At 50.3% G+C, this 141,968-nt stretch overlaps 4 long non-coding RNA genes across 4 annotated transcripts; all 4 read left to right on the top strand.

Moving 5' to 3' along the window:
* The first annotated feature begins 49,905 nt into the window (after positions 1–49,905).
* On the top strand, positions 49,906–53,357 carry LOC147645985 (uncharacterized). Its single transcript, XR_015282031.1, has 3 exons — positions 49,906–50,281; positions 50,376–50,609; positions 50,901–53,357. It is a non-coding gene; the product is annotated as an uncharacterized LOC147645985 (long non-coding RNA).
* A 3,924-nt stretch (positions 53,358–57,281) lies between these two features.
* Positions 57,282–63,769, top strand: LOC147645984 (uncharacterized). Its single transcript, XR_015282029.1, has 5 exons — positions 57,282–59,740; positions 59,835–60,068; positions 60,360–62,885; positions 62,980–63,213; positions 63,505–63,769. It is a non-coding gene; the product is annotated as an uncharacterized LOC147645984 (long non-coding RNA).
* A 24,161-nt stretch (positions 63,770–87,930) lies between these two features.
* On the top strand, positions 87,931–93,611 carry LOC147645983 (uncharacterized). Its single transcript, XR_015282030.1, has 4 exons — positions 87,931–88,105; positions 88,200–88,433; positions 88,727–91,238; positions 91,333–93,611. It is a non-coding gene; the product is annotated as an uncharacterized LOC147645983 (long non-coding RNA).
* A 20,267-nt stretch (positions 93,612–113,878) lies between these two features.
* Positions 113,879–131,378, top strand: LOC147645982 (uncharacterized). The gene is made up of 10 exons (XR_015282028.1): positions 113,879–116,398; positions 116,493–116,726; positions 117,018–119,546; positions 119,641–119,874; positions 120,166–122,700; positions 122,795–123,028; positions 123,320–125,854; positions 125,949–126,182; positions 126,474–129,330; positions 129,622–131,378. It is a non-coding gene; the product is annotated as an uncharacterized LOC147645982 (long non-coding RNA).
* The last annotated feature ends 10,590 nt before the right edge of the window (positions 131,379–141,968 follow it).

Raw genomic sequence — 141,968 nt, 5'->3', positions numbered from 1 at the left:
ACGGAGAGGATAGTGGAGAGCAAGAGATGGATGTGGATATGTACGAGACAGAGGAAGAGATGGAGGTGGAAACGAAAGATTATATTGAAGAGATGGATATTGATCTAAAAGACAAGGAGGAAGACATGGTCTTGGGATGAAGACCGATGCCAGCAGCAGAACAGGCAGGTGCTCCCCACAGGCAGAGTGGAGCCCCTGCTGCCAGCCTGGGGCCGGGCTGGGCACTTCCTGCTCAGGGACACGCTAGCCCATGCACTGGATTCTGCTGGCCATCCCTGGCCTGGCCTGGGCTTGCTGTGGGCCACACAAGCCCTGTTCCAGTGCCTGGGCCACAGCCCCCAGCCAGGCTCCCTTCTGGCAGCAGAGTCCCACTGGGCCAGTGTCCCAGCCCGGCAGCACATGGAACACCCTTCCGTGCCTGACTGCACTGACCGTGCTACTTGTTTTTCTTCCAGGACTTAGGGACATCACAGACACAGATGCCACCCTGCTGTACATGCGTTTTACAGTTGTTGTGTTCAGGATAGAGGTTTTAGAGTTTGTTTAAGTTGTCTGTAAATACGTTTCATAGAGTTTTGTTAGAGCTGTTCTCAGGTAAATAGGTTCTATAGTTTGTTGTTGTTGTTGTTGTTGTTGTTACCAATATTCTTACAGTGTAAATATGTGGTGTAGTTCATTCTTGTTCCTTTTCTTCTACAGATAAACAGTCTTTGATTTTCACACCCCAGTTCTCTTTGCATTTTCCTCGGGCACATTTGCAAAGCTGTGGGTTGTTTCGGGAACAATGTTTGCAGGACTCTAAAAAGAGTATCACAACCGCTCTGCCACACTCTCCGCTGCTGCTGCTGCCCCAAAAAGCACTGGCTGGCTTTGCTCACACAATCACAGTTGTGGTGGCATTTCTACCACACCACAGGACAGCGATGTTTTCCCTCTTCTCCTGGAAATACCTACAGCACTTGTGGGTAGCAAGGCAAACATGAGCCTCTTTTAGTGGCCCTTGAAATTGGACATGTGAAATGAGGCACACAAAGCCACAGGCCAGCTGAACCTGGCATCTCTGAATGGGTCTTTACATTCTTCCCAGGAAGATGAATGGCAATCACTATTTTGGCAGGGAGGAAAGTGCATCAGCTAGCAATTTGCTGTAGAAAATGTGCTTTCTGCTCCTCTCACAGCCAAAACTCCTACCCATTTCTTGGAAGTCCTTCTTAGATAAGGACCGTGTTCAACTGAGTGACAGTGAAGCCAAATGGCAATGCCGCAATCAATTGTCCTGTACACAATCTCCTTCATCCACGTGGAAGGTTACTCACGGGCACACAAGAGGACGGAAGAAACCCAAATGCATCGTTGGACATCATAAAGTCAGACGTGTTGAGGGATGAAGAAATCTTGCAGAGATATGGAAAGCTGCCCTGAAAACCCAGTTCGGGGAGAGCCTGAGCTCTTTTGTGCTTCTAGGCCTGAAGATGCTCAGCGCCTTTCCCAGATGCTCAGCAGGCAGTAGGATTGTGCCTGAATCTGGCTCTGGAAATGCCAGTGCCTCAACTGAGAGCTGTGGCAATGATTTCCATTGCATGGAGAGGGGCCACAGTCCTGCAAGAGTCTTTCAGCAGAGCAAACAGCAGCCTGGAGGGTGGGCAGTGCTGCATCTGGACCACTGCATGCTCATCCTTCACCACAATGCAGAGCTGCCATGGATCACTTTTTCCATTTCTGCTGTTGGATATGTTTTGGAGAAGTTGTTCTAGGTGGCTTTGGATGGTGATCCAAGTAGGAAGCAGCCATTCGCCTGCTGTGATATCCTTACAACTAGTCCTAACTTCTCATTGCCTTTGGTTTGATTGGGGGTGTTTTATCTGTTTGTTTGATTGGTTTCTTTGGGTTGGTTTCTTTGTGTTTTTCTCTCTTTTGCTTGGAGTTTCTTTTCCTTTTTTAGAAATGACTGGTGAAGTTGGCACAACTAAACTCCAGAAAACGTAAAGCAGGCTTGACTTTCCAGAAATTGCTTTTGGCTGGCTTTAGCTGCATTCCCCAGGATCACGATCAGCAGTAGATATTTGCAGGTTTTGCTCTGCATCCTCAGCCTGCCCAGATGTTGTTCAGTGTTTCAGCAGTGGAGAAGACGATGGATATTTTGCTAAACCTCCTTTCAAACAACAAAACTTGGGTTAGCACGACAGAAAAGAAGAGAAGAAAATCTTCGCCAGTTAGAACAGAGCCAGAGTCCCACCATTTCCCCCTCCACTTTTCTTTCTTTTCTACATTTAGAGGTAAAGCTTCCATCTCCAAAAGCTTCCATCTCTCACTTCCTGATGTAGCCATTTGCTACCCTTTAGCCTTGACTGCCACGCATCGGACTGCTGTCCGTGTGGGGCTGGGGATGCTCAGCCTGGAAAGAGAAGGGGGCTGGCGAGGCCTCCCTGCAGCTCTAGGAAAGATGGGCACAGAGAGGAGAAGCCTTTCAACTGCAGGAGTGAGCTTGAAGTTGGATCTAATGAAGCTGCTCTTTTCCACTCCGGCTGCTGGGCCACTGGCCCAGGCTGTGCACAGAGGCTGGGGATGCTCCATCCTTGGCAACATCCAAGGCCAGCTGGGAGCGGGGCTCTGAGCAACCTATTCTGGGCGAAGATTGCTCCGCTTGGAACAAGATGGTCTTTAGGGTCCCTTCCAAGCCCAAGCACCCAGGGATTCCATCATTCATTCTACGGTCTCCGTTGTCCACTTCAGCCTGGGCCTCAACTCCTGGCGGTGATGTCACAGTGCACGCTCCAGCTAGAACTTCCAGCATCCAGCAACGGCCACAACACAACCCTTGGCTTCTTGTGCCAGCACGCTCTTCATTCACCCTGCTCCAAGCCTACCCCTGTCACCTTGTTGCCACCTGCTCCCTGATTCCCCCAGCAGTCCCCAAAGCTCCCCATCGCTTGGATTTTGCTCTCCATCCCTGCAGGATGTCTGCATTTGTTCCAAAAGAGGTATGGTGCTATTCCACGGAGGCGGACACCTCGCAGCTGCCCGGCTGGGCTGGAGCTCTGTGGGACAGGCTGGGAAATTTTGCTACCTCTGCAGGCTGGCACAGACGGAGAGGAGGAGACGGACGTCGATACACAGACTGATAGAGAAGAAGCCATGGAAGTGGACGGAGAGGATAGTGGAGAGGAAGAGATGGATGTGGATATGTACGAGACAGAGGAAGAGATGGAGGTGGAAACGAAAGATTCTATTGAAGAGATGGATATTGATCTAAAAGACAAGGAGGAAGACATGGTCTTGGGATGAAGACCGATGCCAGCAGCAGAACAGGCAGGTGCTCCCCACAGGCAGAGTGGGGCCCCTGCTGCCAGCCTGGGGCCGGGCTGGGCACTTCCTGCTCAGGGACACGCTAGCCCATGCACTGGATTCTGCTGGCCATCCCTGGCCTGGCCTGGGCTTGCTGTGGGCCACACAAGCCCTGTTCCAGTGCCTGGGCCACAGCCCCCAGCCAGGCTCCCTTCTGGCAGCAGAGTCCCACTGGGCCAGTGTCCCAGCCCGGCAGCACATGGAACACCCTTCCGTGCCTGACTGCACTGACCGTGCTACTTGTTTTTCTTGCAGGACTTAGGGACATCACAGACACAGATGCCACCCTGCTGTACATGCGTTTTACAGTTGTTGTGTTCAGGATAGAGGTTTTAGAGTTTGTTTAAGTTGTCTGTAAATACGTTTCATAGAGTCTTGTTAGAGCTGTTCTCAGGTAAATAGGTTCTATAGTTTGTTGTTGTTGTTGTTGTTGTTGTTACCAATATTCTTACAGTGTAAATATGTGGTGTAGTTCATTCTTGTTCCTTTTCTTCTACAGATAAACAGTCCTTGATTTTCACACCCCAGTTCTCTTTGCATTTTCCTCGGGCACATTTGCAAAGCTGTGGGTTGTTTCGGGAACAATGTTTGCAGGACTCTAAAAAGAGTATCACAACCGCTCTGCCACACTCTCCGCTGCTGCTGCTGCCCCAAAAAGCACTGGCTGGCTTTGCTCACACAATCACAGTTGTGGTGGCATTTCTACCACACCACAGGACAGCGATGTTTTCCCTCTTCTCCTGGAAATACCTACAGCACTTGTGGGTAGCAAGGCAAACATGAGCCTCTTTTAGTGGCCCTTGAAATTGGACATGTGAAATGAGGCACACAAAGCCACAGGCCAGCTGAACCTGGCATCTCTGAATGGGTCTTTACATTCTTCCCAGGAAGATGAATGGCAATCACTATTTTGGCAGGGAGGAAAGTGCATCAGCTAGCAATTTGCTGTAGAAAATGTGCTTTCTGCTCCTCTCACAGCCAAAACTCCTACCCATTTCTTGGAAGTCCTTCTTAGATAAGGACCGTGTTCAACTGAGTGACAGTGAAGCCAAATGGCAATGCCGCAATCAATTGTCCTGTACACAATCTCCTTCATCCACGTGGAAGGTTACTCACGGGCACACAAGAGGACGGAAGAAACCCAAATGCATCGTTGGACATCATAAAGTCAGACGTGTTGAGGGATGAAGAAATCTTGCAGAGATATGGAAAGCTGCCCTGAAAACCCAGTTCGGGGAGAGCCTGAGCTCTTTTGTGCTTCTAGGCCTGAAGATGCTCAGCGCCTTTCCCAGATGCTCAGCAGGCAGTAGGATTGTGCCTGAATCTGGCTCTGGAAATGCCAGTGCCTCAACTGAGAGCTGTGGCAATGATTTCCATTGCATGGAGAGGGGCCACAGTCCTGCAAGAGTCTTTCAGCAGAGCAAACAGCAGCCTGGAGGGTGGGCAGTGCTGCATCTGGACCACTGCATGCTCATCCTTCACCACAATGCAGAGCTGCCATGGATCACTTTTTCCATTTCTGCTGTTGGATATGTTTTGGAGAAGTTGTTCTAGGTGGCTTTGGATGGTGATCCAAGTAGGAAGCAGCCATTCGCCTGCTGTGATATCCTTACAACTAGTCCTAACTTCTCATTGCCTTTGGTTTGATTGGGGGTGTTTTATCTGTTTGTTTGATTGGTTTCTTTGGGTTGGTTTCTTTGTGTTTTTCTCTCTTTTGCTTGGAGTTTCTTTTCCTTTTTTAGAAATGACTGGTGAAGTTGGCACAACCAAACTCCAGAAAACGTAAAGCAGGCTTGACTTTCCAGAAATTGCTTTTGGCTGGCTTTAGCTGCATTCCCCAGGATCACGATCAGCAGTAGATATTTGCAGGTTTTGCTCTGCATCCTCAGCCTGCCCAGATGTTGTTCAGTGTTTCAGCAGTGGAGAAGACGATGGATATTTTGCTAAACCTCCTTTCAAACAACAAAACTTGGGTTAGCACGACAGAAAAGAAGAGAAGAAAATCCTCGCCAGTTAGAACAGAGCCAGAGTCCCACCATTTCCCCCTCCACTTTTCTTTCTTTTCTACATTTAGAGGTAAAGCTTCCATCTCCAAAAGCTTCCATCTCTCACTTCCTGATGTAGCCATTTGCTACCCTTTAGCCTTGACTGCCACGCATCGGACTGCTGTCCGTGTGGGGCTGGGGATGCTCAGCCTGGAAAGAGAAGGGGGCTGGCGAGGCCTCCCTGCAGCTCTAGGAAAGATGGGCACAGACAGGAGAAGCCTTTCAATTCCAGGAGTGAGCTTGAAGTTGGATCTAATGAAGCTGCTCTTTTCCACTCCGGCTGCTGGGCCACTGACCCAGGCTGTGCACAGAGGCTGGGGATGCTCCATCCTTGGCAACATCCAAGGCCAGCTGGGAGCGGGGCTCTGAGCAACCTATTCTGGGCGAAGATTGCTCCGCTTGGAACAAGATGGTCTTTAGGGTCCCTTCCAAGCCCAAGCACCCAGGGATTCCATCATTCATTCTACGGTCTCCGTTGTCCACTTCAGCCTGGGCCTCAACTCCTGGCGGTGATGTCACAGTGCACGCTCCAGCTAGAACTTCCAGCATCCAGCAACGGCCACAACACAACCCTTGGCTCCTTGTGCCAGCACGCTCTTCATTCACCCTGCTCCAAGCCTACCCCTGTCACCTTGTTGCCACCTGCTCCCTGATTCCCCCAGCAGTCCCCAAAGCTCCCCATCGCTTGGATTTTGCTCTCCATCCCTGCAGGATGTCTGCATTTGTTCCAAAAGAGGTATGGTGCTATTCCACGGAGGCGGACACCTCGCAGCTGCCTGGCTGGGCTGGAGCTCTGTGGGACAGGCTGGGAAATTTTGCTACCTCTGCAGGCTGGCACAGACGGAGAGGAGGAGACGGACGTCGATACACAGACTGATAGAGAAGAAGCCATGGAAGTGGACGGAGAGGATAGTGGAGAGGAAGAGATGGATGTGGATATGTACGAGACAGAGGAAGAGATGGAGGTGGAAACGAAAGATTATATTGAAGAGATGGATATTGATCTTAAAGACAAGGAGGAAGACATGGTCTTGGGATGAAGACCGATGCCAGCAGCAGAACAGGCAGGTGCTCCCCACAGGCAGAGTGGGGCCCCTGCTGCCAGCCTGGGGCCGGGCTGGGCACTTCCTGCTCAGGGACACGCTAGCCCATGCACTGGATTCTGCTGGCCATCCCTGGCCTGGCCTGGGCTTGCTGTGGGCCACACAAGCCCTGTTCCAGTGCCTGGGCCACAGCCCCCAGCCAGGCTCCCTTCTGGCAGCAGAGTCCCACTGGGCCAGTGTCCCAGCCCGGCAGCACATGGAACACCCTTCCGTGCCTGACTGCACTGACCGTGCTACTTGTTTTTCTTCCAGGACTTAGGGACATCACAGACACAGATGCCACCCTGCTGTACATGCGTTTTACAGTTGTTGTGTTCAGGATAGAGGTTTTAGAGTTTGTTTAAGTTGTCTGTAAATACGTTTCATAGAGTTTTGTTAGAGCTGTTCTCAGGTAAATAGGTTCTATAGTTTGTTGTTGTTGTTGTTGTTGTTGTTGTTGTTACCAATATTCTTACAGTGTAAATATGTGGTGTAGTTCATTCTTGTTCCTTTTCTTCTACAGATAAACAGTCTTTGATTTTCACACCCCAGTTCTCTTTGCATTTTCCTCGGGCACATTTGCAAAGCTGTGGGTTGTTTCGGGAACAATGTTTGCAGGACTCTAAAAAGAGTATCAAAACCGCTCTGCCACACTCTCCGCTGCTGCTGCTGCCCCAAAAAGCACTGGCTGGCTTTGCTCACACAATCACAGTTGTGGTGGCATTTCTACCACACCACAGGACAGCGATGTTTTCCCTCTTCTCCTGGAAATACCTACAGCACTTGTGGGTAGCAAGGCAAACATGAGCCTCTTCTAGTGGCCCTTGAAATTGGACATGTGAAATGAGGCACACAAAGCCACAGGCCAGCTGAACCTGGCATCTCTGAATGGGTCTTTACATTCTTCCCAGGAAGATGAATGGCAATCACTATTTTGGCAGGGAGGAAAGTGCATCAGCTAGCAATTTGCTGTAGAAAATGTGCTTTCTGCTCCTCTCACAGCCAAAACTCCTACCCATTTCTTGGAAGTCCTTCTTAGATAAGGACCGTGTTCAACTGAGTGACAGTGAAGCCAAATGGCAATGCCGCAATCAATTGTCCTGTACACAATCTCCTTCATCCACGTGGAAGGTTACTCACGGGCACACAAGAGGACGGAAGAAACCCAAATGCATCGTTGGACATCATAAAGTCAGACGTGTTGAGGGATGAAGAAATCTTGCAGAGATATGGAAAGCTGCCCTGAAAACCCAGTTCGGGGAGAGCCTGAGCTCTTTTGTGCTTCTAGGCCTGAAGATGCTCAGCGCCTTTCCCAGATGCTCAGCAGGCAGTAGGATTGTGCCTGAATCTGGCTCTGGAAATGCCAGTGCCTCAACTGAGAGCTGTGGCAAGGATTTCCATTGCATGGAGAGGGGCCACAGTCCTGCAAGAGTCTTTCAGCAGAGCAAACAGCAGCCTGGAGGGTGGGCAGTGCTGCATCTGGACCACTGCATGCTCATCCTTCACCACAATGCAGAGCTGCCATGGATCACTTTTTCCATTTCTGCTGTTGGATATGTTTTGGAGAAGTTGTTCTAGGTGGCTTTGGATGGTGATCCAAGTAGGAAGCAGCCATTCGCCTGCTGTGATATCCTTACAACTAGTCCTAACTTCTCATTGCCTTTGGTTTGATTGGGGGTGTTTTATCTGTTTGTTTGATTGGTTTCTTTGGGTTGGTTTCTTTGTGTTTTTCTCTCTTTTGCTTGGAGTTTCTTTTCCTTTTTTAGAAATGACTGGTGAAGTTGGCACAACCAAACTCCAGAAAACGTAAAGCAGGCTTGACTTTCCAGAAATTGCTTTTGGCTGGCTTTAGCTGCATTCCCCAGGATCACGATCAGCAGTAGATATTTGCAGGTTTTGCTCTGCATCCTCAGCCTGCCCAGATGTTGTTCAGTGTTTCAGCAGTGGAGAAGACGATGGATATTTTGCTAAACCTCCTTTCAAACAACAAAACTTGGGTTAGCACGACAGAAAAGAAGAGAAGAAAATCTTCGCCAGTTAGAACAGAGCCAGAGTCCCACCATTTCCCCCTCCACTTTGCTTTCTTTTCTACATTTAGAGGTAAAGCTTCCATCTCCAAAAGCTTCCATCTCTCACTTCCTGATGTAGCCATTTGCTACCCTTTAGCCTTGACTGCCACGCATCGGACTGCTGTCCGTGTGGGGCTGGGGATGCTCAGCCTGGAAAGAGAAGGGGGCTGGCGAGGCCTCCCTGCAGCTCTAGGAAAGATGGGCACAGAGAGGAGAAGCCTTTCAACTGCAGGAGTGAGCTTGAAGTTGGATCTAATGAAGCTGCTCTTTTCCACTCCGGCTGCTGGGCCACTGGCCCAGGCTGTGCACAGAGGCTGGGGATGCTCCATCCTTGGCAACATCCAAGGCCAGCTGGGAGCGGGGCTCTGAGCAACCTATTCTGGGCGAAGATTGCTCCGCTTGGAACAAGATGGTCTTTAGGGTCCCTTCCAAGCCCAAGCACCCAGGGATTCCGTCATTCATTCTACGGTCTCCGTTGTCCTCTTCAGCCTGGGCCTGAACTCCTGGCGGTGATGTCACAGTGCACGCTCCAGCTAGAACTTCCAGCATCCAGCAACGGCCACAACACAACCCTTGGCTCTTTGTGCCAGCACGCTCTTCATTCACCCTGCTCCAAGCCTACCCCTGTCACCTTGTTGCCACCTGCTTCCTGATTCCCCCAGCAGTCCCCAAAGCTCCCCATCGCTTGGATTTTGCTCTCCATCCCTGCAGGATGTCTGCATTTGTTCCAAAAGAGGTATGGTACTATTCCACGGAGGCGGACACCCCGCAGCTGCCTGGCTGGGCTGGAGCTCTGTGGGACAGGGTGGGAAAGGGACCCCACGCTGAAATTTTGCTACCTCTGCAGGCTGGCACAGACGGAGAGGAGGAGACGGACGTCGATACACAGACTGATAGAGAAGAAGCCATGGAAGTGGACGGAGAGGATACTGGAGAGGAAGAGATGGATGTGGATATGTAGGAGACAGAGGAAGAGATGGAGGTGGAAACGAAAGATTCTATTGAAGAGATGGATATTGATCTAAAAGACAAGGAGGAAGACATGGTCTTGGGATGAAGACCGATGCCAGCAGCAGAACAGGCAGGTGCTCCCCACAGGCAGAGTGGGTCCCCTGCTGCCAGCCTGGGGCCGGGCTGGGCACTTCCTGCTCAGGGACACGCTAGCCCATGCACTGGATTCTGCTGGCCATCCCTGGCCTGGCCTGGGCTTGCTGTGGGCCACACAAGCCCTGTTCCAGTGCCTGGGCCACAGCCCCCAGCCAGGCTCCCTTCTGGCAGCAGAGTCCCACTGGGCCAGTGTCCCAGCCCGGCAGCACATGGAACACCCTTCCGTGCCTGACTGCACTGACCGTGCTACTTGTTTTTCCTTCCAGGACTTAGGGACATCACAGACACAGATGCCACCCTGCTGTACATACGTTTTACAGTTGTTGTGTTCAGGATAGAGGTTTTAGAGTTTGTTTAAGTTGTCTGTAAATACGTTTCATAGAGTTTTGTTAGATCTGTTCTCAGGTAAATAGGTTCTATAGTTTGTTGTTGTTGTTGTTGTTGTTGTTACCAATATTCTTACAGTGTAAATATGTGGTGTAGTTCATTCTTGTTCCTTTTCTTCTACAGATAAACAGTCTTTGATTTTCACACCCCAGTTCTCTTTGCATTTTCTTCGGGCACATTTGCAAAGCTGTGGGTTGTTTGGGGAACAATGCTTGCAGGACTCTAAAAAGAGTATCAAAACCGCTCTGCCACACTCTCAGCTGCTGCTGCTGCCCCAAAAAGCGCTGGCTGGCTTTGCTCACAGAATCACAGTTGTGGTGGCATTTCTACCACACCACAGGACAGCGATGTTTTCCCTCTTCTCCTGGAAATACCTACAGCACTTGTGGGTAGCAAGGCAAACATGAGCCTCTTTTAGTGGCCCTTGAAACTGGACATGTGAAATGAGGCACACAAAGCCACAGGCCAGCTGAACCTGGCATCTCTGAATGGGTCTTTACATTCTTCCCAGGAAGATGAATGGCAATCACTATTTTGGCAGGGAGGAAAGTGCATCAGCTAGCAATTTGCTGTAGAAAATGTGCTTTCTGCTCCTCTCACAGCCAAAACTCCTACCCATTTCTTGGAAGTCCTTCTTAGATAAGGACCGTGTTCAACTGAGTGACAGTGAAGCCAAATGGCAATGCCGCAATCAATTGTCCTGTACACAATCTCCTTCATCCACGTGGAAGGTTACTCACGGGCACACAAGAGGACGGAAGAAACCCAAATGCATCGTTGGACATCATAAAATCAGACGTGTTGAGGGATGAAGAAATCTTGCAGAGATATGGAAAGCTGCCCTGAAAACCCAGTTCGGAGAGAGCCTGAGCTCTTTTGTGCTTCTAGGCCTGAAGATGCTCAGCACCTTTCCCAGATGCTCAGCAGGCAGTAGGATTGTGCCTGAATCTGGCTCTGGAAATGCCAGTGCCTCAACTGAGAGCTGTGGCAAGGATTTCCATTGCATGGAGAGGGGCCACAGTCCTGCAAGAGTCTTTCAGCAGAGCAAACAGCAGCCTGGAGGGTGGGCAGTGCTGCATCTTGACCACTGCATGCTCATCCTTCACCACAATGCAGAGCTGCCATGGATCACTTTTTCCATTTCTGCTGTTGGATATGTTTTGGAGAAGTTGTTCTAGGTGGCTTTGGATGGTGATCCAAGTAGGAAGCAGCCATTCGCCTGCTGTGATATCCTTACAACTAGTCCTAACTTCTCATTGCCTTTGGTTTGATTGGGGGTGTTTTATCTGTTTGTTTGATTGGTTTCTTTGGGTTGGTTTCTTTGTGTTTTTCTCTGTTTTGCTTGGAGTTTCTTTTCCTTTTTTAGAAATGACTGGTGAAGTTGGCACAACCAAACTCCAGAAAACGTAAAGCAGGCTTGACTTTCCAGAAATTGCTTTTGGCTGGCTTTAGCTGCATTCCCCAGGATCACGATCAGCAGTAGATATTTGCAGGTTTTGCTCTGCATCCTCAGCCTGCCCAGATGTTGTTCAGTGTTTCAGCAGTGGAGAAGACGATGGATATTTTGCTAAACCTCCTTTCAAACAACAAAACTTGGGTTAGCACGACAGAAAAGAAGAGAAGAAAATCTTCGCCAGTTAGAACAGAGCCAGAGTCCCACCATTTCCCCCTCCACTTTTCTTTCTTTTCTACATTTAGAGGTAAAGCTTCCATCTCCAAAAGCTTCCATCTCTCACTTCCTGATGTAGCCATTTGCTACCCTTTAGCCTTGACTGCCACGCATCGGACTGCTGTCCGTGTGGGGCTGGGGATGCTCAGCCTGGAAAGAGAAGGGGGCTGGCGAGGCCTCCCTGCAGCTCTAGGAAAGATGGGCACAGAGAGGAGAAGCCTTTCAACTGCAGGAGTGAGCTTGAAGTTGGATCTAATGAAGCTGCTCTTTTCCACTCCGGCTGCTGGGCCACTGGCCCAGGCTGTGCACAGAGGCTGGGGATGCTCCATCCTTGGCAACATCCAAGGCCAGCTGGGAGCGGGGCTCTGAGTAATCTATTCTGGGCGAAGATTGCTCCGCTTGGAACAAGATGATCTTTAGGGTCCCTTCCAAGCCCAAGCACCCAGGGATTCCGTCATTCATTCTACGGTCTCCGTTGTCCTCTTCAGCCTGGGCCTGAACTCCTGGCGGTGATGTCACAGTGCACGCTCCAGCTAGAACTTCCAGCATCCAGCAACGGCCACAACACAACCCTTGGCTCCTTGTGCCAGCACGCTCTTCACCCTGCTCCAAGCCTACCCCTGTCACCTTGTTGCCACCTGCTCCCTGATTCCCCCAGCAGTCCCCAAAGCTCCCCATCGCTTGGATTTTGCTCTCCATCCCTGCAGGATGTCTGCATTTGTTCCAAAAGAGGTATGGTACTATTCCACGGAGGCGGACACCCCGCAGCTGCCTGGCTGGGCTGGAGCTCTGTGGGACAGGCTGGGAAATTTTGCTACCTCTGCAGGCTGGCACAGACGGAGAGGAGGAGACGGACGTCGATACACAGACTGATAGAGAAGAAGCCATGGAAGTGGACGGAGAGGATACTGGAGAGGAAGAGATGGATGTGGGTATGTACGAGACAGAGGAAGAGATGGAGGTGGAAACGAAAGATTCTATTGAAGAGATGGATATTGATCTAAAAGACAAGGAGGAAGACATGGTCTTGGGATGAAGACCGATGCCAGCAGCAGAACAGGCAGGTGCTCCCCACAGGCAGAGTGGGTCCCCTGCTGCCAGCCTGGGGCCGGGCTGGGCACTTCCTGCTCAGGGACACGCTAGCCCATGCACTGGATTCTGCTGGCCATCCCTGGCCTGGCCTGGGCTTGCTGTGGGCCACACAAGCCCTGTTCCAGTGCCTGGGCCACAGCCCCCAGCCAGGCTCCCTTCTGGCAGCAGAGTCCCACTGGACCAGTGTCCCAACCCGGCAGCACATGGAACACCCTTTCCGTGCCTAACTGCACTGACCGTGCTACTTGTTTTTCCTTCCAGGACTTAGGGACATCACAGACACAGATGCCACCCTGCTGTACATGCGTTTTACAGTTGTTGTGTTCAGGATAGAAGTGTTAGAGTTTGTTTAAGTTGCCTGTAAATATGTTTCATAGAGTTTTGTTAGATCTGTTCTCAGGTAAATAGGTTCTATAGTTTGTTGTTGTTGTTGTTGTTGTTGTTGTTGTTGTTACCAATATTCTTACAGTGTAAATATGTGGTGTAGTTCATTCTTGTTCCTTTTCTTCTACAGATAAACAGTCTTTGATTTTCACACCCCAGTTCTCTTTGCATTTTCTTCGGGCACGTTTGCAAAGCTGTGGGTTGTTTCGGGAACAATGTTTGCAGGACTCTAAAAAGAGTATCAAAACCGCTCTGCCACACTCTCAGCTGCTGCTGCTGCCCCAAAAAGCACTGGCTGGCTTTGCTCACACAATCACAGTTGTGGTGGCATTTCTACCACACCACAGGACAGCGATGTTTTCCCTCTTCTCCTGGAAATACCTACAGCACTTGTGGGTAGCAAGGCAAACATGAGCCTCTTTTAGTGGCCCTTGAAATTGGACATGTGAAATGAGGCACACAAAGCCACAGGCCAGCTGAACCTGGCATCTCTGAATGGGTCTTTACATTCTTCCCAGGAAGATGAATGGCAATCACTATTTTGGCAGGGAGGAAAGTGCATCAGCTAGCAATTTGCTGTAGAAAATGTGCTTTCTGCTCCTCTCACAGCCAAAACTCCTACCCATTTCTTGGAAGTCCTTCTTAGATAAGGACCGTGTTCAACTGAGTGACAGTGAAGCCAAATGGCAATGCCGCAATCAATTGTCCTGTACACAATCTCCTTCATCCACGTGGAAGGTTACTCACGGGCACACAAGAGGACGGAAGAAACCCAAATGCATCGTTGGACATCATAAAGTCAGACGTGTTGAGGGATGAAGAAATCTTGCAGAGATATGGAAAGCTGCCCTGAAAACCCAGTTCGGGGAGAGCCTGAGCTCTTTTGTGCTTCTAGGCCTGAAGATGCTCAGCAGCTTTCCCAGATGCTCAGCAGGCAGTAGGATTGTGCCTGAATCTGGCTCTGGAAATGCCAGTGCCTCAACTGAGAGCTGTGGCAATGATTTCCATTGCATGGAGAGGGGCCACAGTCCTGCAAGAGTCTTTCAGCAGAGCAAACAGCAGCCTGGAGGGTGGGCAGTGCTGCATCTGGACCACTGCATGCTCATCCTTCACCACAATGCAGAGCTGCTATGGATCACTTTTTCCATTTCTGCTGTTGGATATGTTTTGGAGAAGTTGTTCTAGGTGGCTTTGGATGGTGATCCAAGTAGGAAGCAGCCATTCGCCTGCTGTGATATCCTTACAACTAGTCCTAACTTCTCATTGCCTTTGGTTTGATTGGGGGTGTTTTATCTGTTTGTTTGATTGGTTTCTTTGGGTTGGTTTCTTTGTGTTTTTCTCTCTTTTGCTTGGAGTTTCTTTTCCTTTTTTAGAAATGACTGGTGAAGTTGGCACAACCAAACTCCAGAAAACGTAAAGCAGGCTTGACTTTCCAGAAATTGCTTTTGGCTGGCTTTAGCTGCATTCCCCAGGATCACGATCAGCAGTAGATATTTGCAGGTTTTGCTCTGCATCCTCAGCCTGCCCAGATGTTGTTCAGTGTTTCAGCAGTGGAGAAGACGATGGATATTTTGCTAAACCTCCTTTCAAACAACAAAACTTGGGTTAGCACGACAGAAAAGAAGAGAAGAAAATCTTCGCCAGTTAGAACAGAGCCAGAGTCCCACCATTTCCCCCTCCACTTTTCTTTCTTTTCTACATTTAGAGGTAAAGCTTCCATCTCCAAAAGCTTCCATCTCTCACTTCCTGATGTAGCCATTTGCTACCCTTTAGCCTTGACTGCCACGCATCAGACTGCTGTCCGTGTGGGGCTGGGGATGCTCAGCCTGGAAAGAGAAGGGGGCTGGCGAGGCCTCCCTGCAGCTCTAGGAAAGATGGGCACAGAGAGGAGAAGCCTTTCAACTGCAGGAGTGAGCTTGAAGTTGGATCTAATGAAGCTGCTCTTTTCCACTCCGGCTGCTGGGCCACTGGCCCAGGCTGTGCACAGAGGCTGGGGATGCTCCATCCTTGGCAACATCCAAGGCCAGCTGGGAGCGGGGCTCTGAGCAACCTATTCTGGGCGAAGATTGCTCCGCTTGGAACAAGATGGTCTTTAGGGTCCCTTCCAAGCCCAAGCACCCAGGGATTCCGTCATTCATTCTACGGTCTCCGTTGTCCTCTTCAGCCTGGGCCTGAACTCCTGGCGGTGATGTCACAGTGCACGCTCCAGCTAGAACTTCCAGCATCCAGCAACGGCCACAACACAACCCTTGGCTCTTTGTGCCAGCACGCTCTTCATTCACCCTGCTCCAAGCCTACCCCTGTCACCTTGTTGCCACCTGCTTCCTGATTCCCCCAGCAGTCCCCAAAGCTCCCCATCGCTTGGATTTTGCTCTCCATCCCTGCAGGATGTCTGCATTTGTTCCAAAAGAGGTATGGTACTATTCCACGGAGGCGGACACCCCGCAGCTGCCTGGCTGGGCTGGAGCTCTGTGGGACAGGCTGGGAAATTTTGCTACCTCTGCAGGCTGGCACAGACCGAGAGGAGGAGACGGACGTCGATACACAGACTGATAGAGAAGAAGCCATGGAAGTGGACGGAGAGGATACTGGAGAGGAAGAGATGGATGTGGATATGTACGAGACAGAGGAAGAGATGGAGGTGGAAACGAAAGATTCTATTGAAGAGATGGATATTGATCTAAAAGACAAGGAGGAAGACATGGTCTTGGGATGAAGACCGATGCCAGCAGCAGAACAGGCAGGTGCTCCCCACAGGCAGAGTGGGTCCCCTGCTGCCAGCCTGGGGCCGGGCTGGGCACTTCCTGCTCAGGGACACGCTAGCCCATGCACTGCATTCTGCTGGCCATCCCTGGCCTGGCCTGGGCTTGCTGTGGGACACACAAGTCCTGTTCCAGTGCCTGGGCCACAGCCCCCAGCCAGGCTCCCTTCTGGCAGCAGAGTCCCACTGGGCCAGTGTCCCAGCCCGGCAGCACATGGAACACCCTTCCGTGCCTGACTGCACTGACCGTGCTACTTGTTTTTCTTCCAGGACTTAGGGACATCACAGACACAGATGCCACCCTGCTGTACATACGTTTTACAGTTGTTGTGTTCAGGATAGAGGTTTTAGAGTTTGTTTAAGTTGTCTGTAAATACGTTTCATAGAGTTTTGTTAGAGCTGTTCTCAGGTAAATAGGTTCTATAGTTTGTTGTTGTTGTTGTTGTTGTTGTTGTTGTTGTTACCAATATTCTTACAGTGTAAATATGTGGTGTAGTTCATTCTTGTTCCTTTTCTTCTACAGATTTTTCAAACAGTCTTTGATTTTCACACCCCAGTTCTCTTTGCATTTTCTTCGGGCACATTTGCAAAGCTGTGGGTTGTTTCGGGAACAATGTTTGCAGGACTCTAAAAAGAGTATCAAAACCGCTCTGCCACACTCTCAGCTGCTGCTGCTGCCCCAAAAAGCACTGGCTGGCTTTGCTCACACAATCACAGTTGTGGTGGCATTTCTACCACACCACAGGACAGCGATGTTTTCCCTCTTCTCCTGGAAATACCTACAGCACTTGTGGGTAGCAAGGCAAACATGAGCCTCTTTTAGTGGCCCTTGAAATTGGACATGTGAAATGAGGCACACAAAGCCACAGGCCAGCTGAACCTGGCATCTCTGAGTGGGTCTTTACATTCTTCCCAGGAAGATGAATGGCAATCACTATTTTGGCAGGGAGGAAAGTGCATCAGCTAGCAATTTGCTGTAGAAAATGTGCTTTCTGCTCCTCTCACAGCCAAAACTCCTACCCATTTCTTGGAAGTCCTTCTTAGATAAGGACCGTGTTCAACTGAGTGACAGTGAAGCCAAATGGCAATGCCGCAATCAATTGTCCTGTACACAATCTCCTTCATCCACGTGGAAGGTTACCCACGGGCACACAAGAGGACGGAAGAAACCCAAATGCATCGTTGGACATAATAAAGTCAGACGTGTTGAGGGATGAAGAAATCTTGCAGAGATATGGAAAGCTGCCCTGAAAACCCAGTTCGGGGAGAGCCTGAGCTCTTTTGTGCTTCTAGGCCTGAAGATGCTCAGCAGCTTTCCCAGATGCTCAGCAGGCAGTAGGATTGTGCCTGAATCTGGCTCTGGAAATGCCAGTGCCTCAACTGAGAGCTGTGGCAATGATTTCCATTGCATGGAGAGGGGCCACAGTCCTGCAAGAGTCTTTCAGCAGAGCAAACAGCAGCCTGGAGGGTGGGCAATCTGTACCACTGCATGCTCATCCTTCACCACAATGCAGAGCTGCCATGGATCACTTTTTCCATTTCTGCTGTTGGATATGTTTTGGAGAAGTTGTTCTAGGTGGCTTTGGATGGTGATCCAAGTAGGAAGCAGCCATTCGCCTGCTGTGATATCCTTACAACTAGTCCTAACTTCTCATTGCCTTTGGTTTGATTGGGGGTGTTTTATCTGTTTGTTTGATTGGTTTCTTTGGGTTGGTTTCTTTGTGTTTTTCTCTCTTTTGCTTGGAGTTTCTTTTCCTTTTTTAGAAATGACTGGTGAAGTTGGCACAACTAAACTCCAGAAAACGTAAAGCAGGCTTGACTTTCCAGAAATTGCTTTTGGCTGGCTTTAGCTGCATTCCCCAGGATCACGATCAGCAGTAGATATTTGCAGGTTTTGCTCTGCATCCTCAGCCTGCCCAGATGTTGTTCAGTGTTTCAGCAGTGGAGAAGACGATGGATATTTTGCTAAACCTCCTTTCAAACAACAAAACTTGGGTTAGCACGACAGAAAAGAAGAGAAGAAAATCTTCGCCAGTTAGAACAGAGCCAGAGTCCCACCATTTCCCCCTCCACTTCTCTTTCTTTTCTACATTTAGAGGTAAAGCTTCCATCTCCAAAAGCTTCCATCTCTCACTTCCTGATGTAGCCATTTGCTACCCTTTAGCCTTGACTGCCACGCATCGGACTGCTGTCCGTGTGGGGCTGGGGATGCTCAGCCTGGAAAGAGAAGGGGGCTGGCGAGGCCTCCCTGCAGCTCTAGGAAAGATGGGCACAGACAGGAGAAGCCTTTCAATTGCAGGAGTGAGCTTGAAGTTGGATCTAATGAAGCTGCTCTTTTCCACTCCGGCTGCTGGGCCACTGGCCCAGGCTGTGCACAGAGGCTGGGGATGCTCCATCCTTGGCAACATCCAAGGCCAGCTGGGAGCGGGGCTCTGAGCAACCTATTCTGGGCGAAGATTGCTCCGCTTGGAACAAGATGGTCTTTAGGGTCCCTTCCAAGCCCAAGCACCCAGGGATTCCATCATTCATTCTACGGTCTCCGTTGTCCACTTCAGCCTGGGCCTGAACTCCTGGCGGTGATGTCACAGTGCACGCTCCAGCTAGAACTTCCAGCATCCAGCAACGGCCACAACACAACCCTTGGCTCCTTGTGCCAGCACGCTCTTCATTCACCCTGCTCCAAGCCTACCCCTGTCACCTTGTTGCCACCTGCTCCCTGATTCCCCCAGCAGTCCCCAAAGCTCCCCATCGCTTGGATTTTGCTCTCCATCCCTGCAGGATATCTGCATTTGTTCCAAAAGAGGTATGGTACTATTCCACGGAGGCGGACACCTCGCAGCTGCCCGGCTGGGCTGGAGCTCTGTGGGACAGGCTGGGAAATTTTGCTACCTCTGCAGGCTGGCACAGACGGAGAGGAAAAGACGGACGTCGATACACAGACTGATAGAGAAGAAGCCATGGAAGTGGACGGAGAGGATAGTGGAGAGGAAGAGATGGATGTGGATATGTACGAGACAGAGGAAGAGATGGAGGTGGAAACGAAAGATTCTATTGAAGAGATGGATATTGATCTAAAAGACAAGGAGGAAGACATGGTCTTGGGATGAAGACCGATGCCAGCAGCAGAACAGGCAGGTGCTCCCCACAGGCAGAGTGGGGCCCCTGCTGCCAGCCTGGGGCCGGGCTGGGCACTTCCTGCTCAGGGACACGCTAGCCCATGCACTGGATTCTGCTGGCCATCCCTGGCCTGGCCTGGGCTTGCTGTGGGCCACACAAGCCCTGTTCCAGTGCCTGGGCCACAGCCCCCAGCCAGGCTCCCTTCTGGCAGCAGAGTCCCACTGGGCCAGTGTCCCAGCCCGGCAGCACATGGAACACCCTTCCGTGCCTGACTGCACTGACCGTGCTACTTGTTTTTCTTCCAGGACTTAGGGACATCACAGACACAGATGCCACCCTGCTGTACATGCGTTTTACAGTTGTTGTGTTCAGGATAGAGGTTTTAGAGTTTGTTTAAGTTGTCTGTAAATACGTTTCATAGAGTTTTGTTAGAGCTGTTCTCAGGTAAATAGGTTCTATAGTTTGTTGTTGTTGTTGTTGTTGTTGTTGTTACCAATATTCTTACAGTGTAAATATGTGGTGTAGTTCATTCTTGTTCCTTTTCTTCTACAGATAAACAGTCTTTGATTTTCACACCCCAGTTCTCTTTGCATTTTCTTCGGGCACATTTGCAAAGCTGTGGGTTGTTTCGGGAACAATGTTTGCAGGACTCTAAAAAGAGTATCAAAACCGCTCTGCCACACTCTCAGCTGCTGTTGCTGCCCCAAAAAGCACTGGCTGGCTTTGCTCACACAATCACAGTTGTGGTGGCATTTCTACCACACCACAGGACAGCGATGTTTTCCCTCTTCTCCTGGAAATACCTACAGCACTTGTGGGTAGCAAGGCAAACATGAGCCTCTTTTAGTGGCCCTTGAAATTGGACATGTGAAATGAGGCACACAAAGCCACAGGCCAGCTGAACCTGGCATCTCTGAATGGGTCTTTACATTCTTCCCAGGAAGATGAATGGCAATCACTATTTTGGCAGGGAGGAAAGTGCATCAGCTAGCAATTTGCTGTAGAAAATGTGCTTTCTGCTCCTCTCACAGCCAAAACTCCTACCCATTTCTTGGAAGTCCTTCTTAGATAAGGACCGTGTTCAACTGAGTGACAGTGAAGCCAAATGGCAATGCCGCAATCAATTGTCCTGTACACAATCTCCTTCATCCACGTGGAAGGTTACTCACGGGCACACAAGAGGACGGAAGAAACCCAAATGCATCGTTGGACATAATAAAGTCAGACGTGTTGAGGGATGAAGAAATCTTGCAGAGATATGGAAAGCTGCCCTGAAAACCCAGTTCGGGGAGAGCCTGAGCTCTTTTGTGCTTCTAGGCCTGAAGATGCTCAGCACCTTTCCCAGAGGCTCAGCAGGCAGTAGGATTGTGCCTGAATCTGGCTCTGGAAATGCCAGTGCCTCAACTGAGAGCTGTGGCAATGATTTCCATTGCATGGAGAGGGGCCACAGTCCTGCAAGAGTCTTTCAGCAGAGCAAACAGCAGCCTGGAGGGTGGGCAGTGCTGCATCTGGACCACTGCATGCTCATCCTTCACCACAATGCAGAGCTGCCATGGATCACTTTTTCCATTTCTGCTGTTGGATATGTTTTGGAGAAGTTGTTCTAGGTGGCTTTGGATGGTGATCCAAGTAGGAAGCAGCCATTCGCCTGCTGTGATATCCTTACAACTAGTCCTAACTTCTCATTGCCTTTGGTTTGATTGGGGGTGTTTTATCTGTTTGTTTGATTGGTTTCTTTGGGTTGGTTTCTTTGTGTTTTTCTCTCTTTTGCTTGGAGTTTCTTTTCCTTTTTTAGAAATGACTGGTGAAGTTGGCACAACCAAACTCCAGAAAACGTAAAGCAGGCTTGACTTTCCAGAAATTGCTTTTGGCTGGCTTTAGCTGCATTCCCCAGGATCACGATCAGCAGTAGATATTTGCAGGTTTTGCTCTGCATCCTCAGCCTGCCCAGATGTTGTTCAGTGTTTCAGCAGTGGAGAAGACGATGGATATTTTGCTAAACCTCCTTTCAAACAACAAAACTTGGGTTAGCACGACAGAAAAGAAGAAAAGAAAATCTTCGCCAGTTAGAACAGAGCCAGAGTCCCACCATTTCCCCCTCCACTTTTCTTTCTTTTCTACATTTAGAGGTAAAGCTTCCATCTCCAAAAGCTTGCATCTCTCACTTCCTGATGTAGCCATTTGCTACCCTTTAGCCTTGACTGCCACGCATCAGACTGCTGTCCGTGTGGGGCTGGGGATGCTCAGCCTGGAAAGAGAAGGGGGCTGGCGAGGCCTCCCTGCAGCTCTAGGAAAGATGGGCACAGAGAGGAGAAGCCTTTCAACTGCAGGAGTGAGCTTGAAGTTGGATCTAATGAAGCTGCTCTTTTCCACTCCGGCTGCTGGGCCACTGGCCCAGGCTGTGCACAGAGGCTGGGGATGCTCCATCCTTGGCAACATCCAAGGCCAGCTGGGAGCGGGGCTCTGAGCAACCTATTCTAGGGGAAGATCGCTCCGCTTGGAACAAGATGGTCTTTAGGGTCCCTTCCAAGCCCAAGCACCCAGGGATTCCATCATTCATTCTACGGTCTCCGTTGTCCACTTCAGCCTGGGCCTGAACTCCTGGCGGTGATGTCACAGTGCACGCTCCAGCTAGAACTTCCAGCATCCAGCAACGGCCACAACACAACCCTTGGCTCCTTGTGCCAGCACGCTCTTCATTCACCCTGCTCCAAGACTACCCCTGTCACCTTGTTGCCACCTGCTCCCTGATTCCCCCAGCAGTCCCCAAAGCTCCCCATCACTTGGATTTTGCTCTCCATCCCTGCAGGATATCTGCATTTGTTCCAAAAGAGGTATGGTACTATTCCACGGAGGCGGACACCCCGCAGCTGCCTGGCTGGGCTGGAGCTCTGTGGGACAGGCTGGGAAATTTTGCTACCTCTGCAGGCTGGCACAGACCGAGAGGAGGAGACGGACGTCGATACACAGACTGATAGAGAAGAAGCCATGGAAGTGGACGGAGAGGATACTGGAGAGGAAGAGATGGATGTGGATATGTACGAGACAGAGGAAGAGATGGAGGTGGAAACGAAAGATTCTATTGAAGAGATGGATATTGATCTAAAAGACAAGGAGGAAGACATGGTCTTGGGATGAAGACCGATGCCAGCAGCAGAACAGGCAGGTGCTCCCCACAGGCAGAGTGGGGCCCCTGCTGCCAGCCTGGGGCCGGGCTGGGCACTTCCTGCTCAGGGACACGCTAGCCCATGCACTGGATTCTGCTGGCCATCCCTGGCCTGGCCTGGCCTTGCTGTGGGCCACACAAGCCCTGTTCCAGTGCCTGGGCCACAGCCCCCAGCCAGGCTCCCTTCTGGCAGCAGAGTCCCACTGGGCCAGTGTCCCAGCCCGGCAGCACATGGAACACCCTTCCGTGCCTGACTGCACTGACCGTGCTACTTGTTTTTCTTCCAGGACTTAGGGACATCACAGACACAGATGCCACCCTGCTGTACATGCGTTTTACAGTTGTTGTGTTCAGGATAGAGGTTTTAGAGTTTGTTTAAGTTGTCTGTAAATACGTTTCATAGAGTTTTGTTAGAGCTGTTCTCAGGTAAATAGGTTCTATAGTTTGTTGTTGTTGTTGTTGTTGTTGTTGTTGTTGTTGTTACCAATATTCTTACAGTGTAAATATGTGGTGTAGTTCATTCTTGTTCCTTTTCTTCTACAGATAAACAGTCTTTGATTTTCACACCCCAGTTCTCTTTGCATTTTCCTCGGGCACATTTGCAAAGCTGTGGGTTCTTTCGGGAACAATGTTTGCAGGACTCTAAAAAGAGTATCAAAACCGCTCTGCCACACTCTCCGCTGCTGCTGCTGCCCCAAAAAGCACTGGCTGGCTTTGCTCACACAATCACAGTTGTGGTGGCATTTCTACCACACCACAGGACAGCGATGTTTTCCCTCTTCTCCTGGAAATACCTACAGCACTTGTGGGTAGCAAGGCAAACATGAGCCTCTTTTAGTGGCCCTTGAAATTGGACATGTGAAATGAGGCACACAAAGCCACAGGCCAGCTGAACCTGGCATCTCTGAATGGGTCTTTACATTCTTCCCAGGAAGATGAATGGCAATCACTATTTTGGCAGGGAGGAAAGTGCATCAGCTAGCAATTTGCTGTAGAAAATGTGCTTTCTGCTCCTCTCACAGCCAAAACTCCTACCCATTTCTTGGAAGTCCTTCTTAGATAAGGACCGTGTTCAACTGAGTGACAGTGAAGCCAAATGGCAATGCCGCAATCAATTGTCCTGTACACAATCTCCTTCATCCACGTGGAAGGTTACTCACGGGCACACAAGAGGACGGAAGAAACCCAAATGCATCGTTGGACATAATAAAGTCAGACGTGTTGAGGGATGAAGAAATCTTGCAGAGATATGGAAAGCTGCCCTGAAAACCCAGTTCGGGGAGAGCCTGAGCTCTTTTGTGCTTCTAGGCCTGAAGATGCTCAGCGCCTTTCCCAGATGCTCAGCAGGCAGTAGGATTGTGCCTGAATCTGGCTCTGGAAATGCCAGTGCCTCAACTGAGAGCTGTGGCAATGATTTCCATTGCATGGAGAGGGGCCACAGTCCTGCAAGAGTCTTTCAGCAGAGCAAACAGCAGCCTGGAGGGTGGGCAGTGCTGCATCTGGACCACTGCATGCTCATCCTTCACCACAATGCAGAGCTGCCATGGATCACTTTTTCCATTTCTGCTGTTGGATATGTTTTGGAGAAGTTGTTCTAGGTGGCTTTGGATGGTGATCCAAGTAGGAAGCAGCCATTCGCCTGCTGTGATATCCTTACAACTAGTCCTAACTTCTCATTGCCTTTGGTTTGATTGGGGGTGTTTTATCTGTTTGTTTGATTGGTTTCTTTGGGTTGGTTTCTTTGTGTTTTTCTCTCTTTTGCTTGGAGTTTCTTTTCCTTTTTTAGAAATGACTGGTGAAGTTGGCACAACTAAACTCCAGAAAACGTAAAGCAGGCTTGACTTTCCAGAAATTGCTTTTGGCTGGCTTTAGCTGCATTCCCCAGGATCACGATCAGCAGTAGATATTTGCAGGTTTTGCTCTGCATCCTCAGCCTGCCCAGATGTTGTTCAGTGTTTCAGCAGTGGAGAAGACGATGGATATTTTGCTAAACCTCCTTTCAAACAACAAAACTTGGGTTAGCACGACAGAAAAGAAGAGAAGAAAATCTTCGCCAGTTAGAACAGAGCCAGAGTCCCACCATTTCCCCCTCCACTTCTCTTTCTTTTCTACATTTAGAGGTAAAGCTTCCATCTCCAAAAGCTTCCATCTCTCACTTCCTGATGTAGCCATTTGCTACCCTTTAGCCTTGACTGCCACGCATCGGACTGCTGTCCGTGTGGGGCTGGGGATGCTCAGCCTGGAAAGAGAAGGGGGCTGGCGAGGCCTCCCTGCAGCTCTAGGAAAGATGGGCACAGACAGGAGAAGCCTTTCAATTGCAGGAGTGAGCTTGAAGTTGGATCTAATGAAGCTGCTCTTTTCCACTCCGGCTGCTGGGCCACTGGCCCAGGCTGTGCACAGAGGCTGGGGATGCTCCATCCTTGGCAACATCCAAGGCCAGCTGGGAGCGGGGCTCTGAGCAACCTATTCTGGGCGAAGATTGCTCCGCTTGGAACAAGATGGTCTTTAGGGTCCCTTCCAAGCCCAAGCACCCAGGGATTCCATCATTCATTCTACGGTCTCCGTTGTCCACTTCAGCCTGGGCCTGAACTCCTGGCGGTGATGTCACAGTGCACGCTCCAGCTAGAACTTCCAGCATCCAGCAACGGCCACAACACAACCCTTGGCTCCTTGTGCCAGCACGCTCTTCATTCACCCTGCTCCAAGCCTACCCCTGTCACCTTGTTGCCACCTGCTCCCTGATTCCCCCAGCAGTCCCCAAAGCTCCCCATCGCTTGGATTTTGCTCTCCATCCCTGCAGGATATCTGCATTTGTTCCAAAAGAGGTATGGTACTATTCCACGGAGGCGGACACCTCGCAGCTGCCCGGCTGGGCTGGAGCTCTGTGGGACAGGCTGGGAAATTTTGCTACCTCTGCAGGCTGGCACAGACCGAGAGGAGGAGACGGACGTCGATACACAGACTGATAGAGAAGAAGCCATGGAAGTGGACGGAGAGGATACTGGAGAGCAAGAGATGGATGTGGATATGTACGAGACAGAGGAAGAGATGGAGGTGGAAACGAAAGATTCTATTGAAGAGATGGATATTGATCTAAAAGACAAGGAGGAAGACATGGTCTTGGGATGAAGACCGATGCCAGCAGCAGAACAGGCAGGTGCTCCCCACAGGCAGAGTGGGTCCCCTGCTGCCAGCCTGGGGCCGGGCTGGGCACTTCCTGCTCAGGGACACGCTAGCCCATGCACTGCATTCTGCTGGCCATCCCTGGCCTGGCCTGGGCTTGCTGTGGGACACACAAGTCCTGTTCCAGTGCCTGGGCCACAGCCCCCAGCCAGGCTCCCTTCTGGCAGCAGAGTCCCACTGGGCCAGTGTCCCAGCCCGGCAGCACATGGAACACCCTTCCGTGCCTGACTGCACTGACCGTGCTACTTGTTTTTCTTCCAGGACTTAGGGACATCACAGACACAGATGCCACCCTGCTGTACATACGTTTTACAGTTGTTGTGTTCAGGATAGAGGTTTTAGAGTTTGTTTAAGTTGTCTGTAAATACGTTTCATAGAGTTTTGTTAGATCTGTTCTCAGGTAAATAGGTTCTATAGTTTGTTGTTGTTGTTGTTGTTGTTGTTGTTGTTGTTACCAATATTCTTACAGTGTAAATATGTGGTGTAGTTCATTCTTGTTCCTTTTCTTCTACAGATAAACAGTCTTTGATTTTCACACCCCAGTTCTCTTTGCATTTTCCTCGGGCACATTTGCAAAGCTGTGGGTTCTTTCGGGAACAATGTTTGCAGGACTCTAAAAAGAGTATCAAAACCGCTCTGCCACACTCTCCGCTGCTGCTGCTGCCCCAAAAAGCACTGGCTGGCTTTGCTCACACAATCACAGTTGTGGTGGCATTTCTACCACACCACAGGACAGCGATGTTTTCCCTCTTCTCCTGGAAATACCTACAGCACTTGTGGGTAGCAAGGCAAACATGAGCCTCTTTTAGTGGCCCTTGAAATTGGACATGTGAAATGAGGCACACAAAGCCACAGGCCAGCTGAACCTGTCATCTCTGAATGGGTCTTTACATTCTTCCCAGGAAGATGAATGGCAATCACTATTTTGGCAGGGAGGAAAGTGCATCAGCTAGCAATTTGCTGTAGAAAATGTGCTTTCTGCTCCTCTCACAGCCAAAACTCCTACCCATTTCTTGGAAGTCCTTCTTAGATAAGGACCGTGTTCAACTGAGTGACAGTGAAGCCAAATGGCAATGCCGCAATCAATTGTCCTGTACACAATCTCCTTCATCCACGTGGAAGGTTACTCACGGGCACACAAGAGGACGGAAGAAACCCAAATGCATCGTTGGACATCATAAAGTCAGACGTGTTGAGGGATGAAGAAATCTTGCAGAGATATGGAAAGCTGCCCTGAAAACCCAGTTCGGGGAGAGCCTGAGCTCTTTTGTGCTTCTAGGCCTGAAGATGCTCAGCGCCTTTCCCAGATGCTCAGCAGGCAGTAGGATTGTGCCTGAATCTGGCTCTGGAAATGCCAGTGCCTCAACTGAGAGCTGTGGCAATGATTTCCATTGCATGGAGAGGGGCCACAGTCCTGCAAGAGTCTTTCAGCAGAGCAAACAGCAGCCTGGAGGGTGGGCAGTGCTGCATCTGGACCACTGCATGCTCATCCTTCACCACAATGCAGAGCTGCCATGGATCACTTTTTCCATTTCTGCTGTTGGATATGTTTTGGAGAAGTTGTTCTAGGTGGCTTTGGATGGTGATCCAAGTAGGAAGCAGCCATTCGCCTGCTGTGATATCCTTACAACTAGTCCTAACTTCTCATTGCCTTTGGTTTGATTGGGGGTGTTTTATCTGTTTGTTTGATTGGTTTCTTTGGGTTGGTTTCTTTGTGTTTTTCTCTCTTTTGCTTGGAGTTTCTTTTCCTTTTTTAGAAATGACTGGTGAAGTTGGCACAACTAAACTCCAGAAAACGTAAAGCAGGCTTGACTTTCCAGAAATTGCTTTTGGCTGGCTTTAGCTGCATTCCCCAGGATCACGATCAGCAGTAGATATTTGCAGGTTTTGCTCTGCATCCTCAGCCTGCCCAGATGTTGTTCAGTGTTTCAGCAGTGGAGAAGACGATGGATATTTTGCTAAACCTCCTTTCAAACAACAAAACTTGGGTTAGCACGACAGAAAAGAAGAGAAGAAAATCTTCGCCAGTTAGAACAGAGCCAGAGTCCCACCATTTCCCCCTCCACTTCTCTTTCTTTTCTACATTTAGAGGTAAAGCTTCCATCTCCAAAAGCTTCCATCTCTCACTTCCTGATGTAGCCATTTGCTACCCTTTAGCCTTGACTGCCACGCATCGGACTGCTGTCCGTGTGGGGCTGGGGATGCTCAGCCTGGAAAGAGAAGGGGGCTGGCGAGGCCTCCCTGCAGCTCTAGGAAAGATGGGCACAGACAGGAGAAGCCTTTCAATTGCAGGAGTGAGCTTGAAGTTGGATCTAATGAAGCTGCTCTTTTCCACTCCGGCTGCTGGGCCACTGGCCCAGGCTGTGCACAGAGGCTGGGGATGCTCCATCCTTGGCAACATCCAAGGCCAGCTGGGAGCGGGGCTCTGAGCAACCTATTCTGGGCGAAGATTGCTCCGCTTGGAACAAGATGGTCTTTAGGGTCCCTTCCAAGCCCAAGCACCCAGGGATTCCATCATTCATTCTACGGTCTCCGTTGTCCACTTCAGCCTGGGCCTCAACTCCTGGCGGTGATGTCACAGTGCACGCTCCAGCTAGAACTTCCACCATCCAGCAACGGCCACAACACAACCCTTGGCTCCTTGTGCCAGCACGCTCTTCATTCACCCTGCTCCAAGCCTACCCCTGTCACCTTGTTGCCACCTGCTCCCTGATTCCCCCAGCAGTCCCCAAAGCTCCCCATCGCTTGGATTTTGCTCTCCATCCCTGCAGGATATCTGCATTTGTTCCAAAAGAGGTATGGTACTATTCCACGGAGGCGGACACCTCGCAGCTGCCCGGCTGGGCTGGAGCTCTGTGGGACAGGCTGGGAAATTTTGCTACCTCTGCAGGCTGGCACAGACGGAGAGGAGGAGACGGACGTCGATACACAGACTGATAGAGAAGAAGCCATGGAAGTGGACGGAGAGGATACTGGAGAGGAAGAGATGGATGTGGATATGTACGAGACAGAGGAAGAGATGGAGGTGGAAACGAAAGATTCTATTGAAGAGATGGATATTGATCTAAAAGACAAGGAGGAAGACATGGTCTTGGGATGAAGACCGATGCCAGCAGCAGAACAGGCAGGTGCTCCCCACAGGCAGAGTGGGGCCCCTGCTGCCAGCCTGGGGCCGGGCTGGGCACTTCCTGCTCAGGGACACGCTAGCCCATGCACTGGATTCTGCTGGCCATCCCTGGCCTGGCCTGGGCTTGCTGTGGGCCACACAAGCCCTGTTCCAGTGCCTGGGCCACAGCCCCCAGCCAGGCTCCCTTCTGGCAGCAGAGTCCCACTGGGCCAGTGTCCCAGCCCGGCAGCACATGGAACACCCTTCCGTGCCTGACTGCACTGACCGTGCTACTTGTTTTTCTTGCAGGACTTAGGGACATCACAGACACAGATGCCACCCTGCTGTACATGCGTTTTACAGTTGTTGTGTTCAGGATAGAGGTTTTAGAGTTTGTTTAAGTTGTCTGTAAATACGTTTCATAGAGTTTTGTTAGAGCTGTTCTCAGGTAAATAGGTTCTATAGTTTGTTGTTGTTGTTGTTGTTGTTGTTGTTGTTGTTGTTACCAATATTCTTACAGTGTAAATATGTGGTGTAGTTCATTCTTGTTCCTTTTCTTCTACAGATAAACAGTCTTTGATTTTCACACCCCAGTTCTCTTTGCATTTTCCTCGGGCACATTTGCAAAGCTGTGGGTTCTTTCGGGAACAATGTTTGCAGGACTCTAAAAAGAGTATCAAAACCGCTCTGCCACACTCTCCGCTGCTGCTGCTGCCCCAAAAAGCACTGGCTGGCTTTGCTCACACAATCACAGTTGTGGTGGCATTTCTACCACACCACAGGACAGCGATGTTTTCCCTCTTCTCCTGGAAATACCTACAGCACTTGTGGGTAGCAAGGCAAACATGAGCCTCTTTTAGTGGCCCTTGAAATTGGACATGTGAAATGAGGCACACAAAGCCACAGGCCAGCTGAACCTGGCATCTCTGAATGGGTCTTTACATTCTTCCCAGGAAGATGAATGGCAATCACTATTTTGGCAGGGAGGAAAGTGCATCAGCTAGCAATTTGCTGTAGAAAATGTGCTTTCTGCTCCTCTCACAGCCAAAACTCCTACCCATTTCTTGGAAGTCCTTCTTAGATAAGGACCGTGTTCAACTGAGTGACAGTGAAGCCAAATGGCAATGCCGCAATCAATTGTCCTGTACACAATCTCCTTCATCCACGTGGAAGGTTACTCACGGGCACACAAGAGGACGGAAGAAACCCAAATGCATCGTTGGACATCATAAAGTCAGACGTGTTGAGGGATGAAGAAATCTTGCAGAGATATGGAAAGCTGCCCTGAAAACCCAGTTCGGGGAGAGCCTGAGCTCTTTTGTGCTTCTAGGCCTGAAGATGCTCAGCGCCTTTCCCAGATGCTCAGCAGGCAGTAGGATTGTGCCTGAATCTGGCTCTGGAAATGCCAGTGCCTCAACTGAGAGCTGTGGCAATGATTTCCATTGCATGGAGAGGGGCCACAGTCCTGCAAGAGTCTTTCAGCAGAGCAAACAGCAGCCTGGAGGGTGGGCAGTGCTGCATCTGGACCACTGCATGCTCATCCTTCACCACAATGCAGAGCTGCCATGGATCACTTTTTCCATTTCTGCTGTTGGATATGTTTTGGAGAAGTTGTTCTAGGTGGCTTTGGATGGTGATCCAAGTAGGAAGCAGCCATTCGCCTGCTGTGATATCCTTACAACTAGTCCTAACTTCTCATTGCCTTTGGTTTGATTGGGGGTGTTTTATCTGTTTGTTTGATTGGTTTCTTTGGGTTGGTTTCTTTGTGTTTTTCTCTCTTTTGCTTGGAGTTTCTTTTCCTTTTTTAGAAATGACTGGTGAAGTTGGCACAACTAAACTCCAGAAAACGTAAAGCAGGCTTGACTTTCCAGAAATTGCTTTTGGCTGGCTTTAGCTGCATTCCCCAGGATCACGATCAGCAGTAGATATTTGCAGGTTTTGCTCTGCATCCTCAGCCTGCCCAGATGTTGTTCAGTGTTTCAGCAGTGGAGAAGACGATGGATATTTTGCTAAACCTCCTTTCAAACAACAAAACTTGGGTTAGCACGACAGAAAAGAAGAGAAGAAAATCTTCGCCAGTTAGAACAGAGCCAGAGTCCCACCATTTCCCCCTCCACTTCTCTTTCTTTTCTACATTTAGAGGTAAAGCTTCCATCTCCAAAAGCTTCCATCTCTCACTTCCTGATGTAGCCATTTGCTACCCTTTAGCCTTGACTGCCACGCATCGGACTGCTGTCCGTGTGGGGCTGGGGATGCTCAGCCTGGAAAGAGAAGGGGGCTGGCGAGGCCTCCCTGCAGCTCTAGGAAAGATGGGCACAGACAGGAGAAGCCTTTCAATTGCAGGAGTGAGCTTGAAGTTGGATCTAATGAAGCTGCTCTTTTCCACTCCGGCTGCTGGGCCACTGGCCCAGGCTGTGCACAGAGGCTGGGGATGCTCCATCCTTGGCAACATCCAAGGCCAGCTGGGAGCGGGGCTCTGAGCAACCTATTCTGGGCGAAGATTGCTCCGCTTGGAACAAGATGGTCTTTAGGGTCCCTTCCAAGCCCAAGCACCCAGGGATTCCATCATTCATTCTACGGTCTCCGTTGTCCACTTCAGCCTGGGCCTCAACTCCTGGCGGTGATGTCACAGTGCACGCTCCAGCTAGAACTTCCAGCATCCAGCAACGGCCACAACACAACCCTTGGCTCCTTGTGCCAGCACGCTCTTCATTCACCCTGCTCCAAGCCTACCCCTGTCACCTTGTTGCCACCTGCTCCCTGATTCCCCCAGCAGTCCCCAAAGCTCCCCATCGCTTGGATTTTGCTCTCCATCCCTGCAGGATATCTGCATTTGTTCCAAAAGAGGTATGGTACTATTCCACGGAGGCGGACACCTCGCAGCTGCCCGGCTGGGCTGGAGCTCTGTGGGACAGGCTGGGAAATTTTGCTACCTCTGCAGGCTGGCACAGACGGAGAGGAGGAGACGGACGTCGATACACAGACTGATAGAGAAGAAGCCATGGAAGTGGACGGAGAGGATAGTGGAGAGGAAGAGATGGATGTGGATATGTACGAGACAGAGGAAGAGATGGAGGTGGAAACGAAAGATTCTATTGAAGAGATGGATATTGATCTAAAAGACAAGGAGGAAGACATGGTCTTGGGATGAAGACCGATGCCAGCAGCAGAACAGGCAGGTGCTCCCCACAGGCAGAGTGGGGCCCCTGCTGCCAGCCTGGGGCCGGGCTGGGCACTTCCTGCTCAGGGACACGCTAGCCCATGCACTGGATTCTGCTGGCCATCCCTGGCCTGGCCTGGCCTTGCTGTGGGCCACACAAGCCCTGTTCCAGTGCCTGGGCCACAGCCCCCAGCCAGGCTCCCTTCTGGCAGCAGAGTCCCACTGGGCCAGTGTCCCAGCCCGGCAGCACATGGAACACCCTTCCGTGCCTGACTGCACTGACCGTGCTACTTGTTTTTCTTGCAGGACTTAGGGACATCACAGACACAGATGCCACCCTGCTGTACATGCGTTTTACAGTTGTTGTGTTCAGGATAGAGGTTTTAGAGTTTGTTTAAGTTGTCTGTAAATACGTTTCATAGAGTTTTGTTAGAGCTGTTCTCAGGTAAATAGGTTCTATAGTTTGTTGTTGTTGTTGTTGTTGTTGTTGTTGTTGTTGTTACCAATATTCTTACAGTGTAAATATGTGGTGTAGTTCATTCTTGTTCCTTTTCTTCTACAGATAAACAGTCTTTGATTTTCACACCCCAGTTCTCTTTGCATTTTCCTCGGGCACATTTGCAAAGCTGTGGGTTCTTTCGGGAACAATGTTTGCAGGACTCTAAAAAGAGTATCAAAACCGCTCTGCCACACTCTCCGCTGCTGCTGCTGCCCCAAAAAGCACTGGCTGGCTTTGCTCACACAATCACAGTTGTGGTGGCATTTCTACCACACCACAGGACAGCGATGTTTTCCCTCTTCTCCTGGAAATACCTACAGCACTTGTGGGTAGCAAGGCAAACATGAGCCTCTTTTAGTGGCCCTTGAAATTGGACATGTGAAATGAGGCACACAAAGCCACAGGCCAGCTGAACCTGGCATCTCTGAATGGGTCTTTACATTCTTCCCAGGAAGATGAATGGCAATCACTATTTTGGCAGGGAGGAAAGTGCATCAGCTAGCAATTTGCTGTAGAAAATGTGCTTTCTGCTCCTCTCACAGCCAAAACTCCTACCCATTTCTTGGAAGTCCTTCTTAGATAAGGACCGTGTTCAACTGAGTGACAGTGAAGCCAAATGGCAATGCCGCAATCAATTGTCCTGTACACAATCTCCTTCATCCACGTGGAAGGTTACTCACGGGCACACAAGAGGACGGAAGAAACCCAAATGCATCGTTGGACATCATAAAGTCAGACGTGTTGAGGGATGAAGAAATCTTGCAGAGATATGGAAAGCTGCCCTGAAAACCCAGTTCGGGGAGAGCCTGAGCTCTTTTGTGCTTCTAGGCCTGAAGATGCTCAGCGCCTTTCCCAGATGCTCAGCAGGCAGTAGGATTGTGCCTGAATCTGGCTCTGGAAATGCCAGTGCCTCAACTGAGAGCTGTGGCAATGATTTCCATTGCATGGAGAGGGGCCACAGTCCTGCAAGAGTCTTTCAGCAGAGCAAACAGCAGCCTGGAGGGTGGGCAGTGCTGCATCTGGACCACTGCATGCTCATCCTTCACCACAATGCAGAGCTGCCATGGATCACTTTTTCCATTTCTGCTGTTGGATATGTTTTGGAGAAGTTGTTCTAGGTGGCTTTGGATGGTGATCCAAGTAGGAAGCAGCCATTCGCCTGCTGTGATATCCTTACAACTAGTCCTAACTTCTCATTGCCTTTGGTTTGATTGGGGGTGTTTTATCTGTTTGTTTGATTGGTTTCTTTGGGTTGGTTTCTTTGTGTTTTTCTCTCTTTTGCTTGGAGTTTCTTTTCCTTTTTTAGAAATGACTGGTGAAGTTGGCACAACTAAACTCCAGAAAACGTAAAGCAGGCTTGACTTTCCAGAAATTGCTTTTGGCTGGCTTTAGCTGCATTCCCCAGGATCACGATCAGCAGTAGATATTTGCAGGTTTTGCTCTGCATCCTCAGCCTGCCCAGATGTTGTTCAGTGTTTCAGCAGTGGAGAAGACGATGGATATTTTGCTAAACCTCCTTTCAAACAACAAAACTTGGGTTAGCACGACAGAAAAGAAGAGAAGAAAATCTTCGCCAGTTAGAACAGAGCCAGAGTCCCACCATTTCCCCCTCCACTTCTCTTTCTTTTCTACATTTAGAGGTAAAGCTTCCATCTCCAAAAGCTTCCATCTCTCACTTCCTGATGTAGCCATTTGCTACCCTTTAGCCTTGACTGCCACGCATCGGACTGCTGTCCGTGTGGGGCTGGGGATGCTCAGCCTGGAAAGAGAAGGGGGCTGGCGAGGCCTCCCTGCAGCTCTAGGAAAGATGGGCACAGACAGGAGAAGCCTTTCAATTGCAGGAGTGAGCTTGAAGTTGGATCTAATGAAGCTGCTCTTTTCCACTCCGGCTGCTGGGCCACTGGCCCAGGCTGTGCACAGAGGCTGGGGATGCTCCATCCTTGGCAACATCCAAGGCCAGCTGGGAGCGGGGCTCTGAGCAACCTATTCTGGGCGAAGATTGCTCCGCTTGGAACAAGATGGTCTTTAGGGTCCCTTCCAAGCCCAAGCACCCAGGGATTCCATCATTCATTCTACGGTCTCCGTTGTCCACTTCAGCCTGGGCCTCAACTCCTGGCGGTGATGTCACAGTGCACGCTCCAGCTAGAACTTCCAGCATCCAGCAACGGCCACAACACAACCCTTGGCTCCTTGTGCCAGCACGCTCTTCATTCACCCTGCTCCAAGCCTACCCCTGTCACCTTGTTGCCACCTGCTCCCTGATTCCCCCAGCAGTCCCCAAAGCTCCCCATCGCTTGGATTTTGCTCTCCATCCCTGCAGGATATCTGCATTTGTTCCAAAAGAGGTATGGTACTATTCCACGGAGGCGGACACCTCGCAGCTGCCCGGCTGGGCTGGAGCTCTGTGGGACAGGCTGGGAAATTTTGCTACCTCTGCAGGCTGGCACAGACCGAGAGGAGGAGACGGACGTCGATACACAGACTGATAGAGAAGAAGCCATGGAAGTGGACGGAGAGGATACTGGAGAGCAAGAGATGGATGTGGATATGTACGAGACAGAGGAAGAGATGGAGGTGGAAACGAAAGATTCTATTGAAGAGATGGATATTGATCTAAAAGACAAGGAGGAAGACATGGTCTTGGGATGAAGACCGATGCCAGCAGCAGAACAGGCAGGTGCTCCCCACAGGCAGAGTGGGTCCCCTGCTGCCAGCCTGGGGCCGGGCTGGGCACTTCCTGCTCAGGGACACGCTAGCCCATGCACTGCATTCTGCTGGCCATCCCTGGCCTGGCCTGGGCTTGCTGTGGGACACACAAGTCCTGTTCCAGTGCCTGGGCCACAGCCCCCAGCCAGGCTCCCTTCTGGCAGCAGAGTCCCACTGGGCCAGTGTCCCAGCCCGGCAGCACATGGAACACCCTTCCGTGCCTGACTGCACTGACCGTGCTACTTGTTTTTCTTCCAGGACTTAGGGACATCACAGACACAGATGCCACCCTGCTGTACATACGTTTTACAGTTGTTGTGTTCAGGATAGAGGTTTTAGAGTTTGTTTAAGTTGTCTGTAAATACGTTTCATAGAGTTTTGTTAGATCTGTTCTCAGGTAAATAGGTTCTATAGTTTGTTGTTGTTGTTGTTGTTGTTGTTGTTACCAATATTCTTACAGTGTAAATATGTGGTGTAGTTCATTCTTGTTCCTTTTCTTCTACAGATAAACAGTCTTTGATTTTCACACCCCAGTTCTCTTTGCATTTTCCTCGGGCACATTTGCAAAGCTGTGGGTTCTTTCGGGAACAATGTTTGCAGGACTCTAAAAAGAGTATCAAAACCGCTCTGCCACACTCTCCTCCGCTGCTGCTGCCCCAAAAAGCACTGGCTGGCTTTGCTCACACAATCACAGTTGTGGTGGCATTTCTACCACACCACAGGACAGCGATGTTTTCCCTCTTCTCCTGGAAATACCTACAGCACTTGTGGGTAGCAAGGCAAACATGAGCCTCTTTTAGTGGCCCTTGAAATTGGACATGTGAAATGAGGCACACAAAGCCACAGGCCAGCTGAACCTGTCATCTCTGAATGGGTCTTTACATTCTTCCCAGGAAGATGAATGGCAATCACTATTTTGGCAGGGAGGAAAGTGCATCAGCTAGCAATTTGCTGTAGAAAATGTGCTTTCTGCTCCTCTCACAGCCAAAACTCCTACCCATTTCTTGGAAGTCCTTCTTAGATAAGGACCGTGTTCAACTGAGTGACAGTGAAGCCAAATGGCAATGCCGCAATCAATTGTCCTGTACACAATCTCCTTCATCCACGTGGAAGGTTACTCACGGGCACACAAGAGGACGGAAGAAACCCAAATGCATCGTTGGACATCATAAAGTCAGACGTGTTGAGGGATGAAGAAATCTTGCAGAGATATGGAAAGCTGCCCTGAAAACCCAGTTCGGGGAGAGCCTGAGCTCTTTTGTGCTTCTAGGCCTGAAGATGCTCAGCGCCTTTCCCAGATGCTCAGCAGGCAGTAGGATTGTGCCTGAATCTGGCTCTGGAAATGCCAGTGCCTCAACTGAGAGCTGTGGCAATGATTTCCATTGCATGGAGAGGGGCCACAGTCCTGCAAGAGTCTTTCAGCAGAGCAAACAGCAGCCTGGAGGGTGGGCAGTGCTGCATCTGGACCACTGCATGCTCATCCTTCACCACAATGCAGAGCTGCCATGGATCACTTTTTCCATTTCTGCTGTTGGATATGTTTTGGAGAAGTTGTTCTAGGTGGCTTTGGATGGTGATCCAAGTAGGAAGCAGCCATTCGCCTGCTGTGATATCCTTACAACTAGTCCTAACTTCTCATTGCCTTTGGTTTGATTGGGGGTGTTTTATCTGTTTGTTTGATTGGTTTCTTTGGGTTGGTTTCTTTGTGTTTTTCTCTCTTTTGCTTGGAGTTTCTTTTCCTTTTTTAGAAATGACTGGTGAAGTTGGCACAACTAAACTCCAGAAAACGTAAAGCAGGCTTGACTTTCCAGAAATTGCTTTTGGCTGGCTTTAGCTGCATTCCCCAGGATCACGATCAGCAGTAGATATTTGCAGGTTTTGCTCTGCATCCTCAGCCTGCCCAGATGTTGTTCAGTGTTTCAGCAGTGGAGAAGACGATGGATATTTTGCTAAACCTCCTTTCAAACAACAAAACTTGGGTTAGCACGACAGAAAAGAAGAGAAGAAAATCTTCGCCAGTTAGAACAGAGCCAGAGTCCCACCATTTCCCCCTCCACTTCTCTTTCTTTTCTACATTTAGAGGTAAAGCTTCCATCTCCAAAAGCTTCCATCTCTCACTTCCTGATGTAGCCATTTGCTACCCTTTAGCCTTGACTGCCACGCATCGGACTGCTGTCCGTGTGGGGCTGGGGATGCTCAGCCTGGAAAGAGAAGGGGGCTGGCGAGGCCTCCCTGCAGCTCTAGGAAAGATGGGCACAGACAGGAGAAGCCTTTCAATTGCAGGAGTGAGCTTGAAGTTGGATCTAATGAAGCTGCTCTTTTCCACTCCGGCTGCTGGGCCACTGGCCCAGGCTGTGCACAGAGGCTGGGGATGCTCCATCCTTGGCAACATCCAAGGCCAGCTGGGAGCGGGGCTCTGAGCAACCTATTCTGGGCGAAGATTGCTCCGCTTGGAACAAGATGGTCTTTAGGGTCCCTTCCAAGCCCAAGCACCCAGGGATTCCATCATTCATTCTACGGTCTCCGTTGTCCACTTCAGCCTGGGCCTGAACTCCTGGCGGTGATGTCACAGTGCACGCTCCAGCTAGAACTTCCAGCATCCAGCAACGGCCACAACACAACCCTTGGCTCCTTGTGCCAGCACGCTCTTCATTCACCCTGCTCCAAGCCTACCCCTGTCACCTTGTTGCCACCTGCTCCCTGATTCCCCCAGCAGTCCCCAAAGCTCCCCATCGCTTGGATTTTGCTCTCCATCCCTGCAGGATATCTGCATTTGTTCCAAAAGAGGTATGGTACTATTCCACGGAGGCGGACACCTCGCAGCTGCCCGGCTGGGCTGGAGCTCTGTGGGACAGGCTGGGAAATTTTGCTACCTCTGCAGGCTGGCACAGACGGAGAGGAAAAGACGGACGTCGATACACAGACTGATAGAGAAGAAGCCATGGAAGTGGACGGAGAGGATAGTGGAGAGGAAGAGATGGATGTGGATATGTACGAGACAGAGGAAGAGATGGAGGTGGAAACGAAAGATTCTATTGAAGAGATGGATATTGATCTAAAAGACAAGGAGGAAGACATGGTCTTGGGATGAAGACCGATGCCAGCAGCAGAACAGGCAGGTGCTCCCCACAGGCAGAGTGGGGCCCCTGCTGCCAGCCTGGGGCCGGGCTGGGCACTTCCTGCTCAGGGACACGCTAGCCCATGCACTGGATTCTGCTGGCCATCCCTGGCCTGGCCTGGGCTTGCTGTGGGCCACACAAGCCCTGTTCCAGTGCCTGGGCCACAGCCCCCAGCCAGGCTCCCTTCTGGCAGCAGAGTCCCACTGGGCCAGTGTCCCAGCCCGGCAGCACATGGAACACCCTTCCGTGCCTGACTGCACTGACCGTGCTACTTGTTTTTCTTGCAGGACTTAGGGACATCACAGACACAGATGCCACCCTGCTGTACATGCGTTTTACAGTTGTTGTGTTCAGGATAGAGGTTTTAGAGTTTGTTTAAGTTGTCTGTAAATACGTTTCATAGAGTTTTGTTAGAGCTGTTCTCAGGTAAATAGGTTCTATAGTTTGTTGTTGTTGTTGTTGTTGTTGTTGTTGTTGTTGTTACCAATATTCTTACAGTGTAAATATGTGGTGTAGTTCATTCTTGTTCCTTTTCTTCTACAGATAAACAGTCTTTGATTTTCACACCCCAGTTCTCTTTGCATTTTCCTCGGGCACATTTGCAAAGCTGTGGGTTCTTTCGGGAACAATGTTTGCAGGACTCTAAAAAGAGTATCAAAACCACTCTGCCACACTCTCCGCTGCTGCTGCTGCCCCAAAAAGCACTGGCTGGCTTTGCTCACACAATCACAGTTGTGGTGGCATTTCTACCACACCACAGGACAGCGATGTTTTCCCTCTTCTCCTGGAAATACCTACAGCACTTGTGGGTAGCAAGGCAAACATGAGCCTCTTTTAGTGGCCCTTGAAATTGGACATGTGAAATGAGGCACACAAAGCCACAGGCCAGCTGAACCTGGCATCTCTGAATGGGTCTTTACATTCTTCCCAGGAAGATGAATGGCAATCACTATTTTGGCAGGGAGGAAAGTGCATCAGCTAGCAATTTGCTGTAGAAAATGTGCTTTCTGCTCCTCTCACAGCCAAAACTCCTACCCATTTCTTGGAAGTCCTTCTTAGATAAGGACCGTGTTCAACTGAGTGACAGTGAAGCCAAATGGCAATGCCGCAATCAATTGTCCTGTACACAATCTCCTTCATCCACGTGGAAGGTTACTCACGGGCACACAAGAGGACGGAAGAAACCCAAATGCATCGTTGGACATCATAAAGTCAGACGTGTTGAGGGATGAAGAAATCTTGCAGAGATATGGAAAGCTGCCCTGAAAACCCAGTTCGGGGAGAGCCTGAGCTCTTTTGTGCTTCTAGGCCTGAAGATGCTCAGCGCCTTTCCCAGATGCTCAGCAGGCAGTAGGATTGTGCCTGAATCTGGCTCTGGAAATGCCAGTGCCTCAACTGAGAGCTGTGGCAATGATTTCCATTGCATGGAGAGGGGCCACAGTCCTGCAAGAGTCTTTCAGCAGAGCAAACAGCAGCCTGGAGGGTGGGCAGTGCTGCATCTGGACCACTGCATGCTCATCCTTCACCACAATGCAGAGCTGCCATGGATCACTTTTTCCATTTCTGCTGTTGGATATGTTTTGGAGAAGTTGTTCTAGGTGGCTTTGGATGGTGATCCAAGTAGGAAGCAGCCATTCGCCTGCTGTGATATCCTTACAACTAGTCCTAACTTCTCATTGCCTTTGGTTTGATTGGGGGTGTTTTATCTGTTTGTTTGATTGGTTTCTTTGGGTTGGTTTCTTTGTGTTTTTCTCTCTTTTGCTTGGAGTTTCTTTTCCTTTTTTAGAAATGACTGGTGAAGTTGGCACAACTAAACTCCAGAAAACGTAAAGCAGGCTTGACTTTCCAGAAATTGCTTTTGGCTGGCTTTAGCTGCATTCCCCAGGATCACGATCAGCAGTAGATATTTGCAGGTTTTGCTCTGCATCCTCAGCCTGCCCAGATGTTGTTCAGTGTTTCAGCAGTGGAGAAGACGATGGATATTTTGCTAAACCTCCTTTCAAACAACAAAACTTGGGTTAGCACGACAGAAAAGAAGAGAAGAAAATCTTCGCCAGTTAGAACAGAGCCAGAGTCCCACCATTTCCCCCTCCACTTCTCTTTCTTTTCTACATTTAGAGGTAAAGCTTCCATCTCCAAAAGCTTCCATCTCTCACTTCCTGATGTAGCCATTTGCTACCCTTTAGCCTTGACTGCCACGCATCGGACTGCTGTCCGTGTGGGGCTGGGGATGCTCAGCCTGGAAAGAGAAGGGGGCTGGCGAGGCCTCCCTGCAGCTCTAGGAAAGATGGGCACAGACAGGAGAAGCCTTTCAATTGCAGGAGTGAGCTTGAAGTTGGATCTAATGAAGCTGCTCTTTTCCACTCCGGCTGCTGGGCCACTGGCCCAGGCTGTGCACAGAGGCTGGGGATGCTCCATCCTTGGCAACATCCAAGGCCAGCTGGGAGCGGGGCTCTGAGCAACCTATTCTGGGCGAAGATTGCTCCGCTTGGAACAAGATGGTCTTTAGGGTCCCTTCCAAGCCCAAGCACCCAGGGATTCCATCATTCATTCTACGGTCTCCGTTGTCCACTTCAGCCTGGGCCTCAACTCCTGGCGGTGATGTCACAGTGCACGCTCCAGCTAGAACTTCCAGCATCCAGCAACGGCCACAACACAACCCTTGGCTCCTTGTGCCAGCACGCTCTTCATTCACCCTGCTCCAAGCCTACCCCTGTCACCTTGTTGCCACCTGCTCCCTGATTCCCCCAGCAGTCCCCAAAGCTCCCCATCGCTTGGATTTTGCTCTCCATCCCTGCAGGATATCTGCATTTGTTCCAAAAGAGGTATGGTACTATTCCACGGAGGCGGACACCTCGCAGCTGCCCGGCTGGGCTGGAGCTCTGTGGGACAGGCTGGGAAATTTTGCTACCTCTGCAGGCTGGCACAGACGGAGAGGAAAAGACGGACGTCGATACACAGACTGATAGAGAAGAAGCCATGGAAGTGGACGGAGAGGATAGTGGAGAGGAAGAGATGGATGTGGATATGTACGAGACAGAGGAAGAGATGGAGGTGGAAACGAAAGATTCTATTGAAGAGATGGATATTGATCTAAAAGACAAGGAGGAAGACATGGTCTTGGGATGAAGACCGATGCCAGCAGCAGAACAGGCAGGTGCTCCCCACAGGCAGAGTGGGGCCCCTGCTGCCAGCCTGGGGCCGGGCTGGGCACTTCCTGCTCAGGGACACGCTAGCCCATGCACTGGATTCTGCTGGCCATCCCTGGCCTGGCCTGGCCTTGCTGTGGGCCACACAAGCCCTGTTCCAGTGCCTGGGCCACAGCCCCCAGCCAGGCTCCCTTCTGGCAGCAGAGTCCCACTGGGCCAGTGTCCCAGCCCGGCAGCACATGGAACACCCTTCCGTGCCTGACTGCACTGACCGTGCTACTTGTTTTTCTTCCAGGACTTAGGGACATCACAGACACAGATGCCACCCTGCTGTACATGCGTTTTACAGTTGTTGTGTTCAGGATAGAGGTTTTAGAGTTTGTTTAAGTTGTCTGTAAATACGTTTCATAGAGTTTTGTTAGAGCTGTTCTCAGGTAAATAGGTTCTATAGTTTGTTGTTGTTGTTGTTGTTGTTGTTGTTGTTGTTGTTACCAATATTCTTACAGTGTAAATATGTGGTGTAGTTCATTCTTGTTCCTTTTCTTCTACAGATAAACAGTCTTTGATTTTCACACCCCAGTTCTCTTTGCATTTTCCTCGGGCACATTTGCAAAGCTGTGGGTTCTTTCGGGAACAATGTTTGCAGGACTCTAAAAAGAGTATCAAAACCGCTCTGCCACACTCTCCGCTGCTGCTGCTGCCCCAAAAAGCACTGGCTGGCTTTGCTCACACAATCACAGTTGTGGTGGCATTTCTACCACACCACAGGACAGCGATGTTTTCCCTCTTCTCCTGGAAATACCTACAGCACTTGTGGGTAGCAAGGCAAACATGAGCCTCTTTTAGTGGCCCTTGAAATTGGACATGTGAAATGAGGCACACAAAGCCACAGGCCAGCTGAACCTGGCATCTCTGAATGGGTCTTTACATTCTTCCCAGGAAGATGAATGGCAATCACTATTTTGGCAGGGAGGAAAGTGCATCAGCTAGCAATTTGCTGTAGAAAATGTGCTTTCTGCTCCTCTCACAGCCAAAACTCCTACCCATTTCTTGGAAGTCCTTCTTAGATAAGGACCGTGTTCAACTGAGTGACAGTGAAGCCAAATGGCAATGCCGCAATCAATTGTCCTGTACACAATCTCCTTCATCCACGTGGAAGGTTACTCACGGGCACACAAGAGGACGGAAGAAACCCAAATGCATCGTTGGACATCATAAAGTCAGACGTGTTGAGGGATGAAGAAATCTTGCAGAGATATGGAAAGCTGCCCTGAAAACCCAGTTCGGGGAGAGCCTGAGCTCTTTTGTGCTTCTAGGCCTGAAGATGCTCAGCGCCTTTCCCAGATGCTCAGCAGGCAGTAGGATTGTGCCTGAATCTGGCTCTGGAAATGCCAGTGCCTCAACTGAGAGCTGTGGCAATGATTTCCATTGCATGGAGAGGGGCCACAGTCCTGCAAGAGTCTTTCAGCAGAGCAAACAGCAGCCTGGAGGGTGGGCAGTGCTCCATCTGGACCACTGCATGCTCATCCTTCACCACAATGCAGAGCTGCCATGGATCACTTTTTCCATTTCTGCTGTTGGATATGTTTTGGAGAAGTTGTTCTAGGTGGCTTTGGATGGTGATCCAAGTAGGAAGCAGCCATTCGCCTGCTGTGATATCCTTACAACTAGTCCTAAATTCTCATTGCCTTTGGTTTGATTGGGGGTGTTTTATCTGTTTGTTTGATTGGTTTCTTTGGGTTGGTTTCTTTGTGTTTTTCTCTCTTTTGCTTGGAGTTTCTTTTCCTTTTTTAGAAATGACTGGTGAAGTTGGCACAACTAAACTCCAGAAAACGTAAAGCAGGCTTGACTTTCCAGAAATTGCTTTTGGCTGGCTTTAGCTGCATTCCCCAGGATCACGATCAGCAGTAGATATTTGCAGGTTTTGCTCTGCATCCTCAGCCTGCCCAGATGTTGTTCAGTGTTTCAGCAGTGGAGAAGACGATGGATATTTTGCTAAACCTCCTTTCAAACAACAAAACTTGGGTTAGCACGACAGAAAAGAAGAGAAGAAAATCTTCGCCAGTTAGAACAGAGCCAGAGTCCCACCATTTCCCCCTCCACTTCTCTTTCTTTTCTACATTTAGAGGTAAAGCTTCCATCTCCAAAAGCTTCCATCTCTCACTTCCTGATGTAGCCATTTGCTACCCTTTAGCCTTGACTGCCACGCATCGGACTGCTGTCCGTGTGGGGCTGGGGATGCTCAGCCTGGAAAGAGAAGGGGGCTGGCGAGGCCTCCCTGCAGCTCTAGGAAAGATGGGCACAGACAGGAGAAGCCTTTCAATTGCAGGAGTGAGCTTGAAGTTGGATCTAATGAAGCTGCTCTTTTCCACTCCGGCTGCTGGGCCACTGGCCCAGGCTGTGCACAGAGGCTGGGGATGCTCCATCCTTGGCAACATCCAAGGCCAGCTGGGAGCGGGGCTCTGAGCAACCTATTCTGGGCGAAGATTGCTCCGCTTGGAACAAGATGGTCTTTAGGGTCCCTTCCAAGCCCAAGCACCCAGGGATTCCATCATTCATTCTACGGTCTCCGTTGTCCACTTCAGCCTGGGCCTCAACTCCTGGCGGTGATGTCACAGTGCACGCTCCAGCTAGAACTTCCAGCATCCAGCAACGGCCACAACACAACCCTTGGCTCCTTGTGCCAGCACGCTCTTCATTCACCCTGCTCCAAGCCTACCCCTGTCACCTTGTTGCCACCTGCTCCCTGATTCCCCCAGCAGTCCCCAAAGCTCCCCATCGCTTGGATTTTGCTCTCCATCCCTGCAGGATATCTGCATTTGTTCCAAAAGAGGTATGGTACTATTCCACGGAGGCGGACACCTCGCAGCTGCCCGGCTGGGCTGGAGCTCTGTGGGACAGGCTGGGAAATTTTGCTACCTCTGCAGGCTGGCACAGACGGAGAGGAAAAGACGGACGTCGATACACAGACTGATAGAGAAGAAGCCATGGAAGTGGACGGAGAGGATAGTGGAGAGGAAGAGATGGATGTGGATATGTACGAGACAGAGGAAGAGATGGAGGTGGAAACGAAAGATTCTATTGAAGAGATGGATATTGATCTAAAAGACAAGGAGGAAGACATGGTCTTGGGATGAAGACCGATGCCAGCAGCAGAACAGGCAGGTGCTCCCCACAGGCAGAGTGGGGCCCCTGCTGCCAGCCTGGGGCCGGGCTGGGCACTTCCTGCTCAGGGACACGCTAGCCCATGCACTGGATTCTGCTGGCCATCCCTGGCCTGGCCTGGCCTTGCTGTGGGCCACACAAGCCCTGTTCCAGTGCCTGGGCCACAGCCCCCAGCCAGGCTCCCTTCTGGCAGCAGAGTCCCACTGGGCCAGTGTCCCAGCCCGGCAGCACATGGAACACCCTTCCGTGCCTGACTGCACTGACCGTGCTACTTGTTTTTCTTCCAGGACTTAGGGACATCACAGACACAGATGCCACCCTGCTGTACATGCGTTTTACAGTTGTTGTGTTCAGGATAGAGGTTTTAGAGTTTGTTTAAGTTGTCTGTAAATACGTTTCATAGAGTTTTGTTAGAGCTGTTCTCAGGTAAATAGGTTCTATAGTTTGTTGTTGTTGTTGTTGTTGTTGTTGTTGTTGTTGTTACCAATATTCTTACAGTGTAAATATGTGGTGTAGTTCATTCTTGTTCCTTTTCTTCTACAGATAAACAGTCTTTGATTTTCACACCCCAGTTCTCTTTGCATTTTCCTCGGGCACATTTGCAAAGCTGTGGGTTCTTTCGGGAACAATGTTTGCAGGACTCTAAAAAGAGTATCACAACCGCTCTGCCACACTCTCCGCTGCTGCTGCTGCCCCAAAAAGCACTGGCTGGCTTTGCTCACACAATCACAGTTGTGGTGGCATTTCTACCACACCACAGGACAGCGATGTTTTCCCTCTTCTCCTGGAAATACCTACAGCACTTGTGGGTAGCAAGGCAAACATGAGCCTCTTTTAGTGGCCCTTGAAATTGGACATGTGAAATGAGGCACACAAAGCCACAGGCCAGCTGAACCTGGCATCTCTGAATGGGTCTTTACATTCTTCCCAGGAAGATGAATGGCAATCACTATTTTGGCAGGGAGGAAAGTGCATCAGCTAGCAATTTGCTGTAGAAAATGTGCTTTCTGCTCCTCTCACAGCCAAAACTCCTACCCATTTCTTGGAAGTCCTTCTTAGATAAGGACCGTGTTCAACTGAGTGACAGTGAAGCCAAATGGCAATGCCGCAATCAATTGTCCTGTACACAATCTCCTTCATCCACGTGGAAGGTTACTCACGGGCACACAAGAGGACGGAAGAAACCCAAATGCATCGTTGGACATCATAAAGTCAGACGTGTTGAGGGATGAAGAAATCTTGCAGAGATATGGAAAGCTGCCCTGAAAACCCAGTTCGGGGAGAGCCTGAGCTCTTTTGTGCTTCTAGGCCTGAAGATGCTCAGCGCCTTTCCCAGATGCTCAGCAGGCAGTAGGATTGTGCCTGAATCTGGCTCTGGAAATGCCAGTGCCTCAACTGAGAGCTGTGGCAATGATTTCCATTGCATGGAGAGGGGCCACAGTCCTGCAAGAGTCTTTCAGCAGAGCAAACAGCAGCCTGGAGGGTGGGCAGTGCTGCATCTGGACCACTGCATGCTCATCCTTCACCACAATGCAGAGCTGCCATGGATCACTTTTTCCATTTCTGCTGTTGGATATGTTTTGGAGAAGTTGTTCTAGGTGGCTTTGGATGGTGATCCAAGTAGGAAGCAGCCATTCGCCTGCTGTGATATCCTTACAACTAGTCCTAACTTCTCATTGCCTTTGGTTTGATTGGGGGTGTTTTATCTGTTTGTTTGATTGGTTTCTTTGGGTTGGTTTCTTTGTGTTTTTCTCTCTTTTGCTTGGAGTTTCTTTTCCTTTTTTAGAAATGACTGGTGAAGTTGGCACAACTAAACTCCAGAAAACGTAAAGCAGGCTTGACTTTCCAGAAATTGCTTTTGGCTGGCTTTAGCTGCATTCCCCAGGATCACGATCAGCAGTAGATATTTGCAGGTTTTGCTCTGCATCCTCAGCCTGCCCAGATGTTGTTCAGTGTTTCAGCAGTGGAGAAGACGATGGATATTTTGCTAAACCTCCTTTCAAACAACAAAACTTGGGTTAGCACGACAGAAAAGAAGAGAAGAAAATCTTCGCCAGTTAGAACAGAGCCAGAGTCCCACCATTTCCCCCTCCACTTTTCTTTCTTTTCTACATTTAGAGGTAAAGCTTCCATCTCCAAAAGCTTCCATCTCTCACTTCCTGATGTAGCCATTTGCTACCCTTTAGCCTTGACTGCCACGCATCGGACTGCTGTCCGTGTGGGGCTGGGGATGCTCAGCCTGGAAAGAGAAGGGGGCTGGCGAGGCCTCCCTGCAGCTCTAGGAAAGATGGGCACAGAGAGGAGAAGCCTTTCAACTGCAGGAGTGAGCTTGAAGTTGGATCTAATGAAGCTGCTCTTTTCCACTCCGGCTGCTGGGCCACTGGCCCAGGCTGTGCACAGAGGCTGGGGATGCTCCATCCTTGGCAACATCCAAGGCCAGCTGGGAGCGGGGCTCTGAGCAACCTATTCTGGGCGAAGATTGCTCCGCTTGGAACAAGATGGTCTTTAGGGTCCCTTCCAAGCCCAAGCACCCAGGGATTCCATCATTCATTCTACGGTCTCCGTTGTCCACTTCAGCCTGGGCCTCAACTCCTGGCGGTGATGTCACAGTGCACGCTCCAGCTAGAACTTCCACCATCCAGCAACGGCCACAACACAACCCTTGGCTCCTTGTGCCAGCACGCTCTTCATTCACCCTGCTCCAAGCCTACCCCTGTCACCTTGTTGCCACCTGCTCCCTGATTCCCCCAGCAGTCCCCAAAGCTCCCCATCGCTTGGATTTTGCTCTCCATCCCTGCAGGATGTCTGCATTTGTTCCAAAAGAGGTATGGTGCTATTCCACGGAGGCGGACACCTCGCAGCTGCCCGGCTGGGCTGGAGCTCTGTGGGACAGGCTGGGAAATTTTGCTACCTCTGCAGGCTGGCACAGACGGAGAGGAGGAGACGGACGTCGATACACAGACTGATAGAGAAGAAGCCATGGAAGTGGACGGAGAGGATAGTGGAGAGGAAGAGATGGATGTGGATATGTACGAGACAGAGGAAGAGATGGAGGTGGAAACGAAAGATTCTATTGAAGAGATGGATATTGATCTAAAAGACAAGGAGGAAGACATGGTCTTGGGATGAAGACCGATGCCAGCAGCAGAACAGGCAGGTGCTCCCCACAGGCAGAGTGGGGCCCCTGCTGCCAGCCTGGGGCCGGGCTGGGCACTTCCTGCTCAGGGACACGCTAGCCCATGCACTGGATTCTGCTGGCCATCCCTGGCCTGGCCTGGGCTTGCTGTGGGCCACACAAGCCCTGTTCCAGTGCCTGGGCCACAGCCCCCAGCCAGGCTCCCTTCTGGCAGCAGAGTCCCACTGGGCCAGTGTCCCAGCCCGGCAGCACATGGAACACCCTTCCGTGCCTGACTGCACTGACCGTGCTACTTGTTTTTCTTGCAGGACTTAGGGACATCACAGACACAGATGCCACCCTGCTGTACATGCGTTTTACAGTTGTTGTGTTCAGGATAGAGGTTTTAGAGTTTGTTTAAGTTGTCTGTAAATACGTTTCATAGAGTTTTGTTAGAGCTGTTCTCAGGTAAATAGGTTCTATAGTTTGTTGTTGTTGTTGTTGTTGTTGTTACCAATATTCTTACAGTGTAAATATGTGGTGTAGTTCATTCTTGTTCCTTTTCTTCTACAGATAAACAGTCCTTGATTTTCACACCCCAGTTCTCTTTGCATTTTCCTCGGGCACATTTGCAAAGCTGTGGGTTGTTTCGGGAACAATGTTTGCAGGACTCTAAAAAGAGTATCAAAACCGCTCTGCCACACTCTCCGCTGCTGCTGCTGCCCCAAAAAGCACTGGCTGGCTTTGCTCACACAATCACAGTTGTGGTGGCATTTCTACCACACCACAGGACAGCGATGTTTTCCCTCTTCTCCTGGAAATACCTACAGCACTTGTGGGTAGCAAGGCAAACATGAGCCTCTTTTAGTGGCCCTTGAAATTGGACATGTGAAATGAGGCACACAAAGCCACAGGCCAGCTGAACCTGGCATCTCTGAATGGGTCTTTACATTCTTCCCAGGAAGATGAATGGCAATCACTATTTTGGCAGGGAGGAAAGTGCATCAGCTAGCAATTTGCTGTAGAAAATGTGCTTTCTGCTCCTCTCACAGCCAAAACTCCTACCCATTTCTTGGAAGTCCTTCTTAGATAAGGACCGTGTTCAACTGAGTGACAGTGAAGCCAAATGGCAATGCCGCAATCAATTGTCCTGTACACAATCTCCTTCATCCACGTGGAAGGTTACTCACGGGCACACAAGAGGACGGAAGAAACCCAAATGCATCGTTGGACATCATAAAGTCAGACGTGTTGAGGGATGAAGAAATCTTGCAGAGATATGGAAAGCTGCCCTGAAAACCCAGTTCGGGGAGAGCCTGAGCTCTTTTGTGCTTCTAGGCCTGAAGATGCTCAGCGCCTTTCCCAGATGCTCAGCAGGCAGTAGGATTGTGCCTGAATCTGGCTCTGGAAATGCCAGTGCCTCAACTGAGAGCTGTGGCAATGATTTCCATTGCATGGAGAGGGGCCACAGTCCTGCAAGAGTCTTTCAGCAGAGCAAACAGCAGCCTGGAGGGTGGGCAGTGCTGCATCTGGACCACTGCATGCTCATCCTTCACCACAATGCAGAGCTGCCATGGATCACTTTTTCCATTTCTGCTGTTGGATATGTTTTGGAGAAGTTGTTCTAGGTGGCTTTGGATGGTGATCCAAGTAGGAAGCAGCCATTCGCCTGCTGTGATATCCTTACAACTAGTCCTAACTTCTCATTGCCTTTGGTTTGATTGGGGGTGTTTTATCTGTTTGTTTGATTGGTTTCTTTGGGTTGGTTTCTTTGTGTTTTTCTCTCTTTTGCTTGGAGTTTCTTTTCCTTTTTTAGAAATGACTGGTGAAGTTGGCACAACCAAACTCCAGAAAACGTAAAGCAGGCTTGACTTTCCAGAAATTGCTTTTGGCTGGCTTTAGCTGCATTCCCCAGGATCACGATCAGCAGTAGATATTTGCAGGTTTTGCTCTGCATCCTCAGCCTGCCCAGATGTTGTTCAGTGTTTCAGCAGTGGAGAAGACGATGGATATTTTGCTAAACCTCCTTTCAAACAACAAAACTTGGGTTAGCACGACAGAAAAGAAGAGAAGAAAATCCTCGCCAGTTAGAACAGAGCCAGAGTCCCACCATTTCCCCCTCCACTTTTCTTTCTTTTCTACATTTAGAGGTAAAGCTTCCATCTCCAAAAGCTTCCATCTCTCACTTCCTGATGTAGCCATTTGCTACCCTTTAGCCTTGACTGCCACGCATCGGACTGCTGTCCGTGTGGGGCTGGGGATGCTCAGCCTGGAAAGAGAAGGGGGCTGGCGAGGCCTCCCTGCAGCTCTAGGAAAGATGGGCACAGAGAGGAGAAGCCTTTCAATTCCAGGAGTGAGCTTGAAGTTGGATCTAATGAAGCTGCTCTTTTCCACTCCGGCTGCTGGGCCACTGACCCAGGCTGTGCACAGAGGCTGGGGATGCTCCATCCTTGGCAACATCCAAGGCCAGCTGGGAGCGGGGCTCTGAGCAACCTATTCTGGGCGAAGATTGCTCCGCTTGGAACAAGATGGTCTTTAGGGTCCCTTCCAAGCCCAAGCACCCAGGGATTCCATCATTCATTCTACGGTCTCCGTTGTCCACTTCAGCCTGGGCCTCAACTCCTGGCGGTGATGTCACAGTGCACGCTCCAGCTAGAACTTCCAGCATCCAGCAACGGCCACAACACAACCCTTGGCTCCTTGTGCCAGCACGCTCTTCATTCACCCTGCTCCAAGCCTACCCCTGTCACCTTGTTGCCACCTGCTCCCTGATTCCCCCAGCAGTCCCCAAAGCTCCCCATCGCTTGGATTTTGCTCTCCATCCCTGCAGGATGTCTGCATTTGTTCCAAAAGAGGTATGGTGCTATTCCACGGAGGCGGACACCTCGCAGCTGCCTGGCTGGGCTGGAGCTCTGTGGGACAGGCTGGGAAATTTTGCTACCTCTGCAGGCTGGCACAGACGGAGAGGAGGAGACGGACGTCGATACACAGACTGATAGAGAAGAAGCCATGGAAGTGGACGGAGAGGATAGTGGAGAGGAAGAGATGGATGTGGATATGTACGAGACAGAGGAAGAGATGGAGGTGGAAACGAAAGATTATATTGAAGAGATGGATATTGATCTTAAAGACAAGGAGGAAGACATGGTCTTGGGATGAAGACCGATGCCAGCAGCAGAACAGGCAGGTGCTCCCCACAGGCAGAGTGGGGCCCCTGCTGCCAGCCTGGGGCCGGGCTGGGCACTTCCTGCTCAGGGACACGCTAGCCCATGCACTGGATTCTGCTGGCCATCCCTGGCCTGGCCTGGGCTTGCTGTGGGCCACACAAGCCCTGTTCCAGTGCCTGGGCCACAGCCCCCAGCCAGGCTCCCTTCTGGCAGCAGAGTCCCACTGGGCCAGTGTCCCAGCCCGGCAGCACATGGAACACCCTTCCGTGCCTGACTGCACTGACCGTGCTACTTGTTTTTCTTCCAGGACTTAGGGACATCACAGACACAGATGCCACCCTGCTGTACATGCGTTTTACAGTTGTTGTGTTCAGGATAGAGGTTTTAGAGTTTGTTTAAGTTGTCTGTAAATACGTTTCATAGAGTTTTGTTAGAGCTGTTCTCAGGTAAATAGGTTCTATAGTTTGTTGTTGTTGTTGTTGTTGTTGTTGTTGTTACCAATATTCTTACAGTGTAAATATGTGGTGTAGTTCATTCTTGTTCCTTTTCTTCTACAGATAAACAGTCTTTGATTTTCACACCCCAGTTCTCTTTGCATTTTCCTCGGGCACATTTGCAAAGCTGTGGGTTCTTTCGGGAACAATGTTTGCAGGACTCTAAAAAGAGTATCAAAACCGCTCTGCCACACTCTCCGCTGCTGCTGCTGCCCCAAAAAGCACTGGCTGGCTTTGCTCACACAATCACAGTTGTGGTGGCATTTCTACCACACCACAGGACAGCGATGTTTTCCCTCTTCTCCTGGAAATACCTACAGCACTTGTGGGTAGCAAGGCAAACATGAGCCTCTTCTAGTGGCCCTTGAAATTGGACATGTGAAATGAGGCACACAAAGCCACAGGCCAGCTGAACCTGGCATCTCTGAATGGGTCTTTACATTCTTCCCAGGAAGATGAATGGCAATCACTATTTTGGCAGGGAGGAAAGTGCATCAGCTAGCAATTTGCTGTAGAAAATGTGCTTTCTGCTCCTCTCACAGCCAAAACTCCTACCCATTTCTTGGAAGTCCTTCTTAGATAAGGACCGTGTTCAACTGAGTGACAGTGAAGCCAAATGGCAATGCCGCAATCAATTGTCCTGTACACAATCTCCTTCATCCACGTGGAAGGTTACTCACGGGCACACAAGAGGACGGAAGAAACCCAAATGCATCGTTGGACATCATAAAGTCAGACGTGTTGAGGGATGAAGAAATCTTGCAGAGATATGGAAAGCTGCCCTGAAAACCCAGTTCGGGGAGAGCCTGAGCTCTTTTGTGCTTCTAGGCCTGAAGATGCTCAGCGCCTTTCCCAGATGCTCAGCAGGCAGTAGGATTGTGCCTGAATCTGGCTCTGGAAATGCCAGTGCCTCAACTGAGAGCTGTGGCAAGGATTTCCATTGCATGGAGAGGGGCCACAGTCCTGCAAGAGTCTTTCAGCAGAGCAAACAGCAGCCTGGAGGGTGGGCAGTGCTGCATCTGGACCACTGCATGCTCATCCTTCACCACAATGCAGAGCTGCCATGGATCACTTTTTCCATTTCTGCTGTTGGATATGTTTTGGAGAAGTTGTTCTAGGTGGCTTTGGATGGTGATCCAAGTAGGAAGCAGCCATTCGCCTGCTGTGATATCCTTACAACTAGTCCTAACTTCTCATTGCCTTTGGTTTGATTGGGGGTGTTTTATCTGTTTGTTTGATTGGTTTCTTTGGGTTGGTTTCTTTGTGTTTTTCTCTCTTTTGCTTGGAGTTTCTTTTCCTTTTTTAGAAATGACTGGTGAAGTTGGCACAACCAAACTCCAGAAAACGTAAAGCAGGCTTGACTTTCCAGAAATTGCTTTTGGCTGGCTTTAGCTGCATTCCCCAGGATCACGATCAGCAGTAGATATTTGCAGGTTTTGCTCTGCATCCTCAGCCTGCCCAGATGTTGTTCAGTGTTTCAGCAGTGGAGAAGACGATGGATATTTTGCTAAACCTCTTTTCAAACAACAAAACTTGGGTTAGCACGACAGAAAAGAAGAAAAGAAAATCTTCGCCAGTTAGAACAGAGCCAGAGTCCCACCATTTCCCCCTCCACTTTTCTTTCTTTTCTACATTTAGAGGTAAAGCTTCCATCTCCAAAAGCTTCCATCTCTCACTTCCTGATGTAGCCATTTGCTACCCTTTAGCCTTGACTGCCACGCATCGGACTGCTGTCCGTGTGGGGCTGGGGATGCTCAGCCTGGAAAGAGAAGGGGGCTGGCGAGGCCTCCCTGCAGCTCTAGGAAAGATGGGCACAGAGAGGAGAAGCCTTTCAATTCCAGGAGTGAGCTTGAAGTTGGATCTAATGAAGCTGCTCTTTTCCACTCCGGCTGCTGGGCCACTGGCCCAGGCTGTGCACAGAGGCTGGGGATGCTCCATCCTTGGCAACATCCAAGGCCAGCTGGGAGCGGGGCTCTGAGCAACCTATTCTGGGCGAAGATTGCTCCGCTTGGAACAAGATGGTCTTTAGGGTCCCTTCCAAGCCCAAGCACCCAGGGATTCCATCATTCATTCTACGGTCTCCGTTGTCCACTTCAGCCTGGGCCTCAACTCCTGGCGGTGATGTCACAGTGCACGCTCCAGCTAGAACTTCCAGCATCCAGCAACGGCCACAACACAACCCTTGGCTCCTTGTGCCAGCACGCTCTTCATTCACCCTGCTCCAAGCCTACCCCTGTCACCTTGTTGCCACCTGCTCCCTGATTCCCCCAGCAGTCCCCAAAGCTCCCCATCGCTTGGATTTTGCTCTCCATCCCTGCAGGATGTCTGCATTTGTTCCAAAAGAGGTATGGTGCTATTCCACGGAGGCGGACACCTCGCAGCTGCCTGGCTGGGCTGGAGCTCTGTGGGACAGGCTGGGAAATTTTGCTACCTCTGCAGGCTGGCACAGACGGAGAGGAGGAGACGGACGTCGATACACAGACTGATAGAGAAGAAGCCATGGAAGTGGACGGAGAGGATAGTGGAGAGGAAGAGATGGATGTGGATATGTACGAGACAGAGGAAGAGATGGAGGTGGAAACGAAAGATTATATTGAAGAGATGGATATTGATCTTAAAGACAAGGAGGAAGACATGGTCTTGGGATGAAGACCGATGCCAGCAGCAGAACAGGCAGGTGCTCCCCACAGGCAGAGTGGGGCCCCTGCTGCCAGCCTGGGGCCGGGCTGGGCACTTCCTGCTCAGGGACACGCTAGCCCATGCACTGGATTCTGCTGGCCATCCCTGGCCTGGCCTGGCCTTGCTGTGGGCCACACAAGCCCTGTTCCAGTGCCTGGGCCACAGCCCCCAGCCAGGCTCCCTTCTGGCAGCAGAGTCCCACTGGGCCAGTGTCCCAGCCCGGCAGCACATGGAACACCCTTCCGTGCCTGACTGCACTGACCGTGCTACTTGTTTTTCTTCCAGGACTTAGGGACATCACAGACACAGATGCCACCCTGCTGTACATGCGTTTTACAGTTGTTGTGTTCAGGATAGAGGTTTTAGAGTTTGTTTAAGTTGTCTGTAAATACGTTTCATAGAGTTTTGTTAGAGCTGTTCTCAGGTAAATAGGTTCTATAGTTTGTTGTTGTTGTTGTTGTTGTTGTTGTTGTTGTTGTTACCAATATTCTTACAGTGTAAATATGTGGTGTAGTTCATTCTTGTTCCTTTTCTTCTACAGATAAACAGTCTTTGATTTTCACACCCCAGTTCTCTTTGCATTTTCCTCGGGCACATTTGCAAAGCTGTGGGTTCTTTCGGGAACAATGTTTGCAGGACTCTAAAAAGAGTATCAAAACCGCTCTGCCACACTCTCCGCTGCTGCTGCTGCCCCAAAAAGCACTGGCTGGCTTTGCTCACACAATCACAGTTGTGGTGGCATTTCTACCACACCACAGGACAGCGATGTTTTCCCTCTTCTCCTGGAAATACCTACAGCACTTGTGGGTAGCAAGGCAAACATGAGCCTCTTTTAGTGGCCCTTGAAATTGGACATGTGAAATGAGGCACACAAAGCCACAGGCCAGCTGAACCTGGCATCTCTGAATGGGTCTTTACATTCTTCCCAGGAAGATGAATGGCAATCACTATTTTGGCAGGGAGGAAAGTGCATCAGCTAGCAATTTGCTGTAGAAAATGTGCTTTCTGCTCCTCTCACAGCCAAAACTCCTACCCATTTCTTGGAAGTCCTTCTTAGATAAGGACCGTGTTCAACTGAGTGACAGTGAAGCCAAATGGCAATGCCGCAATCAATTGTCCTGTACACAATCTCCTTCATCCACGTGGAAGGTTACTCACGGGCACACAAGAGGACGGAAGAAACCCAAATGCATCGTTGGACATCATAAAGTCAGACGTGTTGAGGGATGAAGAAATCTTGCAGAGATATGGAAAGCTGCCCTGAAAACCCAGTTCGGGGAGAGCCTGAGCTCTTTTGTGCTTCTAGGCCTGAAGATGCTCAGCGCCTTTCCCAGATGCTCAGCAGGCAGTAGGATTGTGCCTGAATCTGGCTCTGGAAATGCCAGTGCCTCAACTGAGAGCTGTGGCAATGATTTCCATTGCATGGAGAGGGGCCACAGTCCTGCAAGAGTCTTTCAGCAGAGCAAACAGCAGCCTGGAGGGTGGGCAGTGCTCCATCTGGACCACTGCATGCTCATCCTTCACCACAATGCAGAGCTGCCATGGATCACTTTTTCCATTTCTGCTGTTGGATATGTTTTGGAGAAGTTGTTCTAGGTGGCTTTGGATGGTGATCCAAGTAGGAAGCAGCCATTCGCCTGCTGTGATATCCTTACAACTAGTCCTAACTTCTCATTGCCTTTGGTTTGATTGGGGGTGTTTTATCTGTTTGTTTGATTGGTTTCTTTGGGTTGGTTTCTTTGTGTTTTTCTCTCTTTTGCTTGGAGTTTCTTTTCCTTTTTTAGAAATGACTGGTGAAGTTGGCACAACCAAACTCCAGAAAACGTAAAGCAGGCTTGACTTTCCAGAAATTGCTTTTGGCTGGCTTTAGCTGCATTCCCCAGGATCACGATCAGCAGTAGATATTTGCAGGTTTTGCTCTGCATCCTCAGCCTGCCCAGATGTTGTTCAGTGTTTCAGCAGTGGAGAAGACGATGGATATTTTGCTAAACCTCCTTTCAAACAACAAAACTTGGGTTAGCACGACAGAAAAGAAGAGAAGAAAATCCTCGCCAGTTAGAACAGAGCCAGAGTCCCACCATTTCCCCCTCCACTTTTCTTTCTTTTCTACATTTAGAGGTAAAGCTTCCATCTCCAAAAGCTTCCATCTCTCACTTCCTGATGTAGCCATTTGCTACCCTTTAGCCTTGACTGCCACGCATCGGACTGCTGTCCGTGTGGGGCTGGGGATGCTCAGCCTGGAAAGAGAAGGGGGCTGGCGAGGCCTCCCTGCAGCTCTAGGAAAGATGGGCACAGACAGGAGAAGCCTTTCAATTCCAGGAGTGAGCTTGAAGTTGGATCTAATGAAGCTGCTCTTTTCCACTCCGGCTGCTGGGCCACTGACCCAGGCTGTGCACAGAGGCTGGGGATGCTCCATCCTTGGCAACATCCAAGGCCAGCTGGGAGCGGGGCTCTGAGCAACCTATTCTGGGCGAAGATTGCTCCGCTTGGAACAAGATGGTCTTTAGGGTCCCTTCCAAGCCCAAGCACCCAGGGATTCCATCATTCATTCTACGGTCTCCGTTGTCCACTTCAGCCTGGGCCTCAACTCCTGGCGGTGATGTCACAGTGCACGCTCCAGCTAGAACTTCCAGCATCCAGCAACGGCCACAACACAACCCTTGGCTCCTTGTGCCAGCACGCTCTTCATTCACCCTGCTCCAAGCCTACCCCTGTCACCTTGTTGCCACCTGCTCCCTGATTCCCCCAGCAGTCCCCAAAGCTCCCCATCGCTTGGATTTTGCTCTCCATCCCTGCAGGATGTCTGCATTTGTTCCAAAAGAGGTATGGTGCTATTCCACGGAGGCGGACACCTCGCAGCTGCCTGGCTGGGCTGGAGCTCTGTGGGACAGGCTGGGAAATTTTGCTACCTCTGCAGGCTGGCACAGACGGAGAGGAGGAGACGGACGTCGATACACAGACTGATAGAGAAGAAGCCATGGAAGTGGACGGAGAGGATAGTGGAGAGGAAGAGATGGATGTGGATATGTACGAGACAGAGGAAGAGATGGAGGTGGAAACGAAAGATTATATTGAAGAGATGGATATTGATCTTAAAGACAAGGAGGAAGACATGGTCTTGGGATGAAGACCGATGCCAGCAGCAGAACAGGCAGGTGCTCCCCACAGGCAGAGTGGGGCCCCTGCTGCCAGCCTGGGGCCGGGCTGGGCACTTCCTGCTCAGGGACACGCTAGCCCATGCACTGGATTCTGCTGGCCATCCCTGGCCTGGCCTGGGCTTGCTGTGGGCCACACAAGCCCTGTTCCAGTGCCTGGGCCACAGCCCCCAGCCAGGCTCCCTTCTGGCAGCAGAGTCCCACTGGGCCAGTGTCCCAGCCCGGCAGCACATGGAACACCCTTCCGTGCCTGACTGCACTGACCGTGCTACTTGTTTTTCTTCCAGGACTTAGGGACATCACAGACACAGATGCCACCCTGCTGTACATGCGTTTTACAGTTGTTGTGTTCAGGATAGAGGTTTTAGAGTTTGTTTAAGTTGTCTGTAAATACGTTTCATAGAGTTTTGTTAGAGCTGTTCTCAGGTAAATAGGTTCTATAGTTTGTTGTTGTTGTTGTTGTTGTTGTTGTTGTTACCAATATTCTTACAGTGTAAATATGTGGTGTAGTTCATTCTTGTTCCTTTTCTTCTACAGATAAACAGTCTTTGATTTTCACACCCCAGTTCTCTTTGCATTTTCCTCGGGCACATTTGCAAAGCTGTGGGTTCTTTCGGGAACAATGTTTGCAGGACTCTAAAAAGAGTATCAAAACCGCTCTGCCACACTCTCCGCTGCTGCTGCTGCCCCAAAAAGCACTGGCTGGCTTTGCTCACACAATCACAGTTGTGGTGGCATTTCTACCACACCACAGGACAGCGATGTTTTCCCTCTTCTCCTGGAAATACCTACAGCACTTGTGGGTAGCAAGGCAAACATGAGCCTCTTTTAGTGGCCCTTGAAATTGGACATGTGAAATGAGGCACACAAAGCCACAGGCCAGCTGAACCTGGCATCTCTGAATGGGTCTTTACATTCTTCCCAGGAAGATGAATGGCAATCACTATTTTGGCAGGGAGGAAAGTGCATCAGCTAGCAATTTGCTGTAGAAAATGTGCTTTCTGCTCCTCTCACAGCCAAAACTCCTACCCATTTCTTGGAAGTCCTTCTTAGATAAGGACCGTGTTCAACTGAGTGACAGTGAAGCCAAATGGCAATGCCGCAATCAATTGTCCTGTACACAATCTCCTTCATCCACGTGGAAGGTTACTCACGGGCACACAAGAGGACGGAAGAAACCCAAATGCATCGTTGGACATCATAAAGTCAGACGTGTTGAGGGATGAAGAAATCTTGCAGAGATATGGAAAGCTGCCCTGAAAACCCAGTTCGGGGAGAGCCTGAGCTCTTTTGTGCTTCTAGGCCTGAAGATGCTCAGCGCCTTTCCCAGATGCTCAGCAGGCAGTAGGATTGTGCCTGAATCTGGCTCTGGAAATGCCAGTGCCTCAACTGAGAGCTGTGGCAATGATTTCCATTGCATGGAGAGGGGCCACAGTCCTGCAAGAGTCTTTCAGCAGAGCAAACAGCAGCCTGGAGGGTGGGCAGTGCTCCATCTGGACCACTGCATGCTCATCCTTCACCACAATGCAGAGCTGCCATGGATCACTTTTTCCATTTCTGCTGTTGGATATGTTTTGGAGAAGTTGTTCTAGGTGGCTTTGGATGGTGATCCAAGTAGGAAGCAGCCATTCGCCTGCTGTGATATCCTTACAACTAGTCCTAACTTCTCATTGCCTTTGGTTTGATTGGGGGTGTTTTATCTGTTTGTTTGATTGGTTTCTTTGGGTTGGTTTCTTTGTGTTTTTCTCTCTTTTGCTTGGAGTTTCTTTTCCTTTTTTAGAAATGACTGGTGAAGTTGGCACAACCAAACTCCAGAAAACGTAAAGCAGGCTTGACTTTCCAGAAATTGCTTTTGGCTGGCTTTAGCTGCATTCCCCAGGATCACGATCAGCAGTAGATATTTGCAGGTTTTGCTCTGCATCCTCAGCCTGCCCAGATGTTGTTCAGTGTTTCAGCAGTGGAGAAGACGATGGATATTTTGCTAAACCTCCTTTCAAACAACAAAACTTGGGTTAGCACGACAGAAAAGAAGAGAAGAAAATCCTCGCCAGTTAGAACAGAGCCAGAGTCCCACCATTTCCCCCTCCACTTTTCTTTCTTTTCTACATTTAGAGGTAAAGCTTCCATCTCCAAAAGCTTCCATCTCTCACTTCCTGATGTAGCCATTTGCTACCCTTTAGCCTTGACTGCCACGCATCGGACTGCTGTCCGTGTGGGGCTGGGGATGCTCAGCCTGGAAAGAGAAGGGGGCTGGCGAGGCCTCCCTGCAGCTCTAGGAAAGATGGGCACAGAGAGGAGAAGCCTTTCAACTGCAGGAGTGAGCTTGAAGTTGGATCTAATGAAGCTGCTCTTTTCCACTCCGGCTGCTGGGCCACTGGCCCAGGCTGTGCACAGAGGCTGGGGATGCTCCATCCTTGGCAACATCCAAGGCCAGCTGGGAGCGGGGCTCTGAGCAACCTATTCTGGGCGAAGATTGCTCCGCTTGGAACAAGATGGTCTTTAGGGTCCCTTCCAAGCCCAAGCACCCAGGGATTCCATCATTCATTCTACGGTCTCCGTTGTCCACTTCAGCCTGGGCCTCAACTCCTGGCGGTGATGTCACAGTGCACGCTCCAGCTAGAACTTCCAGCATCCAGCAACGGCCACAACACAACCCTTGGCTCCTTGTGCCAGCACGCTCTTCATTCACCCTGCTCCAAGACTACCCCTGTCACCTTGTTGCCACCTGCTCCCTGATTCCCCCAGCAGTCCCCAAAGCTCCCCATCGCTTGGATTTTGCTCTCCATCCCTGCAGGATGTCTGCATTTGTTCCAAAAGAGGTATGGTGCTATTCCACGGAGGCGGACACCTCGCAGCTGCCCGGCTGGGCTGGAGCTCTGTGGGACAGGCTGGGAAATTTTGCTACCTCTGCAGGCTGGCACAGACGGAGAGGAGGAGACGGACGTCGATACACAGACTGATAGAGAAGAAGCCATGGAAGTGGACGGAGAGGATAGTGGAGAGCAAGAGATGGATGTGGATATGTACGAGACAGAGGAAGAGATGGAGGTGGAAACGAAAGATTATATTGAAGAGATGGATATTGATCTAAAAGACAAGGAGGAAGACATGGTCTTGGGATGAAGACCGATGCCAGCAGCAGAACAGGCAGGTGCTCCCCACAGGCAGAGTGGAGCCCCTGCTGCCAGCCTGGGGCCGGGCTGGGCACTTCCTGCTCAGGGACACGCTAGCCCATGCACTGGATTCTGCTGGCCATCCCTGGCCTGGCCTGGGCTTGCTGTGGGCCACACAAGCCCTGTTCCAGTGCCTGGGCCACAGCCCCCAGCCAGGCTCCCTTCTGGCAGCAGAGTCCCACTGGGCCAGTGTCCCAGCCCGGCAGCACATGGAACACCCTTCCGTGCCTGACTGCACTGACCGTGCTACTTGTTTTTCTTCCAGGACTTAGGGACATCACAGACACAGATGCCACCCTGCTGTACATGCGTTTTACAGTTGTTGTGTTCAGGATAGAGGTTTTAGAGTTTGTTTAAGTTGTCTGTAAATACGTTTCATAGAGTTTTGTTAGAGCTGTTCTCAGGTAAATAGGTTCTATAGTTTGTTGTTGTTGTTGTTGTTGTTGTTACCAATATTCTTACAGTGTAAATATGTGGTGTAGTTCATTCTTGTTCCTTTTCTTCTACAGATAAACAGTCTTTGATTTTCACACCCCAGTTCTCTTTGCATTTTCCTCGGGCACATTTGCAAAGCTGTGGGTTGTTTCGGGAACAATGTTTGCAGGACTCTAAAAAGAGTATCACAACCGCTCTGCCACACTCTCCGCTGCTGCTGCTGCCCCAAAAAGCACTGGCTGGCTTTGCTCACACAATCACAGTTGTGGTGGCATTTCTACCACACCACAGGACAGCGATGTTTTCCCTCTTCTCCTGGAAATACCTACAGCACTTGTGGGTAGCAAGGCAAACATGAGCCTCTTTTAGTGGCCCTTGAAATTGGACATGTGAAATGAGGCACACAAAGCCACAGGCCAGCTGAACCTGGCATCTCTGAATGGGTCTTTACATTCTTCCCAGGAAGATGAATGGCAATCACTATTTTGGCAGGGAGGAAAGTGCATCAGCTAGCAATTTGCTGTAGAAAATGTGCTTTCTGCTCCTCTCACAGCCAAAACTCCTACCCATTTCTTGGAAGTCCTTCTTAGATAAGGACCGTGTTCAACTGAGTGACAGTGAAGCCAAATGGCAATGCCGCAATCAATTGTCCTGTACACAATCTCCTTCATCCACGTGGAAGGTTACTCACGGGCACACAAGAGGACGGAAGAAACCCAAATGCATCGTTGGACATCATAAAGTCAGACGTGTTGAGGGATGAAGAAATCTTGCAGAGATATGGAAAGCTGCCCTGAAAACCCAGTTCGGGGAGAGCCTGAGCTCTTTTGTGCTTCTAGGCCTGAAGATGCTCAGCGCCTTTCCCAGATGCTCAGCAGGCAGTAGGATTGTGCCTGAATCTGGCTCTGGAAATGCCAGTGCCTCAACTGAGAGCTGTGGCAATGATTTCCATTGCATGGAGAGGGGCCACAGTCCTGCAAGAGTCTTTCAGCAGAGCAAACAGCAGCCTGGAGGGTGGGCAGTGCTGCATCTGGACCACTGCATGCTCATCCTTCACCACAATGCAGAGCTGCCATGGATCACTTTTTCCATTTCTGCTGTTGGATATGTTTTGGAGAAGTTGTTCTAGGTGGCTTTGGATGGTGATCCAAGTAGGAAGCAGCCATTCGCCTGCTGTGATATCCTTACAACTAGTCCTAACTTCTCATTGCCTTTGGTTTGATTGGGGGTGTTTTATCTGTTTGTTTGATTGGTTTCTTTGGGTTGGTTTCTTTGTGTTTTTCTCTCTTTTGCTTGGAGTTTCTTTTCCTTTTTTAGAAATGACTGGTGAAGTTGGCACAACTAAACTCCAGAAAACGTAAAGCAGGCTTGACTTTCCAGAAATTGCTTTTGGCTGGCTTTAGCTGCATTCCCCAGGATCACGATCAGCAGTAGATATTTGCAGGTTTTGCTCTGCATCCTCAGCCTGCCCAGATGTTGTTCAGTGTTTCAGCAGTGGAGAAGACGATGGATATTTTGCTAAACCTCCTTTCAAACAACAAAACTTGGGTTAGCACGACAGAAAAGAAGAGAAGAAAATCTTCGCCAGTTAGAACAGAGCCAGAGTCCCACCATTTCCCCCTCCACTTTTCTTTCTTTTCTACATTTAGAGGTAAAGCTTCCATCTCCAAAAGCTTCCATCTCTCACTTCCTGATGTAGCCATTTGCTACCCTTTAGCCTTGACTGCCACGCATCGGACTGCTGTCCGTGTGGGGCTGGGGATGCTCAGCCTGGAAAGAGAAGGGGGCTGGCGAGGCCTCCCTGCAGCTCTAGGAAAGATGGGCACAGAGAGGAGAAGCCTTTCAACTGCAGGAGTGAGCTTGAAGTTGGATCTAATGAAGCTGCTCTTTTCCACTCCGGCTGCTGGGCCACTGGCCCAGGCTGTGCACAGAGGCTGGGGATGCTCCATCCTTGGCAACATCCAAGGCCAGCTGGGAGCGGGGCTCTGAGCAACCTATTCTGGGCGAAGATTGCTCCGCTTGGAACAAGATGGTCTTTAGGGTCCCTTCCAAGCCCAAGCACCCAGGGATTCCATCATTCATTCTACGGTCTCCGTTGTCCACTTCAGCCTGGGCCTCAACTCCTGGCGGTGATGTCACAGTGCACGCTCCAGCTAGAACTTCCACCATCCAGCAACGGCCACAACACAACCCTTGGCTTCTTGTGCCAGCACGCTCTTCATTCACCCTGCTCCAAGCCTACCCCTGTCACCTTGTTGCCACCTGCTCCCTGATTCCCCCAGCAGTCCCCAAAGCTCCCCATCGCTTGGATTTTGCTCTCCATCCCTGCAGGATGTCTGCATTTGTTCCAAAAGAGGTATGGTGCTATTCCACGGAGGCGGACACCTCGCAGCTGCCCGGCTGGGCTGGAGCTCTGTGGGACAGGCTGGGAAATTTTGCTACCTCTGCAGGCTGGCACAGACGGAGAGGAGGAGACGGACGTCGATACACAGACTGATAGAGAAGAAGCCATGGAAGTGGACGGAGAGGATAGTGGAGAGGAAGAGATGGATGTGGATATGTACGAGACAGAGGAAGAGATGGAGGTGGAAACGAAAGATTCTATTGAAGAGATGGATATTGATCTAAAAGACAAGGAGGAAGACATGGTCTTGGGATGAAGACCGATGCCAGCAGCAGAACAGGCAGGTGCTCCCCACAGGCAGAGTGGGGCCCCTGCTGCCAGCCTGGGGCCGGGCTGGGCACTTCCTGCTCAGGGACACGCTAGCCCATGCACTGGATTCTGCTGGCCATCCCTGGCCTGGCCTGGGCTTGCTGTGGGCCACACAAGCCCTGTTCCAGTGCCTGGGCCACAGCCCCCAGCCAGGCTCCCTTCTGGCAGCAGAGTCCCACTGGGCCAGTGTCCCAGCCCGGCAGCACATGGAACACCCTTCCGTGCCTGACTGCACTGACCGTGCTACTTGTTTTTCTTGCAGGACTTAGGGACATCACAGACACAGATGCCACCCTGCTGTACATGCGTTTTACAGTTGTTGTGTTCAGGATAGAGGTTTTAGAGTTTGTTTAAGTTGTCTGTAAATACGTTTCATAGAGTCTTGTTAGAGCTGTTCTCAGGTAAATAGGTTCTATAGTTTGTTGTTGTTGTTGTTGTTGTTGTTACCAATATTCTTACAGTGTAAATATGTGGTGTAGTTCATTCTTGTTCCTTTTCTTCTACAGATAAACAGTCCTTGATTTTCACACCCCAGTTCTCTTTGCATTTTCCTCGGGCACATTTGCAAAGCTGTGGGTTGTTTCGGGAACAATGTTTGCAGGACTCTAAAAAGAGTATCACAACCGCTCTGCCACACTCTCCGCTGCTGCTGCTGCCCCAAAAAGCACTGGCTGGCTTTGCTCACACAATCACAGTTGTGGTGGCATTTCTACCACACCACAGGACAGCGATGTTTTCCCTCTTCTCCTGGAAATACCTACAGCACTTGTGGGTAGCAAGGCAAACATGAGCCTCTTTTAGTGGCCCTTGAAATTGGACATGTGAAATGAGGCACACAAAGCCACAGGCCAGCTGAACCTGGCATCTCTGAATGGGTCTTTACATTCTTCCCAGGAAGATGAATGGCAATCACTATTTTGGCAGGGAGGAAAGTGCATCAGCTAGCAATTTGCTGTAGAAAATGTGCTTTCTGCTCCTCTCACAGCCAAAACTCCTACCCATTTCTTGGAAGTCCTTCTTAGATAAGGACCGTGTTCAACTGAGTGACAGTGAAGCCAAATGGCAATGCCGCAATCAATTGTCCTGTACACAATCTCCTTCATCCACGTGGAAGGTTACTCACGGGCACACAAGAGGACGGAAGAAACCCAAATGCATCGTTGGACATCATAAAGTCAGACGTGTTGAGGGATGAAGAAATCTTGCAGAGATATGGAAAGCTGCCCTGAAAACCCAGTTCGGGGAGAGCCTGAGCTCTTTTGTGCTTCTAGGCCTGAAGATGCTCAGCGCCTTTCCCAGATGCTCAGCAGGCAGTAGGATTGTGCCTGAATCTGGCTCTGGAAATGCCAGTGCCTCAACTGAGAGCTGTGGCAATGATTTCCATTGCATGGAGAGGGGCCACAGTCCTGCAAGAGTCTTTCAGCAGAGCAAACAGCAGCCTGGAGGGTGGGCAGTGCTGCATCTGGACCACTGCATGCTCATCCTTCACCACAATGCAGAGCTGCCATGGATCACTTTTTCCATTTCTGCTGTTGGATATGTTTTGGAGAAGTTGTTCTAGGTGGCTTTGGATGGTGATCCAAGTAGGAAGCAGCCATTCGCCTGCTGTGATATCCTTACAACTAGTCCTAACTTCTCATTGCCTTTGGTTTGATTGGGGGTGTTTTATCTGTTTGTTTGATTGGTTTCTTTGGGTTGGTTTCTTTGTGTTTTTCTCTCTTTTGCTTGGAGTTTCTTTTCCTTTTTTAGAAATGACTGGTGAAGTTGGCACAACCAAACTCCAGAAAACGTAAAGCAGGCTTGACTTTCCAGAAATTGCTTTTGGCTGGCTTTAGCTGCATTCCCCAGGATCACGATCAGCAGTAGATATTTGCAGGTTTTGCTCTGCATCCTCAGCCTGCCCAGATGTTGTTCAGTGTTTCAGCAGTGGAGAAGACGATGGATATTTTGCTAAACCTCCTTTCAAACAACAAAACTTGGGTTAGCACGACAGAAAAGAAGAGAAGAAAATCCTCGCCAGTTAGAACAGAGCCAGAGTCCCACCATTTCCCCCTCCACTTTTCTTTCTTTTCTACATTTAGAGGTAAAGCTTCCATCTCCAAAAGCTTCCATCTCTCACTTCCTGATGTAGCCATTTGCTACCCTTTAGCCTTGACTGCCACGCATCGGACTGCTGTCCGTGTGGGGCTGGGGATGCTCAGCCTGGAAAGAGAAGGGGGCTGGCGAGGCCTCCCTGCAGCTCTAGGAAAGATGGGCACAGACAGGAGAAGCCTTTCAATTCCAGGAGTGAGCTTGAAGTTGGATCTAATGAAGCTGCTCTTTTCCACTCCGGCTGCTGGGCCACTGACCCAGGCTGTGCACAGAGGCTGGGGATGCTCCATCCTTGGCAACATCCAAGGCCAGCTGGGAGCGGGGCTCTGAGCAACCTATTCTGGGCGAAGATTGCTCCGCTTGGAACAAGATGGTCTTTAGGGTCCCTTCCAAGCCCAAGCACCCAGGGATTCCATCATTCATTCTACGGTCTCCGTTGTCCACTTCAGCCTGGGCCTCAACTCCTGGCGGTGATGTCACAGTGCACGCTCCAGCTAGAACTTCCAGCATCCAGCAACGGCCACAACACAACCCTTGGCTCCTTGTGCCAGCACGCTCTTCATTCACCCTGCTCCAAGCCTACCCCTGTCACCTTGTTGCCACCTGCTCCCTGATTCCCCCAGCAGTCCCCAAAGCTCCCCATCGCTTGGATTTTGCTCTCCATCCCTGCAGGATGTCTGCATTTGTTCCAAAAGAGGTATGGTGCTATTCCACGGAGGCGGACACCTCGCAGCTGCCTGGCTGGGCTGGAGCTCTGTGGGACAGGCTGGGAAATTTTGCTACCTCTGCAGGCTGGCACAGACGGAGAGGAGGAGACGGACGTCGATACACAGACTGATAGAGAAGAAGCCATGGAAGTGGACGGAGAGGATAGTGGAGAGGAAGAGATGGATGTGGATATGTACGAGACAGAGGAAGAGATGGAGGTGGAAACGAAAGATTATATTGAAGAGATGGATATTGATCTTAAAGACAAGGAGGAAGACATGGTCTTGGGATGAAGACCGATGCCAGCAGCAGAACAGGCAGGTGCTCCCCACAGGCAGAGTGGGGCCCCTGCTGCCAGCCTGGGGCCGGGCTGGGCACTTCCTGCTCAGGGACACGCTAGCCCATGCACTGGATTCTGCTGGCCATCCCTGGCCTGGCCTGGGCTTGCTGTGGGCCACACAAGCCCTGTTCCAGTGCCTGGGCCACAGCCCCCAGCCAGGCTCCCTTCTGGCAGCAGAGTCCCACTGGGCCAGTGTCCCAGCCCGGCAGCACATGGAACACCCTTCCGTGCCTGACTGCACTGACCGTGCTACTTGTTTTTCTTCCAGGACTTAGGGACATCACAGACACAGATGCCACCCTGCTGTACATGCGTTTTACAGTTGTTGTGTTCAGGATAGAGGTTTTAGAGTTTGTTTAAGTTGTCTGTAAATACGTTTCATAGAGTTTTGTTAGAGCTGTTCTCAGGTAAATAGGTTCTATAGTTTGTTGTTGTTGTTGTTGTTGTTGTTGTTGTTACCAATATTCTTACAGTGTAAATATGTGGTGTAGTTCATTCTTGTTCCTTTTCTTCTACAGATAAACAGTCTTTGATTTTCACACCCCAGTTCTCTTTGCATTTTCCTCGGGCACATTTGCAAAGCTGTGGGTTGTTTCGGGAACAATGTTTGCAGGACTCTAAAAAGAGTATCAAAACCGCTCTGCCACACTCTCCGCTGCTGCTGCTGCCCCAAAAAGCACTGGCTGGCTTTGCTCACACAATCACAGTTGTGGTGGCATTTCTACCACACCACAGGACAGCGATGTTTTCCCTCTTCTCCTGGAAATACCTACAGCACTTGTGGGTAGCAAGGCAAACATGAGCCTCTTCTAGTGGCCCTTGAAATTGGACATGTGAAATGAGGCACACAAAGCCACAGGCCAGCTGAACCTGGCATCTCTGAATGGGTCTTTACATTCTTCCCAGGAAGATGAATGGCAATCACTATTTTGGCAGGGAGGAAAGTGCATCAGCTAGCAATTTGCTGTAGAAAATGTGCTTTCTGCTCCTCTCACAGCCAAAACTCCTACCCATTTCTTGGAAGTCCTTCTTAGATAAGGACCGTGTTCAACTGAGTGACAGTGAAGCCAAATGGCAATGCCGCAATCAATTGTCCTGTACACAATCTCCTTCATCCACGTGGAAGGTTACTCACGGGCACACAAGAGGACGGAAGAAACCCAAATGCATCGTTGGACATCATAAAGTCAGACGTGTTGAGGGATGAAGAAATCTTGCAGAGATATGGAAAGCTGCCCTGAAAACCCAGTTCGGGGAGAGCCTGAGCTCTTTTGTGCTTCTAGGCCTGAAGATGCTCAGCGCCTTTCCCAGATGCTCAGCAGGCAGTAGGATTGTGCCTGAATCTGGCTCTGGAAATGCCAGTGCCTCAACTGAGAGCTGTGGCAAGGATTTCCATTGCATGGAGAGGGGCCACAGTCCTGCAAGAGTCTTTCAGCAGAGCAAACAGCAGCCTGGAGGGTGGGCAGTGCTGCATCTGGACCACTGCATGCTCATCCTTCACCACAATGCAGAGCTGCCATGGATCACTTTTTCCATTTCTGCTGTTGGATATGTTTTGGAGAAGTTGTTCTAGGTGGCTTTGGATGGTGATCCAAGTAGGAAGCAGCCATTCGCCTGCTGTGATATCCTTACAACTAGTCCTAACTTCTCATTGCCTTTGGTTTGATTGGGGGTGTTTTATCTGTTTGTTTGATTGGTTTCTTTGGGTTGGTTTCTTTGTGTTTTTCTCTCTTTTGCTTGGAGTTTCTTTTCCTTTTTTAGAAATGACTGGTGAAGTTGGCACAACCAAACTCCAGAAAACGTAAAGCAGGCTTGACTTTCCAGAAATTGCTTTTGGCTGGCTTTAGCTGCATTCCCCAGGATCACGATCAGCAGTAGATATTTGCAGGTTTTGCTCTGCATCCTCAGCCTGCCCAGATGTTGTTCAGTGTTTCAGCAGTGGAGAAGACGATGGATATTTTGCTAAACCTCCTTTCAAACAACAAAACTTGGGTTAGCACGACAGAAAAGAAGAGAAGAAAATCCTCGCCAGTTAGAACAGAGCCAGAGTCCCACCATTTCCCCCTCCACTTTTCTTTCTTTTCTACATTTAGAGGTAAAGCTTCCATCTCCAAAAGCTTCCATCTCTCACTTCCTGATGTAGCCATTTGCTACCCTTTAGCCTTGACTGCCACGCATCGGACTGCTGTCCGTGTGGGGCTGGGGATGCTCAGCCTGGAAAGAGAAGGGGGCTGGCGAGGCCTCCCTGCAGCTCTAGGAAAGATGGGCACAGAGAGGAGAAGCCTTTCAACTGCAGGAGTGAGCTTGAAGTTGGATCTAATGAAGCTGCTCTTTTCCACTCCGGCTGCTGGGCCACTGGCCCAGGCTGTGCACAGAGGCTGGGGATGCTCCATCCTTGGCAACATCCAAGGCCAGCTGGGAGCGGGGCTCTGAGCAACCTATTCTGGGCGAAGATTGCTCCGCTTGGAACAAGATGGTCTTTAGGGTCCCTTCCAAGCCCAAGCACCCAGGGATTCCATCATTCATTCTACGGTCTCCGTTGTCCACTTCAGCCTGGGCCTCAACTCCTGGCGGTGATGTCACAGTGCACGCTCCAGCTAGAACTTCCACCATCCAGCAACGGCCACAACACAACCCTTGGCTCCTTGTGCCAGCACGCTCTTCATTCACCCTGCTCCAAGACTACCCCTGTCACCTTGTTGCCACCTGCTCCCTGATTCCCCCAGCAGTCCCCAAAGCTCCCCATCGCTTGGATTTTGCTCTCCATCCCTGCAGGATGTCTGCATTTGTTCCAAAAGAGGTATGGTGCTATTCCACGGAGGCGGACACCTCGCAGCTGCCCGGCTGGGCTGGAGCTCTGTGGGACAGGCTGGGAAATTTTGCTACCTCTGCAGGCTGGCACAGACGGAGAGGAGGAGACGGACGTCGATACACAGACTGATAGAGAAGAAGCCATGGAAGTGGACGGAGAGGATAGTGGAGAGCAAGAGATGGATGTGGATATGTACGAGACAGAGGAAGAGATGGAGGTGGAAACGAAAGATTATATTGAAGAGATGGATATTGATCTAAAAGACAAGGAGGAAGACATGGTCTTGGGATGAAGACCGATGCCAGCAGCAGAACAGGCAGGTGCTCCCCACAGGCAGAGTGGAGCCCCTGCTGCCAGCCTGGGGCCGGGCTGGGCACTTCCTGCTCAGGGACACGCTAGCCCATGCACTGGATTCTGCTGGCCATCCCTGGCCTGGCCTGGGCTTGCTGTGGGCCACACAAGCCCTGTTCCAGTGCCTGGGCCACAGCCCCCAGCCAGGCTCCCTTCTGGCAGCAGAGTCCCACTGGGCCAGTGTCCCAGCCCGGCAGCACATGGAACACCCTTCCGTGCCTGACTGCACTGACCGTGCTACTTGTTTTTCTTCCAGGACTTAGGGACATCACAGACACAGATGCCACCCTGCTGTACATGCGTTTTACAGTTGTTGTGTTCAGGATAGAGGTTTTAGAGTTTGTTTAAGTTGTCTGTAAATACGTTTCATAGAGTTTTGTTAGAGCTGTTCTCAGGTAAATAGGTTCTATAGTTTGTTGTTGTTGTTGTTGTTGTTGTTGTTACCAATATTCTTACAGTGTAAATATGTGGTGTAGTTCATTCTTGTTCCTTTTCTTCTACAGATAAACAGTCTTTGATTTTCACACCCCAGTTCTCTTTGCATTTTCCTCGGGCACATTTGCAAAGCTGTGGGTTGTTTCGGGAACAATGTTTGCAGGACTCTAAAAAGAGTATCACAACCGCTCTGCCACACTCTCCGCTGCTGCTGCTGCCCCAAAAAGCACTGGCTGGCTTTGCTCACACAATCACAGTTGTGGTGGCATTTCTACCACACCACAGGACAGCGATGTTTTCCCTCTTCTCCTGGAAATACCTACAGCACTTGTGGGTAGCAAGGCAAACATGAGCCTCTTTTAGTGGCCCTTGAAATTGGACATGTGAAATGAGGCACACAAAGCCACAGGCCAGCTGAACCTGGCATCTCTGAATGGGTCTTTACATTCTTCCCAGGAAGATGAATGGCAATCATTATTTTGGCAGGGAGGAAAGTGCATCAGCTAGCAATTTGCTGTAGAAAATGTGCTTTCTGCTCCTCTCACAGCCAAAACTCCTACCCATTTCTTGGAAGTCCTTCTTAGATAAGGACCGTGTTCAACTGAGTGACAGTGAAGCCAAATGGCAATGCCGCAATCAATTGTCCTGTACACAATCTCCTTCATCCACGTGGAAGGTTACTCACGGGCACACAAGAGGACGGAAGAAACCCAAATGCATCGTTGGACATCATAAAGTCAGACGTGTTGAGGGATGAAGAAATCTTGCAGAGATATGGAAAGCTGCCCTGAAAACCCAGTTCGGGGAGAGCCTGAGCTCTTTTGTGCTTCTAGGCCTGAAGATGCTCAGCGCCTTTCCCAGATGCTCAGCAGGCAGTAGGATTGTGCCTGAATCTGGCTCTGGAAATGCCAGTGCCTCAACTGAGAGCTGTGGCAATGATTTCCATTGCATGGAGAGGGGCCACAGTCCTGCAAGAGTCTTTCAGCAGAGCAAACAGCAGCCTGGAGGGTGGGCAGTGCTGCATCTGGACCACTGCATGCTCATCCTTCACCACAATGCAGAGCTGCCATGGATCACTTTTTCCATTTCTGCTGTTGGATATGTTTTGGAGAAGTTGTTCTAGGTGGCTTTGGATGGTGATCCAAGTAGGAAGCAGCCATTCGCCTGCTGTGATATCCTTACAACTAGTCCTAACTTCTCATTGCCTTTGGTTTGATTGGGGGTGTTTTATCTGTTTGTTTGATTGGTTTCTTTGGGTTGGTTTCTTTGTGTTTTTCTCTCTTTTGCTTGGAGTTTCTTTTCCTTTTTTAGAAATGACTGGTGAAGTTGGCACAACCAAACTCCAGAAAACGTAAAGCAGGCTTGACTTTCCAGAAATTGCTTTTGGCTGGCTTTAGCTGCATTCCCCAGGATCACGATCAGCAGTAGATATTTGCAGGTTTTGCTCTGCATCCTCAGCCTGCCCAGATGTTGTTCAGTGTTTCAGCAGTGGAGAAGACGATGGATATTTTGCTAAACCTCCTTTCAAACAACAAAACTTGGGTTAGCACGACAGAAAAGAAGAGAAGAAAATCCTCGCCAGTTAGAACAGAGCCAGAGTCCCACCATTTCCCCCTCCACTTTTCTTTCTTTTCTACATTTAGAGGTAAAGCTTCCATCTCCAAAAGCTTCCATCTCTCACTTCCTGATGTAGCCATTTGCTACCCTTTAGCCTTGACTGCCACGCATCGGACTGCTGTCCGTGTGGGGCTGGGGATGCTCAGCCTGGAAAGAGAAGGGGGCTGGCGAGGCCTCCCTGCAGCTCTAGGAAAGATGGGCACAGACAGGAGAAGCCTTTCAATTCCAGGAGTGAGCTTGAAGTTGGATCTAATGAAGCTGCTCTTTTCCACTCCGGCTGCTGGGCCACTGACCCAGGCTGTGCACAGAGGCTGGGGATGCTCCATCCTTGGCAACATCCAAGGCCAGCTGGGAGCGGGGCTCTGAGCAACCTATTCTGGGCGAAGATTGCTCCGCTTGGAACAAGATGGTCTTTAGGGTCCCTTCCAAGCCCAAGCACCCAGGGATTCCATCATTCATTCTACGGTCTCCGTTGTCCACTTCAGCCTGGGCCTCAACTCCTGGCGGTGATGTCACAGTGCACGCTCCAGCTAGAACTTCCAGCATCCAGCAACGGCCACAACACAACCCTTGGCTCCTTGTGCCAGCACGCTCTTCATTCACCCTGCTCCAAGCCTACCCCTGTCACCTTGTTGCCACCTGCTCCCTGATTCCCCCAGCAGTCCCCAAAGCTCCCCATCGCTTGGATTTTGCTCTCCATCCCTGCAGGATGTCTGCATTTGTTCCAAAAGAGGTATGGTGCTATTCCACGGAGGCGGACACCTCGCAGCTGCCTGGCTGGGCTGGAGCTCTGTGGGACAGGCTGGGAAATTTTGCTACCTCTGCAGGCTGGCACAGACGGAGAGGAGGAGACGGACGTCGATACACAGACTGATAGAGAAGAAGCCATGGAAGTGGACGGAGAGGATAGTGGAGAGGAAGAGATGGATGTGGATATGTACGAGACAGAGGAAGAGATGGAGGTGGAAACGAAAGATTATATTGAAGAGATGGATATTGATCTTAAAGACAAGGAGGAAGACATGGTCTTGGGATGAAGACCGATGCCAGCAGCAGAACAGGCAGGTGCTCCCCACAGGCAGAGTGGGGCCCCTGCTGCCAGCCTGGGGCCGGGCTGGGCACTTCCTGCTCAGGGACACGCTAGCCCATGCACTGGATTCTGCTGGCCATCCCTGGCCTGGCCTGGGCTTGCTGTGGGCCACACAAGCCCTGTTCCAGTGCCTGGGCCACAGCCCCCAGCCAGGCTCCCTTCTGGCAGCAGAGTCCCACTGGGCCAGTGTCCCAGCCCGGCAGCACATGGAACACCCTTCCGTGCCTGACTGCACTGACCGTGCTACTTGTTTTTCTTCCAGGACTTAGGGACATCACAGACACAGATGCCACCCTGCTGTACATGCGTTTTACAGTTGTTGTGTTCAGGATAGAGGTTTTAGAGTTTGTTTAAGTTGTCTGTAAATACGTTTCATAGAGTTTTGTTAGAGCTGTTCTCAGGTAAATAGGTTCTATAGTTTGTTGTTGTTGTTGTTGTTGTTGTTGTTGTTACCAATATTCTTACAGTGTAAATATGTGGTGTAGTTCATTCTTGTTCCTTTTCTTCTACAGATAAACAGTCTTTGATTTTCACACCCCAGTTCTCTTTGCATTTTCCTCGGGCACATTTGCAAAGCTGTGGGTTCTTTCGGGAACAATGTTTGCAGGACTCTAAAAAGAGTATCAAAACCGCTCTGCCACACTCTCCGCTGCTGCTGCTGCCCCAAAAAGCACTGGCTGGCTTTGCTCACACAATCACAGTTGTGGTGGCATTTCTACCACACCACAGGACAGCGATGTTTTCCCTCTTCTCCTGGAAATACCTACAGCACTTGTGGGTAGCAAGGCAAACATGAGCCTCTTCTAGTGGCCCTTGAAATTGGACATGTGAAATGAGGCACACAAAGCCACAGGCCAGCTGAACCTGGCATCTCTGAATGGGTCTTTACATTCTTCCCAGGAAGATGAATGGCAATCACTATTTTGGCAGGGAGGAAAGTGCATCAGCTAGCAATTTGCTGTAGAAAATGTGCTTTCTGCTCCTCTCACAGCCAAAACTCCTACCCATTTCTTGGAAGTCCTTCTTAGATAAGGACCGTGTTCAACTGAGTGACAGTGAAGCCAAATGGCAATGCCGCAATCAATTGTCCTGTACACAATCTCCTTCATCCACGTGGAAGGTTACTCACGGGCACACAAGAGGACGGAAGAAACCCAAATGCATCGTTGGACATCATAAAGTCAGACGTGTTGAGGGATGAAGAAATCTTGCAGAGATATGGAAAGCTGCCCTGAAAACCCAGTTCGGGGAGAGCCTGAGCTCTTTTGTGCTTCTAGGCCTGAAGATGCTCAGCGCCTTTCCCAGATGCTCAGCAGGCAGTAGGATTGTGCCTGAATCTGGCTCTGGAAATGCCAGTGCCTCAACTGAGAGCTGTGGCAAGGATTTCCATTGCATGGAGAGGGGCCACAGTCCTGCAAGAGTCTTTCAGCAGAGCAAACAGCAGCCTGGAGGGTGGGCAGTGCTGCATCTGGACCACTGCATGCTCATCCTTCACCACAATGCAGAGCTGCCATGGATCACTTTTTCCATTTCTGCTGTTGGATATGTTTTGGAGAAGTTGTTCTAGGTGGCTTTGGATGGTGATCCAAGTAGGAAGCAGCCATTCGCCTGCTGTGATATCCTTACAACTAGTCCTAACTTCTCATTGCCTTTGGTTTGATTGGGGGTGTTTTATCTGTTTGTTTGATTGGTTTCTTTGGGTTGGTTTCTTTGTGTTTTTCTCTCTTTTGCTTGGAGTTTCTTTTCCTTTTTTAGAAATGACTGGTGAAGTTGGCACAACCAAACTCCAGAAAACGTAAAGCAGGCTTGACTTTCCAGAAATTGCTTTTGGCTGGCTTTAGCTGCATTCCCCAGGATCACGATCAGCAGTAGATATTTGCAGGTTTTGCTCTGCATCCTCAGCCTGCCCAGATGTTGTTCAGTGTTTCAGCAGTGGAGAAGACGATGGATATTTTGCTAAACCTCTTTTCAAACAACAAAACTTGGGTTAGCACGACAGAAAAGAAGAAAAGAAAATCTTCGCCAGTTAGAACAGAGCCAGAGTCCCACCATTTCCCCCTCCACTTTTCTTTCTTTTCTACATTTAGAGGTAAAGCTTCCATCTCCAAAAGCTTCCATCTCTCACTTCCTGATGTAGCCATTTGCTACCCTTTAGCCTTGACTGCCACGCATCGGACTGCTGTCCGTGTGGGGCTGGGGATGCTCAGCCTGGAAAGAGAAGGGGGCTGGCGAGGCCTCCCTGCAGCTCTAGGAAAGATGGGCACAGAGAGGAGAAGCCTTTCAATTCCAGGAGTGAGCTTGAAGTTGGATCTAATGAAGCTGCTCTTTTCCACTCCGGCTGCTGGGCCACTGGCCCAGGCTGTGCACAGAGGCTGGGGATGCTCCATCCTTGGCAACATCCAAGGCCAGCTGGGAGCGGGGCTCTGAGCAACCTATTCTGGGCGAAGATTGCTCCGCTTGGAACAAGATGGTCTTTAGGGTCCCTTCCAAGCCCAAGCACCCAGGGATTCCATCATTCATTCTACGGTCTCCGTTGTCCACTTCAGCCTGGGCCTCAACTCCTGGCGGTGATGTCACAGTGCACGCTCCAGCTAGAACTTCCACCATCCAGCAACGGCCACAACACAACCCTTGGCTCCTTGTGCCAGCACGCTCTTCATTCACCCTGCTCCAAGCCTACCCCTGTCACCTTGTTGCCACCTGCTCCCTGATTCCCCCAGCAGTCCCCAAAGCTCCCCATCGCTTGGATTTTGCTCTCCATCCCTGCAGGATGTCTGCATTTGTTCCAAAAGAGGTATGGTGCTATTCCACGGAGGCGGACACCTCGCAGCTGCCTGGCTGGGCTGGAGCTCTGTGGGACAGGCTGGGAAATTTTGCTACCTCTGCAGGCTGGCACAGACGGAGAGGAGGAGACGGACGTCGATACACAGACTGATAGAGAAGAAGCCATGGAAGTGGACGGAGAGGATAGTGGAGAGGAAGAGATGGATGTGGATATGTACGAGACAGAGGAAGAGATGGAGGTGGAAACGAAAGATTATATTGAAGAGATGGATATTGATCTTAAAGACAAGGAGGAAGACATGGTCTTGGGATGAAGACCGATGCCAGCAGCAGAACAGGCAGGTGCTCCCCACAGGCAGAGTGGGGCCCCTGCTGCCAGCCTGGGGCCGGGCTGGGCACTTCCTGCTCAGGGACACGCTAGCCCATGCACTGGATTCTGCTGGCCATCCCTGGCCTGGCCTGGGCTTGCTGTGGGCCACACAAGCCCTGTTCCAGTGCCTGGGCCACAGCCCCCAGCCAGGCTCCCTTCTGGCAGCAGAGTCCCACTGGGCCAGTGTCCCAGCCCGGCAGCACATGGAACACCCTTCCGTGCCTGACTGCACTGACCGTGCTACTTGTTTTTCTTCCAGGACTTAGGGACATCACAGACACAGATGCCACCCTGCTGTACATGCGTTTTACAGTTGTTGTGTTCAGGATAGAGGTTTTAGAGTTTGTTTAAGTTGTCTGTAAATACGTTTCATAGAGTTTTGTTAGAGCTGTTCTCAGGTAAATAGGTTCTATAGTTTGTTGTTGTTGTTGTTGTTGTTGTTGTTGTTACCAATATTCTTACAGTGTAAATATGTGGTGTAGTTCATTCTTGTTCCTTTTCTTCTACAGATAAACAGTCTTTGATTTTCACACCCCAGTTCTCTTTGCATTTTCCTCGGGCACATTTGCAAAGCTGTGGGTTCTTTCGGGAACAATGTTTGCAGGACTCTAAAAAGAGTATCAAAACCGCTCTGCCACACTCTCCGCTGCTGCTGCTGCCCCAAAAAGCACTGGCTGGCTTTGCTCACACAATCACAGTTGTGGTGGCATTTCTACCACACCACAGGACAGCGATGTTTTCCCTCTTCTCCTGGAAATACCTACAGCACTTGTGGGTAGCAAGGCAAACATGAGCCTCTTTTAGTGGCCCTTGAAATTGGACATGTGAAATGAGGCACACAAAGCCACAGGCCAGCTGAACCTGGCATCTCTGAATGGGTCTTTACATTCTTCCCAGGAAGATGAATGGCAATCACTATTTTGGCAGGGAGGAAAGTGCATCAGCTAGCAATTTGCTGTAGAAAATGTGCTTTCTGCTCCTCTCACAGCCAAAACTCCTACCCATTTCTTGGAAGTCCTTCTTAGATAAGGACCGTGTTCAACTGAGTGACAGTGAAGCCAAATGGCAATGCCGCAATCAATTGTCCTGTACACAATCTCCTTCATCCACGTGGAAGGTTACTCACGGGCACACAAGAGGACGGAAGAAACCCAAATGCATCGTTGGACATCATAAAGTCAGACGTGTTGAGGGATGAAGAAATCTTGCAGAGATATGGAAAGCTGCCCTGAAAACCCAGTTCGGGGAGAGCCTGAGCTCTTTTGTGCTTCTAGGCCTGAAGATGCTCAGCGCCTTTCCCAGATGCTCAGCAGGCAGTAGGATTGTGCCTGAATCTGGCTCTGGAAATGCCAGTGCCTCAACTGAGAGCTGTGGCAAGGATTTCCATTGCATGGAGAGGGGCCACAGTCCTGCAAGAGTCTTTCAGCAGAGCAAACAGCAGCCTGGAGGGTGGGCAGTGCTGCATCTGGACCACTGCATGCTCATCCTTCACCACAATGCAGAGCTGCCATGGATCACTTTTTCCATTTCTGCTGTTGGATATGTTTTGGAGAAGTTGTTCTAGGTGGCTTTGGATGGTGATCCAAGTAGGAAGCAGCCATTCGCCTGCTGTGATATCCTTACAACTAGTCCTAACTTCTCATTGCCTTTGGTTTGATTGGGGGTGTTTTATCTGTTTGTTTGATTGGTTTCTTTGGGTTGGTTTCTTTGTGTTTTTCTCTCTTTTGCTTGGAGTTTCTTTTCCTTTTTTAGAAATGACTGGTGAAGTTGGCACAACCAAACTCCAGAAAACGTAAAGCAGGCTTGACTTTCCAGAAATTGCTTTTGGCTGGCTTTAGCTGCATTCCCCAGGATCACGATCAGCAGTAGATATTTGCAGGTTTTGCTCTGCATCCTCAGCCTGCCCAGATGTTGTTCAGTGTTTCAGCAGTGGAGAAGACGATGGATATTTTGCTAAACCTCCTTTCAAACAACAAAACTTGGGTTAGCATGACAGAAAAGAAGAGAAGAAAATCCTCGCCAGTTAGAACAGAGCCAGAGTCCCACCATTTCCCCCTCCACTTTTCTTTCTTTTCTACATTTAGAGGTAAAGCTTCCATCTCCAAAAGCTTCCATCTCTCACTTCCTGATGTAGCCATTTGCTACCCTTTAGCCTTGACTGCCACGCATCGGACTGCTGTCCGTGTGGGGCTGGGGATGCTCAGCCTGGAAAGAGAAGGGGGCTGGCGAGGCCTCCCTGCAGCTCTAGGAAAGATGGGCACAGAGAGGAGAAGCCTTTCAACTGCAGGAGTGAGCTTGAAGTTGGATCTAATGAAGCTGCTCTTTTCCACTCAGGCTGCTGGGCCACTGGCCCAGGCTGTGCACAGAGGCTGGGGATGCTCCATCCTTGGCAACATCCAAGGCCAGCTGGGAGCGGGGCTCTGAGCAACCTATTCTGGGCGAAGATTGCTCCGCTTGGAACAAGATGGTCTTTAGGGTCCCTTCCAAGCCCAAGCACCCAGGGATTCCATCATTCATTCTACGGTCTCCGTTGTCCACTTCAGCCTGGGCCTCAACTCCTGGCGGTGATGTCACAGTGCACGCTCCAGCTAGAACTTCCACCATCCAGCAACGGCCACAACACAACCCTTGGCTCCTTGTGCCAGCACGCTCTTCATTCACCCTGCTCCAAGACTACCCCTGTCACCTTGTTGCCACCTGCTCCCTGATTCCCCCAGCAGTCCCCAAAGCTCCCCATCGCTTGGATTTTGCTCTCCATCCCTGCAGGATGTCTGCATTTGTTCCAAAAGAGGTATGGTGCTATTCCACGGAGGCGGACACCTCGCAGCTGCCCGGCTGGGCTGGAGCTCTGTGGGACAGGCTGGGAAATTTTGCTACCTCTGCAGGCTGGCACAGACGGAGAGGAGGAGACGGACGTCGATACACAGACTGATAGAGAAGAAGCCATGGAAGTGGACGGAGAGGATAGTGGAGAGCAAGAGATGGATGTGGATATGTACGAGACAGAGGAAGAGATGGAGGTGGAAACGAAAGATTATATTGAAGAGATGGATATTGATCTAAAAGACAAGGAGGAAGACATGGTCTTGGGATGAAGACCGATGCCAGCAGCAGAACAGGCAGGTGCTCCCCACAGGCAGAGTGGAGCCCCTGCTGCCAGCCTGGGGCCGGGCTGGGCACTTCCTGCTCAGGGACACGCTAGCCCATGCACTGGATTCTGCTGGCCATCCCTGGCCTGGCCTGGGCTTGCTGTGGGCCACACAAGCCCTGTTCCAGTGCCTGGGCCACAGCCCCCAGCCAGGCTCCCTTCTGGCAGCAGAGTCCCACTGGGCCAGTGTCCCAGCCCGGCAGCACATGGAACACCCTTCCGTGCCTGACTGCACTGACCGTGCTACTTGTTTTTCTTGCAGGACTTAGGGACATCACAGACACAGATGCCACCCTGCTGTACATGCGTTTTACAGTTGTTGTGTTCAGGATAGAGGTTTTAGAGTTTGTTTAAGTTGTCTGTAAATACGTTTCATAGAGTTTTGTTAGAGCTGTTCTCAGGTAAATAGGTTCTATAGTTTGTTGTTGTTGTTGTTGTTGTTGTTGTTGTTGTTGTTACCAATATTCTTACAGTGTAAATATGTGGTGTAGTTCATTCTTGTTCCTTTTCTTCTACAGATAAACAGTCTTTGATTTTCACACCCCAGTTCTCTTTGCATTTTCTTCGGGCACATTTGCAAAGCTGTGGGTTGTTTCGGGAACAATGTTTGCAGGACTCTAAAAAGAGTATCAAAACCGCTCTGCCACACTCTCAGCTGCTGTTGCTGCCCCAAAAAGCACTGGCTGGCTTTGCTCACACAATCACAGTTGTGGTGGCATTTCTACCACACCACAGGACAGCGATGTTTTCCCTCTTCTCCTGGAAATACCTACAGCACTTGTGGGTAGCAAGGCAAACATGAGCCTCTTTTAGTGGCCCTTGAAATTGGACATGTGAAATGAGGCACACAAAGCCACAGGCCAGCTGAACCTGGCATCTCTGAATGGGTCTTTACATTCTTCCCAGGAAGATGAATGGCAATCACTATTTTGGCAGGGAGGAAAGTGCATCAGCTAGCAATTTGCTGTAGAAAATGTGCTTTCTGCTCCTCTCACAGCCAAAACTCCTACCCATTTCTTGGAAGTCCTTCTTAGATAAGGACCGTGTTCAACTGAGTGACAGTGAAGCCAAATGGCAATGCCGCAATCAATTGTCCTGTACACAATCTCCTTCATCCACGTGGAAGGTTACTCACGGGCACACAAGAGGACGGAAGAAACCCAAATGCATCGTTGGACATCATAAAGTCAGACGTGTTGAGGGATGAAGAAATCTTGCAGAGATATGGAAAGCTGCCCTGAAAACCCAGTTCGGGGAGAGCCTGAGCTCTTTTGTGCTTCTAGGCCTGAAGATGCTCAGCACCTTTCCCAGAGGCTCAGCAGGCAGTAGGATTGTGCCTGAATCTGGCTCTGGAAATGCCAGTGCCTCAACTGAGAGCTGTGGCAATGATTTCCATTGCATGGAGAGGGGCCACAGTCCTGCAAGAGTCTTTCAGCAGAGCAAACAGCAGCCTGGAGGGTGGGCAGTGCTGCATCTGGACCACTGCATGCTCATCCTTCACCACAATGCAGAGCTGCCATGGATCACTTTTTCCATTTCTGCTGTTGGATATGTTTTGGAGAAGTTGTTCTAGGTGGCTTTGGATGGTGATCCAAGTAGGAAGCAGCCATTCGCCTGCTGTGATATCCTTACAACTAGTCCTAACTTCTCATTGCCTTTGGTTTGATTGGGGGTGTTTTATCTGTTTGTTTGATTGGTTTCTTTGGGTTGGTTTCTTTGTGTTTTTCTCTCTTTTGCTTGGAGTTTCTTTTCCTTTTTTAGAAATGACTGGTGAAGTTGGCACAACTAAACTCCAGAAAACGTAAAGCAGGCTTGACTTTCCAGAAATTGCTTTTGGCTGGCTTTAGCTGCATTCCCCAGGATCACGATCAGCAGTAGATATTTGCAGGTTTTGCTCTGCATCCTCAGCCTGCCCAGATGTTGTTCAGTGTTTCAGCAGTGGAGAAGACGATGGATATTTTGCTAAACCTCCTTTCAAACAACAAAACTTGGGTTAGCACGACAGAAAAGAAGAGAAGAAAATCTTCGCCAGTTAGAACAGAGCCAGAGTCCCACCATTTCCCCCTCCACTTCTCTTTCTTTTCTACATTTAGAGGTAAAGCTTCCATCTCCAAAAGCTTCCATCTCTCACTTCCTGATGTAGCCATTTGCTACCCTTTAGCCTTGACTGCCACGCATCGGACTGCTGTCCGTGTGGGGCTGGGGATGCTCAGCCTGGAAAGAGAAGGGGGCTGGCGAGGCCTCCCTGCAGCTCTAGGAAAGATGGGCACAGACAGGAGAAGCCTTTCAATTCCAGGAGTGAGCTTGAAGTTGGATCTAATGAAGCTGCTCTTTTCCACTCCGGCTGCTGGGCCACTGGCCCAGGCTGTGCACAGAGGCTGGGGATGCTCCATCCTTGGCAACATCCAAGGCCAGCTGGGAGCGGGGCTCTGAGCAACCTATTCTGGGCGAAGATTGCTCCGCTTGGAACAAGATGGTCTTTAGGGTCCCTTCCAAGCCCAAGCACCCAGGGATTCCATCATTCATTCTACGGTCTCCGTTGTCCACTTCAGCCTGGGCCTCAACTCCTGGCGGTGATGTCACAGTGCACGCTCCAGCTAGAACTTCCACCATCCAGCAACGGCCACAACACAACCCTTGGCTCCTTGTGCCAGCACGCTCTTCATTCACCCTGCTCCAAGCCTACCTCTGTCACCTTGTTGCCACCTGCTCCCTGATTCCCCCAGCAGTCCCCAAAGCTCCCCATCGCTTGGATTTTGCTCTCCATCCCTGCAGGATATCTGCATTTGTTCCAAAAGAGGTATGGTACTATTCCACGGAGGCGGACACCTCGCAGCTGCCCGGCTGGGCTGGAGCTCTGTGGGACAGGCTGGGAAATTTTGCTACCTCTGCAGGCTGGCACAGACGGAGAGGAAAAGACGGACGTCGATACACAGACTGATAGAGAAGAAGCCATGGAAGTGGACGGAGAGGATAGTGGAGAGGAAGAGATGGATGTGGATATGTACGAGACAGAGGAAGAGATGGAGGTGGAAACGAAAGATTCTATTGAAGAGATGGATATTGATCTAAAAGACAAGGAGGAAGACATGGTCTTGGGATGAAGACCGATGCCAGCAGCAGAACAGGCAGGTGCTCCCCACAGGCAGAGTGGGGCCCCTGCTGCCAGCCTGGGGCCGGGCTGGGCACTTCCTGCTCAGGGACACGCTAGCCCATGCACTGGATTCTGCTGGCCATCCCTGGCCTGGCCTGGCCTTGCTGTGGGCCACACAAGCCCTGTTCCAGTGCCTGGGCCACAGCCCCCAGCCAGGCTCCCTTCTGGCAGCAGAGTCCCACTGGGCCAGTGTCCCAGCCCGGCAGCACATGGAACACCCTTCCGTGCCTGACTGCACTGACCGTGCTACTTGTTTTTCTTGCAGGACTTAGGGACATCACAGACACAGATGCCACCCTGCTGTACATGCGTTTTACAGTTGTTGTGTTCAGGATAGAGGTTTTAGAGTTTGTTTAAGTTGTCTGTAAATACGTTTCATAGAGTTTTGTTAGAGCTGTTCTCAGGTAAATAGGTTCTATAGTTTGTTGTTGTTGTTGTTGTTGTTGTTGTTGTTGTTGTTGTTACCAATATTCTTACAGTGTAAATATGTGGTGTAGTTCATTCTTGTTCCTTTTCTTCTACAGATAAACAGTCTTTGATTTTCACACCCCAGTTCTCTTTGCATTTTCCTCGGGCACATTTGCAAAGCTGTGGGTTCTTTCGGGAACAATGTTTGCAGGACTCTAAAAAGAGTATCAAAACCGCTCTGCCACACTCTCCGCTGCTGCTGCTGCCCCAAAAAGCACTGGCTGGCTTTGCTCACACAATCACAGTTGTGGTGGCATTTCTACCACACCACAGGACAGCGATGTTTTCCCTCTTCTCCTGGAAATACCTACAGCACTTGTGGGTAGCAAGGCAAACATGAGCCTCTTTTAGTGGCCCTTGAAATTGGACATGTGAAATGAGGCACACAAAGCCACAGGCCAGCTGAACCTGGCATCTCTGAATGGGTCTTTACATTCTTCCCAGGAAGATGAATGGCAATCACTATTTTGGCAGGGAGGAAAGTGCATCAGCTAGCAATTTGCTGTAGAAAATGTGCTTTCTGCTCCTCTCACAGCCAAAACTCCTACCCATTTCTTGGAAGTCCTTCTTAGATAAGGACCGTGTTCAACTGAGTGACAGTGAAGCCAAATGGCAATGCCGCAATCAATTGTCCTGTACACAATCTCCTTCATCCACGTGGAAGGTTACTCACGGGCACACAAGAGGACGGAAGAAACCCAAATGCATCGTTGGACATCATAAAGTCAGACGTGTTGAGGGATGAAGAAATCTTGCAGAGATATGGAAAGCTGCCCTGAAAACCCAGTTCGGGGAGAGCCTGAGCTCTTTTGTGCTTCTAGGCCTGAAGATGCTCAGCGCCTTTCCCAGATGCTCAGCAGGCAGTAGGATTGTGCCTGAATCTGGCTCTGGAAATGCCAGTGCCTCAACTGAGAGCTGTGGCAATGATTTCCATTGCATGGAGAGGGGCCACAGTCCTGCAAGAGTCTTTCAGCAGAGCAAACAGCAGCCTGGAGGGTGGGCAGTGCTGCATCTGGACCACTGCATGCTCATCCTTCACCACAATGCAGAGCTGCCATGGATCACTTTTTCCATTTCTGCTGTTGGATATGTTTTGGAGAAGTTGTTCTAGGTGGCTTTGGATGGTGATCCAAGTAGGAAGCAGCCATTCGCCTGCTGTGATATCCTTACAACTAGTCCTAACTTCTCATTGCCTTTGGTTTGATTGGGGGTGTTTTATCTGTTTGTTTGATTGGTTTCTTTGGGTTGGTTTCTTTGTGTTTTTCTCTCTTTTGCTTGGAGTTTCTTTTCCTTTTTTAGAAATGACTGGTGAAGTTGGCACAACTAAACTCCAGAAAACGTAAAGCAGGCTTGACTTTCCAGAAATTGCTTTTGGCTGGCTTTAGCTGCATTCCCCAGGATCACGATCAGCAGTAGATATTTGCAGGTTTTGCTCTGCATCCTCAGCCTGCCCAGATGTTGTTCAGTGTTTCAGCAGTGGAGAAGACGATGGATATTTTGCTAAACCTCCTTTCAAACAACAAAACTTGGGTTAGCACGACAGAAAAGAAGAGAAGAAAATCTTCGCCAGTTAGAACAGAGCCAGAGTCCCACCATTTCCCCCTCCACTTCTCTTTCTTTTCTACATTTAGAGGTAAAGCTTCCATCTCCAAAAGCTTCCATCTCTCACTTCCTGATGTAGCCATTTGCTACCCTTTAGCCTTGACTGCCACGCATCGGACTGCTGTCCGTGTGGGGCTGGGGATGCTCAGCCTGGAAAGAGAAGGGGGCTGGCGAGGCCTCCCTGCAGCTCTAGGAAAGATGGGCACAGAGAGGAGAAGCCTTTCAACTGCAGGAGTGAGCTTGAAGTTGGATCTAATGAAGCTGCTCTTTTCCACTCAGGCTGCTGGGCCACTGGCCCAGGCTGTGCACAGAGGCTGGGGATGCTCCATCCTTGGCAACATCCAAGGCCAGCTGGGAGCGGGGCTCTGAGCAACCTATTCTGGGCGAAGATTGCTCCGCTTGGAACAAGATGGTCTTTAGGGTCCCTTCCAAGCCCAAGCACCCAGGGATTCCATCATTCATTCTACGGTCTCCGTTGTCCACTTCAGCCTGGGCCTGAACTCCTGGCGGTGATGTCACAGTGCACGCTCCAGCTAGAACTTCCAGCATCCAGCAACGGCCACAACACAACCCTTGGCTCCTTGTGCCAGCACGCTCTTCATTCACCCTGCTCCAAGCCTACCTCTGTCACCTTGTTGCCACCTGCTCCCTGATTCCCCCAGCAGTCCCCAAAGCTCCCCATCGCTTGGATTTTGCTCTCCATCCCTGCAGGATATCTGCATTTGTTCCAAAAGAGGTATGGTACTATTCCACGGAGGCGGACACCTCGCAGCTGCCCGGCTGGGCTGGAGCTCTGTGGGACAGGCTGGGAAATTTTGCTACCTCTGCAGGCTGGCACAGACGGAGAGGAAAAGACGGACGTCGATACACAGACTGATAGAGAAGAAGCCATGGAAGTGGACGGAGAGGATAGTGGAGAGGAAGAGATGGATGTGGATATGTACGAGACAGAGGAAGAGATGGAGGTGGAAACGAAAGATTCTATTGAAGAGATGGATATTGATCTAAAAGACAAGGAGGAAGACATGGTCTTGGGATGAAGACCGATGCCAGCAGCAGAACAGGCAGGTGCTCCCCACAGGCAGAGTGGGGCCCCTGCTGCCAGCCTGGGGCCGGGCTGGGCACTTCCTGCTCAGGGACACGCTAGCCCATGCACTGGATTCTGCTGGCCATCCCTGGCCTGGCCTGGGCTTGCTGTGGGCCACACAAGCCCTGTTCCAGTGCCTGGGCCACAGCCCCCAGCCAGGCTCCCTTCTGGCAGCAGAGTCCCACTGGGCCAGTGTCCCAGCCCGGCAGCACATGGAACACCCTTCCGTGCCTGACTGCACTGACCGTGCTACTTGTTTTTCTTCCAGGACTTAGGGACATCACAGACACAGATGCCACCCTGCTGTACATGCGTTTTACAGTTGTTGTGTTCAGGATAGAGGTTTTAGAGTTTGTTTAAGTTGTCTGTAAATACGTTTCATAGAGTTTTGTTAGAGCTGTTCTCAGGTAAATAGGTTCTATAGTTTGTTGTTGTTGTTGTTGTTGTTGTTGTTGTTGTTGTTACCAATATTCTTACAGTGTAAATATGTGGTGTAGTTCATTCTTGTTCCTTTTCTTCTACAGATAAACAGTCTTTGATTTTCACACCCCAGTTCTCTTTGCATTTTCCTCGGGCACATTTGCAAAGCTGTGGGTTGTTTCGGGAACAATGTTTGCAGGACTCTAAAAAGAGTATCAAAACCGCTCTGCCACACTCTCCGCTGCTGCTGCTGCCCCAAAAAGCACTGGCTGGCTTTGCTCACACAATCACAGTTGTGGTGGCATTTCTACCACACCACAGGACAGCGATGTTTTCCCTCTTCTCCTGGAAATACCTACAGCACTTGTGGGTAGCAAGGCAAACATGAGCCTCTTCTAGTGGCCCTTGAAATTGGACATGTGAAATGAGGCACACAAAGCCACAGGCCAGCTGAACCTGGCATCTCTCAATGGGTCTTTACATTCTTCCCAGGAAGATGAATGGCAATCACTATTTTGGCAGGGAGGAAAGTGCATCAGCTAGCAATTTGCTGTAGAAAATGTGCTTTCTGCTCCTCTCACAGCCAAAACTCCTACCCATTTCTTGGAAGTCCTTCTTAGATAAGGACCGTGTTCAACTGAGTGACAGTGAAGCCAAATGGCAATGCCGCAATCAATTGTCCTGTACACAATCTCCTTCATCCACGTGGAAGGTTACTCACGGGCACACAAGAGGACGGAAGAAACCCAAATGCATCGTTGGACATCATAAAGTCAGACGTGTTGAGGGATGAAGAAATCTTGCAGAGATATGGAAAGCTGCCCTGAAAACCCAGTTCGGGGAGAGCCTGAGCTCTTTTGTGCTTCTAGGCCTGAAGATGCTCAGCGCCTTTCCCAGATGCTCAGCAGGCAGTAGGATTGTGCCTGAATCTGGCTCTGGAAATGCCAGTGCCTCAACTGAGAGCTGTGGCAATGATTTCCATTGCATGGAGAGGGGCCACAGTCCTGCAAGAGTCTTTCAGCAGAGCAAACAGCAGCCTGGAGGGTGGGCAGTGCTGCATCTGGACCACTGCATGCTCATCCTTCACCACAATGCAGAGCTGCCATGGATCACTTTTTCCATTTCTGCTGTTGGATATGTTTTGGAGAAGTTGTTCTAGGTGGCTTTGGATGGTGATCCAAGTAGGAAGCAGCCATTCGCCTGCTGTGATATCCTTACAACTAGTCCTAACTTCTCATTGCCTTTGGTTTGATTGGGGGTGTTTTATCTGTTTGTTTGATTGGTTTCTTTGGGTTGGTTTCTTTGTGTTTTTCTCTCTTTTGCTTGGAGTTTCTTTTCCTTTTTTAGAAATGACTGGTGAAGTTGGCACAACTAAACTCCAGAAAACGTAAAGCAGGCTTGACTTTCCAGAAATTGCTTTTGGCTGGCTTTAGCTGCATTCCCCAGGATCACGATCAGCAGTAGATATTTGCAGGTTTTGCTCTGCATCCTCAGCCTGCCCAGATGTTGTTCAGTGTTTCAGCAGTGGAGAAGACGATGGATATTTTGCTAAACCTCCTTTCAAACAACAAAACTTGGGTTAGCACGACAGAAAAGAAGAGAAGAAAATCTTCGCCAGTTAGAACAGAGCCAGAGTCCCACCATTTCCCCCTCCACTTCTCTTTCTTTTCTACATTTAGAGGTAAAGCTTCCATCTCCAAAAGCTTCCATCTCTCACTTCCTGATGTAGCCATTTGCTACCCTTTAGCCTTGACTGCCACGCATCGGACTGCTGTCCGTGTGGGGCTGGGGATGCTCAGCCTGGAAAGAGAAGGGGGCTGGCGAGGCCTCCCTGCAGCTCTAGGAAAGATGGGCACAGAGAGGAGAAGCCTTTCAACTGCAGGAGTGAGCTTGAAGTTGGATCTAATGAAGCTGCTCTTTTCCACTCAGGCTGCTGGGCCACTGGCCCAGGCTGTGCACAGAGGCTGGGGATGCTCCATCCTTGGCAACATCCAAGGCCAGCTGGGAGCGGGGCTCTGAGCAACCTATTCTGGGCGAAGATTGCTCCGCTTGGAACAAGATGGTCTTTAGGGTCCCTTCCAAGCCCAAGCACCCAGGGATTCCATCATTCATTCTACGGTCTCCGTTGTCCACTTCAGCCTGGGCCTGAACTCCTGGCGGTGATGTCACAGTGCACTCTCCAGCTAGAACTTCCAGCATCCAGCAACGGCCACAACACAACCCTTGGCTCCTTGTGCCAGCACGCTCTTCATTCACCCTGCTCCAAGCCTACCCCTGTCACCTTGTTGCCACCTGCTCCCTGATTCCCCCAGCAGTCCCCAAAGCTCCCCATCGCTTGGATTTTGCTCTCCATCCCTGCAGGATGTCTGCATTTGTTCCAAAAGAGGTATGGTACTATTCCACGGAGGCGGACACCGCGCAGCTGCCTGGCTGGGCTGGAGCTCTGTGGGACAGGCTGGGAAATTTTGCTACCTCTGCAGGCTGGCACAGACGGAGAGGAGGAGACGGACGTCGATACACAGACTGATAGAGAAGAAGCCATGGAAGTGGACGGAGAGGATAGTGGAGAGGAAGAGATGGATGTGGGTATGTACGAGACAGAGGAAGAGATGGAGGTGGAAACGAAAGATTATATTGAAGAGATGGATATTGATCTAAAAGACAAGGAGGAAGACATGGTCTTGGGATGAAGACCGATGCCAGCAGCAGAACAGGCAGGTGCTCCCCACAGGCAGAGTGGGTCCCCTGCTGCCAGCCTGGGGCCGGGCTGGGCACTTCCTGCTCAGGGACACGCTAGCCCATGCACTGGATTCTGCTGGCCATCCCTGGCCTGGCCTGGGCTTGCTGTGGGCCACACAAGCCCTGTTCCAGTGCCTGGGCCACAGCCCCCAGCCAGGCTCCCTTCTGGCAGCAGAGTCCCACTGGACCAGTGTCCCAACCCGGCAGCACATGGAACAACCTTTCCGTGCCTAACTGCACTGACCGTGCTACTTGTTTTTCCTTCCAGGACTTAGGGACATCACAGACACAGATGCCACCCTGCTGTACATGCGTTTTACAGTTGTTGTGTTCAGGATAGAAGTGTTAGAGTTTGTTTAAGTTTCTGTAAATACGTTTCATAGAGTTTTGTTAGATCTGTTCTCAGGTAAATAGGTTCTATAGTTTGTTGTTGTTGTTGTTGTTACCAATATTCTTACAGTGTAAATATGTGGTGTAGTTCATTCTTGTTCCTTTTCTTCTACAGATAAACAGTCTTTGATTTTCACACCCCAGTTCTCTTTGCATTTTCTTCGGGCACATTTGCAAAGCTGTGGGTTGTTTCGGGAACAATGTTTGCAGGACTCTAAAAAGAGTATCAAAACCGCTCTGCCACACTCTCACCTGCTGTTGCTGCCCCAAAAAGCACTGGCTGGCTTTGCTCACACAATCACAGTTGTGGTGGCATTTCTACCACACCACAGGACAGCGATGTTTTCCCTCTTCTCCTGGAAATACCTACAGCACTTGTGGGTAGCAAGGCAAACATGAGCCTCTTTTAGTGGCCCTTGAAATTGGACATGTGAAATGAGGCACACAAAGCCACAGGCCAGCTGAACCTGGCATCTCTGAGTGGGTCTTTACATTCTTCCCAGGAAGATGAATGGCAATCACTATTTTGGCAGGGAGGAAAGTGCATCAGCTAGCAATTTGCTGTAGAAAATGTGCTTTCTGCTCCTCTCACAGCCAAAACTCCTACCCATTTCTTGGAAGTCCTTCTTAGATAAGGACCGTGTTCAACTGAGTGACAGTGAAGCCAAATGGCAATGCCGCAATCAATTGTCCTGTACACAATCTCCTTCATCCACGTGGAAGGTTACCCACGGGCACACAAGAGGACGGAAGAAACCCAAATGCATCGTTGGACATAATAAAGTCAGACGTGTTGAGGGATGAAGAAATCTTGCAGAGATATGGAAAGCTGCCCTGAAAACCCAGTTCGGGGAGAGCCTGAGCTCTTTTGTGCTTCTAGGCCTGAAGATGCTCAGCACCTTTCCCAGATGCTCAGCAGGCAGTAGGATTGTGCCTGAATCTGGCTCTGGAAATGCCAGTGCCTCAACTGAGAGCTGTGGCAATGATTTCCATTGCATGGAGAGGGGCCACAGTCCTGCAAGAGTCTTTCAGCAGAGCAAACAGCAGCCTGGAGGGTGGGCAATCTGTACCACTGCATGCTCATCCTTCACCACAATGCAGAGCTGCCATGGATCACTTTTTCCATTTCTGCTGTTGGATATGTTTTGGAGAAGTTGTTCTAGGTGGCTTTGGATGGTGATCCAAGTAGGAAGCAGCCATTCGCCTGCTGTGATATCCTTACAACTAGTCCTAACTTCTCATTGCCTTTGGTTTGATTGGGGGTGTTTTATCTGTTTGTTTGATTGGTTTCTTTGGGTTGGTTTCTTTGTGTTTTTCTCTCTTTTGCTTGGAGTTTCTTTTCCTTTTTTAGAAATGACTGGTGAAGTTGGCACAACTAAACTCCAGAAAACGTAAAGCAGGCTTGACTTTCCAGAAATTGCTTTTGGCTGGCTTTAGCTGCATTCCCCAGGATCACGATCAGCAGTAGATATTTGCAGGTTTTGCTCTGCATCCTCAGCCTGCCCAGATGTTGTTCAGTGTTTCAGCAGTGGAGAAGACGATGGATATTTTGCTAAACCTCCTTTCAAACAACAAAACTTGGGTTAGCACGACAGAAAAGAAGAGAAGAAAATCTTCGCCAGTTAGAACAGAGCCAGAGTCCCACCATTTCCCCCTCCACTTCTCTTTCTTTTCTACATTTAGAGGTAAAGCTTCCATCTCCAAAAGCTTCCATCTCTCACTTCCTGATGTAGCCATTTGCTACCCTTTAGCCTTGACTGCCACGCATCGGACTGCTGTCCGTGTGGGGCTGGGGATGCTCAGCCTGGAAAGAGAAGGGGGCTGGCGAGGCCTCCCTGCAGCTCTAGGAAAGATGGGCACAGAGAGGAGAAGCCTTTCAATTGCAGGAGTGAGCTTGAAGTTGGATCTAATGAAGCTGCTCTTTTCCACTCCGGCTGCTGGGCCACTGGCCCAGGCTGTGCACAGAGGCTGGGGATGCTCCATCCTTGGCAACATCCAAGGCCAGCTGGGAGCGGGGCTCTGAGCAACCTATTCTGGGCGAAGATTGCTCCGCTTGGAACAAGATGGTCTTTAGGGTCCCTTCCAAGCCCAAGCACCCAGGGATTCCATCATTCATTCTACGGTCTCCGTTGTCCACTTCAGCCTGGGCCTGAACTCCTGGCGGTGATGTCACAGTGCACGCTCCAGCTAGAACTTCCAGCATCCAGCAACGGCCACAACACAACCCTTGGCTCCTTGTGCCAGCACGCTCTTCATTCACCCTGCTCCAAGCCTACCCCTGTCACCTTGTTGCCACCTGCTCCCTGATTCCCCCAGCAGTCCCCAAAGCTCCCCATCGCTTGGATTTTGCTCTCCATCCCTGCAGGATATCTGCATTTGTTCCAAAAGAGGTATGGTACTATTCCACGGAGGCGGACACCTCGCAGCTGCCCGGCTGGGCTGGAGCTCTGTGGGACAGGCTGGGAAATTTTGCTACCTCTGCAGGCTGGCACAGACGGAGAGGAAAAGACGGACGTCGATACACAGACTGATAGAGAAGAAGCCATGGAAGTGGACGGAGAGGATAGTGGAGAGGAAGAGATGGATGTGGATATGTACGAGACAGAGGAAGAGATGGAGGTGGAAACGAAAGATTCTATTGAAGAGATGGATATTGATCTAAAAGACAAGGAGGAAGACATGGTCTTGGGATGAAGACCGATGCCAGCAGCAGAACAGGCAGGTGCTCCCCACAGGCAGAGTGGGGCCCCTGCTGCCAGCCTGGGGCCGGGCTGGGCACTTCCTGCTCAGGGACACGCTAGCCCATGCACTGGATTCTGCTGGCCATCCCTGGCCTGGCCTGGGCTTGCTGTGGGCCACACAAGCCCTGTTCCAGTGCCTGGGCCACAGCCCCCAGCCAGGCTCCCTTCTGGCAGCAGAGTCCCACTGGGCCAGTGTCCCAGCCCGGCAGCACATGGAACACCCTTCCGTGCCTGACTGCACTGACCGTGCTACTTGTTTTTCTTCCAGGACTTAGGGACATCACAGACACAGATGCCACCCTGCTGTACATGCGTTTTACAGTTGTTGTGTTCAGGATAGAGGTTTTAGAGTTTGTTTAAGTTGTCTGTAAATACGTTTCATAGAGTTTTGTTAGAGCTGTTCTCAGGTAAATAGGTTCTATAGTTTGTTGTTGTTGTTGTTGTTGTTGTTGTTGTTACCAATATTCTTACAGTGTAAATATGTGGTGTAGTTCATTCTTGTTCCTTTTCTTCTACAGATAAACAGTCTTTGATTTTCACACCCCAGTTCTCTTTGCATTTTCCTCGGGCACATTTGCAAAGCTGTGGGTTCTTTCGGGAACAATGTTTGCAGGACTCTAAAAAGAGTATCAAAACCGCTCTGCCACACTCTCCGCTGCTGCTGCTGCCCCAAAAAGCACTGGCTGGCTTTGCTCACACAATCACAGTTGTGGTGGCATTTCTACCACACCACAGGACAGCGATGTTTTCCCTCTTCTCCTGGAAATACCTACAGCACTTGTGGGTAGCAAGGCAAACATGAGCCTCTTCTAGTGGCCCTTGAAATTGGACATGTGAAATGAGGCACACAAAGCCACAGGCCAGCTGAACCTGGCATCTCTGAATGGGTCTTTACATTCTTCCCAGGAAGATGAATGGCAATCACTATTTTGGCAGGGAGGAAAGTGCATCAGCTAGCAATTTGCTGTAGAAAATGTGCTTTCTGCTCCTCTCACAGTCAAAACTCCTACCCATTTCTTGGAAGTCCTTCTTAGATAAGGACCGTGTTCAACTGAGTGACAGTGAAGCCAAATGGCAATGCCGCAATCAATTGTCCTGTACACAATCTCCTTCATCCACGTGGAAGGTTACTCACGGGCACACAAGAGGACGGAAGAAACCCAAATGCATCGTTGGACATCATAAAGTCAGACGTGTTGAGGGATGAAGAAATCTTGCAGAGATATGGAAAGCTGCCCTGAAAACCCAGTTCGGGGAGAGCCTGAGCTCTTTTGTGCTTCTAGGCCTGAAGATGCTCAGCGCCTTTCCCAGATGCTCAGCAGGCAGTAGGATTGTGCCTGAATCTGGCTCTGGAAATGCCAGTGCCTCAACTGAGAGCTGTGGCAATGATTTCCATTGCATGGAGAGGGGCCACAGTCCTGCAAGAGTCTTTCAGCAGAGCAAACAGCAGCCTGGAGGGTGGGCAGTGCTGCATCTGGACCACTGCATGCTCATCCTTCACCACAATGCAGAGCTGCCATGGATCACTTTTTCCATTTCTGCTGTTGGATATGTTTTGGAGAAGTTGTTCTAGGTGGCTTTGGATGGTGATCCAAGTAGGAAGCAGCCATTCGCCTGCTGTGATATCCTTACAACTAGTCCTAACTTCTCATTGCCTTTGGTTTGATTGGGGGTGTTTTATCTGTTTGTTTGATTGGTTTCTTTGGGTTGGTTTCTTTGTGTTTTTCTCTCTTTTGCTTGGAGTTTCTTTTCCTTTTTTAGAAATGACTGGTGAAGTTGGCACAACCAAACTCCAGAAAACGTAAAGCAGGCTTGACTTTCCAGAAATTGCTTTTGGCTGGCTTTAGCTGCATTCCCCAGGATCACGATCAGCAGTAGATATTTGCAGGTTTTGCTCTGCATCCTCAGCCTGCCCAGATGTTGTTCAGTGTTTCAGCAGTGGAGAAGACGATGGATATTTTGCTAAACCTCCTTTCAAACAACAAAACTTGGGTTAGCACGACAGAAAAGAAGAGAAGAAAATCCTCGCCAGTTAGAACAGAGCCAGAGTCCCACCATTTCCCCCTCCACTTCTCTTTCTTTTCTACATTTAGAGGTAAAGCTTCCATCTCCAAAAGCTTCCATCTCTCACTTCCTGATGTAGCCATTTGCTACCCTTTAGCCTTGACTGCCACGCATCGGACTGCTGTCCGTGTGGGGCTGGGGATGCTCAGCCTGGAAAGAGAAGGGGGCTGGCGAGGCCTCCCTGCAGCTCTAGGAAAGATGGGCACAGAGAGGAGAAGCCTTTCAACTGCAGGAGTGAGCTTGAAGTTGGATCTAATGAAGCTGCTCTTTTCCACTCAGGCTGCTGGGCCACTGGCCCAGGCTGTGCACAGAGGCTGGGGATGCTCCATCCTTGGCAACATCCAAGGCCAGCTGGGAGCGGGGCTCTGAGCAACCTATTCTGGGCGAAGATTGCTCCGCTTGGAACAAGATGGTCTTTAGGGTCCCTTCCAAGCCCAAGCACCCAGGGATTCCATCATTCATTCTACGGTCTCCGTTGTCCACTTCAGCCTGGGCCTCAACTCCTGGCGGTGATGTCACAGTGCACGCTCCAGCTAGAACTTCCACCATCCAGCAACGGCCACAACACAACCCTTGGCTCCTTGTGCCAGCACGCTCTTCATTCACCCTGCTCCAAGCCTACCTCTGTCACCTTGTTGCCACCTGCTCCCTGATTCCCCCAGCAGTCCCCAAAGCTCCCCATCGCTTGGATTTTGCTCTCCATCCCTGCAGGATGTCTGCATTTGTTCCAAAAGAGGTATGGTGCTATTCCACGGAGGCGGACACCTCGCAGCTGCCTGGCTGGGCTGGAGCTCTGTGGGACAGGCTGGGAAATTTTGCTACCTCTGCAGGCTGGCACAGACGGAGAGGAGGAGACGGACGTCGATACACAGACTGATAGAGAAGAAGCCATGGAAGTGGACGGAGAGGATAGTGGAGAGGAAGAGATGGATGTGGATATGTACGAGACAGAGGAAGAGATGGAGGTGGAAACGAAAGATTCTATTGAAGAGATGGATATTGATCTAAAAGACAAGGAGGAAGACATGGTCTTGGGATGAAGACCGATGCCAGCAGCAGAACAGGCAGGTGCTCCCCACAGGCAGAGTGGGGCCCCTGCTGCCAGCCTGGGGCCGGGCTGGGCACTTCCTGCTCAGGGACACGCTAGCCCATGCACTGGATTCTGCTGGCCATCCCTGGCCTGGCCTGGGCTTGCTGTGGGCCACACAAGCCCTGTTCCAGTGCCTGGGCCACAGCCCCCAGCCAGGCTCCCTTCTGGCAGCAGAGTCCCACTGGGCCAGTGTCCCAGCCCGGCAGCACATGGAACACCCTTCCGTGCCTGACTGCACTGACCGTGCTACTTGTTTTTCTTGCAGGACTTAGGGACATCACAGACACAGATGCCACCCTGCTGTACATGCGTTTTACAGTTGCTGTGTTCAGGATAGAGGTTTTAGAGTTTGTTTAAGTTGTCTGTAAATACGTTTCATAGAGTTTTGTTAGAGCTGTTCTCAGGTAAATAGGTTCTATAGTTTGTTGTTGTTGTTGTTGTTGTTGTTGTTGTTGTTGTTACCAATATTCTTACAGTGTAAATATGTGGTGTAGTTCATTCTTGTTCCTTTTCTTCTACAGATAAACAGTCTTTGATTTTCACACCCCAGTTCTCTTTGCATTTTCCTCGGGCACATTTGCAAAGCTGTGGGTTGTTTCGGGAACAATGTTTGCAGGACTCTAAAAAGAGTATCAAAACCGCTCTGCCACACTCTCCGCTGCTGCTGCTGCCCCAAAAAGCACTGGCTGGCTTTGCTCACACAATCACAGTTGTGGTGGCATTTCTACCACACCACAGGACAGCGATGTTTTCCCTCTTCTCCTGGAAATACCTACAGCACTTGTGGGTAGCAAGGCAAACATGAGCCTCTTTTAGTGGCCCTTGAAATTGGACATGTGAAATGAGGCACACAAAGCCACAGGCCAGCTGAACCTGGCATCTCTGAATGGGTCTTTACATTCTTCCCAGGAAGATGAATGGCAATCACTATTTTGGCAGGGAGGAAAGTGCATCAGCTAGCAATTTGCTGTAGAAAATGTGCTTTCTGCTCCTCTCACAGCCAAAACTCCTACCCATTTCTTGGAAGTCCTTCTTAGATAAGGACCGTGTTCAACTGAGTGACAGTGAAGCCAAATGGCAATGCCGCAATCAATTGTCCTGTACACAATCTCCTTCATCCACGTGGAAGGTTACTCACGGGCACACAAGAGGACGGAAGAAACCCAAATGCATCGTTGGACATCATAAAGTCAGACGTGTTGAGGGATGAAGAAATCTTGCAGAGATATGGAAAGCTGCCCTGAAAACCCAGTTCGGGGAGAGCCTGAGCTCTTTTGTGCTTCTAGGCCTGAAGATGCTCAGCGCCTTTCCCAGATGCTCAGCAGGCAGTAGGATTGTGCCTGAATCTGGCTCTGGAAATGCCAGTGCCTCAACTGAGAGCTGTGGCAATGATTTCCATTGCATGGAGAGGGGCCACAGTCCTGCAAGAGTCTTTCAGCAGAGCAAACAGCAGCCTGGAGGGTGGGCAGTGCTGCATCTGGACCACTGCATGCTCATCCTTCACCACAATGCAGAGCTGCCATGGATCACTTTTTCCATTTCTGCTGTTGGATATGTTTTGGAGAAGTTGTTCTAGGTGGCTTTGGATGGTGATCCAAGTAGGAAGCAGCCATTCGCCTGCTGTGATATCCTTACAACTAGTCCTAACTTCTCATTGCCTTTGGTTTGATTGGGGGTGTTTTATCTGTTTGTTTGATTGGTTTCTTTGGGTTGGTTTCTTTGTGTTTTTCTCTCTTTTGCTTGGAGTTTCTTTTCCTTTTTTAGAAATGACTGGTGAAGTTGGCACAACTAAACTCCAGAAAACGTAAAGCAGGCTTGACTTTCCAGAAATTGCTTTTGGCTGGCTTTAGCTGCATTCCCCAGGATCACGATCAGCAGTAGATATTTGCAGGTTTTGCTCTGCATCCTCAGCCTGCCCAGATGTTGTTCAGTGTTTCAGCAGTGGAGAAGACGATGGATATTTTGCTAAACCTCCTTTCAAACAACAAAACTTGGGTTAGCACGACAGAAAAGAAGAGAAGAAAATCTTCGCCAGTTAGAACAGAGCCAGAGTCCCACCATTTCCCCCTCCACTTCTCTTTCTTTTCTACATTTAGAGGTAAAGCTTCCATCTCCAAAAGCTTCCATCTCTCACTTCCTGATGTAGCCATTTGCTACCCTTTAGCCTTGACTGCCACGCATCGGACTGCTGTCCGTGTGGGGCTGGGGATGCTCAGCCTGGAAAGAGAAGGGGGCTGGCGAGGCCTCCCTGCAGCTCTAGGAAAGATGGGCACAGAGAGGAGAAGCCTTTCAACTGCAGGAGTGAGCTTGAAGTTGGATCTAATGAAGCTGCTCTTTTCCACTCAGGCTGCTGGGCCACTGGCCCAGGCTGTGCACAGAGGCTGGGGATGCTCCATCCTTGGCAACATCCAAGGCCAGCTGGGAGCGGGGCTCTGAGCAACCTATTCTGGGCGAAGATTGCTCCGCTTGGAACAAGATGGTCTTTAGGGTCCCTTCCAAGCCCAAGCACCCAGGGATTCCATCATTCATTCTACGGTCTCCGTTGTCCACTTCAGCCTGGGCCTGAACTCCTGGCGGTGATGTCACAGTGCACTCTCCAGCTAGAACTTCCAGCATCCAGCAACGGCCACAACACAACCCTTGGCTCCTTGTGCCAGCACGCTCTTCATTCACCCTGCTCCAAGCCTACCCCTGTCACCTTGTTGCCACCTGCTCCCTGATTCCCCCAGCAGTCCCCAAAGCTCCCCATCGCTTGGATTTTGCTCTCCATCCCTGCAGGATGTCTGCATTTGTTCCAAAAGAGGTATGGTACTATTCCACGGAGGCGGACACCGCGCAGCTGCCTGGCTGGGCTGGAGCTCTGTGGGACAGGCTGGGAAATTTTGCTACCTCTGCAGGCTGGCACAGACGGAGAGGAGGAGACGGACGTCGATACACAGACTGATAGAGAAGAAGCCATGGAAGTGGACGGAGAGGATAGTGGAGAGGAAGAGATGGATGTGGGTATGTACGAGACAGAGGAAGAGATGGAGGTGGAAACGAAAGATTATATTGAAGAGATGGATATTGATCTAAAAGACAAGGAGGAAGACATGGTCTTGGGATGAAGACCGATGCCAGCAGCAGAACAGGCAGGTGCTCCCCACAGGCAGAGTGGGTCCCCTGCTGCCAGCCTGGGGCCGGGCTGGGCACTTCCTGCTCAGGGACACGCTAGCCCATGCACTGGATTCTGCTGGCCATCCCTGGCCTGGCCTGGGCTTGCTGTGGGCCACACAAGCCCTGTTCCAGTGCCTGGGCCACAGCCCCCAGCCAGGCTCCCTTCTGGCAGCAGAGTCCCACTGGACCAGTGTCCCAACCCGGCAGCACATGGAACAACCTTTCCGTGCCTAACTGCACTGACCGTGCTACTTGTTTTTCCTTCCAGGACTTAGGGACATCACAGACACAGATGCCACCCTGCTGTACATGCGTTTTACAGTTGTTGTGTTCAGGATAGAAGTGTTAGAGTTTGTTTAAGTTTCTTTAAATACGTTTCATAGAGTTTTGTTAGATCTGTTCTCAGGTAAATAGGTTCTATAGTTTGTTGTTGTTGTTGTTGTTACCAATATTCTTACAGTGTAAATATGTGGTGTAGTTCATTCTTGTTCCTTTTCTTCTACAGATAAACAGTCTTTGATTTTCACACCCCAGTTCTCTTTGCATTTTCTTCGGGCACATTTGCAAAGCTGTGGGTTGTTTCGGGAACAATGTTTGCAGGACTCTAAAAAGAGTATCAAAACCGCTCTGCCACACTCTCCGCTGCTGCTGCTGCCCCAAAAAGCACTGGCTGGCTTTGCTCACACAATCACAGTTGTGGTGGCATTTCTACCACACCACAGGACAGCGATGTTTTCCCTCTTCTCCTGGAAATACCTACAGCACTTGTGGGTAGCAAGGCAAACATGAGCCTCTTTTAGTGGCCCTTGAAATTGGACATGTGAAATGAGGCACACAAAGCCACAGGCCAGCTGAACCTGGCATCTCTGAATGGGTCTTTACATTCTTCCCAGGAAGATGAATGGCAATCACTATTTTGGCAGGGAGGAAAGTGCATCAGCTAGCAATTTGCTGTAGAAAATGTGCTTTCTGCTCCTCTCACAGCCAAAACTCCTACCCATTTCTTGGAAGTCCTTCTTAGATAAGGACCGTGTTCAACTGAGTGACAGTGAAGCCAAATGGCAATGCCGCAATCAATTGTCCTGTACACAATCTCCTTCATCCACGTGGAAGGTTACTCACGGGCACACAAGAGGACGGAAGAAACCCAAATGCATCGTTGGACATCATAAAGTCAGACGTGTTGAGGGATGAAGAAATCTTGCAGAGATATGGAAAGCTGCCCTGAAAACCCAGTTCGGGGAGAGCCTGAGCTCTTTTGTGCTTCTAGGCCTGAAGATGCTCAGCGCCTTTCCCAGATGCTCAGCAGGCAGTAGGATTGTGCCTGAATCTGGCTCTGGAAATGCCAGTGCCTCAACTGAGAGCTGTGGCAATGATTTCCATTGCATGGAGAGGGGCCACAGTCCTGCAAGAGTCTTTCAGCAGAGCAAACAGCAGCCTGGAGGGTGGGCAGTGCTGCATCTGGACCACTGCATGCTCATCCTTCACCACAATGCAGAGCTGCCATGGATCACTTTTTCCATTTCTGCTGTTGGATATGTTTTGGAGAAGTTGTTCTAGGTGGCTTTGGATGGTGATCCAAGTAGGAAGCAGCCATTCGCCTGCTGTGATATCCTTACAACTAGTCCTAACTTCTCATTGCCTTTGGTTTGATTGGGGGTGTTTTATCTGTTTGTTTGATTGGTTTCTTTGGGTTGGTTTCTTTGTGTTTTTCTCTCTTTTGCTTGGAGTTTCTTTTCCTTTTTTAGAAATGACTGGTGAAGTTGGCACAACTAAACTCCAGAAAACGTAAAGCAGGCTTGACTTTCCAGAAATTGCTTTTGGCTGGCTTTAGCTGCATTCCCCAGGATCACGATCAGCAGTAGATATTTGCAGGTTTTGCTCTGCATCCTCAGCCTGCCCAGATGTTGTTCAGTGTTTCAGCAGTGGAGAAGACGATGGATATTTTGCTAAACCTCCTTTCAAACAACAAAACTTGGGTTAGCACGACAGAAAAGAAGAGAAGAAAATCTTCGCCAGTTAGAACAGAGCCAGAGTCCCACCATTTCCCCCTCCACTTCTCTTTCTTTTCTACATTTAGAGGTAAAGCTTCCATCTCCAAAAGCTTCCATCTCTCACTTCCTGATGTAGCCATTTGCTACCCTTTAGCCTTGACTGCCACGCATCGGACTGCTGTCCGTGTGGGGCTGGGGATGCTCAGCCTGGAAAGAGAAGGGGGCTGGCGAGGCCTCCCTGCAGCTCTAGGAAAGATGGGCACAGAGAGGAGAAGCCTTTCAACTGCAGGAGTGAGCTTGAAGTTGGATCTAATGAAGCTGCTCTTTTCCACTCAGGCTGCTGGGCCACTGGCCCAGGCTGTGCACAGAGGCTGGGGATGCTCCATCCTTGGCAACATCCAAGGCCAGCTGGGAGCGGGGCTCTGAGCAACCTATTCTGGGCGAAGATTGCTCCGCTTGGAACAAGATGGTCTTTAGGGTCCCTTCCAAGCCCAAGCACCCAGGGATTCCATCATTCATTCTACGGTCTCCGTTGTCCACTTCAGCCTGGGCCTGAACTCCTGGCGGTGATGTCACAGTGCACTCTCCAGCTAGAACTTCCAGCATCCAGCAACGGCCACAACACAACCCTTGGCTCCTTGTGCCAGCACGCTCTTCATTCACCCTGCTCCAAGCCTACCCCTGTCACCTTGTTGCCACCTGCTCCCTGATTCCCCCAGCAGTCCCCAAAGCTCCCCATCGCTTGGATTTTGCTCTCCATCCCTGCAGGATGTCTGCATTTGTTCCAAAAGAGGTATGGTACTATTCCACGGAGGCGGACACCGCGCAGCTGCCTGGCTGGGCTGGAGCTCTGTGGGACAGGCTGGGAAATTTTGCTACCTCTGCAGGCTGGCACAGACGGAGAGGAGGAGACGGACGTCGATACACAGACTGATAGAGAAGAAGCCATGGAAGTGGACGGAGAGGATAGTGGAGAGGAAGAGATGGATGTGGGTATGTACGAGACAGAGGAAGAGATGGAGGTGGAAACGAAAGATTATATTGAAGAGATGGATATTGATCTAAAAGACAAGGAGGAAGACATGGTCTTGGGATGAAGACCGATGCCAGCAGCAGAACAGGCAGGTGCTCCCCACAGGCAGAGTGGGTCCCCTGCTGCCAGCCTGGGGCCGGGCTGGGCACTTCCTGCTCAGGGACACGCTAGCCCATGCACTGGATTCTGCTGGCCATCCCTGGCCTGGCCTGGGCTTGCTGTGGGCCACACAAGCCCTGTTCCAGTGCCTGGGCCACAGCCCCCAGCCAGGCTCCCTTCTGGCAGCAGAGTCCCACTGGACCAGTGTCCCAACCCGGCAGCACATGGAACAACCTTTCCGTGCCTAACTGCACTGACCGTGCTACTTGTTTTTCCTTCCAGGACTTAGGGACATCACAGACACAGATGCCACCCTGCTGTACATGCGTTTTACAGTTGTTGTGTTCAGGATAGAAGTGTTAGAGTTTGTTTAAGTTTCTGTAAATACGTTTCATAGAGTTTTGTTAGATCTGTTCTCAGGTAAATAGGTTCTATAGTTTGTTGTTGTTGTTGTTGTTACCAATATTCTTACAGTGTAAATATGTGGTGTAGTTCATTCTTGTTCCTTTTCTTCTACAGATAAACAGTCTTTGATTTTCACACCCCAGTTCTCTTTGCATTTTCTTCGGGCACATTTGCAAAGCTGTGGGTTGTTTCGGGAACAATGTTTGCAGGACTCTAAAAAGAGTATCAAAACCGCTCTGCCACACTCTCACCTGCTGTTGCTGCCCCAAAAAGCACTGGCTGGCTTTGCTCACACAATCACAGTTGTGGTGGCATTTCTACCACACCACAGGACAGCGATGTTTTCCCTCTTCTCCTGGAAATACCTACAGCACTTGTGGGTAGCAAGGCAAACATGAGCCTCTTTTAGTGGCCCTTGAAATTGGACATGTGAAATGAGGCACACAAAGCCACAGGCCAGCTGAACCTGGCATCTCTGAGTGGGTCTTTACATTCTTCCCAGGAAGATGAATGGCAATCACTATTTTGGCAGGGAGGAAAGTGCATCAGCTAGCAATTTGCTGTAGAAAATGTGCTTTCTGCTCCTCTCACAGCCAAAACTCCTACCCATTTCTTGGAAGTCCTTCTTAGATAAGGACCGTGTTCAACTGAGTGACAGTGAAGCCAAATGGCAATGCCGCAATCAATTGTCCTGTACACAATCTCCTTCATCCACGTGGAAGGTTACCCACGGGCACACAAGAGGACGGAAGAAACCCAAATGCATCGTTGGACATAATAAAGTCAGACGTGTTGAGGGATGAAGAAATCTTGCAGAGATATGGAAAGCTGCCCTGAAAACCCAGTTCGGGGAGAGCCTGAGCTCTTTTGTGCTTCTAGGCCTGAAGATGCTCAGCGCCTTTCCCAGATGCTCAGCAGGCAGTAGGATTGTGCCTGAATCTGGCTCTGGAAATGCCAGTGCCTCAACTGAGAGCTGTGGCAATGATTTCCATTGCATGGAGAGGGGCCACAGTCCTGCAAGAGTCTTTCAGCAGAGCAAACAGCAGCCTGGAGGGTGGGCAGTGCTGCATCTGGACCACTGCATGCTCATCCTTCACCACAATGCAGAGCTGCCATGGATCACTTTTTCCATTTCTGCTGTTGGATATGTTTTGGAGAAGTTGTTCTAGGTGGCTTTGGATGGTGATCCAAGTAGGAAGCAGCCATTCGCCTGCTGTGATATCCTTACAACTAGTCCTAACTTCTCATTGCCTTTGGTTTGATTGGGGGTGTTTTATCTGTTTGTTTGATTGGTTTCTTTGGGTTGGTTTCTTTGTGTTTTTCTCTCTTTTGCTTGGAGTTTCTTTTCCTTTTTTAGAAATGACTGGTGAAGTTGGCACAACTAAACTCCAGAAAACGTAAAGCAGGCTTGACTTTCCAGAAATTGCTTTTGGCTGGCTTTAGCTGCATTCCCCAGGATCACGATCAGCAGTAGATATTTGCAGGTTTTGCTCTGCATCCTCAGCCTGCCCAGATGTTGTTCAGTGTTTCAGCAGTGGAGAAGACGATGGATATTTTGCTAAACCTCCTTTCAAACAACAAAACTTGGGTTAGCACGACAGAAAAGAAGAGAAGAAAATCTTCGCCAGTTAGAACAGAGCCAGAGTCCCACCATTTCCCCCTCCACTTCTCTTTCTTTTCTACATTTAGAGGTAAAGCTTCCATCTCCAAAAGCTTCCATCTCTCACTTCCTGATGTAGCCATTTGCTACCCTTTAGCCTTGACTGCCACGCATCGGACTGCTGTCCGTGTGGGGCTGGGGATGCTCAGCCTGGAAAGAGAAGGGGGCTGGCGAGGCCTCCCTGCAGCTCTAGGAAAGATGGGCACAGAGAGGAGAAGCCTTTCAACTGCAGGAGTGAGCTTGAAGTTGGATCTAATGAAGCTGCTCTTTTCCACTCAGGCTGCTGGGCCACTGGCCCAGGCTGTGCACAGAGGCTGGGGATGCTCCATCCTTGGCAACATCCAAGGCCAGCTGGGAGCGGGGCTCTGAGCAACCTATTCTGGGCGAAGATTGCTCCGCTTGGAACAAGATGGTCTTTAGGGTCCCTTCCAAGCCCAAGCACCCAGGGATTCCATCATTCATTCTACGGTCTCCGTTGTCCACTTCAGCCTGGGCCTGAACTCCTGGCGGTGATGTCACAGTGCACTCTCCAGCTAGAACTTCCAGCATCCAGCAACGGCCACAACACAACCCTTGGCTCCTTGTGCCAGCACGCTCTTCATTCACCCTGCTCCAAGCCTACCCCTGTCACCTTGTTGCCACCTGCTCCCTGATTCCCCCAGCAGTCCCCAAAGCTCCCCATCGCTTGGATTTTGCTCTCCATCCCTGCAGGATGTCTGCATTTGTTCCAAAAGAGGTATGGTACTATTCCACGGAGGCGGACACCGCGCAGCTGCCTGGCTGGGCTGGAGCTCTGTGGGACAGGCTGGGAAATTTTGCTACCTCTGCAGGCTGGCACAGACGGAGAGGAGGAGACGGACGTCGATACACAGACTGATAGAGAAGAAGCCATGGAAGTGGACGGAGAGGATAGTGGAGAGGAAGAGATGGATGTGGGTATGTACGAGACAGAGGAAGAGATGGAGGTGGAAACGAAAGATTATATTGAAGAGATGGATATTGATCTAAAAGACAAGGAGGAAGACATGGTCTTGGGATGAAGACCGATGCCAGCAGCAGAACAGGCAGGTGCTCCCCACAGGCAGAGTGGGTCCCCTGCTGCCAGCCTGGGGCCGGGCTGGGCACTTCCTGCTCAGGGACACGCTAGCCCATGCACTGGATTCTGCTGGCCATCCCTGGCCTGGCCTGGGCTTGCTGTGGGCCACACAAGCCCTGTTCCAGTGCCTGGGCCACAGCCCCCAGCCAGGCTCCCTTCTGGCAGCAGAGTCCCACTGGACCAGTGTCCCAACCCGGCAGCACATGGAACAACCTTTCCGTGCCTAACTGCACTGACCGTGCTACTTGTTTTTCCTTCCAGGACTTAGGGACATCACAGACACAGATGCCACCCTGCTGTACATGCGTTTTACAGTTGTTGTGTTCAGGATAGAAGTGTTAGAGTTTGTTTAAGTTTCTGTAAATACGTTTCATAGAGTTTTGTTAGATCTGTTCTCAGGTAAATAGGTTCTATAGTTTGTTGTTGTTGTTGTTGTTACCAATATTCTTACAGTGTAAATATGTGGTGTAGTTCATTCTTGTTCCTTTTCTTCTACAGATAAACAGTCTTTGATTTTCACACCCCAGTTCTCTTTGCATTTTCTTCGGGCACATTTGCAAAGCTGTGGGTTGTTTCGGGAACAATGTTTGCAGGACTCTAAAAAGAGTATCAAAACCGCTCTGCCACACTCTCACCTGCTGTTGCTGCCCCAAAAAGCACTGGCTGGCTTTGCTCACACAATCACAGTTGTGGTGGCATTTCTACCACACCACAGGACAGCGATGTTTTCCCTCTTCTCCTGGAAATACCTACAGCACTTGTGGGTAGCAAGGCAAACATGAGCCTCTTTTAGTGGCCCTTGAAATTGGACATGTGAAATGAGGCACACAAAGCCACAGGCCAGCTGAACCTGGCATCTCTGAGTGGGTCTTTACATTCTTCCCAGGAAGATGAATGGCAATCACTATTTTGGCAGGGAGGAAAGTGCATCAGCTAGCAATTTGCTGTAGAAAATGTGCTTTCTGCTCCTCTCACAGCCAAAACTCCTACCCATTTCTTGGAAGTCCTTCTTAGATAAGGACCGTGTTCAACTGAGTGACAGTGAAGCCAAATGGCAATGCCGCAATCAATTGTCCTGTACACAATCTCCTTCATCCACGTGGAAGGTTACCCACGGGCACACAAGAGGACGGAAGAAACCCAAATGCATCGTTGGACATAATAAAGTCAGACGTGTTGAGGGATGAAGAAATCTTGCAGAGATATGGAAAGCTGCCCTGAAAACCCAGTTCGGGGAGAGCCTGAGCTCTTTTGTGCTTCTAGGCCTGAAGATGCTCAGCACCTTTCCCAGATGCTCAGCAGGCAGTAGGATTGTGCCTGAATCTGGCTCTGGAAATGCCAGTGCCTCAACTGAGAGCTGTGGCAATGATTTCCATTGCATGGAGAGGGGCCACAGTCCTGCAAGAGTCTTTCAGCAGAGCAAACAGCAGCCTGGAGGGTGGGCAATCTGTACCACTGCATGCTCATCCTTCACCACAATGCAGAGCTGCCATGGATCACTTTTTCCATTTCTGCTGTTGGATATGTTTTGGAGAAGTTGTTCTAGGTGGCTTTGGATGGTGATCCAAGTAGGAAGCAGCCATTCGCCTGCTGTGATATCCTTACAACTAGTCCTAACTTCTCATTGCCTTTGGTTTGATTGGGGGTGTTTTATCTGTTTGTTTGATTGGTTTCTTTGGGTTGGTTTCTTTGTGTTTTTCTCTCTTTTGCTTGGAGTTTCTTTTCCTTTTTTAGAAATGACTGGTGAAGTTGGCACAACTAAACTCCAGAAAACGTAAAGCAGGCTTGACTTTCCAGAAATTGCTTTTGGCTGGCTTTAGCTGCATTCCCCAGGATCACGATCAGCAGTAGATATTTGCAGGTTTTGCTCTGCATCCTCAGCCTGCCCAGATGTTGTTCAGTGTTTCAGCAGTGGAGAAGACGATGGATATTTTGCTAAACCTCCTTTCAAACAACAAAACTTGGGTTAGCACGACAGAAAAGAAGAGAAGAAAATCTTCGCCAGTTAGAACAGAGCCAGAGTCCCACCATTTCCCCCTCCACTTCTCTTTCTTTTCTACATTTAGAGGTAAAGCTTCCATCTCCAAAAGCTTCCATCTCTCACTTCCTGATGTAGCCATTTGCTACCCTTTAGCCTTGACTGCCACGCATCGGACTGCTGTCCGTGTGGGGCTGGGGATGCTCAGCCTGGAAAGAGAAGGGGGCTGGCGAGGCCTCCCTGCAGCTCTAGGAAAGATGGGCACAGAGAGGAGAAGCCTTTCAATTGCAGGAGTGAGCTTGAAGTTGGATCTAATGAAGCTGCTCTTTTCCACTCAGGCTGCTGGGCCACTGGCCCAGGCTGTGCACAGAGGCTGGGGATGCTCCATCCTTGGCAACATCCAAGGCCAGCTGGGAGCGGGGCTCTGAGCAACCTATTCTGGGCGAAGATTGCTCCGCTTGGAACAAGATGGTCTTTAGGGTCCCTTCCAAGCCCAAGCACCCAGGGATTCCATCATTCATTCTACGGTCTCCGTTGTCCACTTCAGCCTGGGCCTCAACTCCTGGCGGTGATGTCACAGTGCACGCTCCAGCTAGAACTTCCACCATCCAGCAACGGCCACAACACAACCCTTGGCTCCTTGTGCCAGCACGCTCTTCATTCACCCTGCTCCAAGCCTACCCCTGTCACCTTGTTGCCACCTGCTCCCTGATTCCCCCAGCAGTCCCCAAAGCTCCCCATCGCTTGGATTTTGCTCTCCATCCCTGCAGGATATCTGCATTTGTTCCAAAAGAGGTATGGTACTATTCCACGGAGGCGGACACCTCGCAGCTGCCCGGCTGGGCTGGAGCTCTGTGGGACAGGCTGGGAAATTTTGCTACCTCTGCAGGCTGGCACAGACGGAGAGGAAAAGACGGACGTCGATACACAGACTGATAGAGAAGAAGCCATGGAAGTGGACGGAGAGGATAGTGGAGAGGAAGAGATGGATGTGGATATGTACGAGACAGAGGAAGAGATGGAGGTGGAAACGAAAGATTATATTGAAGAGATGGATATTGATCTAAAAGACAAGGAGGAAGACATGGTCTTGGGATGAAGACCGATGCCAGCAGCAGAACAGGCAGGTGCTCCCCACAGGCAGAGTGGGGCCCCTGCTGCCAGCCTGGGGCCGGGCTGGGCACTTCCTGCTCAGGGACACGCTAGCCCATGCACTGGATTCTGCTGGCCATCCCTGGCCTGGCCTGGGCTTGCTGTGGGCCACACAAGCCCTGTTCCAGTGCCTGGGCCACAGCCCCCAGCCAGGCTCCCTTCTGGCAGCAGAGTCCCACTGGGCCAGTGTCCCAGCCCGGCAGCACATGGAACACCCTTCCGTGCCTGACTGCACTGACCGTGCTACTTGTTTTTCTTCCAGGACTTAGGGACATCACAGACACAGATGCCACCCTGCTGTACATGCGTTTTACAGTTGTTGTGTTCAGGATAGAGGTTTTAGAGTTTGTTTAAGTTGTCTGTAAATACGTTTCATAGAGTTTTGTTAGAGCTGTTCTCAGGTAAATAGGTTCTATAGTTTGTTGTTGTTGTTGTTGTTGTTGTTGTTGTTACCAATATTCTTACAGTGTAAATATGTGGTGTAGTTCATTCTTGTTCCTTTTCTTCTACAGATAAACAGTCTTTGATTTTCACACCCCAGTTCTCTTTGCATTTTCCTCGGGCACATTTGCAAAGCTGTGGGTTCTTTCGGGAACAATGTTTGCAGGACTCTAAAAAGAGTATCAAAACCGCTCTGCCACACTCTCCGCTGCTGCTGCTGCCCCAAAAAGCACTGGCTGGCTTTGCTCACACAATCACAGTTGTGGTGGCATTTCTACCACACCACAGGACAGCGATGTTTTCCCTCTTCTCCTGGAAATACCTACAGCACTTGTGGGTAGCAAGGCAAACATGAGCCTCTTCTAGTGGCCCTTGAAATTGGACATGTGAAATGAGGCACACAAAGCCACAGGCCAGCTGAACCTGGCATCTCTGAATGGGTCTTTACATTCTTCCCAGGAAGATGAATGGCAATCACTATTTTGGCAGGGAGGAAAGTGCATCAGCTAGCAATTTGCTGTAGAAAATGTGCTTTCTGCTCCTCTCACAGCCAAAACTCCTACCCATTTCTTGGAAGTCCTTCTTAGATAAGGACCGTGTTCAACTGAGTGACAGTGAAGCCAAATGGCAATGCCGCAATCAATTGTCCTGTACACAATCTCCTTCATCCACGTGGAAGGTTACTCACGGGCACACAAGAGGACGGAAGAAACCCAAATGCATTGTTGGACATCATAAAGTCAGACGTGTTGAGGGATGAAGAAATCTTGCAGAGATATGGAAAGCTGCCCTGAAAACCCAGTTCGGGGAGAGCCTGAGCTCTTTTGTGCTTCTAGGCCTGAAGATGCTCAGCGCCTTTCCCAGATGCTCAGCAGGCAGTAGGATTGTGCCTGAATCTGGCTCTGGAAATGCCAGTGCCTCAACTGAGAGCTGTGGCAATGATTTCCATTGCATGGAGAGGGGCCACAGTCCTGCAAGAGTCTTTCAGCAGAGCAAACAGCAGCCTGGAGGGTGGGCAGTGCTCCATCTGGACCACTGCATGCTCATCCTTCACCACAATGCAGAGCTGCCATGGATCACTTTTTCCATTTCTGCTGTTGGATATGTTTTGGAGAAGTTGTTCTAGGTGGCTTTGGATGGTGATCCAAGTAGGAAGCAGCCATTCGCCTGCTGTGATATCCTTACAACTAGTCCTAACTTCTCATTGCCTTTGGTTTGATTGGGGGTGTTTTATCTGTTTGTTTGATTGGTTTCTTTGGGTTGGTTTCTTTGTGTTTTTCTCTCTTTTGCTTGGAGTTTCTTTTCCTTTTTTAGAAATGACTGGTGAAGTTGGCACAACCAAACTCCAGAAAACGTAAAGCAGGCTTGACTTTCCAGAAATTGCTTTTGGCTGGCTTTAGCTGCATTCCCCAGGATCACGATCAGCAGTAGATATTTGCAGGTTTTGCTCTGCATCCTCAGCCTGCCCAGATGTTGTTCAGTGTTTCAGCAGTGGAGAAGACGATGGATATTTTGCTAAACCTCCTTTCAAACAACAAAACTTGGGTTAGCACGACAGAAAAGAAGAGAAGAAAATCCTCGCCAGTTAGAACAGAGCCAGAGTCCCACCATTTCCCCCTCCACTTCTCTTTCTTTTCTACATTTAGAGGTAAAGCTTCCATCTCCAAAAGCTTCCATCTCTCACTTCCTGATGTAGCCATTTGCTACCCTTTAGCCTTGACTGCCACGCATCGGACTGCTGTCCGTGTGGGGCTGGGGATGCTCAGCCTGGAAAGAGAAGGGGGCTGGCGAGGCCTCCCTGCAGCTCTAGGAAAGATGGGCACAGAGAGGAGAAGCCTTTCAATTCCAGGAGTGAGCTTGAAGTTGGATCTAATGAAGCTGCTCTTTTCCACTCAGGCTGCTGGGCCACTGGCCCAGGCTGTGCACAGAGGCTGGGGATGCTCCATCCTTGGCAACATCCAAGGCCAGCTGGGAGCGGGGCTCTGAGCAACCTATTCTGGGCGAAGATTGCTCCGCTTGGAACAAGATGGTCTTTAGGGTCCCTTCCAAGCCCAAGCACCCAGGGATTCCATCATTCATTCTACGGTCTCCGTTGTCCACTTCAGCCTGGGCCTCAACTCCTGGCGGTGATGTCACAGTGCACGCTCCAGCTAGAACTTCCAGCATCCAGCAACGGCCACAACACAACCCTTGGCTCCTTGTGCCAGCACGCTCTTCATTCACCCTGCTCCAAGCCTACCCCTGTCACCTTGTTGCCACCTGCTCCCTGATTCCCCCAGCAGTCCCCAAAGCTCCCCATCGCTTGGATTTTGCTCTCCATCCCTGCAGGATGTCTGCATTTGTTCCAAAAGAGGTATGGTGCTATTCCACGGAGGCGGACACCTCGCAGCTGCCTGGCTGGGCTGGAGCTCTGTGGGACAGGCTGGGAAATTTTGCTACCTCTGCAGGCTGGCACAGACGGAGAGGAGGAGACGGACGTCGATACACAGACTGATAGAGAAGAAGCCATGGAAGTGGACGGAGAGGATAGTGGAGAGGAAGAGATGGATGTGGATATGTACGAGACAGAGGAAGAGATGGAGGTGGAAACGAAAGATTCTATTGAAGAGATGGATATTGATCTAAAAGACAAGGAGGAAGACATGGTCTTGGGATGAAGACCGATGCCAGCAGCAGAACAGGCAGGTGCTCCCCACAGGCAGAGTGGGGCCCCTGCTGCCAGCCTGGGGCCGGGCTGGGCACTTCCTGCTCAGGGACACGCTAGCCCATGCACTGGATTCTGCTGGCCATCCCTGGCCTGGCCTGGGCTTGCTGTGGGCCACACAAGCCCTGTTCCAGTGCCTGGGCCACAGCCCCCAGCCAGGCTCCCTTCTGGCAGCAGAGTCCCACTGGGCCAGTGTCCCAGCCCGGCAGCACATGGAACACCCTTCCGTGCCTGACTGCACTGACCGTGCTACTTGTTTTTCTTCCAGGACTTAAGGACATCACAGACACAGATGCCACCCTGCTGTACATGCGTTTTACAGTTGTTGTGTTCAGGATAGAGGTTTTAGAGTTTGTTTAAGTTGTCTGTAAATACGTTTCATAGAGTTTTGTTAGAGCTGTTCTCAGGTAAATAGGTTCTATAGTTTGTTGTTGTTGTTGTTGTTGTTGTTGTTACCAATATTCTTACAGTGTAAATATGTGGTGTAGTTCATTCTTGTTCCTTTTCTTCTACAGATAAACAGTCTTTGATTTTCACACCCCAGTTCTCTTTGCATTTTCCTCGGGCACATTTGCAAAGCTGTGGGTTCTTTCGGGAACAATGTTTGCAGGACTCTAAAAAGAGTATCAAAACCGCTCTGCCACACTCTCCGCTGCTGCTGCTGCCCCAAAAAGCACTGGCTGGCTTTGCTCACACAATCACAGTTGTGGTGGCATTTCTACCACACCACAGGACAGCGATGTTTTCCCTCTTCTCCTGGAAATACCTACAGCACTTGTGGGTAGCAAGGCAAACATGAGCCTCTTCTAGTGGCCCTTGAAATTGGACATGTGAAATGAGGCACACAAAGCCACAGGCCAGCTGAACCTGGCATCTCTGAATGGGTCTTTACATTCTTCCCAGGAAGATGAATGGCAATCACTATTTTGGCAGGGAGGAAAGTGCATCAGCTAGCAATTTGCTGTAGAAAATGTGCTTTCTGCTCCTCTCACAGCCAAAACTCCTACCCATTTCTTGGAAGTCCTTCTTAGATAAGGACCGTGTTCAACTGAGTGACAGTGAAGCCAAATGGCAATGCCGCAATCAATTGTCCTGTACACAATCTCCTTCATCCACGTGGAAGGTTACTCACCGGCACACAAGAGGACGGAAGAAACCCAAATGCATCGTTGGACATCATAAAGTCAGACGTGTTGAGGGATGAAGAAATCTTGCAGAGATATGGAAAGCTGCCCTGAAAACCCAGTTCGGGGAGAGCCTGAGCTCTTTTGTGCTTCTAGGCCTGAAGATGCTCAGCGCCTTTCCCAGATGCTCAGCAGGCAGTAGGATTGTGCCTGAATCTGGCTCTGGAAATGCCAGTGCCTCAACTGAGAGCTGTGGCAATGATTTCCATTGCATGGAGAGGGGCCACAGTCCTGCAAGAGTCTTTCAGCAGAGCAAACAGCAGCCTGGAGGGTGGGCAGTGCTGCATCTGGACCACTGCATGCTCATCCTTCACCACAATGCAGAGCTGCCATGGATCACTTTTTCCATTTCTGCTGTTGGATATGTTTTGGAGAAGTTGTTCTAGGTGGCTTTGGATGGTGATCCAAGTAAGAAGCAGCCATTCGCGTGCTGTGATATCCTTACAACTAGTCCTAACTTCTCATTGCCTTTGGTTTGATTGGGGGTGTTTTATCTGTTTGTTTGATTGGTTTCTTTGGGTTGGTTTCTTTGTGTTTTTCTCTCTTTTGCTTGGAGTTTCTTTTCCTTTTTTAGAAATGACTGGTGAAGTTGGCACAACCAAACTCCAGAAAACGTAAAGCAGGCTTGACTTTCCAGAAATTGCTTTTGGCTGGCTTTAGCTGCATTCCCCAGGATCACGATCAGCAGTAGATATTTGCAGGTTTTGCTCTGCATCCTCAGCCTGCCCAGATGTTGTTCAGTGTTTCAGCAGTGGAGAAGACGATGGATATTTTGCTAAACCTCCTTTCAAACAACAAAACTTGGGTTAGCACGACAGAAAAGAAGAGAAGAAAATCCTCGCCAGTTAGAACAGAGCCAGAGTCCCACCATTTCCCCCTCCACTTCTCTTTCTTTTCTACATTTAGAGGTAAAGCTTCCATCTCCAAAAGCTTCCATCTCTCACTTCCTGATGTAGCCATTTGCTACCCTTTAGCCTTGACTGCCACGCATCGGACTGCTGTCCGTGTGGGGCTGGGGATGCTCAGCCTGGAAAGAGAAGGGGGCTGGCGAGGCCTCCCTGCAGCTCTAGGAAAGATGGGCACAGAGAGGAAAAGCCTTTCAATTCCAGGAGTGAGCTTGAAGTTGGATCTAATGAAGTTGCTCTTTTCCACTCCGGCTGCTGGGCCACTGGCCCAGGCTGTGCACAGAGGCTGGGGATGCTCCATCCTTGGCAACATCCAAGGCCAGCTGGGAGCGGGGCTCTGAGCAACCTATTCTGGGCGAAGATTGCTCCGCTTGGAACAAGATGGTCTTTAGGGTCCCTTCCAAGCAAAAGCACCCAGGGATTCCATCATTCATTCTACGGTCTCCGTTGTCCACTTCAGCCTGGGCCTCAACTCCTGGCGGTGATGTCACAGTGCACGCTCCAGCTAGAACTTCCACCATCCAGCAACGGCCACAACACAACCCTTGGCTCCTTGTGCCAGCACGCTCTTCATTCACCCTGCTCCAAGCCTACCCCTGTCACCTTGTTGCCACCTGCTCCCTGATTCCCCCAGCAGTCCCCAAAGCTCCCCCATCGCTTGGATTTTGCTCTCCATCCCTGCAGGATGTCTGCATTTGTTCCAAAAGAGGTATGGTGCTATTCCACGGAGGCGGACACCTCGCAGCTGCCCGGCTGGGCTGGAGCTCTGTGGGACAGGCTGGGAAATTTTGCTACCTCTGCAGGCTGGCACAGACGGAGAGGAGGAGACGGACGTCGATACACAGACTGATAGAGAAGAAGCCATGGAAGTGGACGGAGAGGATAGTGGAGAGGAAGAGATGGATGTGGATATGTACGAGACAGAGGAAGAGATGGAGGTGGAAACGAAAGATTCTATTGAAGAGATGGATATTGATCTAAAAGACAAGGAGGAAGACATGGTCTTGGGATGAAGACCGATGCCAGCAGCAGAACAGGCAGGTGCTCCCCACAGGCAGAGTGGGGCCCCTGCTGCCAGCCTGGGGCCGGGCTGGGCACTTCCTGCTCAGGGACACGCTAGCCCATGCACTGGATTCTGCTGGCCATCCCTGGCCTGGCCTGGGCTTGCTGTGGGCCACACAAGCCCTGTTCCAGTGCCTGGGCCACAGCCCCCAGCCAGGCTCCCTTCTGGCAGCAGAGTCCCACTGGGCCAGTGTCCCAGCCCGGCAGCACATGGAACACCCTTCCGTGCCTGACTGCACTGACCGTGCTACTTGTTTTTCTTCCAGGACTTAAGGACATCACAGACACAGATGCCACCCTGCTGTACATGCGTTTTACAGTTGTTGTGTTCAGGATAGAGGTTTTAGAGTTTGTTTAAGTTGTCTGTAAATACGTTTCATAGAGTTTTGTTAGAGCTGTTCTCAGGTAAATAGGTTCTATAGTTTGTTGTTGTTGTTGTTGTTACCAATATTCTTACAGTGTAAATATGTGGTGTAGTTCATTCTTGTTCCTTTTCTTCTACAGATAAACAGTCTTTGATTTTCACACCCCAGTTCTCTTTGCATTTTCCTCGGGCACATTTGCAAAGCTGTGGGTTCTTTCGGGAACAATGTTTGCAGGACTCTAAAAAGAGTATCAAAACCGCTCTGCCACACTCTCCGCTGCTGCTGCTGCCCCAAAAAGCACTGGCTGGCTTTGCTCACACAATCACAGTTGTGGTGGCATTTCTACCACACCACAGGACAGCGATGTTTTCCCTCTTCTCCTGGAAATACCTACAGCACTTGTGGGTAGCAAGGCAAACATGAGCCTCTTCTAGTGGCCCTTGAAATTGGACATGTGAAATGAGGCACACAAAGCCACAGGCCAGCTGAACCTGGCATCTCTGAATGGGTCTTTACATTCTTCCCAGGAAGATGAATGGCAATCACTATTTTGGCAGGGAGGAAAGTGCATCAGCTAGCAATTTGCTGTAGAAAATGTGCTTTCTGCTCCTCTCACAGCCAAAACTCCTACCCATTTCTTGGAAGTCCTTCTTAGATAAGGACCGTGTTCAACTGAGTGACAGTGAAGCCAAATGGCAATGCCGCAATCAATTGTCCTGTACACAATCTCCTTCATCCACGTGGAAGGTTACTCACGGGCACACAAGAGGACGGAAGAAACCCAAATGCATTGTTGGACATCATAAAGTCAGACGTGTTGAGGGATGAAGAAATCTTGCAGAGATATGGAAAGCTGCCCTGAAAACCCAGTTCGGGGAGAGCCTGAGCTCTTTTGTGCTTCTAGGCCTGAAGATGCTCAGCGCCTTTCCCAGATGCTCAGCAGGCAGTAGGATTGTGCCTGAATCTGGCTCTGGAAATGCCAGTGCCTCAACTGAGAGCTGTGGCAATGATTTCCATTGCATGGAGAGGGGCCACAGTCCTGCAAGAGTCTTTCAGCAGAGCAAACAGCAGCCTGGAGGGTGGGCAGTGCTCCATCTGGACCACTGCATGCTCATCCTTCACCACAATGCAGAGCTGCCATGGATCACTTTTTCCATTTCTGCTGTTGGATATGTTTTGGAGAAGTTGTTCTAGGTGGCTTTGGATGGTGATCCAAGTAGGAAGCAGCCATTCGCCTGCTGTGATATCCTTACAACTAGTCCTAACTTCTCATTGCCTTTGGTTTGATTGGGGGTGTTTTATCTGTTTGTTTGATTGGTTTCTTTGGGTTGGTTTCTTTGTGTTTTTCTCTCTTTTGCTTGGAGTTTCTTTTCCTTTTTTAGAAATGACTGGTGAAGTTGGCACAACCAAACTCCAGAAAACGTAAAGCAGGCTTGACTTTCCAGAAATTGCTTTTGGCTGGCTTTAGCTGCATTCCCCAGGATCACGATCAGCAGTAGATATTTGCAGGTTTTGCTCTGCATCCTCAGCCTGCCCAGATGTTGTTCAGTGTTTCAGCAGTGGAGAAGACGATGGATATTTTGCTAAACCTCCTTTCAAACAACAAAACTTGGGTTAGCACGACAGAAAAGAAGAGAAGAAAATCCTCGCCAGTTAGAACAGAGCCAGAGTCCCACCATTTCCCCCTCCACTTCTCTTTCTTTTCTACATTTAGAGGTAAAGCTTCCATCTCCAAAAGCTTCCATCTCTCACTTCCTGATGTAGCCATTTGCTACCCTTTAGCCTTGACTGCCACGCATCGGACTGCTGTCCGTGTGGGGCTGGGGATGCTCAGCCTGGAAAGAGAAGGGGGCTGGCGAGGCCTCCCTGCAGCTCTAGGAAAGATGGGCACAGAGAGGAGAAGCCTTTCAATTCCAGGAGTGAGCTTGAAGTTGGATCTAATGAAGCTGCTCTTTTCCACTCAGGCTGCTGGGCCACTGGCCCAGGCTGTGCACAGAGGCTGGGGATGCTCCATCCTTGGCAACATCCAAGGCCAGCTGGGAGCGGGGCTCTGAGCAACCTATTCTGGGCGAAGATTGCTCCGCTTGGAACAAGATGGTCTTTAGGGTCCCTTCCAAGCCCAAGCACCCAGGGATTCCATCATTCATTCTACGGTCTCCGTTGTCCACTTCAGCCTGGGCCTCAACTCCTGGCGGTGATGTCACAGTGCACGCTCCAGCTAGAACTTCCAGCATCCAGCAACGGCCACAACACAACCCTTGGCTCCTTGTGCCAGCACGCTCTTCATTCACCCTGCTCCAAGCCTACCCCTGTCACCTTGTTGCCACCTGCTCCCTGATTCCCCCAGCAGTCCCCAAAGCTCCCCATCGCTTGGATTTTGCTCTCCATCCCTGCAGGATGTCTGCATTTGTTCCAAAAGAGGTATGGTGCTATTCCACGGAGGCGGACACCTCGCAGCTGCCTGGCTGGGCTGGAGCTCTGTGGGACAGGCTGGGAAATTTTGCTACCTCTGCAGGCTGGCACAGACGGAGAGGAGGAGACGGACGTCGATACACAGACTGATAGAGAAGAAGCCATGGAAGTGGACGGAGAGGATAGTGGAGAGGAAGAGATGGATGTGGATATGTACGAGACAGAGGAAGAGATGGAGGTGGAAACGAAAGATTCTATTGAAGAGATGGATATTGATCTAAAAGACAAGGAGGAAGACATGGTCTTGGGATGAAGACCGATGCCAGCAGCAGAACAGGCAGGTGCTCCCCACAGGCAGAGTGGGGCCCCTGCTGCCAGCCTGGGGCCGGGCTGGGCACTTCCTGCTCAGGGACACGCTAGCCCATGCACTGGATTCTGCTGGCCATCCCTGGCCTGGCCTGGGCTTGCTGTGGGCCACACAAGCCCTGTTCCAGTGCCTGGGCCACAGCCCCCAGCCAGGCTCCCTTCTGGCAGCAGAGTCCCACTGGGCCAGTGTCCCAGCCCGGCAGCACATGGAACACCCTTCCGTGCCTGACTGCACTGACCGTGCTACTTGTTTTTCTTCCAGGACTTAAGGACATCACAGACACAGATGCCACCCTGCTGTACATGCGTTTTACAGTTGTTGTGTTCAGGATAGAGGTTTTAGAGTTTGTTTAAGTTGTCTGTAAATACGTTTCATAGAGTTTTGTTAGAGCTGTTCTCAGGTAAATAGGTTCTATAGTTTGTTGTTGTTGTTGTTGTTGTTGTTGTTACCAATATTCTTACAGTGTAAATATGTGGTGTAGTTCATTCTTGTTCCTTTTCTTCTACAGATAAACAGTCTTTGATTTTCACACCCCAGTTCTCTTTGCATTTTCCTCGGGCACATTTGCAAAGCTGTGGGTTCTTTCGGGAACAATGTTTGCAGGACTCTAAAAAGAGTATCAAAACCGCTCTGCCACACTCTCCGCTGCTGCTGCTGCCCCAAAAAGCACTGGCTGGCTTTGCTCACACAATCACAGTTGTGGTGGCATTTCTACCACACCACAGGACAGCGATGTTTTCCCTCTTCTCCTGGAAATACCTACAGCACTTGTGGGTAGCAAGGCAAACATGAGCCTCTTCTAGTGGCCCTTGAAATTGGACATGTGAAATGAGGCACACAAAGCCACAGGCCAGCTGAACCTGGCATCTCTGAATGGGTCTTTACATTCTTCCCAGGAAGATGAATGGCAATCACTATTTTGGCAGGGAGGAAAGTGCATCAGCTAGCAATTTGCTGTAGAAAATGTGCTTTCTGCTCCTCTCACAGCCAAAACTCCTACCCATTTCTTGGAAGTCCTTCTTAGATAAGGACCGTGTTCAACTGAGTGACAGTGAAGCCAAATGGCAATGCCGCAATCAATTGTCCTGTACACAATCTCCTTCATCCACGTGGAAGGTTACTCACCGGCACACAAGAGGACGGAAGAAACCCAAATGCATCGTTGGACATCATAAAGTCAGACGTGTTGAGGGATGAAGAAATCTTGCAGAGATATGGAAAGCTGCCCTGAAAACCCAGTTCGGGGAGAGCCTGAGCTCTTTTGTGCTTCTAGGCCTGAAGATGCTCAGCGCCTTTCCCAGATGCTCAGCAGGCAGTAGGATTGTGCCTGAATCTGGCTCTGGAAATGCCAGTGCCTCAACTGAGAGCTGTGGCAATGATTTCCATTGCATGGAGAGGGGCCACAGTCCTGCAAGAGTCTTTCAGCAGAGCAAACAGCAGCCTGGAGGGTGGGCAGTGCTGCATCTGGACCACTGCATGCTCATCCTTCACCACAATGCAGAGCTGCCATGGATCACTTTTTCCATTTCTGCTGTTGGATATGTTTTGGAGAAGTTGTTCTAGGTGGCTTTGGATGGTGATCCAAGTAGGAAGCAGCCATTCGCCTGCTGTGATATCTTTACAACTAGTCCTAACTTCTCATTGCCTTTGGTTTGATTGGGGGTGTTTTATCTGTTTGTTTGATTGGTTTCTTTGGGTTGGTTTCTTTGTGTTTTTCTCTCTTTTGCTTGGAGTTTCTTTTCCTTTTTTAGAAATGACTGGTGAAGTTGGCACAAGCAAACTCCAGAAAACGTAAAGCAGGCTTGACTTTCCAGAAATTGCTTTTGGCTGGCTTTAGCTGCATTCCCCAGGATCACGATCAGCAGTAGATATTTGCAGGTTTTGCTCTGCATCCTCAGCCTGCCCAGATGTTGTTCAGTGTTTCAGCAGTGGAGAAGACGATGGATATTTTGCTAAACCTCCTTTCAAACAACAAAACTTGGGTTAGCACGACAGAAAAGAAGAGAAGAAAATCCTCGCCAGTTAGAACAGAGCCAGAGTCCCACCATTTCCCCCTCCACTTCTCTTTCTTTTCTACATTTAGAGGTAAAGCTTCCATCTCCAAAAGCTTCCATCTCTCACTTCCTGATGTAGCCATTTGCTACCCTTTAGCCTTGACTGCCACGCATCGGACTGCTGTCCGTGTGGGGCTGGGGATGCTCAGCCTGGAAAGAGAAGGGGGCTGGCGAGGCCTCCCTGCAGCTCTAGGAAAGATGGGCACAGAGAGGAGAAGCCTTTCAATTCCAGGAGTGAGCTTGAAGTTGGATCTAATGAAGCTGCTCTTTTCCACTCCGGCTGCTGGGCCACTGGCCCAGGCTGTGCACAGAGGCTGGGGATGCTCCATCCTTGGCAACATCCAAGGCCAGCTGGGAGCGGGGCTCTGAGCAACCTATTCTGGGCGAAGATTGCTCCGCTTGGAACAAGATGGTCTTTAGGGTCCCTTCCAAGCCCAAGCACCCAGGGATTCCATCATTCATTCTACGGTCTCCGTTGTCCACTTCAGCCTGGGCCTCAACTCCTGGCGGTGATGTCACAGTGCACGCTCCAGCTAGAACTTCCAGCATCCAGCAACGGCCACAACACAACCCTTGGCTCCTTGTGCCAGCACGCTCTTCATTCACCCTGCTCCAAGCCTACCTCTGTCACCTTGTTGCCACCTGCTCCCTGATTCCCCCAGCAGTCCCCAAAGCTCCCCATCGCTTGGATTTTGCTCTCCATCCCTGCAGGATGTCTGCATTTGTTCCAAAAGAGGTATGGTGCTATTCCACGGAGGCGGACACCTCGCAGCTGCCTGGCTGGGCTGGAGCTCTGTGGGACAGGCTGGGAAATTTTGCTACCTCTGCAGGCTGGCACAGACGGAGAGGAGGAGACGGACGTCGATACACAGACTGATAGAGAAGAAGCCATGGAAGTGGACGGAGAGGATAGTGGAGAGGAAGAGATGGATGTGGATATGTACGAGACAGAGGAAGAGATGGAGGTGGAAACGAAAGATTCTATTGAAGAGATGGATATTGATCTAAAAGACAAGGAGGAAGACATGGTCTTGGGATGAAGACCGATGCCAGCAGCAGAACAGGCAGGTGCTCCCCACAGGCAGAGTGGGGCCCCTGCTGCCAGCCTGGGGCCGGGCTGGGCACTTCCTGCTCAGGGACACGCTAGCCCATGCACTGGATTCTGCTGGCCATCCCTGGCCTGGCCTGGGCTTGCTGTGGGCCACACAAGCCCTGTTCCAGTGCCTGGGCCACAGCCCCCAGCCAGGCTCCCTTCTGGCAGCAGAGTCCCACTGGGCCAGTGTCCCAGCCCGGCAGCACATGGAACACCCTTCCGTGCCTGACTGCACTGACCGTGCTACTTGTTTTTCTTGCAGGACTTAGGGACATCACAGACACAGATGCCACCCTGCTGTACATGCGTTTTACAGTTGTTGTGTTCAGGATAGAGGTTTTAGAGTTTGTTTAAGTTGTCTGTAAATACGTTTCATAGAGTTTTGTTAGAGCTGTTCTCAGGTAAATAGGTTCTATAGTTTGTTGTTGTTGTTGTTGTTGTTGTTGTTGTTGTTACCAATATTCTTACAGTGTAAATATGTGGTGTAGTTCATTCTTGTTCCTTTTCTTCTACAGATAAACAGTCTTTGATTTTCACACCCCAGTTCTCTTTGCATTTTCCTCGGGCACATTTGCAAAGCTGTGGGTTCTTTCGGGAACAATGTTTGCAGGACTCTAAAAAGAGTATCAAAACCGCTCTGCCACACTCTCCGCTGCTGCTGCTGCCCCAAAAAGCACTGGCTGGCTTTGCTCACACAATCACAGTTGTGGTGGCATTTCTACCACACCACAGGACAGCGATGTTTTCCCTCTTCTCCTGGAAATACCTACAGCACTTGTGGGTAGCAAGGCAAACATGAGCCTCTTCTAGTGGCCCTTGAAATTGGACATGTGAAATGAGGCACACAAAGCCACAGGCCAGCTGAACCTGGCATCTCTGAATGGGTCTTTACATTCTTCCCAGGAAGATGAATGGCAATCACTATTTTGGCAGGGAGGAAAGTGCATCAGCTAGCAATTTGCTGTAGAAAATGTGCTTTCTGCTCCTCTCACAGCCAAAACTCCTACCCATTTCTTGGAAGTCCTTCTTAGATAAGGACCGTGTTCAACTGAGTGACAGTGAAGCCAAATGGCAATGCCGCAATCAATTGTCCTGTACACAATCTCCTTCATCCACGTGGAAGGTTACTCACGGGCACACAAGAGGACGGAAGAAACCCAAATGCATCGTTGGACATAATAAAGTCAGACGTGTTGAGGGATGAAGAAATCTTGCAGAGATATGGAAAGCTGCCCTGAAAACCCAGTTCGGGGAGAGCCTGAGCTCTTTTGTGCTTCTAGGCCTGAAGATGCTCAGCGCCTTTCCCAGATGCTCAGCAGGCAGTAGGATTGTGCCTGAATCTGGCTCTGGAAATGCCAGTGCCTCAACTGAGAGCTGTGGCAATGATTTCCATTGCATGGAGAGGGGCCACAGTCCTGCAAGAGTCTTTCAGCAGAGCAAACAGCAGCCTGGAGGGTGGGCAGTGCTGCATCTGGACCACTGCATGCTCATCCTTCACCACAATGCAGAGCTGCCATGGATCACTTTTTCCATTTCTGCTGTTGGATATGTTTTGGAGAAGTTGTTCTAGGTGGCTTTGGATGGTGATCCAAGTAGGAAGCAGCCATTCGCCTGCTGTGATATCCTTACAACTAGTCCTAACTTCTCATTGCCTTTGGTTTGATTGGGGGTGTTTTATCTGTTTGTTTGATTGGTTTCTTTGGGTTGGTTTCTTTGTGTTTTTCTCTCTTTTGCTTGGAGTTTCTTTTCCTTTTTTAGAAATGACTGGTGAAGTTGGCACAACCAAACTCCAGAAAACGTAAAGCAGGCTTGACTTTCCAGAAATTGCTTTTGGCTGGCTTTAGCTGCATTCCCCAGGATCACGATCAGCAGTAGATATTTGCAGGTTTTGCTCTGCATCCTCAGCCTGCCCAGATGTTGTTCAGTGTTTCAGCAGTGGAGAAGACGATGGATATTTTGCTAAACCTCCTTTCAAACAACAAAACTTGGGTTAGCACGACAGAAAAGAAGAGAAGAAAATCCTCGCCAGTTAGAACAGAGCCAGAGTCCCACCATTTCCCCCTCCACTTCTCTTTCTTTTCTACATTTAGAGGTAAAGCTTCCATCTCCAAAAGCTTCCATCTCTCACTTCCTGATGTAGCCATTTGCTACCCTTTAGCCTTGACTGCCACGCATCGGACTGCTGTCCGTGTGGGGCTGGGGATGCTCAGCCTGGAAAGAGAAGGGGGCTGGCGAGGCCTCCCTGCAGCTCTAGGAAAGATGGGCACAGAGAGGAGAAGCCTTTCAACTGCAGGAGTGAGCTTGAAGTTGGATCTAATGAAGCTGCTCTTTTCCACTCCGGCTGCTGGGCCACTGGCCCAGGCTGTGCACAGAGGCTGGGGATGCTCCATCCTTGGCAACATCCAAGGCCAGCTGGGAGCGGGGCTCTGAGCAACCTATTCTGGGCGAAGATTGCTCCGCTTGGAACAAGATGGTCTTTAGGGTCCCTTCCAAGCCCAAGCACCCAGGGATTCCATCATTCATTCTACGGTCTCCGTTGTCCACTTCAGCCTGGGCCTCAACTCCTGGCGGTGATGTCACAGTGCACGCTCCAGCTAGAACTTCCAGCATCCAGCAACGGCCACAACACAACCCTTGGCTCCTTGTGCCAGCACGCTCTTCATTCACCCTGCTCCAAGCCTACCCCTGTCACCTTGTTGCCACCTGCTCCCTGATTCCCCCAGCAGTCCCCAAAGCTCCCCATCGCTTGGATTTTGCTCTCCATCCCTGCAGGATGTCTGCATTTGTTCCAAAAGAGGTATGGTGCTATTCCACGGAGGCGGACACCTCGCAGCTGCCTGGCTGGGCTGGAGCTCTGTGGGACAGGCTGGGAAATTTTGCTACCTCTGCAGGCTGGCACAGACGGAGAGGAGGAGACGGACGTCGATACACAGACTGATAGAGAAGAAGCCATGGAAGTGGACGGAGAGGATACTGGAGAGGAAGAGATGGATGTGGATATGTACGAGACAGAGGAAGAGATGGAGGTGGAAACGAAAGATTATATTGAAGAGATGGATATTGATCTAAAAGACAAGGAGGAAGACATGGTCTTGGGATGAAGACCGATGCCAGCAGCAGAACAGGCAGGTGCTCCCCACAGGCAGAGTGGGGCCCCTGCTGCCAGCCTGGGGCCGGGCTGGGCACTTCCTGCTCAGGGACACGCTAGCCCATGCACTGGATTCTGCTGGCCATCCCTGGCCTGGCCTGGGCTTGCTGTGGGCCACACAAGCCCTGTTCCAGTGCCTGGGCCACAGCCCCCAGCCAGGCTCCCTTCTGGCAGCAGAGTCCCACTGGGCCAGTGTCCCAGCCCGGCAGCACATGGAACACCCTTCCGTGCCTGACTGCACTGACCGTGCTACTTGTTTTTCTTGCAGGACTTAGGGACATCACAGACACAGATGCCACCCTGCTGTACATGCGTTTTACAGTTGTTGTGTTCAGGATAGAGGTTTTAGAGTTTGTTTAAGTTGTCTGTAAATACGTTTCATAGAGTTTTGTTAGAGCTGTTCTCAGGTAAATAGGTTCTATAGTTTGTTGTTGTTGTTGTTGTTGTTGTTGTTGTTGTTACCAATATTCTTACAGTGTAAATATGTGGTGTAGTTCATTCTTGTTCCTTTTCTTCTACAGATAAACAGTCTTTGATTTTCACACCCCAGTTCTCTTTGCATTTTCCTCGGGCACATTTGCAAAGCTGTGGGTTCTTTCGGGAACAATGTTTGCAGGACTCTAAAAAGAGTATCAAAACCGCTCTGCCACACTCTCCGCTGCTGCTGCTGCCCCAAAAAGCACTGGCTGGCTTTGCTCACACAATCACAGTTGTGGTGGCATTTCTACCACACCACAGGACAGCGATGTTTTCCCTCTTCTCCTGGAAATACCTACAGCACTTGTGGGTAGCAAGGCAAACATGAGCCTCTTCTAGTGGCCCTTGAAATTGGACATGTGAAATGAGGCACACAAAGCCACAGGCCAGCTGAACCTGGCATCTCTGAATGGGTCTTTACATTCTTCCCAGGAAGATGAATGGCAATCACTATTTTGGCAGGGAGGAAAGTGCATCAGCTAGCAATTTGCTGTAGAAAATGTGCTTTCTGCTCCTCTCACAGCCAAAACTCCTACCCATTTCTTGGAAGTCCTTCTTAGATAAGGACCGTGTTCAACTGAGTGACAGTGAAGCCAAATGGCAATGCCGCAATCAATTGTCCTGTACACAATCTCCTTCATCCACGTGGAAGGTTACTCACGGGCACACAAGAGGACGGAAGAAACCCAAATGCATCGTTGGACATCATAAAGTCAGACGTGTTGAGGGATGAAGAAATCTTGCAGAGATATGGAAAGCTGCCCTGAAAACCCAGTTCGGGGAGAGCCTGAGCTCTTTTGTGCTTCTAGGCCTGAAGATGCTCAGCGCCTTTCCCAGATGCTCAGCAGGCAGTAGGATTGTGCCTGAATCTGGCTCTGGAAATGCCAGTGCCTCAACTGAGAGCTGTGGCAATGATTTCCATTGCATGGAGAGGGGCCACAGTCCTGCAAGAGTCTTTCAGCAGAGCAAACAGCAGCCTGGAGGGTGGGCAGTGCTGCATCTGGACCACTGCATGCTCATCCTTCACCACAATGCAGAGCTGCCATGGATCACTTTTTCCATTTCTGCTGTTGGATATGTTTTGGAGAAGTTGTTCTAGGTGGCTTTGGATGGTGATCCAAGTAGGAAGCAGCCATTCGCCTGCTGTGATATCCTTACAACTAGTCCTAACTTCTCATTGCCTTTGGTTTGATTGGGGGTGTTTTATCTGTTTGTTTGATTGGTTTCTTTGGGTTGGTTTCTTTGTGTTTTTCTCTCTTTTGCTTGGAGTTTCTTTTCCTTTTTTAGAAATGACTGGTGAAGTTGGCACAACCAAACTCCAGAAAACGTAAAGCAGGCTTGACTTTCCAGAAATTGCTTTTGGCTGGCTTTAGCTGCATTCCCCAGGATCACGATCAGCAGTAGATATTTGCAGGTTTTGCTCTGCATCCTCAGCCTGCCCAGATGTTGTTCAGTGTTTCAGCAGTGGAGAAGACGATGGATATTTTGCTAAACCTCCTTTCAAACAACAAAACTTGGGTTAGCACGACAGAAAAGAAGAGAAGAAAATCCTCGCCAGTTAGAACAGAGCCAGAGTCCCACCATTTCCCCCTCCACTTCTCTTTCTTTTCTACATTTAGAGGTAAAGCTTCCATCTCCAAAAGCTTCCATCTCTCACTTCCTGATGTAGCCATTTGCTACCCTTTAGCCTTGACTGCCACGCATCGGACTGCTGTCCGTGTGGGGCTGGGGATGCTCAGCCTGGAAAGAGAAGGGGGCTGGCGAGGCCTCCCTGCAGCTCTAGGAAAGATGGGCACAGAGAGGAGAAGCCTTTCAACTGCAGGAGTGAGCTTGAAGTTGGATCTAATGAAGCTGCTCTTTTCCACTCCGGCTGCTGGGCCACTGGCCCAGGCTGTGCACAGAGGCTGGGGATGCTCCATCCTTGGCAACATCCAAGGCCAGCTGGGAGCGGGGCTCTGAGCAACCTATTCTGGGCGAAGATTGCTCCGCTTGGAACAAGATGGTCTTTAGGGTCCCTTCCAAGCCCAAGCACCCAGGGATTCCATCATTCATTCTACGGTCTCCGTTGTCCACTTCAGCCTGGGCCTCAACTCCTGGCGGTGATGTCACAGTGCACGCTCCAGCTAGAACTTCCAGCATCCAGCAACGGCCACAACACAACCCTTGGCTCCTTGTGCCAGCACGCTCTTCATTCACCCTGCTCCAAGCCTACCCCTGTCACCTTGTTGCCACCTGCTCCCTGATTCCCCCAGCAGTCCCCAAAGCTCCCCATCGCTTGGATTTTGCTCTCCATCCCTGCAGGATGTCTGCATTTGTTCCAAAAGAGGTATGGTGCTATTCCACGGAGGCGGACACCTCGCAGCTGCCTGGCTGGGCTGGAGCTCTGTGGGACAGGCTGGGAAATTTTGCTACCTCTGCAGGCTGGCACAGACGGAGAGGAGGAGACGGACGTCGATACACAGACTGATAGAGAAGAAGCCATGGAAGTGGACGGAGAGGATACTGGAGAGGAAGAGATGGATGTGGATATGTACGAGACAGAGGAAGAGATGGAGGTGGAAACGAAAGATTCTATTGAAGAGATGGATATTGATCTAAAAGACAAGGAGGAAGACATGGTCTTGGGATGAAGACCGATGCCAGCAGCAGAACAGGCAGGTGCTCCCCACAGGCAGAGTGGGGCCCCTGCTGCCAGCCTGGGGCCGGGCTGGGCACTTCCTGCTCAGGGACACGCTAGCCCATGCACTGGATTCTGCTGGCCATCCCTGGCCTGGCCTGGGCTTGCTGTGGGCCACACAAGCCCTGTTCCAGTGCCTGGGCCACAGCCCCCAGCCAGGCTCCCTTCTGGCAGCAGAGTCCCACTGGGCCAGTGTCCCAGCCCGGCAGCACATGGAACACCCTTCCGTGCCTGACTGCACTGACCGTGCTACTTGTTTTTCTTGCAGGACTTAGGGACATCACAGACACAGATGCCACCCTGCTGTACATGCGTTTTACAGTTGTTGTGTTCAGGATAGAGGTTTTAGAGTTTGTTTAAGTTGTCTGTAAATACGTTTCATAGAGTTTTGTTAGAGCTGTTCTCAGGTAAATAGGTTCTATAGTTTGTTGTTGTTGTTGTTGTTGTTGTTGTTACCAATATTCTTACAGTGTAAATATGTGGTGTAGTTCATTCTTGTTCCTTTTCTTCTACAGATAAACAGTCTTTGATTTTCACACCCCAGTTCTCTTTGCATTTTCCTCGGGCACATTTGCAAAGCTGTGGGTTCTTTCGGGAACAATGTTTGCAGGACTCTAAAAAGAGTATCAAAACCGCTCTGCCACACTCTCCGCTGCTGCTGCTGCCCCAAAAAGCACTGGCTGGCTTTGCTCACACAATCACAGTTGTGGTGGCATTTCTACCACACCACAGGACAGCGATGTTTTCCCTCTTCTCCTGGAAATACCTACAGCACTTGTGGGTAGCAAGGCAAACATGAGCCTCTTCTAGTGGCCCTTGAAATTGGACATGTGAAATGAGGCACACAAAGCCACAGGCCAGCTGAACCTGGCATCTCTGAATGGGTCTTTACATTCTTCCCAGGAAGATGAATGGCAATCACTATTTTGGCAGGGAGGAAAGTGCATCAGCTAGCAATTTGCTGTAGAAAATGTGCTTTCTGCTCCTCTCACAGCCAAAACTCCTACCCATTTCTTGGAAGTCCTTCTTAGATAAGGACCGTGTTCAACTGAGTGACAGTGAAGCCAAATGGCAATGCCGCAATCAATTGTCCTGTACACAATCTCCTTCATCCACGTGGAAGGTTACTCACGGGCACACAAGAGGACGGAAGAAACCCAAATGCATCGTTGGACATCATAAAGTCAGACGTGTTGAGGGATGAAGAAATCTTGCAGAGATATGGAAAGCTGCCCTGAAAACCCAGTTCGGGGAGAGCCTGAGCTCTTTTGTGCTTCTAGGCCTGAAGATGCTCAGCGCCTTTCCCAGATGCTCAGCAGGCAGTAGGATTGTGCCTGAATCTGGCTCTGGAAATGCCAGTGCCTCAACTGAGAGCTGTGGCAATGATTTCCATTGCATGGAGAGGGGCCACAGTCCTGCAAGAGTCTTTCAGCAGAGCAAACAGCAGCCTGGAGGGTGGGCAGTGCTGCATCTGGACCACTGCATGCTCATCCTTCACCACAATGCAGAGCTGCCATGGATCACTTTTTCCATTTCTGCTGTTGGATATGTTTTGGAGAAGTTGTTCTAGGTGGCTTTGGATGGTGATCCAAGTAGGAAGCAGCCATTCGCCTGCTGTGATATCTTTACAACTAGTCCTAACTTCTCATTGCCTTTGGTTTGATTGGGGGTGTTTTATCTGTTTGTTTGATTGGTTTCTTTGGGTTGGTTTCTTTGTGTTTTTCTCTCTTTTGCTTGGAGTTTCTTTTCCTTTTTTAGAAATGACTGGTGAAGTTGGCACAACCAAACTCCAGAAAACGTAAAGCAGGCTTGACTTTCCAGAAATTGCTTTTGGCTGGCTTTAGCTGCATTCCCCAGGATCACGATCAGCAGTAGATATTTGCAGGTTTTGCTCTGCATCCTCAGCCTGCCCAGATGTTGTTCAGTGTTTCAGCAGTGGAGAAGACGATGGATATTTTGCTAAACCTCCTTTCAAACAACAAAACTTGGGTTAGCACGACAGAAAAGAAGAGAAGAAAATCCTCGCCAGTTAGAACAGAGCCAGAGTCCCACCATTTCCCCCTCCACTTCTCTTTCTTTTCTACATTTAGAGGTAAAGCTTCCATCTCCAAAAGCTTCCATCTCTCACTTCCTGATGTAGCCATTTGCTACCCTTTAGCCTTGACTGCCACGCATCGGACTGCTGTCCGTGTGGGGCTGGGGATGCTCAGCCTGGAAAGAGAAGGGGGCTGGCGAGGCCTCCCTGCAGCTCTAGGAAAGATGGGCACAGAGAGGAGAAGCCTTTCAACTGCAGGAGTGAGCTTGAAGTTGGATCTAATGAAGCTGCTCTTTTCCACTCAGGCTGCTGGGCCACTGGCCCAGGCTGTGCACAGAGGCTGGGGATGCTCCATCCTTGGCAACATCCAAGGCCAGCTGGGAGCGGGGCTCTGAGCAACCTATTCTGGGCGAAGATTGCTCCGCTTGGAACAAGATGGTCTTTAGGGTCCCTTCCAAGCCCAAGCACCCAGGGATTCCATCATTCATTCTACGGTCTCCGTTGTCCACTTCAGCCTGGGCCTCAACTCCTGGCGGTGATGTCACAGTGCACGCTCCAGCTAGAACTTCCACCATCCAGCAACGGCCACAACACAACCCTTGGCTCCTTGTGCCAGCACGCTCTTCATTCACCCTGCTCCAAGCCTACCCCTGTCACCTTGTTGCCACCTGCTCCCTGATTCCCCCAGCAGTCCCCAAAGCTCCCCATCGCTTGGATTTTGCTCTCCATCCCTGCAGGATGTCTGCATTTGTTCCAAAAGAGGTATGGTGCTATTCCACGGAGGCGGACACCTCGCAGCTGCCTGGCTGGGCTGGAGCTCTGTGGGACAGGCTGGGAAATTTTGCTACCTCTGCAGGCTGGCACAGACGGAGAGGAGGAGACGGACGTCGATACACAGACTGATAGAGAAGAAGCCATGGAAGTGGACGGAGAGGATAGTGGAGAGGTAGAGATGGATGTGGATATGTACGAGACAGAGGAAGAGATGGAGGTGGAAACGAAAGATTCTATTGAAGAGATGGATATTGATCTAAAAGACAAGGAGGAAGACATGGTCTTGGGATGAAGACCGATGCCAGCAGCAGAACAGGCAGGTGCTCCCCACAGGCAGAGTGGGGCCCCTGCTGCCAGCCTGGGGCCGGGCTGGGCACTTCCTGCTCAGGGACACGCTAGCCCATGCACTGGATTCTGCTGGCCATCCCTGGCCTGGCCTGGGCTTGCTGTGGGCCACACAAGCCCTGTTCCAGTGCCTGGGCCACAGCCCCCAGCCAGGCTCCCTTCTGGCAGCAGAGTCCCACTGGGCCAGTGTCCCAGCCCGGCAGCACATGGAACACCCTTCCGTGCCTGACTGCACTGACCGTGCTACTTGTTTTTCTTCCAGGACTTAGGGACATCACAGACACAGATGCCACCCTGCTGTACATGCGTTTTACAGTTGTTGTGTTCAGGATAGAGGTTTTAGAGTTTGTTTAAGTTGTCTGTAAATACGTTTCATAGAGTTTTGTTAGAGCTGTTCTCAGGTAAATAGGTTCTATAGTTTGTTGTTGTTGTTGTTGTTGTTGTTGTTGTTGTTACCAATATTCTTACAGTGTAAATATGTGGTGTAGTTCATTCTTGTTCCTTTTCTTCTACAGATAAACAGTCTTTGATTTTCACACCCCAGTTCTCTTTGCATTTTCCTCGGGCACATTTGCAAAGCTGTGGGTTCTTTCGGGAACAATGTTTGCAGGACTCTAAAAAGAGTATCAAAACCGCTCTGCCACACTCTCCGCTGCTGCTGCTGCCCCAAAAAGCACTGGCTGGCTTTGCTCACACAATCACAGTTGTGGTGGCATTTCTACCACACCACAGGACAGCGATGTTTTCCCTCTTCTCCTGGAAATACCTACAGCACTTGTGGGTAGCAAGGCAAACATGAGCCTCTTCTAGTGGCCCTTGAAATTGGACATGTGAAATGAGGCACACAAAGCCACAGGCCAGCTGAACCTGGCATCTCTGAATGGGTCTTTACATTCTTCCCAGGAAGATGAATGGCAATCACTATTTTGGCAGGGAGGAAAGTGCATCAGCTAGCAATTTGCTGTAGAAAATGTGCTTTCTGCTCCTCTCACAGCCAAAACTCCTACCCATTTCTTGGAAGTCCTTCTTAGATAAGGACCGTGTTCAACTGAGTGACAGTGAAGCCAAATGGCAATGCCGCAATCAATTGTCCTGTACACAATCTCCTTCATCCACGTGGAAGGTTACTCACGGGCACACAAGAGGACGGAAGAAACCCAAATGCATCGTTGGACATCATAAAGTCAGACGTGTTGAGGGATGAAGAAATCTTGCAGAGATATGGAAAGCTGCCCTGAAAACCCAGTTCGGGGAGAGCCTGAGCTCTTTTGTGCTTCTAGGCCTGAAGATGCTCAGCGCCTTTCCCAGATGCTCAGCAGGCAGTAGGATTGTGCCTGAATCTGGCTCTGGAAATGCCAGTGCCTCAACTGAGAGCTGTGGCAATGATTTCCATTGCATGGAGAGGGGCCACAGTCCTGCAAGAGTCTTTCAGCAGAGCAAACAGCAGCCTGGAGGGTGGGCAGTGCTGCATCTGGACCACTGCATGCTCATCCTTCACCACAATGCAGAGCTGCCATGGATCACTTTTTCCATTTCTGCTGTTGGATATGTTTTGGAGAAGTTGTTCTAGGTGGCTTTGGATGGTGATCCAAGTAAGAAGCAGCCATTCGCGTGCTGTGATATCCTTACAACTAGTCCTAACTTCTCATTGCCTTTGGTTTGATTGGGGGTGTTTTATCTGTTTGTTTGATTGGTTTCTTTGGGTTGGTTTCTTTGTGTTTTTCTCTCTTTTGCTTGGAGTTTCTTTTCCTTTTTTAGAAATGACTGGTGAAGTTGGCACAACCAAACTCCAGAAAACGTAAAGCAGGCTTGACTTTCCAGAAATTGCTTTTGGCTGGCTTTAGCTGCATTCCCCAGGATCACGATCAGCAGTAGATATTTGCAGGTTTTGCTCTGCATCCTCAGCCTGCCCAGATGTTGTTCAGTGTTTCAGCAGTGGAGAAGACGATGGATATTTTGCTAAACCTCCTTTCAAACAACAAAACTTGGGTTAGCACGACAGAAAAGAAGAGAAGAAAATCCTCGCCAGTTAGAACAGAGCCAGAGTCCCACCATTTCCCCCTCCACTTCTCTTTCTTTTCTACATTTAGAGGTAAAGCTTCCATCTCCAAAAGCTTCCATCTCTCACTTCCTGATGTAGCCATTTGCTACCCTTTAGCCTTGACTGCCACGCATCGGACTGCTGTCCGTGTGGGGCTGGGGATGCTCAGCCTGGAAAGAGAAGGGGGCTGGCGAGGCCTCCCTGCAGCTCTAGGAAAGATGGGCACAGAGAGGAAAAGCCTTTCAATTCCAGGAGTGAGCTTGAAGTTGGATCTAATGAAGTTGCTCTTTTCCACTCCGGCTGCTGGGCCACTGGCCCAGGCTGTGCACAGAGGCTGGGGATGCTCCATCCTTGGCAACATCCAAGGCCAGCTGGGAGCGGGGCTCTGAGCAACCTATTCTGGGCGAAGATTGCTCCGCTTGGAACAAGATGGTCTTTAGGGTCCCTTCCAAGCCCAAGCACCCAGGGATTCCATCATTCATTCTACGGTCTCCGTTGTCCACTTCAGCCTGGGCCTCAACTCCTGGCGGTGATGTCACAGTGCACGCTCCAGCTAGAACTTCCACCATCCAGCAACGGCCACAACACAACCCTTGGCTCCTTGTGCCAGCACGCTCTTCATTCACCCTGCTCCAAGCCTACCCCTGTCACCTTGTTTCCACCTGCTCCCTGATTCCCCCAGCAGTCCCCAAAGCTCCCCCATCGCTTGGATTTTGCTCTCCATCCCTGCAGGATGTCTGCATTTGTTCCAAAAGAGGTATGGTGCTATTCCACGGAGGCGGACACCTCGCAGCTGCCCGGCTGGGCTGGAGCTCTGTGGGACAGGCTGGGAAATTTTGCTACCTCTGCAGGCTGGCACAGACGGAGAGGAGGAGACGGACGTCGATACACAGACTGATAGAGAAGAAGCCATGGAAGTGGACGGAGAGGATAGTGGAGAGGAAGAGATGGATGTGGATATGTACGAGACAGAGGAAGAGATGGAGGTGGAAACGAAAGATTCTATTGAAGAGATGGATATTGATCTAAAAGACAAGGAGGAAGACATGGTCTTGGGATGAAGACCGATGCCAGCAGCAGAACAGGCAGGTGCTCCCCACAGGCAGAGTGGGGCCCCTGCTGCCAGCCTGGGGCCGGGCTGGGCACTTCCTGCTCAGGGACACGCTAGCCCATGCGCTGGATTCTGCTGGCCATCCCTGGCCTGGCCTGGGCTTGCTGTGGGCCACACAAGCCCTGTTCCAGTGCCTGGGCCACAGCCCCCAGCCAGGCTCCCTTCTGGCAGCAGAGTCCCACTGGGCCAGTGTCCCAGCCCGGCAGCACATGGAACACCCTTCCGTGCCTGACTGCACTGACCGTGCTACTTGTTTTTCTTCCAGGACTTAAGGACATCACAGACACAGATGCCACCCTGCTGTACATGCGTTTTACAGTTGTTGTGTTCAGGATAGAGGTTTTAGAGTTTGTTTAAGTTGTCTGTAAATACGTTTCATAGAGTTTTGTTAGAGCTGTTCTCAGGTAAATAGGTTCTATAGTTTGTTGTTGTTGTTGTTGTTACCAATATTCTTACAGTGTAAATATGTGGTGTAGTTCATTCTTGTTCCTTTTCTTCTACAGATAAACAGTCTTTGATTTTCACACCCCAGTTCTCTTTGCATTTTCCTCGGGCACATTTGCAAAGCTGTGGGTTCTTTCGGGAACAATGTTTGCAGGACTCTAAAAAGAGTATCAAAACCGCTCTGCCACACTCTCCGCTGCTGCTGCTGCCCCAAAAAGCACTGGCTGGCTTTGCTCACACAATCACAGTTGTGGTGGCATTTCTACCACACCACAGGACAGCGATGTTTTCCCTCTTCTCCTGGAAATACCTACAGCACTTGTGGGTAGCAAGGCAAACATGAGCCTCTTCTAGTGGCCCTTGAAATTGGACATGTGAAATGAGGCACACAAAGCCACAGGCCAGCTGAACCTGGCATCTCTGAATGGGTCTTTACATTCTTCCCAGGAAGATGAATGGCAATCACTATTTTGGCAGGGAGGAAAGTGCATCAGCTAGCAATTTGCTGTAGAAAATGTGCTTTCTGCTCCTCTCACAGCCAAAACTCCTACCCATTTCTTGGAAGTCCTTCTTAGATAAGGACCGTGTTCAACTGAGTGACAGTGAAGCCAAATGGCAATGCCGCAATCAATTGTCCTGTACACAATCTCCTTCATCCACGTGGAAGGTTACTCACGGGCACACAAGAGGACGGAAGAAACCCAAATGCATCGTTGGACATCATAAAGTCAGACGTGTTGAGGGATGAAGAAATCTTGCAGAGATATGGAAAGCTGCCCTGAAAACCCAGTTCGGGGAGAGCCTGAGCTCTTTTGTGCTTCTAGGCCTGAAGATGCTCAGCGCCTTTCCCAGATGCTCAGCAGGCAGTAGGATTGTGCCTGAATCTGGCTCTGGAAATGCCAGTGCCTCAACTGAGAGCTGTGGCAATGATTTCCATTGCATGGAGAGGGGCCACAGTCCTGCAAGAGTCTTTCAGCAGAGCAAACAGCAGCCTGGAGGGTGGGCAGTGCTCCATCTGGACCACTGCATGCTCATCCTTCACCACAATGCAGAGCTGCCATGGATCACTTTTTCCATTTCTGCTGTTGGATATGTTTTGGAGAAGTTGTTCTAGGTGGCTTTGGATGGTGATCCAAGTAGGAAGCAGCCATTCGCCTGCTGTGATATCCTTACAACTAGTCCTAACTTCTCATTGCCTTTGGTTTGATTGGGGGTGTTTTATCTGTTTGTTTGATTGGTTTCTTTGGGTTGGTTTCTTTGTGTTTTTCTCTCTTTTGCTTGGAGTTTCTTTTCCTTTTTTAGAAATGACTGGTGAAGTTGGCACAACCAAACTCCAGAAAACGTAAAGCAGGCTTGACTTTCCAGAAATTGCTTTTGGCTGGCTTTAGCTGCATTCCCCAGGATCACGATCAGCAGTAGATATTTGCAGGTTTTGCTCTGCATCCTCAGCCTGCCCAGATGTTGTTCAGTGTTTCAGCAGTGGAGAAGACGATGGATATTTTGCTAAACCTCCTTTCAAACAACAAAACTTGGGTTAGCACGACAGAAAAGAAGAGAAGAAAATCCTCGCCAGTTAGAACAGAGCCAGAGTCCCACCATTTCCCCCTCCACTTCTCTTTCTTTTCTACATTTAGAGGTAAAGCTTCCATCTCCAAAAGCTTCCATCTCTCACTTCCTGATGTAGCCATTTGCTACCCTTTAGCCTTGACTGCCACGCATCGGACTGCTGTCCGTGTGGGGCTGGGGATGCTCAGCCTGGAAAGAGAAGGGGGCTGGCGAGGCCTCCCTGCAGCTCTAGGAAAGATGGGCACAGAGAGGAAAAGCCTTTCAACTGCAGGAGTGAGCTTGAAGTTGGATCTAATGAAGTTGCTCTTTTCCACTCCGGCTGCTGGGCCACTGGCCCAGGCTGTGCACAGAGGCTGGGGATGCTCCATCCTTGGCAACATCCAAGGCCAGCTGGGAGCGGGGCTCTGAGCAACCTATTCTGGGCGAAGATTGCTCCGCTTGGAACAAGATGGTCTTTAGGGTCCCTTCCAAGCCCAAGCACCCAGGGATTCCATCATTCATTCTACGGTCTCCGTTGTCCACTTCAGCCTGGGCCTCAACTCCTGGCGGTGATGTCACAGTGCACGCTCCAGCTAGAACTTCCACCATCCAGCAACGGCCACAACACAACCCTTGGCTCCTTGTGCCAGCACGCTCTTCATTCACCCTGCTCCAAGCCTACCCCTGTCACCTTGTTTCCACCTGCTCCCTGATTCCCCCAGCAGTCCCCAAAGCTCCCCCATCGCTTGGATTTTGCTCTCCATCCCTGCAGGATGTCTGCATTTGTTCCAAAAGAGGTATGGTGCTATTCCACGGAGGCGGACACCTCGCAGCTGCCCGGCTGGGCTGGAGCTCTGTGGGACAGGCTGGGAAATTTTGCTACCTCTGCAGGCTGGCACAGACGGAGAGGAGGAGACGGACGTCGATACACAGACTGATAGAGAAGAAGCCATGGAAGTGGACGGAGAGGATAGTGGAGAGGAAGAGATGGATGTGGATATGTACGAGACAGAGGAAGAGATGGAGGTGGAAACGAAAGATTCTATTGAAGAGATGGATATTGATCTAAAAGACAAGGAGGAAGACATGGTCTTGGGATGAAGACCGATGCCAGCAGCAGAACAGGCAGGTGCTCCCCACAGGCAGAGTGGGGCCCCTGCTGCCAGCCTGGGGCCGGGCTGGGCACTTCCTGCTCAGGGACACGCTAGCCCATGCACTGGATTCTGCTGGCCATCCCTGGCCTGGCCTGGGCTTGCTGTGGGCCACACAAGCCCTGTTCCAGTGCCTGGGCCACAGCCCCCAGCCAGGCTCCCTTCTGGCAGCAGAGTCCCACTGGGCCAGTGTCCCAGCCCGGCAGCACATGGAACACCCTTCCGTGCCTGACTGCACTGACCGTGCTACTTGTTTTTCTTCCAGGACTTAAGGACATCACAGACACAGATGCCACCCTGCTGTACATGCGTTTTACAGTTGTTGTGTTCAGGATAGAGGTTTTAGAGTTTGTTTAAGTTGTCTGTAAATACGTTTCATAGAGTTTTGTTAGAGCTGTTCTCAGGTAAATAGGTTCTATAGTTTGTTGTTGTTGTTGTTACCAATATTCTTACAGTGTAAATATGTGGTGTAGTTCATTCTTGTTCCTTTTCTTCTACAGATAAACAGTCTTTGATTTTCACACCCCAGTTCTCTTTGCATTTTCCTCGGGCACATTTGCAAAGCTGTGGGTTCTTTCGGGAACAATGTTTGCAGGACTCTAAAAAGAGTATCAAAACCGCTCTGCCACACTCTCCGCTGCTGCTGCTGCCCCAAAAAGCACTGGCTGGCTTTGCTCACACAATCACAGTTGTGGTGGCATTTCTACCACACCACAGGACAGCGATGTTTTCCCTCTTCTCCTGGAAATACCTACAGCACTTGTGGGTAGCAAGGCAAACATGAGCCTCTTCTAGTGGCCCTTGAAATTGGACATGTGAAATGAGGCACACAAAGCCACAGGCCAGCTGAACCTGGCATCTCTGAATGGGTCTTTACATTCTTCCCAGGAAGATGAATGGCAATCACTATTTTGGCAGGGAGGAAAGTGCATCAGCTAGCAATTTGCTGTAGAAAATGTGCTTTCTGCTCCTCTCACAGCCAAAACTCCTACCCATTTCTTGGAAGTCCTTCTTAGATAAGGACCGTGTTCAACTGAGTGACAGTGAAGCCAAATGGCAATGCCGCAATCAATTGTCCTGTACACAATCTCCTTCATCCACGTGGAAGGTTACTCACGGGCACACAAGAGGACGGAAGAAACCCAAATGCATCGTTGGACATCATAAAGTCAGACGTGTTGAGGGATGAAGAAATCTTGCAGAGATATGGAAAGCTGCCCTGAAAACCCAGTTCGGGGAGAGCCTGAGCTCTTTTGTGCTTCTAGGCCTGAAGATGCTCAGCGCCTTTCCCAGATGCTCAGCAGGCAGTAGGATTGTGCCTGAATCTGGCTCTGGAAATGCCAGTGCCTCAACTGAGAGCTGTGGCAATGATTTCCATTGCATGGAGAGGGGCCACAGTCCTGCAAGAGTCTTTCAGCAGAGCAAACAGCAGCCTGGAGGGTGGGCAGTGCTCCATCTGGACCACTGCATGCTCATCCTTCACCACAATGCAGAGCTGCCATGGATCACTTTTTCCATTTCTGCTGTTGGATATGTTTTGGAGAAGTTGTTCTAGGTGGCTTTGGATGGTGATCCAAGTAGGAAGCAGCCATTCGCCTGCTGTGATATCCTTACAACTAGTCCTAACTTCTCATTGCCTTTGGTTTGATTGGGGGTGTTTTATCTGTTTGTTTGATTGGTTTCTTTGGGTTGGTTTCTTTGTGTTTTTCTCTCTTTTGCTTGGAGTTTCTTTTCCTTTTTTAGAAATGACTGGTGAAGTTGGCACAACCAAACTCCAGAAAACGTAAAGCAGGCTTGACTTTCCAGAAATTGCTTTTGGCTGGCTTTAGCTGCATTCCCCAGGATCACGATCAGCAGTAGATATTTGCAGGTTTTGCTCTGCATCCTCAGCCTGCCCAGATGTTGTTCAGTGTTTCAGCAGTGGAGAAGACGATGGATATTTTGCTAAACCTCCTTTCAAACAACAAAACTTGGGTTAGCACGACAGAAAAGAAGAGAAGAAAATCCTCGCCAGTTAGAACAGAGCCAGAGTCCCACCATTTCCCCCTCCACTTCTCTTTCTTTTCTACATTTAGAGGTAAAGCTTCCATCTCCAAAAGCTTCCATCTCTCACTTCCTGATGTAGCCATTTGCTACCCTTTAGCCTTGACTGCCACGCATCGGACTGCTGTCCGTGTGGGGCTGGGGATGCTCAGCCTGGAAAGAGAAGGGGGCTGGCGAGGCCTCCCTGCAGCTCTAGGAAAGATGGGCACAGAGAGGAAAAGCCTTTCAACTGCAGGAGTGAGCTTGAAGTTGGATCTAATGAAGCTGCTCTTTTCCACTCCGGCTGCTGGGCCACTGGCCCAGGCTGTGCACAGAGGCTGGGGATGCTCCATCCTTGGCAACATCCAAGGCCAGCTGGGAGCGGGGCTCTGAGCAACCTATTCTGGGCGAAGATTGCTCCGCTTGGAACAAGATGGTCTTTAGGGTCCCTTCCAAGCCCAAGCACCCAGGGATTCCATCATTCATTCTACGGTCTCCGTTGTCCACTTCAGCCTGGGCCTCAACTCCTGGCGGTGATGTCACAGTGCACGCTCCAGCTAGAACTTCCAGCATCCAGCAACGGCCACAACACAACCCTTGGCTCCTTGTGCCAGCACGCTCTTCATTCACCCTGCTCCAAGCCTACCCCTGTCACCTTGTTGCCACCTGCTCCCTGATTCCCCCAGCAGTCCCCAAAGCTCCCCATCGCTTGGATTTTGCTCTCCATCCCTGCAGGATGTCTGCATTTGTTCCAAAAGAGGTATGGTGCTATTCCACGGAGGCGGACACCTCGCAGCTGCCTGGCTGGGCTGGAGCTCTGTGGGACAGGCTGGGAAATTTTGCTACCTCTGCAGGCTGGCACAGACGGAGAGGAGGAGACGGACGTCGATACACAGACTGATAGAGAAGAAGCCATGGAAGTGGACGGAGAGGATAGTGGAGAGGAAGAGATGGATGTGGATATGTACGAGACAGAGGAAGAGATGGAGGTGGAAACGAAAGATTCTATTGAAGAGATGGATATTGATCTAAAAGACAAGGAGGAAGACATGGTCTTGGGATGAAGACCGATGCCAGCAGCAGAACAGGCAGGTGCTCCCCACAGGCAGAGTGGGGCCCCTGCTGCCAGCCTGGGGCCGGGCTGGGCACTTCCTGCTCAGGGACACGCTAGCCCATGCACTGGATTCTGCTGGCCATCCCTGGCCTGGCCTGGGCTTGCTGTGGGCCACACAAGCCCTGTTCCAGTGCCTGGGCCACAGCCCCCAGCCAGGCTCCCTTCTGGCAGCAGAGTCCCACTGGGCCAGTGTCCCAGCCCGGCAGCACATGGAACACCCTTCCGTGCCTGACTGCACTGACCGTGCTACTTGTTTTTCTTCCAGGACTTAGGGACATCACAGACACAGATGCCACCCTGCTGTACATGCGTTTTACAGTTGTTGTGTTCAGGATAGAGGTTTTAGAGTTTGTTTAAGTTGTCTGTAAATACGTTTCATAGAGTTTTGTTAGAGCTGTTCTCAGGTAAATAGGTTCTATAGTTTGTTGTTGTTGTTGTTGTTGTTGTTGTTGTTACCAATATTCTTACAGTGTAAATATGTGGTGTAGTTCATTCTTGTTCCTTTTCTTCTACAGATAAACAGTCTTTGATTTTCACACCCCAGTTCTCTTTGCATTTTCCTCGGGCACATTTGCAAAGCTGTGGGTTCTTTCGGGAACAATGTTTGCAGGACTCTAAAAAGAGTATCAAAACCGCTCTGCCACACTCTCCGCTGCTGCTGCTGCCCCAAAAAGCACTGGCTGGCTTTGCTCACACAATCACAGTTGTGGTGGCATTTCTACCACACCACAGGACAGCGATGTTTTCCCTCTTCTCCTGGAAATACCTACAGCACTTGTGGGTAGCAAGGCAAACATGAGCCTCTTCTAGTGGCCCTTGAAATTGGACATGTGAAATGAGGCACACAAAGCCACAGGCCAGCTGAACCTGGCATCTCTGAATGGGTCTTTACATTCTTCCCAGGAAGATGAATGGCAATCACTATTTTGGCAGGGAGGAAAGTGCATCAGCTAGCAATTTGCTGTAGAAAATGTGCTTTCTGCTCCTCTCACAGCCAAAACTCCTACCCATTTCTTGGAAGTCCTTCTTAGATAAGGACCGTGTTCAACTGAGTGACAGTGAAGCCAAATGGCAATGCCGCAATCAATTGTCCTGTACACAATCTCCTTCATCCACGTGGAAGGTTACTCACCGGCACACAAGAGGACGGAAGAAACCCAAATGCATCGTTGGACATCATAAAGTCAGACGTGTTGAGGGATGAAGAAATCTTGCAGAGATATGGAAAGCTGCCCTGAAAACCCAGTTCGGGGAGAGCCTGAGCTCTTTTGTGCTTCTAGGCCTGAAGATGCTCAGCGCCTTTCCCAGATGCTCAGCAGGCAGTAGGATTGTGCCTGAATCTGGCTCTGGAAATGCCAGTGCCTCAACTGAGAGCTGTGGCAATGATTTCCATTGCATGGAGAGGGGCCACAGTCCTGCAAGAGTCTTTCAGCAGAGCAAACAGCAGCCTGGAGGGTGGGCAGTGCTCCATCTGGACCACTGCATGCTCATCCTTCACCACAATGCAGAGCTGCCATGGATCACTTTTTCCATTTCTGCTGTTGGATATGTTTTGGAGAAGTTGTTCTAGGTGGCTTTGGATGGTGATCCAAGTAGGAAGCAGCCATTCGCCTGCTGTGATATCTTTACAACTAGTCCTAACTTCTCATTGCCTTTGGTTTGATTGGGGGTGTTTTATCTGTTTGTTTGATTGGTTTCTTTGGGTTGGTTTCTTTGTGTTTTTCTCTGTTTTGCTTGGAGTTTCTTTTCCTTTTTTAGAAATGACTGGTGAAGTTGGCACAACCAAACTCCAGAAAACGTAAAGCAGGCTTGACTTTCCAGAAATTGCTTTTGGCTGGCTTTAGCTGCATTCCCCAGGATCACGATCAGCAGTAGATATTTGCAGGTTTTGCTCTGCATCCTCAGCCTGCCCAGATGTTGTTCAGTGTTTCAGCAGTGGAGAAGACGATGGATATTTTGCTAAACCTCCTTTCAAACAACAAAACTTGGGTTAGCACGACAGAAAAGAAGAGAAGAAAATCCTCGCCAGTTAGAACAGAGCCAGAGTCCCACCATTTCCCCCTCCACTTTTCTTTCTTTTCTACATTTAGAGGTAAAGCTTCCATCTCCAAAAGCTTCCATCTCTCACTTCCTGATGTAGCCATTTGCTACCCTTTAGCCTTGACTGCCACGCATCGGACTGCTGTCCGTGTGGGGCTGGGGATGCTCAGCCTGGAAAGAGAAGGGGGCTGGCGAGGCCTCCCTGCAGCTCTAGGAAAGATGGGCACAGAGAGGAAAAGCCTTTCAATTCCAGGAGTGAGCTTGAAGTTGGATCTAATGAAGCTGCTCTTTTCCACTCCGGCTGCTGGGCCACTGGCCCAGGCTGTGCACAGAGGCTGGGGATGCTCCATCCTTGGCAACATCCAAGGCCAGCTGGGAGCGGGGCTCTGAGCAACCTATTCTGGGCGAAGATTGCTCCGCTTGGAACAAGATGGTCTTTAGGGTCCCTTCCAAGCCCAAGCACCCAGGGATTCCATCATTCATTCTACGGTCTCCGTTGTCCACTTCAGCCTGGGCCTCAACTCCTGGCGGTGATGTCACAGTGCACGCTCCAGCTAGAACTTCCACCATCCAGCAACGGCCACAACACAACCCTTGGCTCCTTGTGCCAGCACGCTCTTCATTCACCCTGCTCCAAGCCTACCTCTGTCACCTTGTTGCCACCTGCTCCCTGATTCCCCCAGCAGTCCCCAAAGCTCCCCATCGCTTGGATTTTGCTCTCCATCCCTGCAGGATGTCTGCATTTGTTCCAAAAGAGGTATGGTGCTATTCCACGGAGGCGGACACCTCGCAGCTGCCTGGCTGGGCTGGAGCTCTGTGGGACAGGCTGGGAAATTTTGCTACCTCTGCAGGCTGGCACAGACGGAGAGGAGGAGACGGACGTCGATACACAGACTGATAGAGAAGAAGCCATGGAAGTGGACGGAGAGGATAGTGGAGAGGAAGAGATGGATGTGGATATGTACGAGACAGAGGAAGAGATGGAGGTGGAAACGAAAGATTCTATTGAAGAGATGGATATTGATCTAAAAGACAAGGAGGAAGACATGGTCTTGGGATGAAGACCGATGCCAGCAGCAGAACAGGCAGGTGCTCCCCACAGGCAGAGTGGGGCCCCTGCTGCCAGCCTGGGGCCGGGCTG

The sequence above is a fragment of the Cyanistes caeruleus genome, unplaced genomic scaffold (genome assembly GCF_971803275.1).
Source record: "Cyanistes caeruleus unplaced genomic scaffold, bCyaCae1.hap1.1 HAP1_SCAFFOLD_138, whole genome shotgun sequence".
Lineage (NCBI taxonomy): Eukaryota > Metazoa > Chordata > Aves > Passeriformes > Paridae > Cyanistes > Cyanistes caeruleus.
The sequence above is the reverse complement of the archived record's forward strand: the minus strand, read 5'-3'. Positions and strand labels throughout refer to the sequence as shown.